Raw genomic sequence first — 121,896 nt, 5'->3', positions numbered from 1 at the left:
ATTAATTATAAAGAATGTATTATTAATTGTAAATAATAGATAAACTGATATTTAAATGTATTGTGTATTTTGTATGTGTAGTGTGTTGTGTGTTAAAGGGGGAATAGTGTGGGATGTAATTTAAAGTTATTTATATAAATATTTAATTTAAATAATTGGTATTTAATAATACATATTTTGTAAATTAATTATTAATATGCTATTTTTTTATAACTAATTATTTAATTGGTTATTATGTTTATAGAATCCCTATGCTATCCAGTGCTTTCCCAACTGTTTTACTATCTGGAGTTGGAATAGTAATTTTTAACCCTACGCTATCCAGCGCTTTCCCTACTGTTTCACTTACTGGAGTGGGAATAGTAATTTGTACCCCTAAGCTATCCAGCGTTTTCACTACTGTTGCACTCTCTGGAGTGGGAATAGTAATTTTTACCCCTACGCTATCCAACGCTTTCCCTTCTGTTGGACTCACTGGAGTGGGAATAGTAATTTTTACTCCTACGCTATCCAATGTTTTCCCTACTATTGCACTCTCTGGAGTTGGAATAGTAATTTTTTTCCCTACTCTATCCAACACTTTCCCTACTGTTGCACTCTCTGGAGTGGGAATAGTAATTTTTACCCTTACGCTATCCAACGCTTTCCCTACTATTGCCCTCTCTGGAGTTGGAATAGTAATTTTTACCCCTACGCTATCCAACGCTTTCCCTACTGTTGCACTCTTTGGAGTTGGAATAGTAATTTTTACCCCTACGCTATCCAGCGCTTTCCCTACTGTTTCACTTACTGGAGTGGGAATAGTAATTTGTACCCCTACGCTATCCAACGCTTTCCCTACTGTTGCACTCTCTGGAGTTGGAATAGTAATTTTTACCCCTACGCTATCCAGCGCTTTTCCTACTGTTGCACTCTCTGGAGTTGGAATAGTAATTTTTACCCCTACGCTATCCAGCGCTTTCCCTACTGTTTCACTTACTGGAGTGGGAATAGTAATTTTTACCCCTACGCTATCCAGCGCTTTCCCTACTGTTTCACTTACTGGAGTGGGAATAGTAATTTGTACCCCTACGCTATCCAGCGTTTTCACTACTGTTGCACTCTCTGGAGTGGGAATAGTAATTTTTACCCCTACGCTATCCAACGCTTTCCCTACTGTTGGACTCACTGGAGTGGGAATAGTAATTTTTACTCCTACGCTATCCAACGTTTTCCCTACTATTGCACTCTCTGGAGTTGGAATAGTAATTATTTTCCCTACGCTATCCAACACTTTCCCTACTGTTGCACTCTCTGGAGTGGGAATAGTAATTTTTACCCTTACGCTATCCAACGCTTTCCCTACTATTGCACTCTCTGGAGTTGGAATAGTAATTTTTACCCCTACGCTATCCAACGCTTTCCCTACTGTTGCACTCTTTGGAGTTGGAATAGTAATTTTTACCCCTACGCTATCCAGCGCTTTCCCTACTGTTTCACTTACTGGAGTGGGAATAGTAATTTGTACCCCTACGCTATCCAACGCTTTCCCTACTGTTGCACTCTCTGGAGTTGGAATAGTAATTTTACCCCTACGCTATCCAGCGCTTTTCCTACTGTTGCACTCTCTGGAGTTGGAATAGTAATTTTTACCCCTACACTATCCAGCGCTTTCCCTACTGTTTCACTTACTGGAGTGGGAATAGTAATTTGTACCCCTACGCTATCCAGCGTTTTCACTGCTGTTGCACTCTCTGGTGTGGGAATAGTAATTTTTACCCCTATGCTATGCAATGTTTTCACTACTGTTGCACTCTCTGGAGTGGGAATAGTAATTTTTACCCCTACGCTATCCAACGCTTTCCCTACTGTTGGACTCACTGGAGTGGGAATAGTAATTTTTACCACTATGCTATCCAGTGGTTTCCCTACTGTTGCATTCTCTGTAGTTGGAATAGTAATTTTTACCCCTACGCTATCCAACGTTTTCCCTACTGTTGCACTCTCTGGAGTGGAATAGTAATTTTTACCTTTACGCTATCCAACGCTTTCCCTACTATTGCACTCTCTGGAGTTGGAATAGTAATTTTAACCCTACGCTATCCAACGCTTTCCCTACTGTTGCACTCTTTGGAGTTGGAATAGTAATTTTTACCCCTACGGTATACAACATTTTCCTTACTGTTGTTTTTGTTGGAGTTGGACTAGTAGTTTTATTGTGTCTGATATTTCATATGTTTTGTATTATTTTTGCTATCATAATATATCATTAATAAAAATTATTCACATTAAAAATATTGATTATTATTTGCTATATGTAATTATTAAATATGTTATTATTTTATGTGTATAGATGTATTGGTAATTTTTAAAAACATTTAATAATTTATACGTTACAGAAATTATTATTAAAATTAATTATTAAGTAAGTATATATATTATATATTATATGTATATGTTTAATTAAAGTTTTATTAAATTATATATATTAATTATACATTTTAAATATTATACAATATATTTAATTATGTTTATTTAATTTCTAAGTATAATTTGGTTTATTTTACATATATTTTTAAAGTAAAAGAAAAACGATATTTTTAATAACGATATTTTTGACATCGATATTTAATTTTCGATATTTTTGTACTTACCATGTTGTAGATAGGATGTCGATATTCTTGACATCGATATTTTTGTTGCGATATATTTGTAGGCCGATTTTCTGTCTGTCGAAATTATGTCATACAACCGTCATGAACTAGCATGTGATATTGATCGTGGTCATGGCCACATGGGTGGATGAACTGACAATCTTCCTTTGTGCATCTCTGTACTGCAGGGCACCAGCTGTCCATCGGCCGTTCCCAGACCTTGCAACCATGCAGGAACGCGACTTCATCAGACGGTAACGCTTCACCAGGCCACTGATTGCGGAGTTGGCGGAGCAGTTGGCGCCACATCTGCTACCTGGCCGGACATACCCTACAGCACTGACCCCAGAGGTGAAGGTGATGGCAGCCCTGCACATCTTTGCTACTGGTACCTTCCAGTACACTGTGGCTACTGCTGGTGGGATGTCGCAAACGATGTTTAGTCGGGTGCTACGCGATGTCTTGGAGAGGATGTTGCAATTCCTCGACCTGTATATAAAGTTACCAAGCACAGCTGAACTTCCTGAAATAAAGGATGCCTTTTATACACTGGGGAGGATGCCGAACTTCATCAGATCTATTGATGGGACACATGTTGCCCTGATACCACCACAGGCACATAAGCAGGCATACCGGAACAGGAAGCACTACCATTCAATCAATGCTCTGGTGGTCTGTCTTGCTGACATGTCAATCACACATGTGTGTGCACGGTTCCCTGGTTCTGCGCACAATGCCTACATTATGAGGAGTAGTCGCATTGCAACGCTGATGTCACAGATTCTAGCTCAGCATGCCTGGCTTGTCGGTGTGTACTGACTGTTTCTCATTGTGTGTGTTTGTCAATGTTGTATTCCGCACTCCGACAAAACTCAGCTAATTGTTTATTTTTGTGTGTGTAGGTGACTCCGGATAACCCAACATGCCGTGGTTGCTGACACCCCTCAGGAACCCTGTGACACCAGCCGAGCTGCGCTACAATGAGGCACATGGTCGGAGCAGGAGGGTGATTGAGCGGACATTCAGCCTCCTGAAAAGCCGCTTACGCTGCCTGGACAAGACCGGAGGGGCCCTCCCATACGAGCCTGCAAAGGTGTGCAAAATAATCCTTGTCTGCTGCATGCTACACAACATGGCGGTGCGGAAGGAGGTGCCTCTCATCCAGGATGAGGATGACCAACGTCGGGCACCTGTAGAGGATCCCGGCCTGGGCCAAGATGCCAGTGATGATGAAGATGATGATGACGTCCACTCCCAGCTCATCAACAACTTCTTCACCTGAATGTGAGTTTCCAGGGTTGTTATGTGAATGTATGAAGGTAGCCTGGAATTTGTTGTGCCAGCTCTGTTGCTGTCTGAGTGTGTCTGTGTGCCACTTGACTGGATGCGTGCTGTGATGTGTCCATTCAGGTGGTGTGTACTCCACAATAGGGAAGTACTGCTAACTAGTGTTTGTGTAGGTGTCTTGCAATATGTTTTGTGCATGTGTATTGCATTTCTCTCCTGTTCTTCTGTGCTTTTGACTGTATTGTGTCTGTCCTTCCCACGGTACTTTGCCTGTTGTGTGGTCAACACTGACTCCCAACACCCAGAAGCCAACACCAGTGTGGAAGTTGACAATTCCCATCAACTGATGTACCACACATCCCTGGACTTCCATTCTCCAACACATTGGGAGTGTGTGTCCACTGTTACGTAGAAATTACCGTGCAACTAGTGTGGAATAAACGTGTTGCTGATGTGTAATGAACCTGTGCTACGCTTTGCTATGTGCGTTGTCTGTCTTCCCACATCTGAGTGACATCTGCTTACCTCACCTGTGGACTTATTACCACTGACTGGGCTTGGTGTTTTGTCTGTGCATGCCAATGTGTTTCAGGTCAACATCATTGTGTGTGATGAGTAACATGGCCATGGTGAGTATGTTTTGTGTTGCCATAGCGGCGTGTCTCCCTCACATGTGTCACATCCCCATGACTCACCTTACGTTGGTCACATTGTTGCAGTATTTGGCATGCAGTGTGTTGTGTAGCAGATCGACATCTCCCTGAACATGACAAGTTGGAATCACAACAGAGGCAAGTATGGTGCACTGGTGAGTTTATTTACAAACATGTGTGAGGGAAGTGCACAGGATGGTGGGTGCTGTACAGTGGTTTGGGAATCCAAAGTTCACATTGGAGTTGGAATTGCTGGTAGATGAAATGTCCAGAGTAAAGTCTACAGTCATCTGAAACATTGGCCCAACATGAACCCTCCATGTCATGTGGGCGAGTTGTGTGCGATTGGACAAGGTGAACGGGTTGCGCACAAAGAACACTGTCCAGAACAGGTTTAGAGGCCAGGGAGATGTGCTGGGACATCGGCCTCTCACATGTCCTTCTTCGGACGACCCCTCTTCTTCCGGGGGGGGATCCTCATGTGCAGGCCTCTGCGGTACAGGGGACTCTCCGCCAGAGTCCTCCTTCCTCCCTGGGGCTCTGGCAGATGGTGTTGCAACAGATGCTGTGGGCACACAGGGGGGTGTGGACAGGTTAGTGTTGATCTGGCAGAGGCATTGTAGTATGTCCCGATGCACCGCAGTGATGTCATCCCACTTGGCCTCCATGCAGGCATGGTGGGCGACCTGCGCGTGTTGCATGTCGTTGAGGATCCCCACTACCTGGCCAAATCCTCCGGTGCTATCCTGGTACGCAACTAAGATGTGTGCCAGGTGGGGGTCATCATGCAGTCCAGACCCCTCTGCAAGGCACGCCCTGTGCCTCCCACCCCTCCCAGCACCCCTCTCCACACAGGCAGGACCAGCGGCGGGACGCACAGGTGACACAGGGACCCCTTGGGTGGTGTTGCTGGTGGTGTTGGCTGTAGCTTCCAGGGGGTCCTGTGTCCTTGTGCTGTGGGTGTTGATTGTCCTTGGTCTGTCCGTGTTGGCGGGGGTGCCCTGTCGGTGTCCAGATGCTGGAGGTTTGGGTACAGGAGGCGCAGATGTTGATGCTGCTGGTGCTGCATGATGGCTCACACCGGAGGGGCCAGGTTGGTCGTCGTCATCCGAAGAGGACAGGGAGAGAGTCAGACCAGAGAGCTCAGTGTCCACCAGAGTCTGGGACTGGGTATCCTCATCATTTGGTGCTGGGTGCCCAGCACCACCTGTGTGGAAGAGACAAACAATGTGATTTATGTTTCTACATGCATCGCTGGTTCACAAACATGACATTTTCTACTTTTCAGATGCCTGCCTGTACACTGCTTTTTCCCAGCTTGTCACGGACAGAGTTTGATATTGTTGTTGTCCATTTTCCAGCATGGCCTTGTGCTCCTCACAACAGAGCCCAGTGTCAGACAACTTGTCAGTCCCCTCCCAATCCCTGTGAGGCCAGTATTGTTCAGTTTGATCTTGCTGGGCCATGTGGGTGGTTATAGGTTGTCTGTGAATGCGACTCCCATCATACTCTTGGCGACACCCCCCTTCCCAGCATGCCCATACTTCCTTCCTCTTGACTCTGCTTCCCTGTGAGGGGGTGTGACAGCAATGGCAAGATGGCTGACTGTGAAGTCCTGATGTTTGTTGTTGGCCATTTCCCAGCATGGCCTTGTGCTTCCCACAACAGAGCCCAGTGTCAGACATCTTTTCAGTCCCTTCCCAATCCCTGTGAGGCGAGTATGGTTCAGTTGGATCTTGCTGGGCCATGTGGGTGGGTGTAGGTTGTCTGTGACTGCGACTCCCATCATACTTTTGGCTACAACCCCCTTCCCAGCATGCCCATACTTCCTCCCTCTTGACTCGGCTTCCCTGTGAGGGTGTGTGACAGCAATGGCAAGATGGCTGACTGTGAAACCCTGGTGTTTGTTTGGCTACAAGTCCAAAGTGAGCCCCTGTGCTTCACACAGCAGCACCCAGTACGGGGTATCTTTAGCTGATATTTCAATGAGGTGTGTGTCAATGCATTGTACCCGGTGAGTTGTGTGGAGTTTGTGTTGAGGGGGGATGTCTCCCCATGCTGATAAGTATGGTCAGGGCTGTCAGTCCTCCTTCCCATCATGAAACGTGCTTCCGTTGTAGAGCGTGCAAGTTGTCTTTCAGGATGTCAGTCAGTGGTGTCCTGCTTCTGATTAGCACACAAGCCCTAGCAGGGCCTTGTGCTCCTCACAGCAGGACCCAGTGTCAGCCATCTTGTCAGTCAATTTCCACTCCCTGTGATGTGGACATGTTTCAGAGAGGTCTTGATGGGCCAATCAGGAGGGGGAGCATTATCTGTGACTACAGGCCCCATCATGCTTTTGGCTACACTCACTTCACCTGCATCCCCACAATTCCTTCCTGACAGTCAGCTGCACTGTGAGGTGGTGTGTTTGTGGTGGCACACTGTCTGGCAGGGTCTATTTGGCTTAGTGCCACTGGCTTGCTCTATTTGTTTGTAGGTTGGTGCATGTCATGACACAGTTCCCAGTCACTCTGAGATGGCAGGTATTGTGTTTGTCTGACTAGCATACACATCTTGGGCTGATTATCTATTGTTTAGTGTAGCTTTGCTTGCGGTGCATGGTTTCACTGTCCCCTTGCCACACAATCTTGGGTATGTTGTTTGTGTACTCACCAGGCTCTGGGATGTCTGTTAGGCCATGGACGCTCTCTGGTAGTAGGATGTCCCGCACCTTCTCCTCCCAGGTCCTGAAGTAGACTGGTTTGGCAGGAGGGCCACCGCCGGTGCACTGACTCAGGGCGTGATCTTTTTCGATGAGTTTCTTGACCCTCTTGCGCACGTCATACCACCTGTTCTGGACATCGTCCTTTGTGCGGCTTGCTGGTGCTTGGGTGTTCACCTTGTCCACAATCCTCGCCCACATCTTGGTTTTCTGTGAGATGGGGGTCCTTTGTACCAATGTACCAAACAAATGTGGCTCTACACTGATGATCTCGTCTACCAGCACTTCTAACTCACTATCTGTGAACTTTGGATTCTTCTTTGGGGGCATGGTGATGGGTGGTGGTGGTGAGGGATGTGCGTGTGAGGGTGCAAGTGATGATGGGTTGGTGTTGGTTTTGCTGGGTGTATGTGTGTGTGCTTTTGTATGAGGTGCTGATGGTGTGTGAGTTGTGTGATGGGTGAGTTGTGAGTGTGTCTGTGGTTGCTGTGTACTGGTGTTTGCTGCTGGCTGTGTCTCCTGTTTGCAAGGGATGATGGTAGTGATTGTAGTCCTTTATATAGTTGGAGTGGTGGGTGTGTCTTTGTCCCATGTTTTTTTTTTTGGTATTTATTGGCTTTGTTATTGCTAGTTTGGTCCTTTTTTTGTCTTTTTTCCTTTGTGTTTTGGAGGCATGAAGGAGACGTTCATGTGACGGAAACGGACGCTGCTGTTGTCTCGTGCGGGCTTCGCCGCCTCGTTCACGCTGTCTATCTTCTGTGTTTGGTACGCGTTGGTCACGGCGGTATCTATTGCTTGTGTGCCGGGTTGTCTGTGCGTGTCGGTCGTGCGGCTTGGTCTCTGTGCGAGGCGGTCTGGTTTTACACGCATTGCATCGTACTGCACAAATTGTACATCGTGGGTACGGGTCAGTCGGCTTCATTCCGGGTTCGTGTCGGTCGGTGATATTCGCATCGGTTTTCCGGCCGGATCACTATTTTCCCTACGGCTCGGTCATACGGCTTGTATTCCGTACGTGTCGATTGGACTTCACACGCGTTGCATCGTACTGCACAGGTCGTACGGCGCTGGTCCGTGTCGGTCGGTATTTGGTCCGGGTCCGTGATGGTCGGTTCGTTTTGCGGCCGGAATCGGAATCGGCCCCTTAGTAGTAATAAATGACTAGGGCCATGTGAATGGCGACCACCCTACCTACGCCTTAGAAAGGATGGAATTTCAAGTGCACCCATACCATCATTATCTCTATGGGGGAAAAGGAGTGAGAGGCCTATTACCAGCTACCCAAGTGACTCTTGAAGCATGGAGCAGGGCTAGCAACTTCCAGGGATGGAAACAAAGGATCACCTGGGAGACCCCAGTGTGGGTGGAGGATGCCTGAAAGAAATAGGAAAATTAAAAGGGTATGCAACCTGGGATTATATTGGCATCTCTAAAGTGGGTGACCTGATCGAAGGGGGTGCCTTGATGCCCTTCTCGTCACTCCAGAGGGAATTCCAAATTCACAACAGAAAGCACTATAAATACTACTGCTCGCCCATGCCTGGCAAGCAGAAGATATCCCCTCAGACTTCCCGGAACATGCTCCCCTAGAGGGTAGGCACTTAATAAGTGAATTACAGGAGAAAGCAGTCTCTTAATTTACAAAACCACTGACAAAAATGATCTGCACCATACTGAAACTAGGGTCTACAGGGAAAACTGATGTGGGCGAATTAGAGGACTTGGAGTCGGAGGCAGCATTCATGTTCCCACAAGAGGTTGTGATTAGATCCAGACTGCGACTCATTCAGTTCAAAATCGTGCATAGGACTTACTATGATAAGGTATACATATACATGGAATAGGTAGAGCAGTCTCTTCAGAATGCCTGTGCAGTGGGGGAGTCGATGGGAATTCCTTCACACATTATGGACATGCCCAGTCATGTATTCATTCTGGTGAAATGTGCTTTAGGAACTCAGCACATTACTAGGGACAAAACTTTCTGAGGACCCTAAATATGTGATTTTAGGCATACCCAAAGACATAGACCGCCCACGGATAAAACGAATATCGTTCAATTTAGGCTTGGTAGTAGCTAAATGAGATCTGGCCAGACGATGGGGAGCCCCTGATACACCTGTCATGGCTGGATAGAGAAAGGGAATGGACTTCTATATGGCAGCAGAAATAGTGACATATAAGAGTAGGTGGTGCCGGAATACGTTTTGTAAAGTATGGGGTAGTTGGATTACATACTATGGACTAGATGAAGGCGAGGAAGCTGCTGTTGTGCCTTACTTGCAAAATCATTGAGGAGAATACTCTGACATGTCACATCTGCCAATTTGCAAATGTATTGATGCTTTTTCTCCCATTGTCCACATTTACTATTGTGAAATATCTGATGTACTATTGTCCTTCCGCTATGCTTCTTTGTATGATTGGGGTACCCATATGTGCCCTTTTTTGTTCTGTCCTATAAAAAAAACAATAAAAATGTATTAGAACAACGTCCTACAAAATGCAGTTTGTGAATAGGTCTTTCTGTGTTTAATACCATTGCAAGACGGCCACCTGCTGCTGTGTAACGTTGTTACTGCCACCATATGCTCACCATGTTTAGGCGGCAGCATGTTTTCTTTTTCTACTTCAGTTCTATTCAATTATATTTAGTTGAGTTGGTGACTGTTTTATTGTGTTTGTGTAAGTGGGTGAATGCAAAAATGAGTTAGCAGGTGGCTGAATGGATGCATGAGTTCAAGGATGAGTGAGAATGCATACATAATGGCCTATTGAGTACTCAAATCCTTCAATGACTAAAGACACATTTTTATCTATAAGCCAGACCTTTCAACATTGCCCATGATTGCCGAACAAGTTACTTACTTTCTGTAATGCTTTTTCTGGTAAAGACTATCTAACTGCAGATGCTTAGAATATTTTTGCAGGTGACGGACCGGATCTGGGAGATTTAGGGCAGTACCACTGCGAGCCGTAGCTGACATTGATCGGCTCCGCATTGGCATCGTCCACGCCAGAAGTGATGTAGCAGTGCCCATATAAGTGTCACCCCAGCATGCTCACAGTTTCTTTTGTGACTATTACTGTGACAAAAACAAGGAGCCACAGAAAAACCACTGTTTGACCAGTGTGTAGTCTCTAATGGGATCTTAAGGGTGAAGAGCCCAGTTCGCAGAGCAGGAAGGATGGGAGGGTGGGTGAGGCATCTGCAGTTACATGGAGTCTCTACCATAAAAAGCATCGCAGAAGGTAAGTAACTTGATTTTCTGATAGAGACATCTCACCGCAGAGTCCTCACTTACCCAAGCAATACCTCCCCAGAGGTGGGTTTGCGAACTGGCTCAAACCAGAAAATCCTGGAGGACCGAACTGGCAATCTGCCTGTCATGACAGACCTCATTGTCCAAACAGTAATGCTTTGTGAACGTGTGGAGTGCTGCTCACGTATAGGCTTGGCATGGGACCAGGACTGGTGCCCCGTGTGCCAATGCAGTAATAGCGGCATTAGCCCTGATTGATTGGGCCCTAAATTCTCAGGGGGCTGCTTCTTAGCTAGGGCAAGGCAGATCTTAATACAGAGTACAATCCATTGAGAGATGGTCTGCTCAGACATTCCCTTTTTAAGTCCAGTCAACCCGATTATTGTCGTCCACCCAATGGTCTTTGGTGGGATCACTGTTGAAAGAGAGAACTCTATTCGGGGAATGGGGTGTCTCCTTCTTGGAAGGATGAGGTGTAGTGAAAAATGTAGACAGAGTGATACACTGACCACATGAAAAGGGGTGCCAACCTTGGCAAAATAGAGGCACACATCCAAAGAACCAGTTTGTCAGGGAAAATGCAGGTATATGGGGGGTCAGCCGACAGAGCTTGAAGCTCACCGACCCTCCTGGCCGATGTAATGACCACTAGAAAAGACTGTTTTGATAGTCAAGAACCACAGAAAAACGCTTTGTAGAGGCTGAAAAGCGGACCAGATTGAGGTCCCATTGGAGCATCATGAAAGGGGTAGGAGGGAACTAGTGTTGCAAACTTTTCAGAAAACGAGTGACAACAGGTGATTTGAACAGAGAGGTTGATCCGGCAATCGCAGGAAAACTGAAATGGCCAAAATGGCTAACAGGTAACCCATAACTGTGATCAGGGCAAGGCCTTGCTTTGCTAAACATAAAACAGCAACACCTCCGACAACAAAGCAGAAAGGAGGTCCACATGATGTGAGGAACACCAAGCCACAAACTTACCCCAAAGGCAGGCACACAGAGTCTAAATGGAGGGATGCCTGGCTGCCAAGATGGCACCACAGACCTTGGGGGGAGATCAAAAACGCTCAACTGTCACCACTCAATCTCGGTGCATGAAGGTGGAAAGTGTGCAGGTTCGGATGCAAGAGCCTGCCCTATCGTTGCAACAGGAGATCCTCCAGACTGGCCAGCCAGATTGGAGGACCGATGCTCATGCTCAGGAGTTTGGGATACCACACGCTCAATCTGGAGCCACTAGGATGGCTTGGGCCCAGTCTGTCCTGATCTTCTTAAGAACTCGAGACAGGAGTGGTATCAGCAGAAAGGCGTACAGGAGACCTGAGTTCCACTCTAAGCGCAATGCGTCTCTGAGCGAAAGCCACTTTGGAAACTCCAACATGCAGAAGGGCTGACTTTGCACTTTTTCGGCCATGGTTAACAGACTGTGCCTAGGTACTCCCTACTCATGGAATAGACCTTGTGCCACCTCCAGATGTAGTCTCCATTCATAAACCACAATGCTTCGACAGCTGAGTTCGTCCACCCTGGTGTTCAATGAGTCTGTCTGAAAGTGCACAACCAGGAAGATGACCTGGCGCTCCAGCCATGAGTAGAGGTGCACAGCCTTCTGGCACAGGGTCCACGTCCTCACCACACCCTGTTTGTTGCAATACCACATGGCGGAGGTGTTGGCCCTGAACACGTGAACCATCCTTTCTTTTATGGATGGGAGGAAGGTATTCAATGCCAATTGGATCACTCTCGGCTCTAGAAAGTGGATGTGGAGCTAAGATTCCGCCAGAGACCAGAATGCTCTGATCTCCACCACTCCCAGGTGGCTGCCCCAAACTAGAAGTGACACTTTGGTCACCACTGTCAGCTCTCGGTAGGGAGTAGAGAAGTGTCTGCCATGGACCCAGTCTGGGTTTGTTTGCCACCACAGCAGATCTTTTGCAGGCTCCTTCGAAATCTGGACCAGGAGAAAATAGATTTCTCTGGTGCTGCATCCACTGGGACTTCAGATCCTACTACAGAGCCCGCATATGTCATCTGGTGTGCTTCACCAGCAGGATGCACAAGGCCATCAGACCCAGGAATTCAGAGTGAGTCTCACGAAATCCAGGAGTGAGGCTGAAACATCAGGATCATAGTTCAGGTATCCTGCACTCTCCGTTTCGTAGGATAGCTGCAGAACTGCACTGTATCCAGGATGGCTCTGAAGGAAGGGAGCGTCTGAGAAAGAGTCAGGTGTGACTTTGGCATGTTGATAGTAAACTCAGTGAGTGTAAAAGGCTTGCAGTAGTGGAGGTGGATGACAACTGCCTGGGGCGAGCGTCTTCAGCAGCCAGTCAGCAGGCTAGGGGAAGGTTGCAACCCCTAACTTCCGAAGATGAGCTCCAACCACTGCCATCACTTTCGTGAACACCCAAGGGGCACTGGTGAGGCCGAAGGGGAACACAAAGACCTGGAAATGCTTGTTGCCCACTGCTAACTGCAGGTAATGACGCCTGTGGGCTTGCAGGATGGGGATGTAAAAACAAGCATCTGCAAGTCCAATACTACCATCCAGTCTCCAGGGTCCAGGTCAGGTAAGACTTGAGCCAAGGTGGTCATCTTGAATTTCTCTTTCAGGAGAAAGGCGTTAAGAGGGTGCATCTCTAGTATAGGACAAAGTCCTCTATCCTTTTTCGGCACCAGAAAGTAGTGGGACTAGCAACCACATCCTACATTTGGAGGAGGCACCCTCTAGATTACTCCTTTGGCCAGAGAGCCTGCACTTCCTCATGAAGCAAATCAAGATGGCCCGCCGTCAGCCATTATGGGTATAGTGGCAAAGATGAAGGAGTTTCAATTAATGGAATGGCGTAGCCACTTGCCGGCAGTAATTGCAGTCCATTGGGGAAGGTGGTGCCTAATCCTACCACCCACTGGATGGATGTGCTGGATGGATAGTGAAATAAAGAGGCTTAGATGCTGCGGCAGCCAGTGGGGTGGGTTACTGGACAGCACGCAGAGTCTGGTTCCAGCATCCTTTGTGGGATTTGCGACGTCATCCACGAAAGGACTGGCTAGGCTGTTGGACTGCCGGGTATGCTTGGTATTGTGGATGCCCATGGCTGGAGCACCAGGTCATCTTCCTGGTTGTGCACTTTCAGACAGACTCATTGAACACCAGGGTGGACGAACTCAGCTGTCGAAGCATTGTGGTTTGCGAATGGAGACTACATCTGGAGGTGGCACAAGGTCTATTCCATGAGTAGGGAGTACCTAGGCACAGTCTGTTAACCATGGCCGAAAAAAAAGTGCAAAGTCAGCCCTTCTGCATGTTGGAGTTTCCAAAGCGGCTTTCGCTCAGAGACGCATTGCGCTTAGACTGGAACTCAGTTCTCCTGTACGCCTTTCTGCTGATACCACTCCTGTCTCGAGTTCTTAAGAAGATCAGGACAGACTGGGCCCAAGCCATCCTAGTGGCTCCAGATTGAGCGTGTGGTATCCCAAACTCCTGAGCATGAGCATCGGTCCTCCAATCTGGCTGGCCAGTCTGGAGGATCTCCTGTTGCAACGATAGGGCAGGCTCTTGCATCCGAACCTGCACACTTTCCACCTTCATGCACCGAGATTGAGTGGTGACAGTTGAGCGTTTTTGATCTCCCCCCAAGGTCTGTGGTGCCATCTTGGCAGCCAGGCATACCTCCATTTAGACTCTGTGTGCCAGTAGGGGGACAAGACTGTTGCTGAGACCAGGCCATTAAATGCAGCCTGAGAGACCTAGCGGTGACGCAGGTCCAAGAAGCGCTCTCGTGCCATGTCAGCTTTGTCACCAAATAGCTGAGAGCCATCGAAGGGCTTGTCAATCAAAGACAATTTTACATCCCCTGAGAGCCCAGCGGAGTGCAACCAGGCATTGCAACGCAGTGCTACTGTAGGGCCTATGGCTGTACCCAGAGAGTCTGTGATATCCAGCCCACACCTGATGGCAAAATTTGCTGCATCTCGACTGTCCACTATGGCTTGGTTGAGAATGGCTCGGCTCTCCTCAGGAAACATGGGAAGTAGCTGCCCAACTAAATCCCATAATTCATGGGAGTATCAGCCCAAGACTGACATGTAGTGGTCACCAACCGCAAGGCTTAACTAGAAGAGAAAATGTTTTTCCCAAAGGTGTCCAGCTTCTTGGATTCCCTGTCTGGTGGTTTTCAGGGATGGGTGCCGGGAAAGGAAGGCTGGGTATCCTGTGGAGGAAAGTGGCGGTGGGCCATAATGCGGTGTACAGGAGACCCAGTGCAAGGTTAGGCCCAGGCCCCTAGGAGAACATCAGTGAAGGCTTCATTGAAGGGGCGCAATGGTTCAGCCAAGCCCGCTCCTGGGTGAAGCACCTCTGCCAAGACGCTGGCCTTGACCTCGACTAATGGCAGCTTTAGATTAAGGACCTCCACTGCCCTGTGTATAACAGTGGCGAAGGAAGCACCCTCCTCCAAAACAAGGGCCGGAGGGGAAAGGATGCCAGAGAATGGAGAAGTGTTCAATTCATTGCCATTACCCCATACCAGTTTTTTTCTGACTCAAAGTCCTTATATAGGGGACCAAATCCTCCTCCACCTTCATGAAAGAAGGGTCTATCTAGGGGCAGTAAGTCTGGGGTTTGGTAGGGACTGGATGGCGCCGGTATCGAAATTGAAAGGTGCTGGAGCAGCACTGACTCGAATGCCGGGATGATGTTGGGCTCATAATCAAGGATGGCGCTGAATGGGAAGGAGTCAGGGTGGAAGAAGGTGGATTTAGACGGCCTTGCTGGTGTCGGGCTGGATCTGCCAGCGGTAACCCAGTCGGGTACCTGTCGACTCAGTAGGGTCTGAAGGCATGCCAGAGACTGTGGGAAGCCTAGAGCGTACTGTATGCCAACTATGCAGGTAGAGTGCTGGAGTGGGGCTTCAAAGTATGAAGTCAGGATGGGGAGGCCAACAAACATGTTGGTTACTTCTTTTTGTGTTTCCTAAACTTACCTGACTTTGAAGAGGACATTTGGAGCAAGAGCACGTCTGTGGGAACAACTCCAGGAACTGACCTGAAGACTTCCTCAGGAATGGTGCCAGGATCAGCGCAGAGCTTTCTTCTGCCATGCCACCAGGAGTTTTATGAACGTCCCCGATCGAGGTCACCAGTCTCATGCAGATTGCTTCCATCTAGTATGGGAGCGCCGATTAATAATTGACAAGTGGAGGGCAATACTGAACGTGTATCCAGTGTTGTTGGGCGGTAGATTCCAAATACATTGGATTTTGTATTAGTGTTTGGAAATGTTGCCAAAATTCCTAAATTTGTACTCTGCATGGTGGGTCTGTGGATCTGTCCCCTACACAGGTAAACTAGTTCAGGAATGTTGCCTGTAATAGTAATGCTGACCTTTATGCAAATATTCACCTGGTTGCATCCAGGCCCAAGGATAAACGAGTGCCACTGAGAATGTATCTGACAATGGAAACATGAGTCATCGGATCATCAAGTGAAAATACAAGAGAGGAAATCTAGGTTCTGGACAGGACGTCAAGGGCAATCCTCAGGATTGTTTCTTGTTGCCCCTACACACCCCACTGTGAGCAGACAAAATATAGATTTTTTAATATCGACCTACACTAATATCGAGTTTTTAATATCGTAGGGACAGAATATCGATGTCAAGAATATCGTTGACCAGAATATCGACTTTAAGGTAAGTAATATCGTTTTGTTTTTTATATCGAAGTAATTAATATCAAAATTAGTAATATCGAAGTAAGTAATATCGTTAGCAAAAATATCTTTGTTAATAATATCGATATTTATATTAGTGTTATGTATTTTAGTATGTATTTTATATGGATGTTTAACATTTTTTGTAATGTATTTTTATTATATGTATAAAATGTTCAGAAATTAGTAATTTTTTCCAGTAAATTTTGCGTTGTAGTATCAGAGCGGGTTGTGGGTTTATAGGGGAATAGAGTGGGAAGTAATTTAATTATAAGTAAATCATTAATATCTTTTTGTTTGTTATTGAGTATTAATTTATTAATAATCAATTATTAAATGGGAATTAATCTGTATTAATTGATTAATGTATCATTATATTAATTATAATGAATTTATTAATTTATTAATTTATGGTTATTAATTGATTTATTGTTAATTATTAAATTGCTAATTAATTTTTTTACTTGATTAATTGATAATTAAATTATGTTCATTTGTATGTATAGTGGGTTGTGGGTTTATAGGGGAATAGGGTGGGAAGTATTTTAATTATAATTAATTAATTAATTAATTAATGTTTTTATTTATTGTTATTGATTATTAATGTATTAGTAATTAATGATTAATTGGTGATTACTTTGTATTAATTGATTAATTTATAATTGTATTAATTATAATTAATTTATTATTATTATTTAATTATTGTTATTGTTAATTAATTTATGGTTCATTTATTATTATTGGTAATTAATTTTTATTAATTCATTGACAATTAAATTATTTGCGTTTTTTTATGTGTAGCAGGTTGTCTGTTTATGTAGAATAGGGTGGGAAGTAATTTAATGTTATTTAAGTAAATATTAATTAGATTTTATTGGTATTTATTATAAAAATGTTAGTTAATTTTTAATATGTTACTTATTTTACAAAGATTATTTAATTAATAAGTATGTTAAATTAACCTCTACGCTATCCTACATTTTCCACACTGTTACATTCACTGGAGTTGGAATATTAATTTTAACCCCTATGCTATCCAACACTTTCCCTACTGTTGCGCACTCTGGAGTGGGAATAGTAATTTGAACCCCTACGCTATCCATCACTTTCCCTACTGTTGCACTCACTGGAGTGGTAATAGTAATTTTAACCCTGACGCTATCCAACACTTTCCCTACTGTTGCACTCACTAACGTGGGAATCGTAATTTTTACCCCTACGCTATCCAACACTTTCCCTACTGTTGCACTCCCTAGAGTGGAAACAGTCATTTTAACCCCTACGCTATCCAACACTTTCCCTGCTGTTGCACTCCTTGGAGTGGGAATAGTAATTTTAACCCCTACACTATCCAACATTTTCCCTACTCTAGCTCTGTTTCGAGTTGGAATAGTAATTTTATTACCTCCGCTTTCTAATATTTTTTGTATTATTTTAGTTAATGTAGTATATAATTAATATTAAAAAGACTAAAAATATTTTTTTTATGTGTTATATATATTTAATTTTTGTTTATATTATTGTTTTATGTGTATAGATGTATTTATAATTTATGATATTTAAAAAATATATGTTATTAAAATAATCATTAAAATTATTAGTAAGTATATATATTATATATGTATATGTTTAATTCATTTTTAAATTATTTCTATATTGCTTATAATTTTAAAACTTTTAAAAATATTTTTAGCTATGTTTATTTTAATTATATGTATTATTGACTTTATTTTACATTATTTTTTTAACTTAAATAAAAAACGATATTTTTAACAACGATATTTTTGACATCGATATTTTTGTTGTTGATATTTTTGTACTTACCATAATGTAGATAGGATGTCGATATTCTTGACTTCTATATTCTTGCTGTGATATTTTTGTAGGTCGATATTCTGACCTTCGATACTTTGTCAGTGATTCGACACCACCATTAGGGATGTTGTGCTTCATCAACGGGCAGGTGCTTCTCGTCGGGCCGGCACTGCAACACCCTACGTGTCCCCCGAAGGGATACTTTAGCAGACATCATTTAGTTTTCATTCCGTCTAATGAGTGCAAGGGTGTCCAGGTCGGGTGGATCTGATCAACGACCTATGTCTTCTCCAGATCTCACTGTTTAAATTAATATGCTCTCTTCATGATCATGTGCCTTTTGCAAAGTGTGGCCTTAGTTGATGGGCAATACCTATGTCTGGTCTTATTTATGTTTTGGGTTAGCCTGACTCTCTGCAACATGCTGTATTGATGTACTTAATGGACTGCCTGCCACTGTCAATTTGATTTGTCTTGGAGTGTATGCTCTGAGTTGTATGATGTTTATTACAACAAAAAAAATTGAAAAAAGACATGTGGAGAGAAAAAGGACATACATGTTTAACAAAGTGAACATAGCAGGAGAGATAGAGACACTCTGAAGACCGCTATTCCTTCCACGGGGTTCAATAACAGAGCTGAGAGATGCACAGAAATAAGGGTCGAACAGGACACAAGGGGAAATTTTGTTTACATGTTTAAACCACACCTTTAATTACACAGGCCACACCCCTGTTAGAGAGCACCCATTTTTTTGCATACCTTTTAGAATTAAATTAGTTTTTTATTGGCAGAGTACTTAATGAGGAGTGATACACAGCAAGCCGCCTAGAACCCAAATGGGCCGGCAGCGCAAGAGTAAGCAATAGAAACAAATACAGACAGTAATGTAGATGTAAAATACTAAAAGGGGAATACATAGCAAGCCGCCTACAACCCATTCAGGGCCAGCCGCGTCATAAGAAGAACCAGGGGAGATAAACCATAGCCTAAATGTATCAGAAAACAGGTAAGACCTTAAAAGCATATATCACGTCTCCACAGGGTACGCCCTTTGAAGATGAGCTGCTGAATTGTATAACTTGACACTGTTCAAAAATAGAAAACAACAAACATTGCCCCAAATAGGCAAACAAAAATCTTAAAAACCCACCCCTCCCCCATCCGAACGAGCCAAAACCCAGGGCTAATGTACATGGGGATAAGCACGGCTATGAGGAGCATGTTGTGTTGCTGCTGGCTTCCTCCAACTCCTGGGAGTCTGGGATCAATCTTAAAATGCGAAGATATTTGGGGCAAGTCAATTTCCGAAACTCGCAGGAAAGGATAGAGATAAAGGGGGCCCAAATTTTAGAGTACTCTGACTTATCTCCCAGTGGTGCCATTGATAATCTTTCCATGCCCAATAATGCCCATGGTTGATGGAGCCACTGCAGATGGTCGGGGAGTCTATCCAAGTTCCAACAAGATAATAGAACTCGGTGGGCAGCATTAAGAGCTAGGACCATCTGCCTTCCTTTGATTGTGCATAGAGGGAATGTTAGTGCGTTAGGGAGACCAAGCAATGTATATGCAGGGAACCTAGGGATAGTAGTGTCAAAGGCCCGATCAACCTCATCCAGAATCTGCTCCCAGTACCTGGTGAGTTTTGGGCAATGCCATAGCAGATGGAGTAAAGTGCCAGGGTGACCACAGCCATGCCAGCACAGGCCATCACATTGGTGGTTCCATTTCTGCATGCCGGAGGGCCTATAATACCAGTAGGAAATTATTTTATATGACGTCTCCGTATGTCCTGTGAAGTGTGCTGTATGGTGGGTTCTATGAAAAATATAATTCCATTCTTTGTCTGACAGTGTTCGACCCAACTCCTCCTCCTCCATTATCCTCTGGCCAGCAGACCTGCCCTTGGATGGGGCCATAGACAAAAAATAAGTAGATTTCAGAGATAAGCTTCCTATCATCTTTTTTGAGGAACAGCCATTTTTCTAACGGGAATATACGTCTGCCAACATGAGGGCAGATAGACGTGCCAGACAGCCAGCGCAACATTTGTGAGTTGAGGAAGCGATCTGGCTCAAGCAGGCCATAGTCTACCATGAGTTGATTGAATGGTATCAGACCATTGTGATCGAGAAGGCATCCCCCCGTTTACACCCCCCCCTGCCCATCGTTTATCTGCCCCTTTAGTCCTGCCAGGGGGAAAAGCCGGAATTGAGAACAAGGGGGTCATGGGCGAGGGGAATGTAGTTAGACCGGCGGAGGCAGCCACCTTATCCCAAACCTGGAATGTCAATCGTGTCACGGGGGAACAGTATAGCCTCCAAGCCCTGTGAGCTCTAGGTAACCACAATTCCCTCCAGATGTGTCGGCTCGCAACCGTCTGGTCCACGAAGACCCAGTGTTTCACAGTAAGAGGGCGATTCCATTCCACCGAGTAACGCAGCATCGTCACCTAATAGTAGCGCGTCATGTTGGGGATTGCGAGATCACCCTCCCGCTTCGGGCATTGCAAAAGTTGCTTTTGCAGCCTGGGTTTCGCAGACCCCCATATAAAGCGATCAACGTCCCGTTGCAGCCTAATCAGTAGACCTCAAGGTGGCTGTAGAGGGAGAGTCTGGAAGATGTATAAGGCTCTGGGAAGGATATTCATCTTTACCGCGGCCAGTCTGCCAAACCATGACAACGGGAGCCTCTGCCAATGTGTCAGGTCTTTGTGTATAAGTGCGAGAAGCTTGGTATAATTTAGCGGTCTTCACCAAACACCTAGTGAGCACTAAGCCAAGATAAGATAGTTCCTCTGAGACCCACTCAAAGTCATACAGGGCACGTAAGGAACTTTCTGTGCGTGAATTTGAGCGCAAATTCAATATTTGTGATTTTTGCATATTGACCCGGAATCCCGAGATCTGCCCAAATGTAGATAGATCAGACATAATAGCCGGTAGAGAGGACATAGGGTGAGTAATAGAGAAGATAACATCATCGGCATAAAGATTAATCAGATGCTGCTCTGCCCCAAAAGGGATGCCCCGGACGTTGGGATTGTCAAAGAGTCTTTGAGCAAAGGACTCCATATAAAGGGCAAAAAGAAGTGGAGAGAGAGGACAGCCCTGTCGAGTAACCTGTATGATGGGAAAACAACTAGATGTGACCCCGATCACCCTCACCGATGCGTTAGGAGAGCTGTAATTGCTTGCAACCCAGTTGCGATAGCGGGATCCCACTCCAAACCGTTGCAAGGTGTTAAACAGGCAAGGCCAGCCAGTGCACCCTGTCGAAGGCCTTCTCTGCGTCCACCACCAACAGCAAGGCCTCTTCACAGGAACGCTGTACTTTATCGATCAGATGGCAAAGGCATTTAGTATTATCTCCACACTGTCGGCCAGGTATAAAATATGCCTGGTCCGGGTCTACCAAACCGGGCATCAGGGTGTTAAGGTGTTGAGCTAATATGCTAGCAAACAGTTTTGCATCAAGATTCAGCAATTAAATCGTTCGGTATGAGCTGCAGAGTTTGGGGTCTTTGCCAGGTTTTGGAATCACTGTGATCGAGGCTTGGAGCATTGTGTCAGTAAAGGTGCCTGAATCGACAAAGGAATTAAATAAGCGTGTGAGTAAGGGAGCTAGATCTGGGCAGAAGGTCTTGTAGAAAGCAACGCTGAACCCGTCTGGGCCAGGTGACTTTAAAGGCTTCAGGCGAGCAATCGCCAAAATCACCTCCTTGGTGCGTATAGGTTCGTCAAGGTCAGCAGCTTCGGCTTCCAGTATGGCAGTGATCGCGGCGGCACTCAGATAGGTGGCTGGATCTGACGAGATCGAGGAGTCGGCAGTATAGAGCTCCGAATAAAAATCCTGGAAAGCGTCCGCATTACTGACGTCCTCCGAGACATCTACCCCATGGCCATCCCGGACCACCTTCACCGCTTGTTCATATTGCTTACTGCACAGGTAGTGCACAAGCATACGTCCCCCTTTATTCGTGCCTACAAAGTATTTGTATTTTAGGCGGACAACAGCATGTTCTGCCCTATTGAGGTCAAGGCGTTGAAGGTGACGTCGTTCCCATACGAGTTGTCTCCATATCCGAGGGGCACCAAACTGTTTATGGATAGCCTCCAATTCCCTCACCAGAAGTTTGAGTTCCTACCTCTTCTCCTTCCTTACTTTATTCTCATGGGCAGCCTTCGCGATAAGGGCACCCCGGACTACTAGTTTAAGAGCTTCCCAGACTGAGGACAGAGCAGTAGAGCCATTGTCATTAAGTGCTAAATAGTCCCGTATCGACTGCCGGAGCACAGTCACTGTTGCTGGGGACAACAGCATAGATTTGCTGAGACGCCAGAGGGGAGCTGCAGTACGAACGGGAGAAGTGTGTACAGTCAAAGTAATGTGTGCATGATTCGAGGGCGACCGGGCCTCGATAGTGGATGCTCGGACACGGCCCCAGGCGGCTGGGGAGACCAGAAAGTTTTCCAGTCTGGCAAGGTTTTATGGGCCGCACAATAGTAGGTAAAGTCCCGTTCCCCCTGGATGGAAGGCGCGCTATGCATTTCTCAACCCACACTCCTCCAACCATTCCCGGCCCTGCGCTGACAGAGATTCCGCTCCACCCACCCACAGACCCGAGCGATCCAGCTCCACATACATCACCACATTCAAATCTCCACCCACGACCAATGCCGCATCCGGGGAGTGGAGTACTTTAGCTAAGGCTTCCAGCAGGAAAGCCTCCTGCTGCTCATTGGGAGAGTAAATAGAGGCCAGTGTGAAATGGAGTGAGTGGATCAGTCCTCGAAGGGCCAACAAACGGCCCTTGATTTCAGCCACGGGGCCAGGACTGTGCCGGGAAAATGTTTGTAGAACAAGATGGCTACGCCTCCCCTCTTGCCCTTCCCTGCTGACCAGTATTGTTGTGGAAACCTCACAGTGTGCATTCTGTGTGTGTCTTTGGAGAGTAAGAGGCCCATTAGTAAGTCGGGCGGATCGCCACCGCCCGCATGGCGGTGGCGATCCGCCCGACATTTTCTCCCGCCCGCCTGCCAATTCCCCCCCGCCATATTACTATGGCGGGGGGACCCCGGCGGACAGAAAGACCGTCTGCCGGTTTTCCGCTGGTAGGCAATCCGCCCGATTGCCTACCGGGCGGAAAAGCTGTTGATATGGTGGCGGTGTCTGTTAGACACCGCCATCCATATCAGGATGCATGCGAGGATTTGCCTTTCCGTGGCGGTGTTTCCGCCACGGAAAGGCATGCGGTCTTTCACATTGGGGGCCTGTAGCGGGCCCCCAGGTAATTTTGGGGGGTGCACATGGGGGTACCTATGGTACCCCCCTGCATTTGCATATACAACGTGGCAGGCACCGCACAGTGCCTGTCACGTTGTTCATGCAAATGCACAACTTGCATTTTTGGTCTTGTGGCGGGCGGTGCTTTCTGCACCGCCAGCCGCAATGTTAAAAATGCGGGATGTGCCCGCCACTGTGGCGGGCGCATCCTAATTGTATCTGCGGGACCGCCGCATGCATTGCGGGCGGTCCCATTTCCTGGGGCTATTGAGGGCGGACAAAGTTCGCCCACCATGCTAATGGTGCCCTAAGTGTATCCTGGAGCAGACAAACGTCGCCCATAGATTGCTCTAACAGGGATAATACAGCTTTCCGCTTATTGGGGTTATTAGGGCATCCGACATTGAGGCTGACTATCTTGGTCTTCCTAGGCATAGTGATAATGGTAAAGCGAGCGAGGCGAGGTTTGTACATGGCAAATCATCATTACAATAAGGAAGGGGTATGAAATACACACTTGGCTACCATAGGGAAGCATGAGTGAACAATGTATCCAGATTGGCTTGTCGGAGGGGGACCCAAAACAACCCCAGAACACCCCCAACATTACATTAAAACAAATATCATAAGTGAAAAACAGGAAATAATCAAAGTCCAACCCCAATGGGGGGCAGGAATAGTTGGAGGATACCAAGAAGGCAAGAGACATTTACTAAGGACATAAGCAGCCGCCTCCATCCCCGCCAGTACCAGCTCCGCATCCCGTTCTAGGCAACCAAAATTACCTCAGCTGGAAGGCTCCGAGGCCTCTCCCTGGGAACCAGAAAGTGACCGGATCTCTGCAGCCCTCTCCTTATCGATTGTAGCCGGATCAGGGCGCAATCGTTTAAGTCTATCTCCGGCCCTCGAGCCTCAGCGGCGGCCCCGGAAGAACCCCGCTCCCCGCGGGTGTGCTTGGTGTGCCTGATCATCAAGGTCCAATTTAAGGAGTTTGCAAGACTCCTCCAAGGAGTGGAGCTGGTGGAGTCGGCCCTCATATCGAAATATTAAACAAAAGAGGTGACCGCTGGAGTAGGCTATTCTGGAGGAGCGTAGATGGTTAGTCACCAGACGGAAGTCCTTCCGTTTCTGCAAAGTGCTTGTTGCCAGGTCCCGGAAAAGCTTAGGAGAGTGATCCCTGAACTGTAGTGGTTAACTAGAGCAGGCTGCATTAAGAATAGCTTCTTTCACCCTGAAATCCTGCACACAAACCAGGATATCTACGAACGGTTGATTAACTTGCAGGGGGGGGGGGGGGCACACGATGGCAGCAGTTCACTTTGGTTATGTTCTCCGCTGTGGTACCAAAAACAGAGTTAAACAGGGCTGGTACGTAATCCTCTAAACTCGCTCCTTTAGCATCAGTAGGCACAGCCCGGATACGGATATTGTTCCGCCTCGACTTGTTCTCTAGGTCCTCTGTATGAGACTGGAGGTCAAGATGCTGGTCCTGCAATCGATAACCTCCTGCTAGAGCACAGCGATTTCCTCATCTCTAGTCATCGTACCCTCCTCCAGCACCACGAACCTCTCACCGGCAGCCTCAACATCCCAACGTACTTCTCTAAGATTGGACTGTAGGTCGGTCTTCACCGCCAGTAGGTCTTCTCGAAGCGAGGCGAATAGGGACTATAGGAAGTTGCGGGTCACTGTACTATCAGCACCATTTCCAGTATTGGTCTGCCCTGAGCTGAGCGAGTCTCTGCATTTTAAAGACGCATATTGCATACGGAGCGGTCCTTCTTTGTCTTGGCCGTTGCCATGATTCAAGCTGAGAGGCCCCCGCTGTGCCCACAGCATTTGAGACCAAGAGAAGGGATACAGCTATAACCGCAGATTAGTGGGGACAAGGTGCCAGTAAGGCGATGGAGAAGTGCTGAAGGCCCTCGTTGGGAGAAGTAAGTAGCAAAAATCTGTGGCTCTAGTTTGGCCCACTGCCACCAGGGTGCAAAGCCCCGAATCTCCCAGAGGACCGTCCTTAGGAGCACAGGCCACCACCCCGACCTGACGAAGTGCTGGAATGATGAATACTCCCAGGCAGAGATCAGCGGCCAGACCTGCAGAAGTCAGGAGGCCTCCATCACCGCTCCGGTGCAGTATAGGCCTCAGCATGAGAGGGCAGGCAGCCGCTGGGCAAGAAGGGCCTTAATCTGAGGACCAAGTGACCACAGGGCAGCGCAGTCGATCCAAGGGTTCCACAAGGTGCTCAACCAAAAGTTACCACCAGATATGACTCAGAGCGAGCTTCACTTCCAGCTTCTGTCTATACTTCCCCTGGGAAGGTGAAGTGCATCACTTAGAGGGTCACCAATGAGAGCAGGCAGGCGTGCCACTCCAGAGGGGGTGCTCAGAGGCAGTCCAGGTAGCAGATCGCAGATCCGTGAGGCCACTCGCCCCCCAGCAGGCGCAGGTCCAGAGAGGAGATGCGGCCAACCACCGAAGTCTGGGTCCTCCAAAGCCCACGGCCAGCAACAGAGCTCAAGTGGGGGCAGGGCAGGCCTCCAGGTAAGCGTTTGATCCTCACACACCAGGTCTCTCAAAGCCCACAGCACTCCCCGTGTCACCAGAACCGTACCACAAGGCAGCCCCACTCCCAGGGGTGGTCAGCCCTCGCTTCTTTCTGGGGAGAACCGTGGAGGTCTGGGGCACTGGAGATCAGATCCGGGTCTGGATTTCTGCAGGCGAGTGGGAAGGACAGGCCGCCCCCACGCCCAGGTCTACCACGCCGCCGGTGCCCCCGTGCTGGAGAGATCCTCCGATGTCAGCTGGGGGTAGGGTGACCAGGCGTCCCGGATTTGCCCAGACAGTCCCTGTTTTTCACCAGCTGTCCCGGCAGATTTCATGAAATTAAGCTCATGTCCCGGTTTTTAGAGAGGGTCAGGTGAAAATGGTGAGAGGTGTTTTTTTTATGTTTTGCAAAGCAGGGATAGTTAGCAACTGTTATAAAAAAGCACTTTGATTAACAGGCATGCTACTGGCTTTATAAATGGCATTTTATGTACGTTCTTACTGCCTGTTCAGTAAATCTCTGCTAAGGACCAGTGTCATTCTGTGCGCTGAGTTGAAGGAAAATTGTAGTCCTTCTATTTTTAGGAAATGTTCCGGTTTTTGGCTTTTAAATTCTGGTCACTCTAGCTGGGGGGATGCGGGGGCTATAATTGTGCGTTAGGCCTAGCTGGGACGGAGCTCGCGAAAGACGCGTCTGATCATTCCGCCATCTTGAACACGCCCCCTTGCATCCCTCTTAAAGCCCTGAGCATAGGTGAATCTAAAGTTGCTTGCTCACACATCATCTGACGTACATTGAGCCGATGTTAGTAATGGAAGCGTGGTTGAAAACAAATAAAACAAGCATTGGCATAGCCAAGAGGTCTCGCCTTTGGGGCCTTATAAGTATTTAGCTATGCAACAGTTGCATAACTAAATACTTATAAGGTCCCAAAAGCGAGACCTATTGGCTATGCAAAGCGGCCCTGCGGGCGCGAAAGTGAAAGTGATCGCGATCGCAATCACGATCAAACATCAAAGCGGCCCTGCGGCCGCAAAAGTGAAAGTAATTGCGGTAAAGCGCGACGCGCGCGCCCATGCACTGTAGCTCTAGGCTGGCCTGGTAGCACTTTTTGGAGCCCTCTCAATAAGTCTTGCCAGACCGGCGCATGCGCTGGGTCAGGCGAGACCTAAACAGAAGTATCACGTTATTGGGAAGTAGGCAGCAATGTATGTATGCCTGACTGGAGACAGGCAGTTACCAAGGAGAATTGTTTAGTACTATATGCAGGTAACAGTGGCCTAGCAAAGGTACCAGGGGCCCTAATGCAAGCAAGGAAAGTGGGTTGGCCTATCAATGGCTGTAGAGTGGTAGACAGCCATCAATGGGGTGCCCTGGACCTCTTTGACCTGCAACTGTTGCAATATTAATGTTTTAAGGAAAGTACACAGCGCCATCAGAAGCATCGCATTGTCTTCTTTCACGGAGGCTTCCAATTTGGGCTATTTTGCAGGGAAACACACTGACATGAGCAATACACGTGCTCTTGCAAGATGCCTAACAAATGGTGATGTTTTAAGTGGAACAGTGACCACCAAAATGCCCCTTCTTGCGGGCCCAGCAGCAACACCTGATTTACTGAGCTTGAAATTTTTTTGTATATTGAGGGGGCTCCAGTCTTATAAAATATGTATATTTATGTGTGACTTTGCCATAAATTAGTTTTACATGGCAAATACTCCAACATTCGTTTTGCTTATTACAGTTAAAACATTCTTATAACATTTTTGGCTACAACATAAAGCCTAATTTATTTTTGCATTTTTATTTATTTGTTTATGCATTTTTATATAGCGCAAACTTTACGCAGAGGTGTCAGTGCGCTTTACAATAGAGCAAAGTAAATTACATAAGGAATAAGAGTAGCATGGAAGTAGGTAAAACTACTTATGAGTAATCGTGGTGAGATTTACAGATTAGCAAATTACAGATTCATTCAAGATTAAATAATACGAAAAGGTGGAGCGATTAGGGTTATACAAGAACAGGATACATATTTACAAAATTGAGCAATCCTGAGTGACATGTGGCAATGAGGGACATGACCTGGGATTAGGCAAATTATTGATAGAAGTGTCTTTGGAAGAGAAGAGTTTTAAGATGTGTTTTGAAAATCCGGAAAGAGGCGGCGGAAGGTTTGAAGGTAGCAAGTTCCAAATTCTAGTCGCATTACCTGAGAAGTATTGTCCCATAAGTCTTTCCATTTTAAAATTGGAGGATCGAGCACAACATTTTCAGCTATGTGAAGGTCTGGAAGTGGCTGCAAATCCATTCCTCTCAATAGCGTATTTTTGATATACTAGTCTATATCATGGCGATTTTTATAGAGAAAAACATTAAAGAAGAGTTTCTTGTTAATAAATATAAAATAAACATAACTGATCGCTTACCATATAAGTAGCAATTCTTATGAGACGTTTTTCTAACTTTTGTGAATTTATGTTTTTTCACATTTTGAATAATTTAATATGTATTTTCTCGACGGCACAGGGAAATCTCATATTTATTATTTCAAACCACCTCTTCTCCAGATAAAGGATTCCCAAAGCAATACAGTAAATTGGGCAAGACAGCGTCAAGAACACGCTCCACACCAAATTAAGGGTAAAAGACCGCTTTAATAGAACAGGTCTGGCAACCGAAGCATATAACAAATCCCCTAGCCAAAAGCCTCACAAAACTAGTAAACCTCACTAATACATTGTAGAATTCCTGATCCTACCTACCCTTCTGAAATCTCATTACCCTTCCATCCAGTGGTTAATTTGTAAAAAAAAGATTTTAAAAAAGTGCCAGGGCTCTCGTCTGGAGGCAGCTTGCACCAGCCCATTTCTCCTGGTAGCACTGCCTAAAACAGAACCAACTACTTACCCTAAAATGGGAAGAGAATGTGGCATAATGGCTAGAGCTGCCGACCTTGGAGCTGAGGAACCGGGTTCTAGTCTCAGCATCGGCTCTACCTCCCTCAATCAATCAAATTCTCTTTATTTTGGTTGATAAAACCATAAAAGATGTAGCCACACAAGTCATGATTAAAACATTCTAAGCTAAAAAAAGAGCATTCAAAAGGCAAATGGGCAATTGAAAGATAAAAAATGGCTCTGGTTAACATAATAAGCCAACATGGAAAAAGGCACGGGTGTTACAATTCCCAAATAGTTAATAGTTGAGTTGTCTCTGGCAATACAAGGTGGGGCAATAGGGTCACAAGACAAAAGTGCTAGTGCATTAACAAATATTATATATAACGATTGCTAAATTTATAGCCCACACATAAAACAGCAAAACATAATTTCCCCTTATCCCTTGGTAGTGCCCTTACTCTAGATCAACAAATGACAAAATTAAAATACATGAAATATTGCCATAAAAACAGCTGTTTACAATATAAAAATAACAATATTGGGGATTAAACCTCACTTGTCTGGTCATTACAGTTTCCATTTTGTCAATCAAGACCAGACAACGGTGTTAGCAGCGCCCTCCTTCTAATCGCCCAAAAGTGGCCTAGGAATTTTGCAGTTGAGAAAGCAAAAAGGGGTCTAGCATCTGACTTTAATATGCGCAAGGCATCTTTAGAGCTTTGGGTCCTTAATTGTCTGCACACAGGAGCTAACCATTTAATCCTTGGTTTTGCATAGGCTGTGCAGGCAAAAAAAACATCACTCAACTCCTGTGCCTACTAAAATTGAGTGTATTCTTAACTGGTGCTGATGAAACTATAGCGCCGGTGTTGGCGATTAAGTGCTGCTGTTGAGCACTGGATATCACCTGCTCAAATTAAGCACTGGCTCCATCCAAACTCTTCCCTTCATACCTCAAACTTGTGACACAACTCATACCCCCCACTGCCATCACCAAAAACACTCCCCTGTTACCTTTGCCCAAACCATCCGTTTTCTCCTTGACCATATATGGAATCTCCCCGAGCTGTGTTCATCCCCCATTTGAGCTCCCCATAAAACAATTGTCCTGCTGCCCCGCCCCAGTCCAGACCTGTCCCCTAGCAGCAAAAAACAGAAACATCACTGGTCTTCCCTACAAAAAATGGAATGGGAAGAAATTATTTCTCCACCTCAATCTAAAGCCCAAAGGGTTCTACATTTGACACTGAGAGGTCAGATAGGAGACGCTACCTCAATAATATTTTTGTGCAGTGTTATATAGCGCGAACTTGACCAAAAGGTATCAGAGCGCTTTACGTGAGGGCCAGTTGTATTACAAACGGACACACTCATTTTTAGGCACAGGAGATTAAGTGATTTGCCCAGAAAAACAGGACATTTGACCCTCCCGCCAGACTCGAACCTGGTTACCCAGCTTCAAAGTCGGCCGCTTTAGCTGTTAAGCCACATTCTCAGGCCTATAGCCCTGCCCCTAGGTGTGACGACGGCCAAAGAGGTCGTCCAACACCCTAGACCCCACTAAAATGTCCTCGACTTCACCCACTCAGAGGACCCCCAATCACATTTTCGTGAATTCCTGGGACGCACCACCGGCCCGACACACCCAGGAGGACAACCAGGCAAGCCTAGCCTACCCCGCATCCCCACCAGCCTTCAATGAGCAATGTTTTTTAAATTAATCTATGGATTTCATTGTTAATGTACGACCTTTGCAGTGAAGTGCGTCTACTCCTCTCCAAAAACCTTTTTAGGTCTCGCCTAGCGAACGCAGCGCATGCGCTACTTCGCCTTGGAGAGACTATTGTTGTCGGTTTGGTGCGCGAAGGGAGACAAAACATGTGCGCGCCCGGACAGCCTATGTGCACGCTCACGGTGTCTGCATCAGCTTGGGCCCGGACAGCACATGGGCACGCGCACGGCGTGTCTTTCAGCTTGTTTCAGCTGATGGGGGATATTGTAGCTAATAAAAATATCAGTGTGAGACACAAGGTGGCAGCAACGGCATTATAATTTCTTTTATGCAGCTGCAGTTTTCTGGAGAGCCCTTCTTTCGAGGGCTGATGGAAGCGGTCTCGAGCAGTCATAAAAAGGCAATTGCTTGAGACCAATATGTGAAGGCATGTCTTCAAATTGTGGGCGTTTCCCACCGTTTTTCTTTATTTACGTTCGCAGCTATTAAGTTCGCTTGTTGTCATTTGGTTAATATTTTTTTTAGTTCTATTTTTTATTTTTGATCTGATTTCTTGTAGCTCTTTTCTTGAACCAACTCTGGCACCGTGGTGCCAGAGCCCTTCTTGTGCTCTGGGCCTGCAGTGTCACGAAACTCACCTCGTTTGGGTGCGGGTGCTGTCATATGCCATTACATTACCTTATCAAAAGACTGTGCTCGCCCCCGTGCCTCGTGTCACTGTGACAGCAGTGGGGAGTCTCACATACTGTCTCCTGCAAGGCCAGGGCCTTGATGTCAAACGGGAGAGATATTTACAACCATTTAGCTGAACTGCACAATCTGAAACCAGAAGATCTGGGAAAACATGTTCAAGAACCAACACTTCTAATAGATAACCCACATTTAATTTTATTTATTTAATTTTTGTAGTTTTATATAGTTCGAACTTGACCCAAAGGTATCAGAGGCTTTACATGAGCACCAGTTGCCTTACACAAGGACACATTAATTTTTGTTAGGAATGGGAGATTTAACGATTTGCCCAGAACCACAAGTTGTTGAGAGTAATTTCCGAGACTCGAACCCGGTCCCCCAGATTGGAAATCGACCGCCCTAGCCGTTAGGCTACATCCTCTCCCCAAGTTCTACAGCTAAACACTTACTCATGTTAAAGAGATATATATATATGTTTTAATTTTGAATAGAGTTTATCACATTTTACATAACATTTTTTTTTTTTGCACAATTTAATTGTCAAACACTTCCATGGCTTGGCTTGAGCATGGGCTCACTGAGTCATGTTTAACAATCCTCTTTCCTCTGTTGTATTGCCTAGGTTTTGGTCATCACATCCATTATCTTGCCTAAATAACCCACCAAGTCTATTGAAGTCTGTTTAAGAGGCTGTACCCCTTTTATAGTTCAAAGGTCAGTCGTATTTGCCACGTACCAGTTTCTTAAGCGCATAGAAGCAGCGGGCACACTGCCTTTAAGTGTTATAGCATTTCACTTTTCTCTTTAGTGGTTTGATTATCTTTCAAATCGTTCCAGCAAGGCGGGGCTAAAAGGGAGTGTTTATACTTTTGTATATGCATTGCTTTTTATTGTTCACTGCTTTTATGTTTCAATGCATTTGTTTTTTTATTTTTAACATTTTGTAATGTATTGTTGATATACCTTCCGTTTTCGTGTAACAGTATTTTTGTACTAGCGTATTTCAAATAACAACAATGCAATCCTCTGAGTGAAAGAATCCTCTATCCCAGGTGGAACAAAAGCACTGCTCCCCCTGCCTCGCGTCCACTTGACTAGTGATTTAGTTGTTTTGCCATGACATGACAACTACCGGACTTAGAAGCCTGACTATACCAACGACCCTTCCCCCTGCCTCGCGTCCACCTGACTTGTAAATTAGTTGGTTTGCCATTACATGACAACCACCGAGCTTAGCAGCCTTACTACACCATCTATCACACTTCACCACACGCTCGTGGTGCCACGTCTCCACCACACCCATAATGTGCACGATTGGCACCTTCTGCAACACACATCTTGCCTCTGTATACATGCACACGGGAGTTACGTCCTTAAGGAATCTCGAACTACCACCCATGAGTAACCCATACCTGGGGGGTTGGCACAACCCTTGCCTTCTTACCCCTGTTTAACCCCCTTTTTTGCATCCATACTACGCTCAAACACGAGATGAGGAAAGGTAGGGTACGAGATGCAAGCCCAGCGCGAACACGCTTTTTATTGTACCATAATGTGCCTGTCAAATATTTTACTGCATGGTGCTAGCACACGTAATGAGTTTGGGACCATTTTCTTTCTTTGGGTACTCTACGCCAACATGTTACACATCGGCAGGACTTTCATTTCACCCTCTCACTATGCTCTTCTACGCACATGGGCAGCTCCTAAGAGCTACCCGGCACGCATGCGCGTCACTGTGCCTTAGCGTCACTGTACACACGCAGGCGCATTCCACTAGAGCATGACAGGGCATACCGGAAGAGGGAACCTCCCGCGGTAGATTTATCGAGCACTTAAAATAGGCCTGAACACCTCAGTCCACTACCTACGAGCTGGCGTCTGGACGGGGCAGGTTTCTTGTACCGACACCCGAGTTAAACCGTGAATACTCGACGATCGTTTTGGGATACCCACATCCGAAGTAAGTCTTTGTAAATATGAATACCGCTTGTGCTACGATACTGACCGATTGTTGTGCACACGTTTTTTTTCTCTCTCTCCTCAGTACTCTGTCCCCGCAGCCCAAGAAGGTGCGGTCACCCTACGCCTCTAGCTCACGGAGCATTGTTAACTCCCCCTTTAGGTAAGCATGGAAAAAAGCCCCTAACACACGCACTGTGAGCTTTTACCTGTCTTGTCTAATGCAGCGTGGGCTTTGCATGGGTCGCGCTCACCGATTCTCCTACACCAGCCCACCAAGGGTACCTCGTCATTAAAACTCTTTTTTGGTAACCCTTAGGCAGTTTTAATACGCACTGCATGCACAATATCACCCTTCACAGAGGACTTTTACCCACACACCCACATGCACCCATCGGCACTTCTCTAAAACATCTCTGCCAAAGAGACCCTTCGGGGGACCCGTAGGGCATTGCACCGCCAGCCTGACGAGGAGCAACGGCCCGATGATGAAGCATGACATCCCTCAGGGTGTGTGAGGGCAACAAGAGACAATTTGTGTCTTTCCCCACCTCTCTCACAAAGTCCTTGACCTAGTACCCTTCTCTCCAATCTCCTTTCCATCTTCCTCTTCTCGTTCAGTGAGGGTTTGACTTTCTGCAACACTCACTCTGGAACAGTGCCCCCTATCTTGATTACTCTCTGCAGAGAGGCCATCAACCGAATGAGCATCATGGCCTCCCGACCTTCACGTTCGCGTGTCCAGCATGAGTTGCATTGGTGGACAGTGTGAGAAGCTTGATCTTTGTGGATGTTTTAAGAACTTCACACGTACACAGACTACAATTTCCCAAATGTCTGGAGGCAAATTCGCTCACTTTGTTACTGTAGAGCATTCTGCCTTACCTGTGTCGCGATTCACTAACTAAATTCAACTATAATAAAAACAAGCATTACAAATGCAATAGGTCTCGCCTTTCATTAAGTTAAAGCCATTTGCTTTGCTATACAATACTATTAGCAAAGCAAATGGCTTTAACTTAATCAAAGGCGAGACCTATTGCATTTTCAATGCTTGTTACTTCAGTCTTCACACATTATTTGTCATGTTATGCTACTACGGGTTGACATCGCTATTTAATCTCAAATGATTGTTATTTGAAAAAAATCAGTTAGAAATTCAAACTTTGAACCTCACCACAACATACCGTGTACACATTGGCTGGGACTCCCTTCCCCTGTTATAGTAATGTACAAAGCACAAGAGGAAAGCCAAAGTCGATGTAATGACCTTGTAGAGGTTATAACATTTTTATTTTTAAAGCTTTTCAAACCTGTGATAAAATAATTGTAAGAATTTGAATATTCATTTTAAAAAGAGCTGCGGGCTCTCTTTAAACAAATTAAAATGAAATAAGCATTTTTCTGAAACAAAAAATGCCTCTATGACATTTTCAAATTATTCGAAACCACATGTTTTTTCCGTCGAGGCAATGGAATGTCAAAATCAAGGTTGCAAACTAGAAAGAAGCTCGCATTCCGTGGAATCAGTAGATTCAAACCTTGGATCAGAATTGGGCAGAGGACAGTATTGCTATGATTACTTACCGGTAATCCCCATTACTCTTAGTCCTACTCGTCCTCGACCCAGTCATCACTAATGAGGTATTCCACAAGACAGGAAACAAAACAGGAAACGCTTTTGTAGGCTCCACCCCCCCTCCCGTCAGGGGCTATAAGAACCCAGCCAACCAAAAGCACATCCTGACATACCAAGCAACAAAGGCCTGGATAGGGAGGGCGGGCGGGAAGTATGACTGGGTCGAGGACGAGTAGGACTAAGAGTAATGGGGATTACCGGTAAGTAATCATAGCATTACCTCTACGTCCCTCGTCCTCGACCCAGTCATCACTAATGAGGCATACCAAAGCACCCCCAACAACAGGCCTTTGGCAAACCACACAGAAAACAGAGACCGAACACAAAGAGGCGTGCAGCAAAAATAGTTTAATGAAAAAACACAGAATCAGGGAGGCGGAACAACCTCCACAGCACGCAACACACCACTACCGAAATTGGGTCGGTCAGACAGAGCACAATTCAAGCGATAGTGCCTCACAAAAGTAGACTCAGAGGCCCACGTCCCAGCCCGACAGATTTCATCAAGGGAAACCCCATGAAAAGCAGCCCAGGAAGCAGAAACACCCCTAGTGGAACGGGCCTGAACACCAGAAGGGCAAGGCAAACCAGAACCCTGATAAGCCAAAGAAATAACAGACTTAATCCAGCGACCAAGAGTAAGCCGAGACGCAGCTTTACCCTGACCAGCCAAACCAAAAGTCACAAAAAGGGAGTCCGAGGAACGGAACCCCGCAGACCGTGCAACATAAAGGGACAAAGCACGCCGCACATCCAAAGAGTGAAGCAACAACTCAGCAGGGGAAGAAGGAGAAGGACAGAAAGAAGGAAGAATCAACTCCTGAGAGCAATGAAACTTAGAACGAATCTTGGGAACAAAACCAGGATCCAAAGAAAGGATCACCGCGTCATCCAAGAAACGCAAAAAGGGAGGAGAACAACGCAAAGCAGTGAGTTCACCCAACCGTCTGGCAGAAGTCACAGCAACCAAAAACGCCACTTTAAAAGAGAGAAACTTAAGGTCCACCGACTCCAACGGCTCAAAAGGAGCAGACTGCAGAGCACCCAAGACCAAAGAGAGATCCCAAGGAGGAACCGGAGAGCGTGAAGAAGGAGATGACAGAGAGAAACTCCGGAACAAACGGGAAACCAACAAACCATCCGCAAGAGGAAGAGAAGCCGGATCCCGGAAAGCCCGAAGAGCAGCCCACTGGCCCCTCAGAGTAGATAAGGCATATTTCTTCTGAAAACCATCCAAGAAAAACTGCAGAACGGAAGCGATAGGACAAGAGACAGGAGAGAGACCAAGCCCCGCACACCAAGAGGAGAAAGAAGCCCAATGTTTAGAGTAGGAGGACAAAGTGGAACCCCTACGAGACCCTTGCATCACAGTGATGAGGTGATCAGGCAAACCCCGGACTCCAAGCGACAGCCGTTCAACCTCCAAACCGCCAAGGTGAGAGGGACCAGGAGGGAAGGGGAGGGGGACCTCAGGGGAGACGGATAACGTGGCAGAATCCAAGGAGGGCCCACCGCCAGGATCAACAACAAAGGGAACCAGGACCTCCGCGGCCAGTGAGGCAAGACCGCCACCACCTGGGCACCCAACCGCTGGACCTTCAGCAAGAAGGCAGGAATCAGGGGGAAGGGGGGTAAGGCGTACAGCAACCAAGGGGGCCACTGAAGAGACAACGCCTCCAACCCCCAAGCACCCAACTCCGGGGCCCGAGAACAAAACAGGGGGAGTTGAGCATTCGCCCGGGAGGCAAACAAGTCCAGCAGGGGAGTCCCGAACCTCCGACAGATCAACCGGAACACCCTGGGGGAGAGACACAGGGAGAGGGAAGATGGAAACCTGCGACTCAAGGCGTCCGCCACCACATTGTCCACCCCCCGGATATGCTGAGCCGAGAGAGCCAGAAGATGACGCTCCGCCCAACCCGCAATCGCACAAGCCACCAAATTCAAGGAAGGGCTGCGAGTACTGCCCTGGTGGTTGATGTAAGCCACAGTCACGGTGTTGTCCGACCTCACCAGGACATTGCACCCCAGCAGACGGGAATGGAAGAAACGAAGAGCCCTGGCCACAGCAGACAGTTCCCTCCAATTGGACGAGCGACGGGACTCCATCCGGAGCCAGCGAGCCTGAACAGACCACTGTCCCAACGTGGCCCCCCAACCGGCCGCACTGGCATCCGTCGTCAACACCAAAGGGGGCGGCAGGTGAATCCACATCCCCTTCGAGAGATTCGCGGAATCCAGCCACCACTGGAGATCCGACACCACCCCCAAGGACACAGGCACAGACAGAGCATAGTCCCGAACTGGAAACGGCACCCAACGCTGAACATGCCACAGCAGAGGCCGCAGATGAACCCTGGCCCAGGGCACCGTGAAGACAGTAGCGGCCATATGACCCTGAACCTCGAGCCACTGAAGAAGGGGGGCCGCAGCCTGGGACAACAAGACCCGCAACAGGGACTGAAGACGCTGAATCCGAGAATCCGGCAGGAACACCTTGCCCAGGACGGAGTCGAAGATGGCCCCAATGAAAGTCCGTCGAGTGGCAGGAAGAAGCTGGCACTTTGGAAAGTTCACCAGAAAACCATGACTTTCTAGCGTAAGGATGGTCAATGAAAGGTGCTGAGACATGACCTCTGGGGAGGGAGCCTGGAGCAGCCAATCGTCCAGGTAGGGGAACACAGACACCCCCCGGCTGTGAAGAAGGGCCACCAAAGGAGCAACCACCTTGGTGAACACCCGGGGAGCGGACCGGAGACCAAACGGAAGGACACAGAACTGCCAATGATGACCCTCCAGGCAGAAACGCAGGAACATCTGATCCTCCCGGGCCACCGGCACATGAAGGTAGGCGTCCTGGAGATCCAGAGTAGTAAACACCCATCCGGCCTGAATCAGCGGGACCACTCGCTGCAAGGTCTCCATTTTGAACGGGATCTTCTTCACAAATAGGTTCAGACTCCGGAGATTGATGACAAGCCGGAACCCCCCCGTGACCTTCGGCACCAGGAAAACAATCGAATAGGTCCCCAGACCCCACTCCAACCTGGGAACGGGAACAATAGCGTTCTTGAAAAACAGGGCCTGAACACCGTCCCTCAAGGATTGGCGACGGGAGTGGCACAAGGGAGTCGGAGTCCGCACCACACCCGAGGGAGGCGGAGGGGACAGAAACTCGATCCGATACCCCCGGTCCAGGACATCCAGCACCCACTGATCCGAGGTCGACAGACGCCAGGCTGGAAGGAACAACCTCAATCTCCCACCAACCACGGGCGTCACTCCAGTGGGATCCACGAACGGAGGGGCATAGTCAGGAACGCTGCGGCCCAGGACCAGCATCTCGAGGAGGCTTCTTCTGGAACTTCCGAGGGAAACCACGACCGGCTCCACGAGAACCTTTAAAGGAGGATTGCTGAAACCGGGAAGGTTGACGAAAAGACTTGGCCTGCGAAGAGGAAAAATCTTTACGGGAAGGTTGCCTCCGGAAGGAAAAGGAATGTTTACGTTCTTTAAACACTTTATGCAGTTTGTCTTCCAAGGCATCCCCAAAGAGACGAGGGCCAGTAAAAGGTAAACGTAAGGCCATGGACCTCTGGGCGGCATCAGTATTCCAACCCTTCAACAGTAGATTCCTACGGGCAGCGATAGAGGAACCACAAGACAGAGCAGAAGCACGCACAGAATCAAAAGCAATATCCGAAAGGAATTCAGCCTGACGCTCCATAGATTCCAGCAAATCAGGACAGCAGCCACCCTCCTGCATAGTTGAAAACAAAGTCTTAAAGTCAGTCAGGAGTGATTGAGCCACATAAGCACCGTAGATACTGGAACATATGGCAAGGTGAGAACCAGCATAGGATTTACGCAAAGCAGAGTCAATCTTCTTATCCACCCCATCGCGAAGAATGTTATCATCAGCCATGGAAGGACGGCCAACCAAACTAGCGACAATGGAGTCCACCTGCACAGACTCAGGAAAAGAATCCTCCATGCCCTGCAACGGGTAAAGCTTTGACATGAAGCGCGGCAACATAATATGATCAGGGTCCTTCCACACATTCAAGAGCACATCCATCACAAACGGATGAATAGGAAGCGAAGTCGCAACAGGTTTCCGAAACTGCGGCAGAACAGCATCCGACGAAGTACTGGCCACAGCGTCCTCTGGAAACCCCATGTTCTCACGAACATGAGAAAGCAGGTCCGGCAACAACTCCCTGGAGACATACTTCCCCTTAAGATCCACCGCACTCAAAGAAGCATCATCAGAGGACCCAGAAGATGAAATGTCAGAATAAATGGCCACACCCCCACCAGAACGACCGGCAGCAGAGTGTTTGGAGGATTGGATGTCAGACAAAGTCTTCAGTATCAGAAGCTTCAACCGGTCCTCATCCAACCTGGGACGCTTCACCGCAGGCGCAGGATCCTCACTATCCGGAGGAGAAGAAGAAGAGGACATAGGAGACACATGCCTCCGCTTTCTATGATGTTTCCCCATTACAAACAGCAGCAAACCAGGAGCAGTAACCGAAGGTAAGACCAACACGCAGTATAGACATTGAGAAAGGACTCCTTTTGAAGAATCCAAGACAAACCCCGCCCCCCCCCAGCAGAACCGAAAGAGAGGCAAAAGGGGGCGTGGCTAGCACAGGAGAACAGAAAACAACGCTGAGTTCGGCCGCCGAAGGCAGAACAAGCCAGCAACTCAACCGGAGCCCACCCGTCGTCATCCAAGAAACGGGAACTCGGACCCAGGAAAAGCGAGCGCCCGGACCCCAACCGGGGCGCTCCAAAGAAAAACAAGCCCGGAAGAGCACCGAGCGCCCGGACCCCATCCCGGGCGCTCAACACGGAAAGGCGGGCCCAGAAAGCACGAGCGTCCGGACCCCAGCCCGGGCGCTCGCAACAGAAGCAGGCGCAAGAATAAACGAGCGCCCGGACCCCATCCCGGGCGCTCGCATCCAAAAGCAGGCATAGGAGAACACGAGCGCCCGGAGCCAACCCGGGCGCCCAACAGAAGCCGGTCCTGGACATACACGAGCGCCCGGATCCCAACCCGGGCGCCCGAGACTGGAAGCGGCCAGAGAGACACGAGCGCCCGGACACCAACCCGGGCGCCCAAAACAGAAGGCGGGCCCAAGGCAACAAAAGGACCCGCCCTGGACAACAAACCTGGCGGTGCAGCAGGAGCAGGAACCAAAGGAAGCCAACACAGCCCAGCAGGATCAGCAACCAGGAACCTGAAGAGTCCAGGAAGCCCAGCAGCCCGACTCAAGAAGTCCCACGGAGGTCCAGCAGCGCCCCCAAAGCCCAGCAGAGGAGGAGACCACAGGACAACAGCAACTTGTAGCAGGTAAGTGCCCGGCACCTACCCCAGCGTCCCCGTCAGGTCCACTGACAGGAAACAAAACAGGATGTGCTTTTGGTTGGCTGGGTTCTTATAGCCCCTGACGGGAGGGTGGGTGGAGCCTACAAAAGCGTTTCCTGTTTTGTTTCCTGTCTTGTGGAATACCTCATTAGTGATGACTGGGTCGAGGACGAGGGACGTAGAGGTAATTACAATATGCAAAGATCTCCCGCGTAGCCAGCGAACTATGGCCGACATTCCGGAGGAACCCCCTGTAACGAGAACCTTGCAAGTGATGCTATACATGACGCAAGGACGGCATATGATAACCCCTCTATACAAGGCAATATGCGAGGATCTACCACGGAAACCACTCCCCCTCCAGGCGAGGTGGGAAGAGGCGACAGGAGGTCACATGACAGAGAAGAGAAAGAGTGGAGCAGAATACAAGAAACGGTAAGACAGGGGTGCTCTAATGCCCGTTTTAAATTAATACAATATCATTTTATTCACCGAGCTTACCTTACTTTGAAAGTAGAGTAAAATATATCCAGATCGATCCAGTGAGTGCCCTAGATGCCAGCAGGTAGAGGCGGATTTCATGCATGTGGTGTAGTCATGTCCGATGGTGGTAACATTTGGGAAGAGGTATTGCAGCATCTACGTGAGGCCTCGGGATGGGAGGTCCCCAGGGAGGTAAGGATAGTCCTATTGGGACTCTCCCAACACCCACATACAGGAAGCTTATTAGAAAGTTTGTGCTTTTGGGTTTAATAATAGCAAAAAGACGTATCGCGATTGAGTGGCGAAAAGCAAAACTCCCCAAGTGTGAAAAATGGTTGAAGGACGTGTGAATGGGCAACAGCCGAGAGAGTAAGAATGAAACAAGTCCGGAGGGACGACAAACTAGAAGACGACCTCCAAGTGTGGTCGGTAATGATAGCTGACCTGCAGCCCCCATCAGAGGAGTAGAGAGAGAGTGGGTCAAAAAGCCCCTGGAACACACAAGGCACACGTAAAACGGTTGAACAGACCGCACACTACAGAGACCTACAAGGTAATATAGACGTCCGACAGGGGGGTGGGGTGAGCTAAGGGGAAATGTTGGCATCATACATAATTTGGATGCAAAGGTAATAATGATTCATAATAGGGAGGAGGGAACGAGGAATGGTCTACAGCTTGTTGTATCAGGAGAACATGTATTATTCCGCATGATGTATAAGAATGTATAAAGTCTAGTGGTGAACATACCCCTTGGGTACGATAATGTATGAACTATTCCTGACATTGTTTCCGTATGTACTATTGAAATGCCAATAAAGTTGTTTAAAAAACCTTGAATCAGGTCATGCATTCATGCACAATTCAAGGAGACGTTCGGAGCACCAGATTTAAGGTTTGAGTTTAAGCATGAGGGATCATGTTCGACCTATATCCAAATCACAGTTGGCTAACATCTGTTACTGATCTCCCCTTAAACTCATCCCAGACCCATACCTGCCCAGCGTAGCCGTAACCCTCTCTCCCTCTAGGCCTATCCCCCTCTAACTCTTCCATTTTCTCACTGTCTAGCCAGAGGACCAGGTTTGCCTTCACTCCATGCCTAAGAAATTCGTCGATTTTGGACTTGGTCTATCACTTGACGGATGTAACTACCACCTAATTCGCTGTAATAACACCAGTTAAACCCATAATGTAATCAGCAATGTATATTAAGTAGTTCAATGCATCTCCACTTAAGCCTCCAGGATGCCCAGAGTGTGTGGCTTATTTGTACTGTCACTGCAATCTTTATTTTTAATTTTGTTTGTTTCCTTGAAAATAAATAAAAACTGTCAGGGGGAAAAAAGACGGGCAAATTAATGAGTGGGCAGGGTTCGGACTCAGCACACGCCTACCATGATGATGGACGGCCGGGGGCCGTCCGAAGCACGCAAGGGGTTAAACTTGATTTGGAAGAAAAAAAATAGAGCATTCCGTTTGACCCCGGGGCTTCTATTTTATTCCCTTTGGCCAATTTTCTCCCATGGGAGTCCCATTATCTCAGAAGTGAGCACTCTGATTGGCTGCCTGCAAAATGAATACAAAAATTGCAGGCAGCCATTACAGGACTCTCAGGCTTAGTCCCCTGTCCTGAGTTTTATCTAAAAAATTATAAGGAGGCAGGGTAGGATACCCTGCCTCCTTTGCTTTATGGCGATGTCCCAGACAGTTCCCCCAGCGCAAAAAAAATATATATATATATTTTTTAAAAGCTGCGATCCATGCGGACCTCCCGCAGGATCAAGGCTTTTTAAAATAAAAAAACACATGGCGGTGTTTTAAATTGCAATAACTAGACCATTGGGGCGGGCCAGGATTTGGGGATCTTATTTTTAAATATTTACGAATGGAGCCATGAGTAGGCATCCCTCTCTGAGCCAGTCTTAGCCCTAGGGATAACATCCTCTGGCGCGTATTTAGAAATAAAGAGGGGGGGGGTCATGTGGCCCCCTCCTGAGCCTGTTGAGGGCCTCAGGAACCCTATCCCGGGAGGTTAACACCTACTGGGCTCCGACGATCTAGGTGACAGCTGTGTCCTAAAATTTCAGTAATGTATAATGATGTCGGGGATTCAATTGGCATTATGGAGAGAATGTCAGCGCACAGCCGCTCACGTTAATTGATAAAGCTGCCGTGAACCTCCTCCATGGGAAGCAATAAGGGAGACTTTTGAAGCTGGATATCCCCGACACCATTATACACTACCGACATTTTAGGACACCTGGGGGCATATTATCAAGGGGCGGCGATAATATTATCACCACTTCAGAGTCTGTTTTCGGGTGAAAAGCGGCGATAATATTATTGCATTATCAACAAGGACACACGAGCGCGTGTTTGCTTGACTTAGCGCTCGTTGTCAGCACGCATCGCATCGTTAATGAGCTGCAAAGGAGGCGTGTCTGACCAAACTCCATGGGAAAATATCACTAACCCAGCTTCGCGATATTATCAACGAGGGGTAGCGATATTTGAAATTAAATATTTATAATATTAATATTTGAATTTAACGTCTGTTAAATTCCTGACTAAGGCATACCTAACATGGAAGGTGGATTGTGGGGCTAAGACCACAGGCCCTATCACCAAGGATATCGCCCTTTTCCATGGGAAACCAGCGATGTTCCATGGAAAACCCTGCTATCACTGGAATATTTATCGCCATAGCGCTATGCGTTGATAATACAGCGCTAGCTTGGCGATATATTCCAGCGATAGCCGGCAATAATTTAAAGCGCGCTCAACGATAATTATCGCTGGGACTTGATAATATACCCCCTAGATCGTCGGAGCCCAGTAGGTGTTAAATAACTTCATCAGAAGGATATCCTGATCGCTTGATGTATAATTTTCAGGACAGGTAACCACAGGAGTGATTAATCAGTGCTGAGTGAATTATATTCATCCTGTTGTTTCATCCAGAAGGAGCCAGTGATTCTTCATCTCTGAATATAACACGTGAGAGTTGATCGCGTTGTGAAAATTCCATCTATCTGGTTACATTAATCTAAAGAAGCATAGGGGCCTGTTACTATACATCCTGCAACATTCAGACGTGAAAGAACGTGCGTCTCCCATCAATATTGAAAAGTCCTCTCGGTGATAATTTGACTTCATGCCCTCGTTGAATTATATAACCAGCATGTATTAACAGTGATTACTGGGACGGAGTCCCGACGAAGGCCTTGCCGAAACGCGTGTAGTTTGACAACATACCACCAGTCTCTGCACACCATTGTTATTTATTGTTGAACTATTTCATCTGATCATGGATTATGTGATCTCTTATGCAATGAATTAAGTCATGCAGATACGTTTGGTATTTACACCCTAATTGAAGTATGACTACACTGAATGACTGTAACAATGTTTTTATGTAAAACACATAAGGAAATATTCATATGTATGTATTCATTCTTTAAAAACATGAATTTTGTGATAAATTATGGCAAAAAATCATAAAATAAATATCCTTTTTGATATAAGTTGTGATATCTATTGTTATCATTAAGGTGTTACACTAGAATTGTCTTGCCTGCAACAACTGTTAATACACCTTGCCCAGGTGTGTCTTTTCATGTTATTCGCTGTAGAACTGGACAGTGACACCATCCAGTCTTGCGGCCTTATCACTGGGCATGCTCCTAATGAAACAGATAATGTTTGCACATCTAATAAGATGTCCAGATATTGTTGATGCACATCATCCAGCCATTCGCAACAAAGAATTTTGAAAGATTGAGATGCAGGTGCCCTCTGGGCCAGCGGGTGTTGCACCTGCCGTACATTGACCAGGTCATCACTGGAGATTATGGTGTGTAGCTGTGCAACCGCTCATAGATGAGGATGCTGTCCCACTCGGGACAGAGAATCACATTCAAATCCCCATCCCAGATTATCATCGAGCAGCCCAGTCCCATCACTCATTGCCGTAGAGACAGGAAGAAGTCTGGGCTGTCCATGTTCAGACATATACACATAATAGAGTGATCACCTTGTCCTCCACTATACCCTGTAAAATAAAGTAGCATCCTTCTACATCCGGTACTTCCATAAGTGTGCATCATCACAGCCCTGTCCTAAGTACTATTGCCACTCCCTATCACAGGACTGTTCAGTGAGTTGCGGCTCCTGCAGGTAAATAATATCCATTTTATGGAGCCGGAAGTCAGCAAATAACTGCCTGAAATTGCGCAGTTTTCTGACTTCCCGTGCATTCCACAATATCAAAGTGACGTTAGCTATAGGTGCTAAGCAAACACTCGGTGCCCGCGGGCTGGACAGGGGGGTCCTACTATGTTCACCAACTCACACTAAGTGACCGCCAGGGGCAGTAGCGACAATCAGGGGCGAAGAGCCTGAAATGAGAGTATGTAATAGTCAACGGGAACAATATCACAACAGCGTACCATCCCTCTCCCACTCACTTGATAAGCCCAACTTTGTTGAAGAAACACACCCTTTCCCCCCTCATACCCAACAAACAATACAAGCCCCAAGTGGGGTAACATATGTAACCAGTGGGAAACATCCCTGGGGATGTCTCAGGAGACAGGCGGGTCTCTGGCCAGGATGCTCAGAGGCAAAGTGTACTTGTCAAGCCTGCCAATGCGGCAATCATGCCAGATCACCAATATTCAAGGCACAAATTCTCCACTCCAAGGATTGTGTACAGTCACAGCAATCCAGAGATACAGCTAAAGCAGGTTTGCATAGGAAGCACGGGCCTGGTCAAGTGGTCCATGACATTCCCTGAAGGGGAACCGTAGGTAAAGGATGCAGGTACATAGATGGAAGGGTGTCCAGCAGACGTGTGTTGTGCATAAAGGGGATGGGCAGAGCATTGGAGGGTAGCACCGGTAGGTCAATTTATTGTCGCTGAGCCGACCTCTGGGGTCAACAGCGGCTGACTTGTCATTGTTGGTGGTTTTTTTTCTTTTTTCCTGCACGCAACTGAATTTCAGGACCATATTACGATCCCTGAAGTAGAAATTCACCCTCAACTTGGCAGGATACATAAGTGCATATGTCAGGCCTCAGCATTACAAGGTTAGGGAACCCAAAAGGGCCCTGGAAGGGTAGAGAGGTCCTCACAAAAGAGGTAAGAAGGGACACATCCTCCCTATTATGTATATCCAAAAGAAACTTAGTGTCCCTTCTAAGCCCAGAATGTTTTTTTCAAAAACAAAGGGAACAAGGGGGAGCGGGGTTTAGTGGTTCTCTTAGGTGGATACGACACCGAGAGTTCCTACGTCAGTCTGTAACCAACCCGCTATTGTGGGTGGAAAGGGAAATAAACCCTTTTCTTAATATAGCCCTCACTCACTCTAGTAGTGACATGCTTCATCATCGGGCTCACCCCAACTTCTAAAGGGCGGGATGGGCTCGAGCATGTTTCTAGGAGCACATGAGAAAAAAGTGTATGGGGTGTAACACTAAAGATACAATTCCTCACCCACTCCTAAAGTATCCTTTATTAGTGAAGTGGGAGGGAAGGTTAAAAACACTATGGTAGGGCTTAAGGATGTAATGGTCCTACGACCCTATGCTAGACACTAACATGTTTCAGGCCTCTCTAGTGGTCTAAAACCGGTCCTGGGCTTTCTTCAGGGTGGGATGTGATGGAGTCACTTCCCCCAAAGACTTGAGTGCACAATGGACATGCAATTTGCATGGGGCACATTAAATAATATTGTTAGAACAAGTCTAATACTAATACTTGCAGCTGTTTCTTAAGAGGAATTATCCCTCCTTAACAGGGCTTCAGATCCCAACGGGGGCATGAGGGGGAGACCTTGTAGTCACATATTTGTCAAAGGTCCGTCCCTGCTAAGACCTACTTTATGCTCAGGACAAGCAGGGGAGCAGAAAAAGCTGTGGAAGATCCGTCTGTCCTGAAAACCTGCCATCCCACTTATTTACTCTTAGTTAGCCAATATATAAGAGGCGCACATTGCCCAATATCTCTGCTCTTTTTTGGACGATTCTTCCTTTCTTGATTCCCATCAGGTGGGTTCCCGTCCCACCCACTCCTCGGAATCAGTTATACTCTCTGTAGTTGATCTGAGAAAAGCAGCTGTCAAAGGATTGGCCTAACCATTAGTCCTTTTGGACTTATCGGCGGCCTCGACACAGTGGATCATGACATCCAAATTGAGTGTGTTGAGGCCACAGGTCTGCAGGGATCAGCATTAGATTGGATGAAATCTTTTCTCCTAGACCGCTCTCAATCGGTCAATCTCACCTTTTACAGGCGGGGGGTGGAAATATTCAACTATGCCGACGACATGGAGTTGCTCTTTCATATTGCTGACACAATGGAACCCAAAGAACTTTTTTCAGAACACCATGTTATACATCTGTGATTGGATGAATTGTCATTGCTTGAAGTTGAATTCTGACAAACGGAAATTGTGATGATTAAAAACGTACTGCATAGCTGGAACCAGTCCTTCTTGTCATTGGAGATGGGCATTCTGCCGGTCCCCAAAAAAGTGGTCAAAAGTCTAGGGATCCTTGTTGACTAAGACCTTTCTATGAAGCCTCAGATTGGTGCAGTGACCTCATCCTGTTTCTTTCAGCCCCGGAAAATTAAAAAAATTAGGAAAAACTTGAACTGTGAAGCCATTATCCAGATCATAATTGCCCTAGTTATGCCCCGGATTTACTATGCTAAAGCTCTCTATTTGGGACTTCCAAAGAGAATGAGTCAAATGTTTCAGTTGGTTTAGAACCAGGCATCTAAGCTTGTCTGGCGACAGCCTAGACACTGCCACATCAAACCTTTGATAGTAAAATTACATTGGCTCCCAGTAGCTTAGAGGCCCCTCTTCAAAACTGAGCGCATCATTTCCAAAACTCGACACGGCAAAAGCCCAACTTTTGTGACTGCTAGAATCCCAATTACATTCCCAAATGTAATCTTAAAACAGCCCAACTTAATCTACTAGAGGCCCCCAAATTTAACAGGAAGAAAATGGGTGGAACTAGGTTTGCCATGATTGCTCCAAATAGAATTTCCTTTCCCTAAAACATGAAAGCTGCGACTTCCAATGCGAGCTTCAGGACTTTGTTAAACACCTGGCTTATGGTTAAGCTCTGGGTCTGTTCTGTCTTTGTGCTCTTAACGCCATGAAACCTTTTTGGTTTAAGTGCACTTTATGAATATGACGTAACACAACAGAGTGTACGCTGGTCTTTGGACCAGAGCCAGTCTGTGTTATGCAAGAGTAGCTGAAGGCAGCCGTAAAGGCAGGCAGAGTGAGCGACCCCAGCCTCTCAGTGTACCAGGGCCATCAGGCTGGAGGATGCTTGAACAAGGGGCATGTCTCCTCCATTACTCAAACCCCTCCACAGCATCCCCAGTGACATTTATTGTCCTTATGGGTCTGTACATGCAGGGAAGATTCTTCAGTAGTGCCACTACTTAATTGGCTAGTTGCCCGCATGTAAATAGCGCTCTTCACCCCTGGCTTCTTCCTCGCGGACCTGCCGCCCCCTCAACCCATGGCAGCAAGGCCTCAGTAGAGTGCCTGATCGCTAACTTCGGAGGAGGAGGTACAGCAGAGCCCCCACTCATAGTCACTTTGCAAGACCCTCCAATCCTCATCGGTCTCCGGCGGCACCCATTCAGTTAGCTGCACTGTTACTGCTACCTTAAGCCACACTCTGCAATAGGGTGACCAGAATGTTCAAGCAAAAAACCTGGACATTTCATAAAAATACAAGAAGGACTATAATTTTAGATCAAGCGAGCTTACAGAATGACAGCGCTCCTCAGCAAAGAATTACAAAACAGGCAGTAGGAACATACATAAGATGCAATTTTTAAACTCAGTAGCTTGCCTGTGAATTAAATTGCTTTCTTGGAACAACTTCTAACTAAAACTATCCCCACTTTGTAAAACATAAAAAAACACCTCCCCCTGTTTCTAGTCAACCCTCTTCCAAAACCGGGACATGAGCTACATTTCTCGAAATCTGCCCGGACAGCTGGTGAAAAACGGGGACCGTCCTGGCAAATCCAGTTCGCCTGGTCACCCTACTCTGCAGTCATCTCCTCATAGGCCGCAGGGCGGATTGAAATGGGTTTTGAATCCCAGGGGTAAACAACTTGTTTCCTCTGGTCGCCCCGCACCTCAGGGGACAGCCCAGCTCCCAGGCACCAGCGACCACAGCGGGATGGCAAGATTATTGCCGGATTCACATCCCACCCGGCAGAGACTACCTGTTAGGCAGCCATCTTGCAGCTTGGTTCTCAAGCGCTCCCCATCCAACAGATGCCTATCTTCAGGATTGGTCACTTATGCCTTTCTTCCTTTTGTTATGATTCCCAGTGTCGTGACTCATGTGACCCACCAGGCAGCAGAGATAGTCCTATCTGGAGAGCCCACCCTAATTCCAAGGGTTGCTCAGTATGCCATTTGATCTCATGCTCTTGTCTGTCCAGGATCTTCTAATGGATATGTGTGAGCAGCTACACCACCCAATTCTTTTGGGGCAATTGTAGCTCGTGGCATCAAAGGTTTCCAGAAACGTTGGAGTATGCCGGGCATTTTGCAGCAAACTAGCCAGTATATCTGATAGTCACAAGAGACATGCTTCGGTATAGAGGAGCATTTATTGGTGCAACAAACAGGGTGCTAATCCCATGGAAGCAGAGCTACACATGCTAATCAATTTCGTGTCACATATGGCAGAAATGGGACTCGCTTACCATTCGGTAAACAACTTTCATTCAGCCATCTCAGCAGGTCATTTCCCACTGGAAGGTAAATCTGTTGGGGAACATTTCCCTGTAACCTCATGAGAGGTATTAGACTTTGTATACCTCAGAGTACCTCAGAGTACCATGATTTGCAGCATTATGGAATGTCAATTTAGTGCTCAAATTCTTGGAGAGATGGCCAGATAATTATAAATTATGTGTGGGATGGTGTTTGACGCAGCTCTCTTGTACAAGTTTCATATTCCTTCAAATGCCAAATTGTCCTTTATTGATAGCATTACAGAAACAGTTTTGATCGGTTTCTCCTGCCACTTCAGCCAGGTAGTTTTTCTGGCTATTGTGTAGGGATTGACCTTACTGAATTTGGGGCCCATTCAGTGAGAGGACCAATGGCTTCAAAGGTGTATGCTTTGGGTTCTCAGTCAGAGGAGATCATGATAGCATCAGAGTTAACATGCAAAACATTTTAATCTTAAACCTATTGTTGCTGTGGCTTCTGTGGTTGTGGGACAGCTTTATGGTTTAATGCTTTTTAATAATGCAGGAAGCAAGCTTGCATTAAACGGACCACGCAGAGTCCCCCATGGATACTGATAAGTACATCGATATTACAAAAGTCAACAAATAACTAGAACAATCCTACCCTCCACCCTCCACCCCGAGAAAAGAGAGAAAAAGAAAGAGAAGAAAACACGGAGAAAGCCACCCCCCACCCTCTCCCAGTCCATTCTGTCTGTGCGGCGCCACACCAAGCAGTGTGTCGTTCATGAAGCTAGGCCAGCCTAAGTGGAGGAATCCGGAGAAGTCAGGCGCAAGAGGCATAAATATCTCGCGACTGTTGTCGGAATTCTTGTGATAGTAGAGTGAGGAACGGCTGCCAGAGATCGCTAAAGGAGGAGCCTTTCCCGGCTAAGGTAAGAGAGATTTTTTCCATGCCCAGTACGTGCCACAATCGCTGCTGCCACCCTGTATGTGCAGGGATGTGAGGTGTCCTCCAATGAGTCTGTATGTTCTGAATAGCTGTGCCCAGTGCTATGGCTATCTGCTTCCATCGCCTAGATTTCAAAGGGTAGGTAACAAATTTGGTACCTCCAATAGGACATATGCAGGGAATCTGGGGAGTTCAGTGTCAAGGTGTTTATCAACATCGTCAAGTATTTGTGTCCAGTAAGTGCGGAGGTGTTCGCATCCCATAGAAGGTGAACCAGTGTGCCCCTCTTTCCACACCCTCTCCAACATTCAGGGCTCTGCTTAGCGTCAGCTTGGCGAAGACTCTCTGGGGTGTAGTACCAGTAATAGGCAAGCTTGGTGAGTGTTTCAGTGAGTCCTACATGCATTGCCGTATGGCTTGCTCTGTAGCATGCACCCTCCCATTCCTCGGGACTAAGACTACGTTCAAAATCCCTCTCCCAGTGCGCACGACCCACATGATAAGTGTGGGTATACAGAGACGAGAATCTTATACATAACGGAGATCAGCTTCTTGTCCGAGGTCCGTGTGATGAGCCACCATTCATAGGGAGTGAGAAGCCTAGTCTCCTGTGTTCGATTGCCAGGATACATAGCCCAATGCCGCATCTGTAAGTAGTGCAGGCGTTCGGATTCTGGGAGGCCGTAATCGTCCCTGAGCTGCGAGAAGAGGATAATGTAACCCTTAGCAAATAAAAGGCCTAAGGCTTCCGCATCCGGCCTCTCTCCACAACAGAAAGGACTGCGGACCCATCCCGATGCTAAGATCAGGATTATCAAAAAGTGATGTAAGTGGAGAAGGGAACGTCGTCAGGTCATGGCGCGTGTTGGTCCGATCCCAGACTGTGAGGGTTGTGCGTGTCACCTGTGAAGCGTATAAGTTGGGGGGACGGTGGGACTTCGGAAGAAAGCGAATTTTCATAAGAGATCTACCCCCAACTACACAAAGAGCCAGTGTTTCTCGGATTCAGCCCGGCTCGATTCGACCAAGTGTCGAAGCTGTGCAGCGTTATAATAAAGCATGAGATCCGGAACCCCAAGGCCTCCTTCGTGAGGATGGAGAAAGCTGACTAACCTTTCATTTTCAGTTTGCGCCCTTGCCAAATAAAGTGAAAGAGTTCCGATTGCACCCTATGTAGCCAACCGGTTGGGGGCGGTAGGGGGAGCGTCTGAAAGGCGTACAGGATTTTGGGGAGATGTGAGAAGTTGGCCTGGTATATGCTGTCCACTTGTTAAAGTTGGCACCTTGTACCAGTCCAAACAACCTTTATTGATGATTAGGTTAAAGATAACCTTTATTGAAGCTATCCTAGTGGTAGGTATGGAGAGCAGCCTTCTGGCTAAGTCTCGAAGAAATGTAAAGCAGCTTGGTTTACCAGATTATAACCTCCTGAATGACCAAATGAAAGGAGAACCACACCAGGAATATATATAATATATGTATTTATTACTAAACACTCTCTACTAACCTCTTTATGAGATTAGAGAGCAAAGCACACAATATTAAATCACTAGAACGACAGTAAATAGCACAAAACACAGTGGGCTCCAGGGGAGACCGAACCATATACTAAGAAAGTGGTATAACAACCATGACTTGACTAGACACAGTGCCTAGAGCACGTAGAATCGCTGGGACCCCAAGGAACCACCCAAGGTAGTGACACAGAGAACCCACGGAGGACGGGTGCAGTGTGAGAACACAGACACAAGTTCCATACAACTCTATGGGAAAGTCGCGGTTGGAATTTTAAAGATTAAGGACACTTCGGAGAGGACTTCAAGCAAACCCTTTGGAACATAGAAGGTTCTAAGGCCAGCACCCTTGTGAGTACCGAGGCACCCGTGTTACCTATCCCAGGGAAGCCGGGTGCATAGGGGTCAAGTGGTGTCGGAAACACTTGTTGATTTCAATGGAGTGCTGTGAAGAAGTGTTGCTGCCGGTAAGATGGAAGATAAAAAGTGTCCAGTGTGATCCAAGCCTGGATCGGAGCTGAGAAGACAGAGTCTGGGTCACTTCACAGTGACCAGGGGCACGGTGTTTCAGGTGAGAAGAGATGAAGCTTGACTCTGCAGCCACGGGGACCAGGAGACGTCGACGACGACCAAAGTCCGCAGGTGAGCTCACCCACTAAGGATGTCGAGTGCTAGGGTCAGTGTCCGGATTGAACACCAACAAACCTTGGCAACTGCAACCCCTGCGGTCAGAGGAAACCAGCTTTGGTGAGGACCAGCAAGGTCCTGGGAACTCTCCAAGCTATGGAGAGTCAGGGCACGTCTGGAGCAACCAGGAAAGCCCACGGAAAGTCAAAGTTACCTTCACAGGGACCCACAGGTCGACGGACCAGGGATCGCAAAGGGACCTCGAGAGGATTCACAAAATACCATGCCACGGAACACTCGTGGAGTGTAGGCCGGAAATCTTCGGTGAAAACACTGCTCGGGGTCAGGACTACAAGTAGCCCAAACCACAGCCTCAGGGATCGCCAAAAAGCATATGCATCTGCAAATGTACACAGTGCACAGGGGTTCGGGTTGCACGGTCCCCACGAGGGATATGGGCCTCAGAATAACTGAGAGCGCAGATCAACCTCAGAGACCACGGGAACCCAACTTCTGTGTTGCAGAAATCTTCGGAGTCCTCAGGAGCTCGGGAGATGCAAACCGGTCAGATGCGTTTCAGGTGCCTGCCTTGCAGAGCAGTAACTCCTTTACTCCAAGGGAGATTCTTCAGTCATCCAGCGTTGTGCACATCGTCGAAGTACTTGGTTTCTGTAGCAGAGTTTAGTCCAGGTAAAATCTAAAGTCCTGTTCCTACTTTATACCCAAGGAAGGGGTGGGACAAACTCTGGAGACCCACCTGTAGGAGGGTCAGGACAGAGGGGTGGCTACACCCATGCCCTTTGTCCAGTTTCGCGCCAGAGCAGGAGCAAATGGCTCCTGCAACCGGGTTGAGCCGGACTATGCACAGGGACACCAAATGTGCCCCCAGTGCAGACATCAAAGCGCTCTCAGAGTGCACCCACCCAGCCCCAATACACTAAAGCCTGTCTGAGAGGTGGTCACACCTCCCTGTGACAGGAAACCTATTGTTAAGCCTTCCCCTGACGGAGTTTCGTCCAGCAGCAGGAGGGCTGACTCGTGTCTGTGGCTGTCCATCTTGTGACGCCAGGGTTGAGAAAACTGGTACCGGGTGTACCGGTGTTGTCATATTTCTCCCTCTAGGAGGGTGGAATCATACCTTCCCCGCCAGTTACTGACGGGGAGGTATGATTTCAAGGTGTTTGACACCAAACACAACATGTTTCCATGCAGCCGTTTTAAAGTTAACATTTACCACAAGGTTATAATGCACTTAAGAGTATATGGTTGGCTGCATCACAAACAACCCCGGAATAGAGGTTCCGAAGGCTGCAGAGGGGCTCTGCTCATGCAAGTGCACCCTCTCCTATAAAACCCAGCACCCTGCCTTCAGGATTGATAAGGCCTGCCATAGGGGTGACTGATAGGTTAATATGTGCAGTGATACAGAATAGATATAGTGAACCTATGTCTAAGTAAGGGGTTCATGCACCACCTTCACAGGCTGCTGTAGCAGAACTGTTGTGTCATTTTTAATGGTCTCCCTGGGGTGGCATAATACATGCTGCAGCACCTGAGAGGCCTCTGGGGTAGCTGTGCCCTGGGTACATAGTATACCATATACTAGGGACTGATAAGGGTACCCCAGAATCCAATCTGGAGTGTACCTAAAGTACATACAATCAATTTAGAGGAGAAAGCGGCTAGGCTGGGGTCCTGGATAGCAGGGTCCCAGCCAGACTAAGTTGAAAACAGTGTCACATCAGCAAAAAGCGGGGGTAACTATAAGAAGCAGATCCTACTCTCCTACAGGAGAATCGTCATTTTAATAGTTGCGACATGCCCCAGCCACGACATCTGGTAGTGTTTCCATCTCCGCAACTCGGTGCAGATGTGTGTGTGGAGGTGGAAGTAGTTAGCCATCCTCATGGCCTGTAAGGTCGGGGCCAATTGGATACCCAAATAAGGGTTGACGTCGTCTGACCACTGCAGGGGATGTCGGGCCTGATGGTCTGCTCGCTCCTGGGTTGACAGAGGGAGATTCAACGCGGTGGATTTCGTCAGGTTAACCTTAAACCCGGAAGAGTTCGCGAAGGTGTCCAGTTCCTCCAGAAAAGTCCCCAAGGCTATCCCAGGGTTCGTTAGGGTGACTTGCACGTCGTCCGCATATAAGTTTATAGTGTGGGTGTCCCCTCCGAAGCGAATGCCAGTGATCTGGGGGTGGTCCCTGACTCTCTGCGCCAAGGGTTCCATGTAGAGGGAAAAGAGTAAGGGTGACAGAGGGCACCCCTGCCTCGTGCCTCTACTGATAGGGATTGGGGTGGATGTATGCCCGTTGATCCGTACGTTGGCTGTGGGAGACCGGTAGCAGTTAAAAATGTTCGTCCGCATCTTTTCCCCGAGGCCAATGCGGACCATTGCCTGTTCGAGATAGGGCCAGTGGACCCGATCAAAGGCCTTCTCTACATCTTCTCTACAGTCCTCAGGGATGCAGGAGGCCTTCTCTATGAGGTGTGTGACACGTTTAGTGTTATCATTCGTTTGCCTCTGCAGAATGAATCCAGCTTGGTCGGGGTCCACAAGACCCGGCATATAGGGGGCAAGTCGCCGGCCAAAATTCCAGTGTAGAGCTTCAGATCAATGTTCAAAAGCGAGATGGTCGGAATGACCCACAATCTGTCTTGTCCTTCCCTAGCTTAGGGATGACGGCTATCGCTGCCTCTAACATGGAGGAGGGGATTGCCCCGGGAGCAGCAAAGGAATTGAAGAGCCGGGTGAGCAGGGGAGTGAGCATTGAGCAAAACTGCTTATAAAAAGCCGCAGTGTAGCCATCGGGGCCAGGTGATTTCCCCAGCTTCAAACGAGCAATCGCTGCTATGACTTCCTCCGGTCTGATCTCTCTCTCTATATGAACTGCCTGATCTGGCGTCAGGGTGGGGAGACTATCCTGGGCTAGGTACGCATCTATATCCGCCCTTTCCAAAGGCTGTTCGTCATAAAGTTGGGCATAGAAGTTGCGAAAGACCTCGGCAATAGTCGCGACGTCCGAGTATGATAATCCTGCGCGGTCCCTAATCTCCTGCACCCCCTCGCGTTGTCAAACATCTCGGAGCCAATGCATGAGCAGTCGCCCACATTTATCCCCACTAGTATAGAAGGAGTGCCGCAGACGCATCGCAGTGTATTCCGCCTTGTCACGGTCAATGGCAGCCAACTGTGCCCGAGCCACTGTCAACTGTCTCCATATGCGGGGAGCCCCGGTGCGCTGGTGCATCTGCTCCAGTTCTCGTACTTTTTGTGTCAGTTCCTCCCACTTCACTGTGCGGTCCGCGTTATCTGCAGAAGAGATGGCGATGACTTCTCCCCTAATGACTGCCTTAAGGGCCTTCCACCAGGTAGGAAGAGCTGTGTCGGGGCTATCATTGTGTAATAAATAGTCCTCTGTATCTGGGCAACTGTGTACGGTCGGTGCAATAGGGTGTCGCGGAAGCGCCAATGTCTGGTCGGATGCCGAATCTGTGGAAGAGCCAATGTGACACCCACTGGGGCGTGATCGGACAGAGCCGCTGCCAATATGTCGGCTGAGAGCATGACATCACGGAGAGCCTTTGAACCCAAAAAGTAGTCTAATCTGTGGCATATGTTTTGTGTGCGTTAGAGTAATATGAGAATTCTCGTGATCGTGGGTGGTGCTGTCTCCACAAGTCTGTAATTCCTAAGTCATGTAGTCTGGTGAGCCCCGAAGGCGAAAGGGTATCAACCTGGCTTGTGCGCTGTGCCGATCTATCTAAATCATTGTCGAACACCAAGTTGAGATCCCCCCTATCAGTATGTGATGCTCCTGAGATGCCGTAGCTTCAGTGACGGCTTCGTGCAAGAATCGCTCCTGACCCTCGTTAGGGGCGTAAATAGACCCCACAGCCAGAAAGTGGCCTCCAATGGTAAATTGGTAGGTGAGAAGTCTGCCCTTTATCTCAACCCTATTCTGCAGCCTTCCCCTGAAAGGCCCTCGAGACCAAGATAGCCACCCCTGCGGTCTTCGAAGGTTTGAAGGAAAAGAATTGTGTCGGGAAGGCATGGGACCTAAGTCGGTGACAGTCCTTGGGGAGCAGGTGTGTCTCTTGAAGGAGGCAAATGTCTGCCCCTGTACTCTCTAGGTACAAAAGGAGTGCCCTGCGTTTGATGAGGTTATTGAGCCCTCTCACATTGAGAGTGAGAATCTTAACTGAAGATGGTGGCATCTAGTACCTTGAAAGGGGGGTAGCACCACTCATGAGCATCAGGATGCAAGAACCCAGGAGAAGCCTATAAGGGCCGACCCTCAACGCCAGCGCAAGAACATGGAAGTGATAGCACCCCATGGACCGGGGACCCCCAAGGGGAAAGGAACAGAAGAAGAGAGTAAGAAAAGAGAAGAATGGAACAAAGACCCGCAAGATATGGAACAGAAAAAACAAGGCACTGTAAGTGCCAAAAAAGGTCTTGAGTTCAATCATTAGTCCGTCATCCAAGGATGAACTGAGAAGGAGTCTATGGGTTGTCGTGTGACCGATGGTAGTCCCAACCCCCTTCACCCAACCCTCTGAGCATCAATAGAAGGATACACCATGGTAGCCAGGCTCAGTCATGTAGTTGATGTCTTGGCCAGGGCTTCTGGCAAAGTCTCAAGAGCAGCCTGTTGCTCTTTCTTGACCACCAGTGGATCTGGTCGCTGGATACGACGTCGCCATCGCTGCTGACTCCATTTCAGTCAACCATCGTTGGACCCATGGTCGAATGCTCCCCTTTGTATGCGTCCTCCGGAATGGTGATTCCCAGCAACTTGCTTGCTTCAGACAGGGATCGAAGCTGGTACAGCTTGCCGTCATGCCGGAATACGAGGCGGAACGGATGCCCCCAGGAATAGGAGATATTGCGTTGGCCCAGAACCTCTGTGATGGGCCGGAAGGTTTTGCGATTCTGGAGTGTAATGGCAGCAAGATCTTGGTAAAGGACGGGCGATTGGTTGCGGAAGGTGATCGGTTGAAGCGATCTAGCTCTGCGTAAAATTTCTTCCTTGGTGTGGAAGTCCTGAACGCAGACTAAGATGTCTGCCGGAGGCGCCGTTGCCGCCCTAGGGGGGCCCACCCTGTGCGCCCGGTCCAGCTTAAGATCAGAGTCCAGTGGGTTGCCCAGGATATGGTTAAACGCACATATTTAAAGATGTCACCGGCTTCTTCATTTGTGCTCACCCCATGGATTCTAATGTTGTGGCGGGGGAGCGGTTTTCAATGTCCTCCAAGTGGGATTGGACATCCACCTGCTGCTCGTGTATTCGGAGTACCTCCTGTTGCATGACGGCCAGTTCGGTGTCCCGAGCATCGCCTCGGTCCTCCAGGGATGCCACTCTCTCCCCTATGTCATCCACATCCTTGCGGATGTCCTTGATCTCTGCTGTGAGATCGCGTTTCACGGTCTGGAGGTCGTCCCGTAGGGCAGCGAACAGGGACTCCAAAAAAGCCAGCGTCACTGGCGCTTCTGTAGAGAGGGCCATCTGTGTTGCTGGGTCCGGCCGGCCGGAGTCTGCGGCCCCCCTGCCTTGTGCCCAGGCAAAGAGATCTTTTAGAGATTGATCTTCAGGCAGGTTCGCCGCGAGGCCCAGTGCTGCCAAGGCGCTCCCGGGGAGGCTCCGGGGAGTCAGAGCTGCAGCAAGGAGAGGGAGCTGAAAGTGACTCACCGCGGCAGCCCCTGGGTTCGCTCCACCAAGCCGAGGGCCGAGATGCCCTCTGATAGCACGCTCCACACTCTGCTAACTCCCAGGCACGCTTGGGGAAACGCTGTGCGCTCTGGCTCCACTCAGGAGCGCCGCCGCTCTGTACAAAATGGCGCCCACTGCTCCGTCGCCGATCACCGCCGTCGTTGCCCGCCGGTCCATAGTGGCAAGTGGGACCCCCCGGATCCAGCTGGTGACCCCGCCAAGGCAACGGCACTTCGTGATGCGGGCCTAAGACTTCAGCCCCCAAGGCCGCGGCACCACCGCCGTCCGCTGCACGCTACCACCTCGCCGCCCGGCCCCGACACAGAACGGGAGGCATGAAGCACAGCCACGGGAGCTGCACCCGGTGAGTTGCCAAGTGTGCCGGAGTGCTAGGATCTTCAGATCAGCCCCCTTTTGTGCAGTTCGGAGCCAGGGCTAGTGCTATAAATCGGCGGGCGGAGGAGTGAGGGCAAAGCACGTCTTAGCTCTCCACCATCTTGACCATGCCCCCCACCATCTTGGCCACGCCCCCCACCATCTTGGCCACGCCCCCGCCATCTTGGGCACATTCCTGGACAGCTTTAAACAAGTATAATCTGAGCCTCCGGTCCGGACATGGAATAAAACATTTCCTAGCAGATGTGTCAAGAATGTTTTCAATTCTTTTAAGGACACTGCACTGAGAATCATCCCACCCATGATACAATTTTATATTGTTGCTTCTTCTAATGTCATGCATTACATGTATAGTTGTTCAGATATGTCGATTTAGACTGAATTATGAGCTGTTTTCCCCCTTTGTAAGCTATTGAGACAAGAAACGTATTGGTTATGGTATTACGGCACGGTCTTTCTTCCTCTGCTTAGTCGCTGACAACAAGCAGTCTTCAGTGTTCTGCCAGATGTACAGAGGACTGTGACAATCTTTAAGTGATGTTATCCATTTAAATAGTGTTGGACTTGGCCCTTCTGGCAGGTTCACCCCTGAACTTTTTTTGCTTTTTATTGGTGACTTGGTGTGGTAATTGTTTGGTCTCTGCGCACTTTCCCTGTGTCCCAGGGTAAAGTGCGTGCGTGCTCTGAGTGCATGTGGTGAGATAGGCCTGCCCTCCCATAGGAATGCATGGGGAATGTATGTGTCCCTAGTAGTTCCTGATGCGTGGGGTGTGCAGGCCCGAGTTTGGTATGTGCGGACTCGTGGGAGTGAATGCTGCGCGATGATGTGTGCGGCGTGCATGTACCTAGTGTGGAAGTGCCACTTCTAGAAGTGGGCACTTCTGTGTGCAGTGTGTCTGTCGCGTGATTGGCTGGTCGTGTCATGTGACGGGCTAGGGATTCCCCAGAGTCAGGATGAGTCACCCAGTGGTGAATGGGGAGATCAGCAGCTAGATGGGTGGGAGGAGTACACCTGGGTCCTGAATAGGACAGGGTTTTCCACACACAATGCTGGCCCCGCCCCCTGCGGTGCGACTGACGACCCTAGCCCTGCCAATGAATAGAGTGAGGGGCTGAGCACATCAAGGGTGCTCCCCAACCAGCTGCGACTGGTTTTCCCCCTCACCCTGAACCCAGAACAAAGGGGTTTGCTGTATAAAAATGGGGCTGTGTCCCCACAGAAACTGTTCTGTTTTTGGATCCTAACAGGAGGGGGGGCTGCTGCTGCTGCTGCTGGAGGCCAGGAGGAACCGCCACGTGGGATTGCCTCCCTGCCCTGGAGGACCCAGTGAGCTGGCCCCTGGCCCAGCCTTGCCCCCTGCCTACCTTCCTAAGGACTTTGGTTCTGGAACTTGTGGGAATCCCTAAGCGCTGGGAGCGCTTTATGTGTATCCTCCTTAAGGCGCCTGGGAGCTTGTTGTTGGCCTTTAGCGCTGAGAGCGCTTTCACGTTTTCTCCCTAGCGCTAGGAGCGCTGTATTTCTGGAAGCCGGTGCCCACCCGGCATTGTTACCTCCATAGCGGGTGCCCACCCCGCTTCATTGCGTGCCTTTGGCCTTGACAACGAACGCGGGTGCCACCCCGTATTGCCAGCCTTCGCGGGTGCCCACCCCGCATCACCGCAATCCAGAAATCACCGCCGCAGCCGGGCTTCAGCCGGAAGTCAGGCGGGCTGAGGGCGGGCCTCCGGGACAACCGGAACTTAAGAAGGAGGGCGGGAGCCTACCCCGCCTCCTACCGAGCGTCGCGGCTGATCAGAGCCCCGGAGCAGGCAGGAGCCTACCCTGCGCCCCGAGGCACTCTGCCCAAGAAAGAAGCGGCAGACAAGAAAGGAGAGCCCCGCAGCCACCGAGGAGGTAGGAGCGCTGCGAGATCCTGGCAGCTGTCCCCATCGCCAGACCGGAGCAGCCGGGGAAGCCCGGGTGAGTGGGGGCTGAGGGGGGAACCGGGTTCGCCCTCTCCCATTTGCTGCACGAGCCTGCGAGGCTCACAAGTCCCCCGAGCGGGACTCCAACGGCAGGCCTCAGAGATTCTGTAGAGTCCAGAGGGACTCCGACCCTGGGGCATTATTTCTTGAGAGCATTGCATGCTCCAACGACGGGGCACGTTGTTCTCGAGCCTAGAAGGCTCCCACGTACTCGGGGGCATCCTGTGGATAATCAGAGCGGCCCCGGAAGGCAGTGGGCCGCTCCAACGTTGGGCTCATTGGTTGCTTTGAGCCCACGAGGCTCACGAGTACCATTGTTTGTTAGGAGCCTGTGAGGCTCACGAGTACCCCGAGAGGACTCCATCGTGGGGGCATTATTACTTTAGAGCCCAGAGGGGCTCCAACGTTACAGGGCATTGGTTGTTTAGAGCCACAAAGGCTCTAGGGGGCATTTCATTCGTTTCAGAGCCCTGGGAGGCTCCAACGTTGGCCCCAGCATTTCCCCAGTTGCCCAGCACTTAGTCGGCAACTGCAACGTTTAGGTTGTGGCCTCGGTGTTCTGGCTTGCGCAGCCTGCGCCGGCGCGCCCTGACTTTTCTGGACGCAGGGCGTCCTTGCCCCGACAAGGCCAGTTGGCCTAGGGACTGCCACAGATAGTGGCTAATGTGAGTTTTTGCGCCATTGTTCCTTTCCTGCACCTCTGAATGTGTTTATGCGTCATGTGCTTTGCTTTACACCTCTGAATGTTATGCATCATGTGTTTATGTGCTTAGACCCCTACAGGTATTGTGATACTTAGGTGGTTGTTTTCTCCCTAACACAGGTGGTGCTAGTGAGGTCCTGATTCCCTGCGCAATATTTTTCTAAAGGTGGTTAGGGTTGCGTAGGTGGTACTTACCTGATGCTAGTGTGATGACGCTGAGGTCATTATTGCGCCAGTAGGTACTGGTTGTGTGCTATATGTTCTATTTTTAGTGCTACAGTGATTGTATGTGCTATGTTCTAAAAATATTATTCCTATGCTCTAAGAGTGCTAATTCCGGACAGCGGTCCAGGTGGCCCTGTCCCCTGTATATATAATCCCTTGTAAATTCTGCCCGTGCCTGTTGGCACATTGTAGAGTGTGTGTTTTTATCTAATGTGTTGTGTATAATACAAAGGCTATTTTTATAGAATACCTTGTGTGGAGTTTCCTTTGTGGTGGGCCTTGGGTGTTGTTGCTGGGTGCGCGCGCAAACGCTTTACACATCGCCTCAGAGATAAGCCTGACTGCTCGTGCCAAGCTACCAAGGGGGTGAGCAGGGGTTATCTTTGGCGTGTAACTTCCTTGCCCTGACTAGAGTGGTGGTTTCTGCCTGACTTTGACGCAAGCCTTAGCCAACCAGAAATCCCATTTCTAACATTGGTGATCAGCGGTGGGATTTGGACTTGCGTTTGCGCTGTACCGCAGCGGCAACTGGCCGCACTACAAAACTCTGCATTTAGATAAATCACATGGTATAGGGATTATTGTTCTAAGTTTGTTTTTAATTGTCATTTCTTTGGAAATGTGGTTTTGTGCACTGTGAGTTAGGTGTCCCTAGCTCGGGAGGGTAGATCATCCCCCTTAGTGCATTGTGTTTCTGGATTCACCAGAGGGTGGGATCCAGTGGTGGCAGCGTAATAGTGTCCAGTACATTTGTCCCCCGCCCTGCGCCCAGAGTTGGTACCTGTGTCACGTGGTGGTCAGGTTGAGGAATCAGGGGTGGTAGAAACTGCCTTACCAGTCCGAGGGGAGGGTTGGGTGTGGATGAGTGGTGTGTGGCACTAGGCAAGTGAGTGTGAGTTCTCTGGGATAGAGAGCTTGCTGAATCTTTTTGTGAATTGTGTGCTCCTGTTAAACGCAGACCCCTAGGTTCCCTGTGTGATCTTTTCTCAAGAACGTCCGCCAAAATGGAGCCAGCTTTTGATTTCTGTGATCTTTTTGGGTACAGTATGTTGGAGTTGGTAAGGTTCTGTGAAGAGAGAGACATAGGGGTAGATGAGTCAGACTCTCAGTCCGAACTTAGAAGCAGCCTGATCCTATGGCAAAAGGGTCAATGGGGTCTTGAGCGCAGTAGGATAAGGGCCCGGGCCTCACACCAGGAGGGTGGTGGGTCTGTAGGGAGCCCTGAAGATTTAGAAGAGGAGGAAGAAAGTAACCTGACAGGGACGCCAGTAGATAGTGGAGGCCCCACAGATAGGGAGTCCCTTGCTGGGTCCAGTGTCAGGAGCAGCACCCCATCCCTTTCCCTGTCCCCAGAGGAGTGGGTAGATAGGAGGGAAGAAAGGGAGCATCAGCTGGCCATGGAGAAGCTCAGGATAGAGCATGCCAAGCTGGAGACCGAGAGGGTCTTAGCTCAGAAACAGATGGCGGAGGCTGAGCGGGCCTTTGCCACAGAGAAATTAGCTCTGGAGGGTAAGTTGTCCCCTGAGCGCAGTTGTAGTTGTCTGGGCTCCCCAGGGAGGGTTGAGTCCAGTGGTGACAGCGAGATAAAGTCCAGTGCAGGAAGTCCCATTCCCAGTTTACCCAGTCTGGTACTTGTTTCCCAAGAAGAGGAGTATAGGTTGAAATTCAGGGGCAGTAGGAAGCTGTCTCACCAGTCTTGGGACACGTTTGTGGGTGAATGCGAGGATGCACTGGATGATTGGGTAAGAGTAAACACGAAACGGGATTTTGAAGGACTGTATGCTCTGGTTAGCAAAGAGCAGCTACTCAGTAGTTTTTACCCCGGGTTGCGCCAACACCTGTTGGGATATTACGATTTGGATGCTTGGGACCTTGCAAAAAGAGCAGACCGATGGGAAGGGGTCCCAAGTTCTGATGAGGAATGGGAGAGTGATTCCAACAGTAGTGGTTCAGAGATCCTCCAGCCCAGCGTGGTGGAGGAGGCTCAGTGTAGCCCAGCTAAGTCCACGGATAGCGAGGAGGGTGTAGGGGCTTACGGCCTGGCTCAGTGGAGCGGGAGTAAGTGGGTGACCGAGGGTCCCCAGACGCACGAAACCCTGCCTCATGACTTGGATGGTTTCATGAGGGAACACCAAGTCTGGGACCTAGGCTGTCCTGTTAGTCCATTTGAGGAGGATCACCTAGTGTATGGAGGACCTGGAGCGTCTGTAAATAAAGCTCCAGTGGTTCTGATGTCTGGCAGTACCGCTCCAGTAGGGAGGGTACAGAAGTCCAGCGAGAGGAGTGGCATGGGGCGGTGTTCCCCGGTGGAGGAGCCAGTGGGTCAGGGACCAGCCGGGAGGGCTGAGTCTCCTCGAGGTGACCATGGTGACCACACGTCTGTCCTGGGGGATCTTCGCGCACTGTCAGGTGGACAGGGGACGGGAGATCTGCGCCAGGCAGACTGTCATGCAACATATGAGGCATATGTTCCTCTTGGGGGGATGGTGTGTAAGTCCCCCGAAGTCCTGGAGGGCCAGGCAAGTATTCCACCAAAGGTTCTAGACCCGAGGTTGGGAGGCCAGGTGCAGGATCAGCCTGACCTGAAGGGTAGGACGACTGTAACCAGTGTCCTAACCGGTTCTTCTTCCAGAGGTACCGCCCCAGTTGGTAGGGAGCAGGACTCTGGAAGGGGGTGCAGAGGGTGGGAGAGCCCACCTCTGACCCCAGTGCAACCTGAGGGGTTAAACCCTAGGTTGGGAGACCAGTTCTCAGGGAGGGGTCCTGAGCTGGTAGGTGAATTGCGTTACGGGGTCGCCTCTCAGAGGAAGAGAGGGCGGAACCCCAGAAGAAGAGGTAGGGGGAGGAGAGCCTCACCCGTGACTTTTGGTCAGCTTGAGGGTACAGACCCTAGGTTGGAGGATCAGTGGCAGTTTAGAACTGCCCTGATGAGGGGTAGAGTGGAGAATGGCCGCTATGTGCCAGGGGTTACTACCCCCCACTATATGGTTAGGCAAAGACCGGTGGCACCTGGGTGGCCTAGGGCCTGGTCTTGGCCGCGGACAGCTTGGGAGTACCAGTGGGGTAGCCCAGTTGGTCCAGACAGTGGTGTTAGAAAGAATTCCATGGGTTCACCGTGGCGTAGAACCGGAGGGTGTCCCTGCAGTTGCGGGCCCGCGTCCGTGTTCTATCGCCCCAAGCAGGGAAGTCCATCACGGTGGTGATTGGTCTGCCCTGCGTTTTGGCTGGAAGGGGGTTGTGTTGGACTTGGCCCTTCTGGCAGGTTCACCCCTGAACTTTTTTTGCTTTTTATTGGTGACTTGGTGTGGTAATTGTTTGGTCTCTGCGCACTTTCCCTGTGTCCCAGGGTAAAGTGCGTGCGTGCTCTGAGTGCATGTGGTGAGATAGGCCTGCCCTCCCATAGGAATGCATGGGGAATGTATGTGTCCCTAGTAGTTCCTGATGCGTGGGGTGTGCAGGCCCGAGTTTGGTATGTGCGGACTCGTGAGAGTGAATGCTGCGCGATGATGTGTGCAGCGTGCTTGTACCTAGTGTGGAAGTGCCACTTCTAGAAGTGGGCACTTCTGTGTGCAGTGTGTCTGTCGCGTGATTGGCTGGTCGTGTCATGTGACGGGCTAGGGATTCCCCAGAGTCAGGATGAGTCACCCAGTGGTGAATGGGGAGATCAGCAGCTAGATGGGTGGGAGGAGTACACCTGGGTCCTGAATAGGACAGGGTTTTCCACACACAATGCTGGCCCCGCCCCCTGCGGTGCGACTGACGACCCTAGCCCTGCCAATGAATAGAGTGAGGGGCTGAGCACATCAAGGGTGCTCCCCAACCAGCTGCGACTGGTTTTCCCCCTCACCCTGAACCCAGAACAAAGAGGTTTGCTGTATAAAAATGGGGCTGTGTCCCCACAGAAACTGTTCTGTTTTTGGATCCTAACAGGAGGGGGGCTGCTGCTGCTGCTGCTGGAGGCCAGGAGGAACCGCCACGTGGGATTGCCTCCCTGCCCTGGAGGACCCAGTGAGCTGGCCCCTGGCCCAGCCTTGCCCCCTGCCTACCTTCCTAAGGACTTTGGTTCTGGAACTTGTGGGAATCCCTAAGCGCTGGGAGCGCTTTATGTGTATCCTCCTTAAGGCGCCTGGGAGCTTGTTGTTGGCCTTTAGCGCTGAGAGCGCTTTCACGTTTTCTCCCTAGCGCTAGGAGCGCTGTATTTCTGGAAGCCGGTGCCCACCCGGCATTGTTACCTCCATAGCGGGTGCCCACCCCGCTTCATTGCGTGCCTTTGGCCTTGACAACGAACGCGGGTGCCACCCCGTATTGCCAGCCTTCGCGGGTGCCCACCCCGCATCACCGCAATCCAGAAATCACCGCCGCAGCCGGGCTTCAGCCGGAAGTCAGGCGGGCCGAGGGCGGGCCTCCGGGACAACCGGAACTTAAGAAGGAGGGCGGGAGCCTACCCCGCCTCCTACCGAGCGTCGCGGCTGATCAGAGCCCCGGAGCAGGCAGGAGCCTACCCTGCGCCCCGAGGCACTCTGCCCAAGAAAGAAGCGGCAGACAAGAAAGGAGAGCCCCGCAGCCACCGAGGAGGTAGGAGCGCTGCGAGATCCTGGCAGCTGTCCCCATCGCCAGACCGGAGCAGTCCGGGGAAGCCCGGGTGAGTGGGGGCTGAGGGGGGAACCGGGTTCGCCCTCTCCCATTTGCTGCACGAGCCTGCGAGGCTCACAAGTCCCCCGAGCGGGACTCCAACGGCAGGCCTCAGAGATTCTGTAGAGTCCAGAGGGACTCCGACCCTGGGGCATTATTTCTTGAGAGCATTGCATGCTCCAACGACGGGGCACGTTGTTCTCGAGCCTAGAAGGCTCCCACGTACTCGGGGGCATCCTGTGGATAATCAGAGCGGCCCCGGAAGGCAGTGGGCCGCTCCAACGTTGGGCTCATTGGTTGCTTTGAGCCCACGAGGCTCACGAGTACCATTGTTTGTTAGGAGCCTGTGAGGCTCACGAGTACCCCGAGAGGACTCCATCGTGGGGGCATTATTACTTTAGAGCCCAGAGGGGCTCCAACGTTACAGGGCATTGGTTGTTTAGAGCCACAAAGGCTCTAGGGGGCATTTCATTCGTTTCAGAGCCCTGGGAGGCTCCAACGTTGGCCCCAGCATTTCCCCAGTTGCCCAGCACTTAGTGGGCAACTGCAACGTTTAGGTTGTGGCCTCGGTGTTCTGGCTTGCGCAGCCTGCGCCGGCGCGCCCTGACTTTTCTGGACGCAGGGCGTCCTTGCCCCGACAAGGCCAGTTGGCCTAGGGACTGCCACAGATAGTGGCTAATGTGAGTTTTTGCGCCATTGTTCCTTTCCTGCACCTCTGAATGTGTTTATGCGTCATGTGCTTTGCTTTACACCTCTGAATGTTATGCATCATGTGTTTATGTGCTTAGACCCCTACAGGTATTGTGATACTTAGGTGGTTGTTTTCTCCCTAACACAGGTGGTGCTAGTGAGGTCCTGATTCCCTGCGCAATATTTTTCTAAAGGTGGTTAGGGTTGCGTAGGTGGTACTTACCTGATGCTAGTGTGATGACGCTGAGGTCATTATTGCGCCAGTAGGTACTGGTTGTGTGCTATATGTTCTATTTTTAGTGCTACAGTGATTGTATGTGCTATGTTCTAAAAATATTATTCCTATGTTCTAAGAGTGCTAATTCCGGACAGCGGTCCAGGTGGCCCTGTCCCCTGTATATATAATCCCTTGTAAATTCTGCCCGTGCCTGTTGGCACATTGTAGAGTGTGTGTTTTTATCTAATGTGTTGTGTATAATACAAAGGCTATTTTTATAGAATACCTTGTGTGGAGTTTCCTTTGTGGTGGGCCTTGGGTGTTGTTGCTGGGTGCGCGCGCAAACGCTTTACACATCGCCTCAGAGATAAGCCTGACTGCTCATGCCAAGCTACCAAGGGGGTGAGCAGGGGTTATCTTTGGCGTGTAACTTCCTTGCCCTGACTAGAGTGGTGGTTTCTGCCTGACTTTGGCGCAAGCCTTAGCCAACCAGAAATCCCATTTCTAACAAATAGCCTTTCTGCTGTCACAAGATGGAGGTTTCAAGGTAACTGACTGTGGACATGGAGATCTGTTTTTTTTTTACCATGAATGAATGAATGAATGAATGAAAGTAAATTTATAACAGCGCGAATTGCTGCCCTGAGGCGTCCAAGCGCTAAAGGAACCAGATGGTAGGGTAAGTGAGGTTGAGGACCGGTAAGGAAGGAGAACTGGGTTTATTGAGAAGAATTGAACAGGTGCGTTTTTAGTTGTTTGCGGAAAGAGACGAGGTCAGGGTTGGATCTCAAATGAGAGGGGAGGGAGTTCCAGATCTTGGTGGCGTTGAAGGCAAACGTCCTTCCACCCGACCTTGTCCTTTTAATTCTAGGGACTGTTGCCATAAAAGCCTGGCTAGATCGTAGATCTCTTCCTGGACGATACTGGTTTACTAGACTACGAGTGATTAGGGGTCCCGAGTCCCAGAAGGCCTGGTGAGCAATACACATTGCCTTAAAGGTGACTCTCTTACGCACTGGGAGCCAATGCAGGCTAGTCAGTGCCGCTCTAACTGGCAGTCTGCGTGAGATCTGTAGCAGGGTACGAGCAGCACAGTTTTGTACCAGCTGTAGCCTCTTTAGGGTGTACTCAGGAGCACCTAAGTAGAGGGCGTTATTAGAGTCTATACGTGACTGTATTAGGCCCTGCACAGCCGTTTGCCTTGCCTCCATTGGGAGCAAAGGAAGGACTTTCTTCAGTGTCCTAAGCAATCCAAAACAGGTGGCTGAGAGCTTTGTGGCCTGGATGTTGAATGACAACCTTTTGTCCAGCCATACCCCTAGGCTTTTGATGTTATCCTTCGGGGCCGGGGGGGGGCCTAGACAGGTGGGCCATAGTGAGTTAAAAAAGGTGGGATCAGCCGGGCCCAGGAGCATAAGCTCCGTTTTGTCACCATTAAGCTTTAATGATGACAGAGTCATCCAGGCCTTTACCTCCTCCAAGCATTTTATTAGTCCGCCTAGAAGTGGTTGCTGAGCCTCCTGCGCTAATGAGACCACCAACTGGGTGTCGTCCGCATAGGATATGATCTTGACTCCATACGGACGAACTACCTCAGCCAGTGGCCTCATATAGATATTAAAAAGCGCGGGGCTTAGAGAGGAGCCCTGGGGGACTCCACACTTCAGGGGCATGCTGGAAGACACTGTCTGTCCATCAAACACTCGGAATGACCTGTTACTCAGAAAAGATTTTAACCAGAGCCAGGCCTTATCCACAATGCCGACATTCGAAAGACGGTTCAGTAGGGTGTTATGACTGACCGTGTCGAACGCTGCGCTGAGATCAAGGAGGATCACTGCCACTGATCCTCCCTGGTCAAGAATTTTCCTGGACTCCTCGATGACCATGAGGAGAGCGGACTCTGTTCCGTGCTTAGGTCTAAAACCTGTCTGAGTGGTGTCTAGCAGCTGGTTATCTTCAAGAAAGCTAACCAACTGGAGATTGACATACTTCTCCACGATTTTACTCACCCAGGGTAGCAGGGAGATAGGACGATAATTGCCAAAGTCCAGTGGGTCCAGGTTTGGCTTCTTTATCAGTGCTCGGACCATCGCCCGTTTCCAGGCAGGAGGGACGGTGCCAGAAGTGATGGAAGCATTCAGGAGATTTTTGATGATAGGTAAAACAACCTGAGACGCTAACAACATTGCTTCTGGGGGTGCCGGGTCAGTTGGCGAGCCAGATTTTACTTTCCGAGCCATGGACTCTACAACCTCGAGATCCATGCAAGGAAAGTGATCAAGCGTAGGTGAAGAGCTTAGAACATCGGCTGTCCTCCTGGTTTTATCCTGAACTATCAGAGGAGTGGTAGTGCAGGGAAAAGAGGCGTATATTTTATTAACTTTGGCTGAAAAGAATTCCGCCAGGTCATTGCATTGGGAGGCAGATTTTTCCTCATATCTGCTAAGAGGGGGAGGCTTTGTAAGTTTTTGCAGAATTTGGAAAATTTCCCTGGGTTTAGATTTTGCAGCTCGGATCTTGTCAGCAAAATAGACCGCTTGAGCAGCTTTTACTTCCTTTTTGTAGGCTTTTATTTCTTCTCGATATAAAGTTTTTTCCTCCATGGAATAGTCTAGGCGCCATTTCCTTTCAATTTTTCGGCATTGTCGCTTTTTTTCCCTGAGGGCCTCCGAGTACCAAGGTGCTGTTTTATGGGGGCGTTTTACCGTTAAGTTCTTAAGGGGAAGGATGGTATCGAGAGAATGCCGGATCCAGTTCTCATAAGCCTGGTTAGCCAGACATGGATCCTCATTATTAGAGGGAAGTACTTTCATAGAACAATATCTATGGGCTGTTTGATGGTGAAATTCTTATAGATGGTTACAGTTATAGTGGAGTAAAGAAAGGAAACAATATGGTGGCTTGGCACATGTTATCTATGACAAGGAGTGTTCATGGTAAATTTTGTTTTGCATCAAATCTCTTTTCACTGGCTGCTGTTAAAATATGCAGTAAAGATTGAGAAGCATAATCCTCAACTCCCTGTCCTTAATAGAATTGAAAATTCTTGACGCATCTGCATAAATAAAAATGCACCAACAGGCTGTTACTGCTGCTGAAAGTTTATGTGTTACTCAGTATGTCAGACCTGATATTCACACTATCTTCCTCATCCATGTGGGATTGCAGATAATGCATTCTCATTTAGATGTTGTAGTACCTTCCATAACCTCTATGAGACAATTATGCGAGAAAACAGTTTTTTATCAAACAAGGTTCATTAAATAACAGTAGAGGATCAGCATTTTACACTGTAAAATTACCTTAGAATACACCACAATTCCTAATATTTGTATGGTAGCACCAAAAAATGATTTATAATGTGATTATAATCTGTTATCACACCTTACATGTGCTCCTGTTTTTGACCCTCAAAATCTGCAGATCCCTACAATGAATTTCAATGGGGACCATACATCTGAGTCCTGTAATGGCTGCCACAAAATGTTGCCAATATTGTGGCCAGTCAAACAAGGTGGGGGTGGGGGGGTCACCCAGCCACCAAGCACATGCCCCTTGTGGTTAGGGTGTGTTCACCTTGCATTCTTACTTTTTTTTAAATTCATGTTCAGGACATACGTATCATGTTCCCAAGTACCGTAATGGCTGCCACAACATATTTTTCAGGTTGTGACCAACTTATCTGGATTGACTATTTCCCCATAAAATGGCCAATCTTATCAACAATCTTAATATCTATACATTTTTAACCTTCATTTCTCAGAAGCTACTGAACAGAGTTACACCAAATTTAGGGAAAAGTTAGAACCTTACAGAGGAAGCATGCTGATTTGGTGTAATTCCATTCAGCCATTTTGTCTGTAGAGCCGTTCAAAACTCCTTATGGAAATTGCATGTGAAAATTGTGTTTTGGGACACCACCCCTCCTCCTTTTTGCAACCTCACTTGATGGATCACCCAAAACTTTCTATGAAAAAGCTGAGGTGGGGGCGTGGCCAGGGAGCCGAAAATGTCAGACGTGTGTGCTCGGAGCTCCACGCCGGCCCGCTATAAATCGGCTCGAATCACTGGAGACCGAGACCTGGGGGCATTTCAAAATGGGACCGGAGGTGCCAGGAAGATGGGGGGGCTGGTCTTGGCGGTCCCGCCATCTCCCGGGCAGCAGTGGCAAGACTGGGTTCTGGGCGGCTGCTGAGGCCGGGAACCCACAAGATGGCAGCTTAGGGGCGAGTGGCAACCAAAGTGAGAAGCAGGACACAGAGACTGCCGAGGCCCGACTCTCGATCGAGGGCTCATCAGTGGACGAGCTGGTCGGACAGCTGCGGTGAACCGAGGGGCCTGACTGAACACAGCTATGCCAACGGTGCTACTGTGAGGGAGGCGTGCACACTGCAGCAATACCCACGGCAGTAAGGAGCAGGGAGGGGTGCGCGATCGGGGCCCAGGTCGGGGCTTGGAGGACAGAGTGCCGGCCTTGCTGTCAGCCCGTGCAACGTAGGCGACCCATAAAGTCCCTGTTGCCCATAAGAGAGAGCAGTCAGTGACAAGACTAGAGGAGGGGTACGGGGACCCTGCCTGAGTCTACTGGAGGCCGAGGGAGAGCCGCTGAGGGAGTCGTGGCCTTGCACTGTGAGTCTGGTGCCAGGGGTGGCCGCTGATTGGCGAATTTGCCAGGTGCGAGTGCTACCCGGTGGTCCCCCCGGGGCCTATGGTGAACAGTTGGCAGGGGCCTAGATTTGGCACGTGGAAGAGCAACGGAGGCCAGGTTGTGTGACACCCTACGCTCTGGGGAGTGAGAGAGACTGAGACCGACACATCTGCTCTTTTGGGGCGCATCGGATGAGGCCCGGATCTGGACTGGACCTAGGCAGTGAAACGGTGGGAACCGCAACTGTCCTGCAGAACCGCAGATAGGGCAGTAGGCCCGGGTACCTGAGCTTGGAGCGGCGACTCTGGGCCTGACACATGGGCCGCCCGTCTGTACCCAGGAGACCATGCATTGAGTTGGATGCCGTCTGACCGAGTCTGGAACCTGTGACGACATGCGGCACCGAGGAGTGGCAACATAAAGTGAGTCTTCCCCCTGCATGTTTCACCAGCTTCGCGATTCCCTTGACATAATGGGCAAACCCAGAGGGTGGCGGATGGGGGCCGCCCATAATCAAGATGATAGCACACAGGAACAGTCGCAGACAACCCCCGATGACCCGGTGCAGCAGCAGTTGAGCAAGATACTGGAGGCCATTGCAGACACAAAAGCTACCCTTCATCAGGATATAAGCACTGTAGCGGTGGGATTGGTTCTGTTACGGGAGGAGCACAAGAAATTGTCGGAGAGGGTGAAGGAGATGGAGTCTTATGTTGCAGTCCTGGTACCAGCACAAAAGTCCTTGGAGGTGCAGATGGGGGCCCTTGCGGACAGAGTGAGCGTACTAGAGCAGAGAGCTGAGGACGCAGAAGGACGCAACAGGAGGAACAACATTAGAGTCCTGGGCCTACCGGAAGGGGCAGGGGGCAACAACATGGTGTCCTTCTTAGAACAATGACTTAGAACTGTAGTGCAGCCGGAGGGCCTATCAACTTTCTACACGTTTGAGAGAGCTCACCGGGGGCCGGCCAGACCGCTAGCCCCAGGTAGACTGCCGCAGCCAGTGGTGGCCTGACTCCTTCACTTTCAGGATAGAGACCTTCTCTTGCAAAAGGCACGTGCTGATGGCCCATATACTATGGACAATAGCAAAATATCAATTTTTCCCGACTATATATGTTGGAGGTACAGAGAAAGCGGGCCTCGTTTCTGGAGCTTAAGAGGGCACTGAGAGAAGAGGGCCTACAGTACTCTCTGATGTTCCCTGCCCGGTTGCGTATTATACAGGATGGGAACACACACTACTGCGACAATCCGAAGGAGGCTTGGGAGTGGATTGAAACCTATAAAGTGGGAGCTCCGCAACCAAGATGCTCTAAGTCAGAAACAAAGAAAAAGCTGGACCTTGGGAAACACTCCAAAAGGTGATCCCGGAGGGGACTCGCAATGAAGTGACTTCGTCGCAAACAGAGAGGGAGAGATTGGAGGCACTACAGGCCGTGGTGGCACTTATGTCAGACTGGAGACCTTCCCTGGAGGCGGAGGTTCGTTAATCTAAGAAAAATTAGGAGCACAATTCAGGCTCTTCCCATAGTTACAGTATTAAATTGACGGTGGTAACCCCGCAAACAGCTGACGAGCTCATCTGAAACAGAGGGAGTTTGGAAGCGATTATGGAACCCAGAAGTGCTGAGGAACTGCTACCAGTTGACTCAGGTCTTGGGCTGGCCTACATAACATAGGGCCGGCGCGCTCTAGATGGTTTATCAGCTGAACTGTGTCTTTACCTTGCCACACCCTGCTCGGTTGGAGCCCCAATTAAGTGCATAATGTTACACATATTTGGGCGGCTGACCGTTGTTGGACTGCCCTGGGGATGGGGAGTTGACCAATATGGGGGTCTGTTTATTAAATTAGTACGTTTTATAGTTTGCAGAAGGGAGTGGTGGTGCAGGAATGTGAGAGCGAGGGCGCCCTTACGAGGCCACTTGGGGTCGTTTCACCACGATGGCATACACACACTAAACAATACGGTTCCTAACATGGAACATTCAAGGAATGGGGTTCATCACTAAGCGCTACAACATTTACTCGTACCTGAGGCATAGGGACGTACATATAACCTATCTCCAGGAAACTCACTTGAACAAGGAGGGGGCAGGGAAGCTGAAGACGGTGGAGGAGGCAAGTATTTGAAACCACCTCCTCGGCCTTTGCTAGGGGGGTGCTGATTTGGATTAAACCTGGGGTCTCCTTCGCTCCTGAACATGTGTCCCTTGACGCAGAGGGAAGGTATGCAATGATCACGGGGAGGTTGGCTGGACCGGAAGTGACCTTGGGTAATATTTATGCATCTAACCAGGATCAGGTTAGTTTTCTTGAGTCCTTCTCTGCTAAAATGGCTAGTCACTTAAATGATTATAAAATCCTGGGGGGAGACTATAACTGTGTCGCAGATACCGTGAACAACCGCTCACATCCCCGCTGCCGGAAACGCAACCGCATCGCATGGAAGCAGGATTTCGTAGCTGGGTATCTCATTGGGGCCTAGAGGACACCTGGCAAGCGCAACATGCCAGGAGCAGGGAATATTCCTTTTTTTCACCGGTCCACCAGGTACATACCAGACTTGACACATTCCTCTGCACTAAGGCCTTTAATAGTACAGTTCTGCACACTGAATACTTGGGTAGTACATTGTCCGACCATAGTGTGGAGACTTGTTTATGATGGAATGTAGGCTTGTTGCTAGGATGGAATGTTATGCTTTGAAGTAGAGGAGTTCAAGCTGTGGAGCTGGGAGCTGGGAGAGGAAGCTGGAGGTACTTATACCTATGTACTACAAATAAAGACTATCAACATCACTTCTGCGTTTGGAGAGATCTTTACATTGGCGACGAGGGAACCAGTCTGCGCAGGGGGCGGACATCAAGTACCTCCACCCCTGGAAGAATTTTAACATACCTAGTTTCTGGTATGTACTTTAAAATTTACATGAACCCAGCGTTTCAATGGATGAATCAAGATACTTAGTAGCTGGTATGTACTTTATGTCTCATGAGAATCCAAGATTTCTACGTTACTAGCGCTTCTATGACCCCCCAGGATATTGCGGCATAGATTTGCAAATTTAGCGGCACAAAAATGGAAATTTAGCGGCACAAAAATGGAAATTTAGCGGCATTATTGCGGCACTTTATTTTACTCAGAATCATTCCTTTTCAGCCATAAATCAATGTAAACTGATTTAGCGGAGCATTCCACTGTGAAATAGGCATGTTTAAAGTGTCCAATCTGCACCTCATGAGAGGGGGCCCTTTTTCTATGTATGCACCTCTGCCGGGGCACCGCTGCCTCCTAAACCCGTCCAGAAATTCCACCTTCTTCCAGGAGTGAGTGGGGGGGGCGTTTGATGTGGTATGTTGCATCCTGGTGCGCAGCAGAAAGAAAAAGAGGCCAATCGCGGGTCTCATGATTCATGATACCTTATATGCTACCATTCTGGGCGCTACCTGATGACATCACGCGCGAACGAGGGACTCCTCCACCTTGGCGCTTGCACAGGAAGCAACTGACGTTTCACTGCTATTGCAGTGGGCACCTGACCAGAAGGAAGCTAGGTAGTACTAAAATACCATTTGTTCATAGCTCTCAAATGACCACCGTTTAATGTGTAACCTCCTTTTGCCTATGAATTCTAAGTGAGCACTTGCTTTCTATTTGTTCACCCAGGCAACTGCTAACCTATTTGCACCTCGCTTAGGAATGACTTGTGGCTGACAACTTTAGCATGATATTAAAATTCTTTACTTCAGTCTTGTACCACATATTTACCTGACATTCTTAACTTGTACTTGCAGGAAAAAAAACATATTTAAAACACCGTGTTATTTTTCTTTGAATTTTTTAGGAGTTAACGTTCACACTTTGGGGATTGCTACAACATTTTAGCAGTCCTTTTGGGTTTCACATTGAATATCACTAAAGTGTGATCTTAATTTTCACTTCCATCCTCAATTCAAGAAATAATATATTTTAGTCCTTTTCGTGTTTTTTCTTTAATTTTTACGCCATTTGCTCACATAGGTGGGATTAGTTACCCTATATCTTAACAGCTTTGACATATTGACATTATGGAAACAGTTACTCTTGGAGTTAGACTCCAACATATGTCTACATGGACTGTGTTGATACGTAATTGGTATAATTTATGCTATCATGTGTATAATTTTCAACAAACGGACTTTACTCATAATGTCATCATTTGTTGGTCTCTCTGTACTAATTTTAAAGCATCCCCTTGGCCCCCTGAAGTCACGTTTGTCTTTCTTGAATTGGCAAGAGTTGCTTTCTATCAGGGTGAAGCAAATATTTTTACATTAATCTGCAGCAGTTTTATTGAGTTATGTTTGTGTTCTTTACCAGCTTGGAGAAGTTGCTGGGTTATATATCCAAAAGAAGAAACGTTTTGGCTTCAAGGGTTTTTAATTTTTATGAAGATGATAAAAGTTTGACAAACAGCAGAATCTATTTTGTGTGTGGAATCAACATTGAAGTACATTTATTCCCTACACAAACCTCCATGTAAAACAAAGTCGAAACGATGGACCTTGCCAGCCCTACAGAATTGTTTACACCCTCCATTCCTCTATCCCCTCCCCTCACCCCTCCTGCCACGGGCAAATAGGAACTGGAAAGGAGGGGGCTAGAGCGAAGGGAAAGCAAGAGAAGTGGGAAGGCGCCTAATAAAGGGGGGGGGGGGGTTAAAAGAGAGAGTCATGCGCAGATGAGAATGCAGCCTCTTAAGGTGTACAATTTTGTCAATGGGCAGGGCCCACTGACAAGACTGTACTTTTCATTTCTGTAATCCCTAATTCCGGCCCGAGTAAAATGCAGGCAGGTATTTACTGCTGTACGGCGTCACGTAGTGACGTGTGCGCGTACAGCCAATAAGATGCAATCATTTTTTTTTATGCCTGCCGGAGACCGTTTTCGCGGCCAAAAAGGTCAAAATCGTGGTAATTGCGCTCCTCTGCCGATTTCGCGATTATTTTGCGAATCGCGAAAAGCTGAAGGGTCTGTCTATGATTTCCTTCCCACTGATCTGGCGCTATACTACTAGTGCATTCTCTCTATATTGCCTGCAATTTCCATGTTAGATGCTTAGCGTGCTACTTTTGTTCTGCTGCGTGAACTACATATTCATATTGCTAAGCACAACATTGTCAACATTGCGCTACTATTTGCAGCTAAATGACTGTTGTAATTTCGGCGATAAAGTTGTGGATTTCGAAAAGTGCCGAAAAGAAGTTTAATTACCGTTGGTAGGGCAACACGAGAGGCAGTCCTCACACGCTAAGTACTGCATTCTTCAAACGACTGATGTCTCCCAAGCACGCCCTTATTCCAATTAGCACGCTCACACACGCATCCTGGAAACGTGGCGGCCATTTTGGGAAGTTGGGATGGATTTCTGATGATTGTACCCAACTTCCTCTAGAAACATACAAAAAGCACGCACGGCGGCCATTTTAGAAAATTGGGAAAGTTTTGTTCTAGAGACCCGGTTGTCTTTTGACATTTCTTCACATCGCAAATTCGTAATTTCATGGAATAAAGCTATTTTCAAGCGCTGGAATATCGTTTCATCGTTTTCAACGGTAAGATCAACTGACTTTCAGAAATTTGACAGTAATTTATTAATTTAGTTTGTTATTTTCATTAACATGATTTATTTTACAGGTGAACTTTAATTTAAACTGTTAAACATTGTCTTAGTACACGAATTGTTAGCTCCTCATATCACTTTCTGATATGGCTGATCAAGGTCTAGCGGCTCGTCCCGCTTTTCTCCCTACCCCAGGTGAGCCTTCTATTCCTTGGAAAGAATGGAAGAAGTTAGTTCTAAACCTACATTCTAGCAACTGGGGCAGATAAATATGGTCCTGTACGTAAACAAGCTATTCTACTCCACCATTTAGGTGTTGAGGGACGTCGTTTATATGAAAATCTTCCAGAAATTTCACTGGGGATGGGTGATGACCAGCCAAGTAATGTATATGATATGAGTATGCAAATGTTGGAAAAGAGGTTTGTTACCAAGATTAATACTGTACTAGAAAGACATACATTTTTTTGTCACACTTAAAAAGTAGATGAAGATGGTGGAGCAGGTAAAACAAAATTTTGTATACCTTCTCTATTTTGCATGAAAAATTAATTACGTAATCAGTCTAAATACTAACCTGTATTAATTGTTTGGAGTGATGGTACTAATCAACTTTACATCTTAATAAACATGAATTACACGTGGGACTAAGTTGCAAATTGCATGGCTAATAATTCCAATTAATCACTGTGGTACGCAAATTAACTGTAGAATGTGTTAAAATAGAGAGCTGCATGATTTATGTTGCTTTTGGGATGGTTTGTGCTCTTGGTATGGCGGAAAGGTGAGTATTATTGCTTTAAATGTTGCTATGAGCTACGAAAATACTAATATATATTGGGATTAGTGTGGGTTTAAACATTAGAATCTTCATTTCCATATATTAATTGTTTTTATGTTTATCTTTGCTTAAGTTGGCTTTCGGAAGTGGCCACCGTCATTTGAGCGCGATGTCTACTGTGCAGACTTGGATGGCTCGGAAGATCTCCAGGCGGCCTCCAAGCTGACACTGCGTGTTCCCTGTCAAGGATAGGAACGTGGAGGATTGCCAGAACTCAGCTAGTGTGGATGACAGAAAAGATAATGGTGAACCTGTATGCAGAAGTCTACATGTTGTTACTTCGGACCTGTTCGCATGAGAACTGTACAAACTAAAAGATGATATGTTCGATTCCCTGAGAACCAAGAAAACCTGGGAACAGAGTTCCCTATTTCAAATTTTAGGAGCTTAGCCAATCAGGACCCTTCTAATCCTAGAAAATGTTGCACATTATCCTAGAATTTACTATAAAAAGAGGAGGGTCGATTTGATAAGCGCGATTTCCTGGTCCCTGGACTACCTTTCGGGACTGAGTCGTGCTGAGCGAAAGAACTTTCCCAGACTTACTTGGGTCTTAGCCTGCATTTGATTGGACGATTTCACCAGAAGGGATTTGATTTATGCAGGGCTGACAGGTTTTCGGGAAATGGTCACCGATATCAAAGTTTAGGTAAATATAATTGTATGTAAATTTGTACCAAAGATATTCATTGAAAATTCTAATTTGATTAAAATTTTGACTATGCCAATAAGAGTGAATTAATTAGATAAATAAGCCTTGATTAATAAAATGAGTCTGTGATTCCTTTGATAAAGTATTGATTAATTGAAAAGTTCCAAAACTTTGAATGTGTTTTAGCTGGTTCTAAATCACCATCAACCAGTCCAACTAATTGGTCCATCGACCAAGTGGTGGAGTGCCTTGATGTTAAAGTTAGGATTCTATAGGTACTAATGTATGTAATGTAAAATAATTTTCCTCCTATAGGTAATAAGGTACCCCCACATGTCCAGCGCTTCTTCCCTCCTGTATGCAGACTCGTAGTGAGACGTATGAGTGTTGGTGTTATGGGCCCCACCCATGAATGCGTGTGTGAATGCGTCAGTGTGATGACGAGTCTGTGACGCAGGGAGGATATGTAAATTTGCCCTTTTCCGCTGGAGCAAAGACATCACAACTTATGTAGCTGCATTAAGGGGACTCTCTTTAACTTGTCACTTTGAAGGATTGGGAGACTCACTTATACGTGATCAGATAGTTAGATGTACCAACAACAAAAGAGTGCATGAAAAATTACTTATTAAGGAATCCATGTTGGAAGAAGCGATACAAATAGCTAAGGGTCTTGAACATACTGACTTATGGATAAAGGAGATGGATAAATGTACTAATTCAATTGTACAAAAGAATGCGGGGTCAAAAGAATTAGATTCTAAAGGGTCAGAAATCCATGCATGTGTCGATGAAACCAAAGTTATAAAACCTATAGGGAGTCTGAAACCTAAGTCTTTCAATAAGTCAAGTGAAATTCCCCGTTCTGGCAATATAACTTCATGGACCACTACACGCGTTTTCAAGTGTCAGCGATGTGGTGATCTTGGACATATTGCCTCTAGCACTGGGTGTATCGCTAGAAATGCAATTTGTAGAGCATGTGGAAAGAAGGGGCATCTTGCTTAAGTTTGCAAATTCAAAACTCAATATGTACATGAGATTGACGATACTTGCGAAAACATTCAAGAACTCATGTTGTGTGTTGAAGGTTCTTCTATTTCTGGTGAAGCGTGTTCTAGAACTGTTTGTGATGTTGATATCACTACCGAAAGCACAGATAAGCTAGAAAAGCCACACTGTGTCATACGTTTTGATACAATGTTAGGATGCTAGTTGATTCAGGAAGTCTATATACACTGCTGTCTGAAGATATGTATCTTAAGGTTTGGGGTGGTATGTGCGATATGGAATCGTGGGACATGCCTGACATTAAAGCTGTAGGTTATGGTGGGAAAACTATTGACATTTTAGGACTAAAGTGGATGGTAATAAGTTTTGCAGGAAATAAAGTCTATGGGCGAGTGTATCTTACAAAACAAGGTTCCAACCTATTAGGCTGGCGCCATCAGAAAGATTTAGGAATAATGTTGAATCCCAATGCCACTGAACCTGTTAATCTTTAGCTGTTCATAATGTTGATAATTTTGAAACAAGCGTGATGGAAACATTTTCTAATGTTTTCTCGGATAAGTTGGGAAAACTTGTGAATTTTTCTCATCAGATTATTCTTTAAAAAATGCCGTGCCAGTTGTCCATAAGGTAAGGAATGTCCCTTATTTGATGAGAGGTCCTCTTCAAGAAGAGCTCAACAAATTATTACAGCAAGGCATCATTGAACCAATTGAGGCCTCAGAATGCTGGCGTCCATCGTAGTCGCACCCAAGGATGGTGGAGCCAAGATTCGTTTGTGTGTCAACTTGCGCGATCTAAACATAAATATTTGGGTCGACAGGCTACCTCTGCCTAATATTTCAGATTTGCTAACTGCTATGGGTGGAGGAGTGGTTTTCAGTGTGATCGATATGTCTGCGGCTTATCATCAAATTGATCTTAACGAAGAATCAAGACATCTTACTTCATTTGTAACACCGCTGGGTGCATTTCGCTATCGCAGAATGCCATTTGGTGTGGCGTCTGCCTCAGCGGTGTTTCAGAGAGTTATGAAGCAGATTTTTGTCAACATTAAATTTTTTTTATTTTTTCAGGATGATGTGTTAGTAGTGGGAAAAGATAGTGAACACCATGACGAAGTATTGAATGAAGTCTTAAAATGTATGGAAAGTCATGGATTGACTATAAAGCGTGAAAAATGTCAACTAAAGAAAAATTGCGTGACCTATTTTGGCCACGAGATATCCGAAGAGGGTATAAGACCGTTGAAAAGTATTGTTTCAGCCATTAGTGATGCTCCTACTCCTCTCAATAAGGATCATCTGAAATCTTTCTTAGGGTTAGCAGAATACTGTTCTAAATTCATAAGTGGATTTACTGAAATAGTGGAGCCGTTAAGATTACTAATGAAGAATGGCATTGTATTTGAGTGGAGTGACAGCTGTGATAAAGCATTTAAATGTGTAAAAAGTTGTATCATTCATGCACCCACTCTTGGACATTTTAATGTTAGTGCCAAGACTTTTATCACTACTGATGCTAGTGCTGTAGGTATTGGAGTGGTTTTATCTCAAGTGTATGAGGGGATCGAAAGAATTATTGGATTTGCATCCAGAAGACTTCAGGGGGCGGAAGCATCATATTCTGTACTTGAAAAAAAAGCTCTAGCATGCTGTTGGGGGATTAAGCATTTTCAATATTTTGTTTGGGGTTTGCCTTTTAAAGTCCGTACTGACCATAAGCCTTTCGTGCATTTGTTTAGAGGGGGTAGAGGTCTGGAAGGCAATGTAACCCCAAGAATTTCTAGATGGATATTATCTGTGCTTGAGTACAACTTAGGACACTTAGGCAGAAACATGACTAAGAGGCGTGTCCGGCAGTCCTTCTGGTGGCCAGGGATGGACAACGACAGAGAAAAAATTGTGAAAGAGTGCTATGCATGTGCAAGGAGCGATAAAACAAAAGTTGTAGGACAACCTCCACTTCCTAAGCGTCCATGGGAAAGGGTAGCGATTGACTTCCTTGGTCCTATTTCTAAGCTTGGTTCACGTAGAAGGTTTTTAATGGTTCTTGTGGATTACCATTCTAAATGGTTTGTTGTGGAATCTACTGACTGCATTGAAACTGAAAAAGTAATCGGATTCATGGAAAGAGCATTCTTTTTTTTTTTTTTTTTTGAAAATTTTATTGAACAATAAATCAATTACAAGCATGGGCCTACAACCACCAGGGCCGGCCGCTAGATTCAGAAAGGATCATACAGTACTTAAGGCAGTAGTCGACTCCCGGGGCCCGGTCCCGTACACGGCTCCGGATAGTACTAGGGAAGCAGGATACATAGGTTTAACATAAATAACAAATAAAAACAAAAGGCGAGGCATAAGGACAAAAAGTGTGGGTCAGGCTACCTCCGGGGGACTCTACTTCAGACCTTCAAATAGCTATCAAGAGGAAGGAGTACTGATAGGTCGGGGGGGGGGGGGGTCACGGGAGAGGAACGTCTATATTCGGTTATTCCAAAAGTCGCAAGGAACCATCAAGGGTCAGGGGGACAAAGCAATATCGGTGTCCACTAGGGGGGGAGTACAGATACCCCCACGATACGCGTTCCATTGCCCCCAGATTCTACCCCATGCCCCCGGTTTACCACGAGCCACATACACAGTCTTCTCCCTGAACATGCACCAGTCCATGTTCTCCTTCCATACGGACACGGTGGGAGGCCGCTGGGAACCCCATAGCTGCGCTATATCTCTCTTGGCAATCATGTTCCCCAGGGCCGCCCACCGAGTCTGAGCCGCGTTATAATCATTGGGCTCCCACACATTCAGGACACAGCGACGCACCTCTGGCAACAGCGCAACCCCGGTGACTTGTCCCATGACCACATGAACCCGGCGCCAGTATTCAGCCACCTCACGGCACTACCAAAGGATATGGAGAAAGGTGGCACTGAGCCCACATCCCCGCTTACAGAGCCCGTCTTCAGAAAATCCCATCGAGACCAAACGGGGACCCGTCACATACACCCGGTGGAGAATCTTAAGCTGGACCAGGCGGAGACGGGCTGGAATGGCCACTTCCTTGGGGGACGACAGTGCGGACTGCCAGTCCTCGTCGTCCAGTTCCACGCCATCCCCCGTCCACGCCTCCCGGAGGCGCACCAAGAGGTCAGCCCGATTATTGATAAGTTTTTTATAAATTAAAGAGATAGTACTGTCGGGGACATGACCATCGAGTATGCGGTCCTCGAGGGGCGAAGAAGCCGGGATCTTGGTCCCCTCCCCAAAAACAGAGAGCAGGGCATGCCGAACCTGGGCGTAGCGAAAGAACTCCCTTTCCGTAAGTTCGTATTCGCTCTGGAGCGCCGCGAATGTTTTAACCGCACCCTTAATCCATAAGTCTCCCACTCTACTAATACCAATCGTGTCCCAACGTTCAAACCCCTTCGTTGTCCAGAGGCTTCCCAGTCGGTCGGAGGCAAACAGGGGAGTAGCACATGTTAATCGCTCACTCCAGCCCATGGCTACATTGGCCGCCCTCCAGATCCGTACCGCAATCTTAGTAGGGCCCGTAAGGGTCCGTCCAGCCGAGCTGGAGTAAAGTGCCCTGTTATAATTTCCGCCGGGAAGCAGGAATTTATCCATCTCATACGCCGGATTCAAGCCAGGCGCATACGTGGCATGGTTAATGGCCGATAGCTGTGAGGCCCAATAATACCTGCGAATGTCGGGAAGCGCGATGCCCCCGTCATACCAGGGGAGAGTAAGCTTTGCCAGAGCGATACGAGCCCGTCCGTCCCACACCAGTCTCCTCTGCAGGCTCTCCACCTCCCGAAAGTAGGACACAGGAATGACATCGAAGGAGTTCTGAAGTGCATAGAGGAATCTGGGAAGGGACATCATTTTAAACAGCGCTGCCCGACCCAGCGGGGACAAGGGCAGCTTACACCACCGAGCCGTGTCCTCCCTCAAACGCCGAAGTGGAAGCAGGAGATTCTGCTCATAGCGAGCCACCGGGTCCATCGAGACGTATATTCCCAGGTATTTAAAGCCGGACAGAGACAATTGGATCGGAAGCCGAGGCGGCAAGAGAGGAGGGTCGCCGGAGATAGGATAGACACAGGATTTAGACCAGTTGATCGTTAGACCCGAATTTCTCCCAAAGGAAGTCAGAACATCAAAGAGAACATTAAGCGACTGCCGCGGCGAGGTGAGATACAGGAGAATATCATCTGCATACAATGAGACCCGATCCTCGAAGCCCGGGGCCCACCGGATCCCTCTGAGCGAGGGCTCCCAGCGGAGCCAAGCAGCGAGCGGCTCCAGGGCAAGAGCAAAGAGCAGAGGGGACAACGGGCACCCCTGCCTCGTACCCCTACCGAGAGCGAAGGGCCGAGAGACCCGACCATTAACCACCACCTGAGCCATGGGTCCCGTGTAAAGAAGCTTCACCCAGCCAAGAAATCCTTCCCCAAAGCCGAATTTGGTCAAGACAGCCCAGAGGAATGGCCACTCGATGGTGTCAAAGGCCATCGTGGCGTCTAAAGAAACCAGCACGGCCGGTTCGGAGAGGTACGCCGCCCTGGCGAGGGCGCCGTGAAGACGCCGCAAGTTAAGAGCGGTGTTACGGTGAGGGATGAAGCCGCATTGATCAGGATGAATCAGATCGCAGATGACGCTCAACAAAAGATTGGCAAGGACTTTGGCCAGGATTTTAGGCTCTGCGTTTAGCAGTGAAATAGGCCTATAGGAGGCACAGCGGTCTCGTGGCTTACCGTCCTTGGGGATCACGACTATCGTAGCCAGACGCTGGTCGTCAGGCAGGGAGCCTGCCTCAAGGGACTCCTGAAACATACGACGGAGGAAGGGCGCGAGTTTATCCGGGCGCAACTTATATAATTCAATAGGCAGACCGTTGGGACCCATCGCCTTGCCCGAACGAAGGGACCGAATCGCAGATGCAATTTCATCTACAGACAAGGGGGCGTCCAGCTGCTCACGGTCTTCGACGGACAGGCAGGGCAAAGCAATATCCCTCAGCAGAAGGCAAGAGTCTTCCTCGTCCCTATCAGTCACCGGGGAGTACACGGCCCGGAGGTGGTCAGCAAAACATTCCACAATCTCGCCAGGCTCAGTCAGACACACTCCATCCGAGACACGCAGCTCCGGGACCACCCGATTCACTCTCTCCTTCTTATCCAGCCACGCAATCAACTTTCCCGCCTTGTCCCCGGCATCATACAATCGACCCTGCTGCTCCCTATACATCGTTTTGGCAGCGTCAGTGACAAGAGACCTGTATTCAAACTGTTTCAGGCTGAGGGCATGGAGCCCGTCCGGAGTGACACCCGTCTCCAAGGCCGACTCCAGCCCCGAGATGTCAGTCTCCAGCTTCACCACTGCCTCACTCTTATGCTTCTTAGCCACCACTATCTGGGAGAGGGCGTGTCCGCGGATTACGGTTTTAAAGGCTTCCCACAGGGACCTTGCGGACGACACCGACCCCTCGTTTTCAAGGAAGTATTGGTCCATAGCCTTAACCAGACTGTCGCGAGTCGTAGGGTCTCGCAGGTACCACGGGTTGATGGGAGCGATCCGCCCTGCAGACCGCGACTCGGCGTCAAAGAGCAACCACAGCGGGGAATGATCGGAGATACCCCGCGCCAGGTGCCTAATCTCTCGTATCCGACCAGTCTGTGCCGCGGGCATAAGGAAATAGTCTAACCTAGAAAGACTCCCAAGCGCCCCAGAGTGAAAGGTGTACTGACATTGGGTCGGATGCATTAATCTCCAACTATCTACCAGACCGAAGGTCTCCAGCAGTCCACCAAGCCATGCCTGGGCAGCGGGGAGGGCCCTGGGTGGGTGACGATCCAGGTCACCCGAAACCACCGAATTAAAGTCCCCGCCCATGAGCAAAAGACTATCCGGAAGTTCAAGCAGCATTCGACCCAAGTCCGCAAAGGTGGAGTTCTGGAGGCCCGGGGGGACGTAAACTGAGACCAAGGAAAGGGGCTGCCCCTCCCACCTTCCAGTCAGACACACATAGCGCCCTCTGTCGTCCGAGATTACCCCAGTGATATCCAACGGAAGTGAGGATCGCAGGAGAATGCCCACCCCCCTGGAACCAGTCGTGAAACCAGAATGGGCCACGAGGCGGTATCCCCCCCTGTTCATTGCATGACAAACATTACCAACCAGATGCGTCTCCTGGATAAACACCACATCAGGAGTCAGACGGCGCAAATACTGCAGTACTACACCCCGTTTGATACGGTCCCCCAACCCATTGACGTTCCATGACATCAGCCTCAACCCGTCCCCCCCCATCCCCTCCAGCAGAGCAAAGGCCCCCCATTCAGTAGCACAGTTCCCGAATCTGGACAAAAATCAGTACCTCGCCCTGCAAACGAAAAACACACAGCAAAACAACCCCCCCCCTCCCCCCAACCCCCCCCCCCAAAAACAACTCCCCCCACCCTGCACCCCTGCGGGCCAGAAAACCCCCCCAACTTGCAGTGTGCCTGTCGCCCTCCTAACCCCATTCTACGAAAAGACCCCGGAGGAGGAAAGGGACCCGTCCCCGCCCGCCCCCCACACAGGTCCTAGCGAGACAAAATGAACAAAAGAAGTAAAACCCATCTGAACAATGCAAAATGGCAGAATCAAGGACCAAAAGTCACTCCAAAGGGGACCCGTCACCTTCGGCGCCCGCAGAGGGCCCAGGACGGCCACCTCTGTCCGGCAGCGAGTCCAGCCAGTCACTCACGGCCACAGGAGAGTCAAAAAAGGCAGTCCGATCCTCATGTTCCACTCGGAGTTTTGCAGGGTAGAGCATAGAGTACTTTAGGCCCAGTTCACGGAGACGACGCTTCACCCCCTGGAATCCCATCCGCTGTTTCTGGACAAGTTGGGTAAAGTCCGGATAAAAGTTAATGGATGAGTTCTCATGACGAACCGGGCCGTGGACCCGTGAGGCCTGCAGAATCGCATCTCGGTCTCTATAGTGGAACAGTTTGGCCACGATAGGCCTCGGGGGGGCCCCCGGCCGCGGCCGACCGCCCGGAACTCGATGTGCCCGCTCCACGGCAAAGAACTTGCTTAGGCCGGCAGGGGCCAACTGTTGGAGGATGAGTTCCTCGACCAGGAGGTCAACCGGGCGGTTGTCAGAGGACTCCGGTACGCCTATGACACGGATGTTGTTGCGTCGGGCCCGTCCCTCGAAGTCCTCCAGCCGCCGAGCCATCTGATCGTTGACCGCCTTAATGTCACCCAGCGCGGCCTGCAGGTCCGACACATCCGCACCAAGGGTGGAGGTCCGCGCATCGAGAGCCTGAACCCTCTCGTTAGTTTTGGAGAGGTCTGCCCGAATTAAGGTGACATCGATTGCCACCGTGTCGATTTTACGGGCCAGGGCCTCGTATTGCGTGGCAATGGTTTCCCTGATGCCATCAATGGCGCCCATGATGTCCTGCAGGGAAAGCTCCGGAGAAACGGTCGTGCCACCGCCGGCGGCATCCGGGGGGGGGGGCCGGTCGCTCCAGGAGACCCTCTGCCCTGAGTGTAGCGGTCCATGTTGTTGGCCTGGACCGGTCCCCCGCGGAGGGAGGCCTTAGTCTTACGCCCCTCGGGGCCCCCCCTGCCCCCCATGTGGTCACGGATAACGAAGGGGACCGCCGATCAAGAGTCGTAGGGGCACCGGCACCGCAGACCAGCGCCTCACCAAGGACCACAAGATAGCGGTGCGGGGGGACCCAAGGCGATGGGCACACTAGTGGCAGGTGGAGACAAGGCCTCGTGCGGAGGCCAAGGAAACACCTCGCCACATCAAGTGCGTTCGCAGGCCAGCCCCCTGAAGTCCAAAGTGAAACCGAAAGTGGTAGAGCGGCCACTGGCACCGCACTGCAGCCGCTGTTGTTCAATTACGACACGGCTCCACGGTTCACCCTCGCCCCGGGCACCTCCGTCGGGTGGGTCCCAAAAGTTCGAACAACGACAAATCAGGATTCCCAGGTCCGATTCGAGTTCTGAAAAGAGATACGTGCTCAGCCGGTCTTCATCTGCCAGATTCCATAAACCACATCAGGATATTCTCAGGATAAATTCCGAGGAGCAGCAAGGGTCCGGGGAGCCCTGCGCTCACGCGACCATCTTGGATGCGCGCTAGGCTCCTCCTCGGAAAGAGCATTCTTAAATGAAGGAATACCTAAAACTCTTGTGTCATACAATAGAGTCCAGCTGGTCTCCAAGAGAATGAGAGACTTTCTCAGTAAATTGGGAGTTGTTCATGAGAGGGTTGCTATGTTCAGGCCTCAGGCTAATGGTTTAGTCGAAAGAATTAACCGCCTGCTAATGGAATATATTCAGCTTTCATTAAGTAATGGTTTGTCATGGTCTGAGGAGCTAAAGAAGTTGGTGTGGTCGTATAGAGTAACGCCACATTCAATAACTGGAGTTTCTACGTTTGTTTCTCTTAAGGGACGTGAGCCTGGAGTGAAAGAGGTTCCTGGATGGCTTAAAAACAAGGAATGTGTGTGGGTTAATCGTGCTGCAGTGGAGGATAGTGTGGTGAAACAGCAAAGGGTTGCTACGAATTATTATAACCAAAAAAAAGGAGTCAAAGATTCCGACATAAAAGAAGGAGATTGGGTTGCTGTGAGAAGAGGAGGGATTGTAATCAAAGGAGAGAGTAAATTCAAGCAACCTATACAAGTGAAAGCAGTTAAGAAAAATGTCCTTATCTTGGCAGATGTGTCTGCTTGGAGTACTGGAAATGTTTCTAAATGCCAAGCTCCTTAGCTGCTTTACATGATTTATGTTCTTCTGCACACTCAATTTTGGGGGAATGTATTATATTATATTATGTTTTAATTTTATTGTTATTCCATGTAAGGGGGAAGATGTGTGGAGACTTGTTTATGATGGAATGTAGGCTTGTTGCTAGGATGGAATGTTATGCTTTGAAGTAGAGGAGTTGAAGTTGTGGAGCTGGGAGAGGAAGCTGGAGGTACTTATACCTATATACTACAAATAAAGACTACCAACATCACTTCTGTGTTAGGAGAGATCTTTACACATAGTCTGCTGATAATAACACATCAAATGTCGGGGAGGTGACCCCGATTCCAACATGGAAACTTAACCCATCGGCATTGGAGGATGTTCCCTTTCGTGCCTCGCTGCAAGCGCTTATCGAATCATATTTTCCCATCAAGGCTCACACAGCATCCTCCATCCAAGTGGAGTGGGTGGCATTCAAGGTGGTTGTGAGAGGCCAGTGCATGGGGCAAACGATTGGGGCGCATAGGGAACTCCGTCTGGAAATTTTAGACCTAAAGGAGAAAATACATAGGTTGGACAACGCTAAGGGAACTGAGGATGCTGCCCGATAATCCCTGCTGGAAATGCGCAGAGATACGACAAAGCGCTCAGCCGCCTAAGGTGCTGTAATCACAAGGAATACTTGGATAGGGTGCAGAGGGAGGAAGGGAAAGCTGGCCGACTGTTAGCAAGATTAATCAAACCAGAGCTGGTAGGGGGGGCACCAATTACGCAGCTTAGGGCAAATACAGGAGATATCATACACGATCCGGCCGTAATTAACAACTCTTTCTGCACATATTACGAACACCTATCCTCTGCTCCGACAGAGGCGCATTTGCCTGACATCAGGGGCTTCCTGGGCCCTTTGCTGCTCCGCACCGTGGAAGAATTGGCAAGGGAAGAGCTGGGGGATCCAATAAATCCGCAGGAAATCAAGGCGGCCATATCGGCGCTGGCACCAGGCAGAATTCTGACGGCTTACCTGCAGAATTCTACCAAAGATTTGCCGACACACTTGTGCCACACCTTGTCAAGCTGTATACGGAGGCGTATGAACGTTGGGAACTACCCAGTTCCACTCAAACCGCATTAGTGATCCCGCTCCCAAAGACCAAGACACCAATTGCTGGAATGGCGAACTACAGACCTCTCTCCATGCTTAACTTGGATTTTAAGATCTTAAGCGAGGTACTGGCGGGAAGGCTTCTCCCGCACATGCAATCCCTAGTCCATCCTGACCAAAATGGATTCATTCCATCCCACAGTACTTCCTATAATCTCCGCAGACTTTACTCTATCCTCTACCATACAGAAGCTTCTACCAAACAACAGTCAGAGGTCTTGTCAATCAACCTGGAAAAAGCTTTTGACACAGTTAGCTGGGAGTATTTGTTTGAGGTAATGCTACGTATGGGACTGGGGGAGGATCGGGTACGATGGGTGCGGCTTCTTTATGCTTCGCCCACTGCTAGAGTCAAAACAGGCAGAACAATCTCTAGGCAATATCGGATCTCGCGAGGGACCAGACAGGGGTGTCCTCTCTCTCCAATTTGTTTGCCCTGGCTATAGAACTATTCGCAGAGAAGATCGAACAGGGTGGCGAGGGGATAGGACTAATAATTGGGGGGCAACAGCATAACATCTCTTTGTATGCAGATGACTTGTTGATCTATTCGGAGGAGGCTGTCATAGGCACCCCTATGGCTCTGCAGATTTTGGATGGCTTAGCGCTGCACTCTGGACTTCAGGTCAATAAAGCCAAGACATATCTATTCCCTGTGGCGGGCCCATCACACAGACCTGAGGCATTGACTACCGATATAATCTGGGCTCAGGATACATTCAAGTATCTGGGCATACACGTTTTCCACTCCTTAGAGGACTTGAAGGAAGGGAACCTGAACAGGGCACTGCGCTCACTTCGCTCATGTGTGCATTTCTGGCGCACTCTTCAATTGCCCATCATGGCCAGGATTTCTTTGTCCAAAATGGTCATTTGGTCCTAACTATTACTACCCACTGGTGAACCTCCCATGCCCCTTTTCTTCTTTTTTGGAGGTAACCCTTCAAACTCCTTTTTAACTTGGACCCCCTGTACCTCCCTTTACTTCTACCCACCCCTAAACCCTAAAATCACTCTTACCTTCCTTTGCATCTACCCACCCCTAAACCCTAAAATCACCCTTACCTCTACCCAACCCATAACCCTTAAATTACCCCCAACATCCCATTACCTCTACTTGCACCATTAATTTTTTTTAAAATTAAATAACACTAAAAAAGTTATTTTAAAAAATGCATATACTTACCTGCGGAGGAAATACAGAGTGGTACAGATAAAACCCACTAAATATACTTACGTGCCTGATACTTACCTGCAAGGTAAAGGTCTTGCGGAGTAACGGCTGCAGAGTAAAGGCTACATACCGTAATTATCATTTGTGGAATCAGTAGACACCCCATGAGGCAGCTCCCACACCACCCTGTGAGGCATAGTCCTGTGTAGACTTTCTTGATGCATATTTTTACAAGGTCGGTAGTTCAGTGAAATAATGCATCCACTCCAGGGACCTGTGTTTGACTTCATTGGCTTAGGTTAGAATCCCGGCAGGTCCACTAAGCCTTTCATCCTTCTGAGGTCGATAAAAGGAGTACCACTGGGTTGGGTAACAATGAACCTCTGTTATTTCAGTGCCAAGACACCTAAGAAGACTTAGGTGAATGTGCACTTTACAAACACGTTGTGTTGTGCTATTTATTACTGCAGGTTTCACACAGCCCAGTCGAGTGATCTCAGTCTTCTGGCGTTCTGTGCCTTTTTAGGTCTTACCTACAAGACAGCACATGCATTGTCTGTTGCAAGACGTACTGTTAGCTTACAGTGGGCTTAGAGCCCGTCAATTGTTTACCATTGATTGGCTTCATTATTAATCTAATGTGCTTGCTTCTTATTCATTAGCATGTGTGGACTTCCTTACTCTTCTTGTGCTAGTCCCTCCTCCGCAGCAAGGTCCATTACAATGCTTGCTTTTTAGGCACACCCAAGCCCACTCCATGATGTTCTTGCCCTTGGGTCCTCTCCTTGCTGTGTTGCTTTTTGTCTGTGTGCTTCTACCCTCTCCTAACTCCAAATGCTCTCTCTCACCTGTTTGCTTTTCTCCCCCGCCCTCCAAGTTGCTCTCCTTTTTGCAAATTTGCCCCACTATCCCCATTGAATTACTTTCCTACTTGTGCTGCTTCAGCACTCCCAGCACCCATGTTGCTCCCATGCCCCCGGCACGTGTTGTTTCTCCCCCACCTGCTTTGGCCTTGTTTCTTCCGTGCCCATGCTGCTTCATACCTGCTCTCCCCAAAAACAAACAAATGAAGGGAAAAAAAACACTTGTGCATTTCTTTCTTAGTATTTGCTGATCCGAGATGGATCTGCAAATAAAAAGTGGCTGCATCATTTTGGAAGTGCATGCCTACAAAATGACACAATAAGCTTCTCTTTTTATTTAGGATTGCTGCTCAGTATCGGCCGTGCTGTAAAGCATAACTAGAAACACTGACAAAGCTAATAGGTCCATAATCTAGGACCTCTTGACTTTGCCGATGCTTTGTTAACAGAGAAGGGGCATGGTTTCCTTAGGAAATACAAGCAAGAGAAGAAATGAAATGCAACTGTGTTAACAAAACCATTGGTTTGTCATAATTCAAAGGCAGGGGTATGCCTTACAAGGGCTAAGATTACAATGGTAACCCTTGTTTGATTTCATTCCCATGCATATTAGTAATATGGAGAAAACATACAAAAGCAGAATTCAAGCATCTTTATTCTACCAAATCATCATGCTCCATGTAGTGCTTTCTACAGTGACCCATATTTATATTTCTTTACACGTAAAGCATATTTCGAAAATGAGGGTTTTTGGCTTGACGATCGTCCGTTTGGCTGTAAAGTGGTGTATTGTTATGCTTCATCGGTAGATGGATTTGGCCAGTATTGGGGATATCTGGTGCAATCCACTGCTCTTGTGGGAAAAGTGGAACTCTCTGTGGACAGCTTGATCCCTCATGTCCTGGTAGCATCAACTTACTATACCCAACTTTTAGGCAAAAAGAAGGAGGCAACTTGGATGAAGGAAGAGTTGAAAGAGATTAAAAGAACACATTTTGACTGATCAGTGGGCATGGTTCAAGTCCAAGAGCCCTCAAAATAAAATGCATCTAAACAGAAACAGACATTTCTAATCACAGATAAAAAAGGCCAAAAAACAAGATGTAAAATCTCAATACCCCCTTCACAGGACTTCTGCATCAATCTAGCAGCGCATTATTTAACCAAAGGATATTCGCTGGAATCTTATCTTACAATCCTAAGGAACAACTGATTCACTAATATACAACCAAAAATAATCACAGCAGATAAACAATCTCCTTTTATATCATCCTTTCAAGAAGTTAGAGCCTCAGAATTTAAAGCCCAGGTAAAAACTGGCTGCTCATCAAAACCCTGCCATATACACATTTTCAAATGGATTCTTTTGTCAACATCTATACCAATCAGAAACATTACTAATAACTCCTTTAACACATTAATTTTACCCGAGGTAATGAAGAAACCATACATATGCCTGTTACATGAACAGCAACTTGGGCCCGATAGACTGTAACAGTAACAGACCAAACTCCAATGGACCTTTCCACAGCAGACTTACAGAGAATGAATGAAATCATATTTGTAAAGCGCACTTATACCCAAATGCGCCTTGGCTCTATCCATCTTTAGAACCCAGAGGAGAAGACACAGAGACCTGAGAGAATAGGACATTTTGTCAGCTCTCAAAATTCAAGAAAACCAACTACTCCCAGACTGGAGACTGGCAAACAGGACTCCGGCTAGGAAGAGGGTCCAAATCAGCCATAATCACAATTTGGGATGACATAAAAAAACACAGTAAAAAAAAAATGTCATAGCTGCATTACTACTACTATATTTCTACAGCTTTGACCCAGTACACCATGACACCTTAACGTTTGGACTGAAAGAATTTCAGAATACTCACACAGAGATTCTCTACTACTTAAACAGGCCAAAACTGATTCATATACAACCCTTTTTCCACAAATCCGTATTTCATTTTAAAAAAAAGGAGTTCAACAAGGATTTTTTATTATACCTCTATTTTTCAATATACACATGAAAGCCCGAATGGACCCTTTCAGCAGTTTTGAACTAATCTGCTACAACTACTTGGATGACCCACAGCTAATTCTCAAATTGGAAAACCCTTAAGGACATAGGAAAATGTAGATTTTCATCAGCCGTGATGGACAGAAAATCTGGACTTTATTAAAGATACGGAGGCTAATATTATTCAATCCTCTTTATTGCGCCACCCCACAGCAGCATCATCAAAGAACATAAAACAACAAAGATCTTAGAACACTAACAAACAGCCGGAACCTCCATGACTCTTCCTTCTTTGCGCTGCATAAAAATAAACTCCAAACTTAATAAACTCCATACAGCATATAATCTCAATTCGGATGAAATCCTTCTTCCTGAATTATTGCTGTCCACGACCTGAAATATAACAAATAAACATTACCAACAAGGGTAGGGAGAGGAGGGATAATATTAGCTTCCGTGTCTTTAATAAAATCCAGATTTTCTGTCCATCAAGGCTGATGAAAATCTACCTTTTATGGCAAGACCGGAGACTGATATTATGCAAGTTCAAAGCCTCTCTAACAACAATGAACTTGCATTCAAAACCGGTTTAAAATAGAATTTCCTGAAAACAGAGTCATTTGACCAATCTGCACATCTCAGAATATCATTTAACGCACCCCCAAGCATAAATGCTTTAGATGCAGAAGCACCCCTCACAGAATGTGCACCAAATCTACTCACATCCATCCACACCAGCATTCCTCATCACTTCTTTCACCCACCTTGCTAAAGTGGGGTTTGAAACTGCTTTGTGAGGTTTCCTATATGAAATCAACAACTGTCTCTCATTTGCATGAAGAACACCTGAAGTTCTCATTTCATACTCCTTTAAACATCGAACAACACACAAACGTTCATGATTATCAAAATAAGGATAAAAAATGCTATCCGAATTTGTCTTAGTTCTTCTGCACAAATAAAAATAAACACCCTCTGATTAAAAATCCTTGCTCCTACATCCAACGCTTTAACATCTGAAACTCTCCTGTATGACAGTAAACATAAAAGCATAGTCAACTTACCACTTAAAACTCTTAAATCTAGCCCACTGTTACTCCCTAAACTTTCTAAATACTCAAGAACTTTAGAAACATCCCACACAGATGAATATCTCTCCACAGGGGGTTTTGCAACCCTCACACTCCTCATCAATCTTTTAACCAAAACACTTTGTCCAATTGAAACTCCATTAACCATATTATGCCCAGCAGCAATAGCTGATCTATGTAAATTGATTGTCCTATACGCTAAACCTGAGGCAAATAAAGATGCCAAGTAATTCACCACCAAAACTAAATCCACTGAAACTGGATCGTAATCCCTCTCCAAACACCAGCGAACCAATTTCTGCCATGCCAGTCTATACATCTTCCGTGTTCCCGGAGCCCATGATTCTCTAATAAGTTTTGAAGCCTCATCCGAAAGTCCAGGCACTTCCCAGACTCTCCTGAAATTCTCCATGCCATCAGTCTCAGCTGACCCGACATTACCAACTCGTGAAACTCCCCGGACGCATCTCTCAAAATCTCCGGAAAAATTGGAAGTAAGATTGGACAATCCACCGACATTTCCAGAAGGATGGGATACCAAACTTGTGACTTCCAAAATGGAGTTATCAAAACTACCGTCTCCTTCCACCTGCGAACCATCAGTCACCCTGGTTATCATCACAAATGGTGGGAAAGCATAACCTCGAAGATCCCTCCAATCCTGTCTGAAAGCATCTATCTCAGCTGATTCCGGATCCGGCCGCCAACTGAAAAACTTCTCCAACTGAGTGTTCCACCTAGTGTTCCACCTGTTTGCAAACAGATCCACATAACATGGGCCCCACAACTCCATTATTCTTCAAAATACAGACCTGTTGAGCATCCAATCGCTCGAATCTGTCTGATTCCTCGAATACCAATCCGCTTGAACGTTCTTCTGACCAGGAATATACTCCGCCTGAACTAAAATATTCTGCTTCAAACAATAATCCCAAAAAACTCTCGCCAAATCCACTAGATCCCTTGATCTCGGTCCCCCTAGTTTGTTCACATATCTCACCGCTGAGACATTGTCCATCCTCAACAAGACTGAGCATTTGGCTTTGTCCTTCGTAAAACTCTTTATAGCAAAGGAACCTGCCAGCAGTTCCAGACAATTTATATGCATTTGACTCTCCTCTACAGTCCACAAACCTCCTGTCGAAACTGCACCACAACGTGCTCAACCAACCAATTAAACTCGCATCTGACTCTACTGTCAATTCCGGATTCACTCCGAAGATTGCTTTCCCATTCCATGCCTCCATATTCTTTAGCCACCAAAAGAGTTCTGACCTTGCCTCTCCAGAAAGAGTAATCTCATGAAAATACTTCATACCACGCCTTAAGTGACTTCCCTTCATTCTCTGAAGAGCACGATAATTCAAGGGTCCTGGAAAAATAGCCTGAATTGTTGAAGACAACAGACCAATAATCCTTGCCAACATTCTTAAAGATATTACATCCAAAGACAAAACCCTTCGGATCTCTTTCCTTATCTTCTTTATCTTGTCCAAAGGTAATCTCAAATGTCCCTGAATAGTGTTTATCACAAAACCTAAAAACTGTATTTCTTGACTTGGTAACAAACAAGACTTCTCCTTGTTGACGACAAAACCTACACTCTCCAATAGTCCCACTGCTAGTTTTGTGTGATCCTCCACCCTGCCCTTCTCCTGATCCATGATCAAAATGTCGTCCAGATATATAATAACACGAATTCCCCTTTCTCTCAAAAATGCAACAACCGGACAAAGCATTTTCGTGAAGCACCACGGGCCGAGGATAGCCCGAAGGGGAGTCAAACAAACTTCCACATTTTTCCATTCCATCTGAACCTGAGATATCTCTGGTGTTCCACCCATATTGGTATTGTCAGGTATGCATCATTCAGATCCAGACGAGACATCCAATCCCCTAACTGTAGAACATCCCTCAACATATGCGTTCCTTCCATTTTGAAATGATGGTACACTACCCAATCGTTCAAACCTTTCAGGTTTATCACCGGTCTCATTCCTTTCCCTTTCTTTTCTACTAAGAAAATATTGCTTACAAAACCTGCACACGTATCCAATTCTTCCACAATCGCTCCTTTCATAACCAACTCTCTTACTTCTTTTCCGACCATCTCCGACAGTTCTGCACTGAATTTTATTATTTGTGGGCACCGAACCTTAATTGGATCTTCCTTGAAATCTATACGATAACCCAAAACTGCCTGCAGAACCCATGGATCCCTCGTTAACATACACCAATTCTCGTAAAACTGGGCAAGTCTGCCGCCCAACTTTACATGGGTAACAAAACGGCCTTCTCTCACCTGACCTTCTTGTACGTCTACTTCCTCTCGAATTTCCTCTTTCCTTCTGGGGGTAGAAATTCCCTGGTTGATATCCGTACTGCTGTTGGTAATTGTAATTATAGGGTCTAAACCCTCTAGCGAATGAGGTGCTTGAGATACCCTGACCTCGGCAGGGAAATCGACCTCTACTTCTCCCGGCACCTCCAAAAACACGACGGTCAAACACTTTCTTAATTTCCCTCTGAGATTTTTGTAAGGAACTAAATGCACCCACATATTTGCTCATTTTCTTTATGAATGCTTCCCCAAAAAGCATACCATTTGCCTCTATACCTTCTTCATTATTTGCGAGTTCCGGCAGTTTTGGATCTATTTTTAGCAGGATACTCTTCCTCCTTTCCACAGAAATTGCTGTGTTAGCATTGCACAACAAGCATACTGCTCTTTGAACCCATTCTCTGAGTTCTTCTACATCCAAATTTTTCTTTTCAAGATAAGCTTCTTCAGCCCTATCGAACATTTTAGTTAGAGGCCCAGTCAAATCCAACAGTCTGTCCTGACACATTCTCGACCCTTTATCCAACCCTTTTTTTGGGTCTCTTCCCCCTTTTCCAATAAACGCAATAATTTTTGCGTCCAATTCGGGAGTCAAAGCAATCTTATTTGATAAACTAGGTCTTGGACACTCAAAACGGAGCCTCAACCTCACGTCCTTCGGTATCTGCTTTCTTAGCCACATCTGTACATACTCAGCAACATGAGCGGGCTCCATTTGGGGATAACGGTGCTTTAGTAACATAGGGTCAAACATTGTTTCCCCTAATGGGTCTTTGACTCCTCCATTTTCCTCAGATCTTTCTTTACTCTTTTCATCATTGTTCAACCCTTTAACCACCACTTCATCTTCTGAGTCAAATTCCGAAGAACAACTCAATTCTATTTCTGCACTACCCGAAGACTCGTCACATAAAACGGTAGTATGTCTTATACTACCCTGACCTCTTTCTAGGTCCCCTTGTGTGTCCTCGACACTCACCTACTTCGCACAATCGCGAAGTAAACCAGAGCTTGGGTAGGCAGTCTTAGCTTTTTTGCACCTCAATCCTTCATTGTCAACATTCTTCCTCTTCCTGCTCACCTTTCCTCCCTTCTTTTCCAACATCGGTCCAACACCTGCGGACCAAAAATGCTCCTCCTGACAAACATGTGCACTTGTTTTTTTAAACTCTCCTAATTTTCTATCCATCTTTTTATCTAGATCATTTGCGAACTTATTTAGCATGAGAGTTAACCTCTCTTCCATACTTAAGTTTCCCTGTGTGATCGTATTTTCTTCAGACATTTTTTTTTAAACCTCTAATTTAATACACTTCTTATTATCTTTTCTTTCCAAGCTAAATTCCTCTCAAAATATATTAAATCCTAACCCAAATTATATCCTCCTTATTCCTTAAAACCAACAAGCCAAAATTCTTTCTTCCAAAAACTTATTTCCTCTTTAAAATTTCCCTCAAATATTCTACAATCTCTCCAAATAAAAGTGAGTTTGTCTTCTGCTCTTAACTTCCCTAAATACTTCAAACACGATCGTCTTCTATTTTTCACACGATCGCCTGTCAGTTTCTCTCCGTTGAAGGCTCGCGACCCCGCGCATGCGTCTATTATGACGTCTGCGCGTGCGCGAACCAACACTTCCTGCCTGACTATGTCCCTTCTTCATGCCTGGATGTAAATGGCCGCCCGGAGCTCACGCGCAACGGTAAGCTTCCTTCAAACGACTAACGATTTCTTTAATCTTCTAAACTAATCGCTTATTTTAATAATCTTTCCCTTTCATTATCCACCATACTATGTAAATCTAACTCCTCGTTCCCAAACGTACCATAGCAAATCCATTTTCTCTCAACAGCATTTATTTGCCGATTTCGTCAGACCCACACATACCCCATATAAATATTCCAAATCCTTCCTTTTAAATTTAATTAAATGCAATTCTTTCTATTGATTTATCAAACATTCCTTACAAAAGATTTTTCTAAAAGATATTCTAGATCTTCCTCAATAAATATTCATAAACACCTCTCACCTCAGTCTCCAATTCACTCACCACATTCATAAAACGCTATATAGACATAAATTATCTCACAATAATCACATTCATTCAACCTTTCACATTTACTTAAATATTATTGAAGAGCCAAAAGCGTTCATGACTTATCTGAAGGGCAGCAGCAAAAAAGAAGGAAGAGTCAAGGAGGTTCCGTCTGTTTGTTAGTGTTCTAAGATCTTTGTTGTTCTATGTTCTTTGATGATGCTGCTGTGGGGTGGCGCAATAAAGAGGATTGCATAATATTAGCCTCCGGTCTTACCATAAAATCAAAACTCCACAACTACTCAATAGCCGTAAACCAATGGATGACATGGACTCATTGAAATGCTTCAAAAACTGTAATACTGACCTGTGCTGAATGTAAAAGTTATGATCTTTTATCTTTCTGGCCAGATGAACTGGGACCAACACCAAAATAAAGTCTGAAATCTTGGAATTATCTTCTTTGCTATACTTTCCATGAATTCTCAAGTGGATAAAATGCCTCATTTAACTTTCTGCACAATGAAAACACTTACTCTGTAATATATTTCTGCAAACTGACCATAACTTTCTTCATAAATCACAAACTTTCTCATGAAACTATTCCTTGCAGTCTAATAACATAAAACCTCCTCTAGCTTATCTACTCATCGCGCATTTCATTTCCATGAATTCTCACTGATGATCACACCTAAATACCATTAACTCAATCTTCCACAAAGAAACTGGCGGAAATGCATGGAAAAGTTTCCTGAGAGCACAAAACTAATCCTGGACTCAATATAGAGGACTTATGAGTCATCGATTAAGAACAAGGGTAGAGGAACAAAGGGGAAAAATATATACTGTTTCGAATTGCAATGTTCTCAAGACTGGACATAATGAAATGATTTGTACGATATACAACAAGATATATAGATGTAAAGAAAATCACAATGCAAATGTATGGTAAATGTTAGTTGATTGCAGCACTGCCAGGTCCTGATTATTTATTCAATAAAAAAAAAACGAATCCCAAAAATCAAGAATAACCAATAGCCACTGGAATAACCACTAACCTTGGATTAGAGATATCGCAGATGTCTCTTTGGCATTTATTTTGGAGGTATTCTAAGCCAACTGCCTCAATAGAATAGGGACAAAATAAATATTTCATGTAGACCCCCATACCTCCCACCCGGTGCCCTTTTATTGGGATGGGGTGCATCGATGGAAAAGTTATCTTGCAGTTTGATATCGCAGACAATCATATTTGTTTCTCTAAATCTTCTCCAGTTTCATCTTCTCTCTCTCATCTGTACTTGAGCAAACTATTCATGAACACTTTATAAGTAGTGACATTGGACGCTTGTTTATTAAGTAAAGTTCATGTTACAAAACTCAACCACATTATATATAGGCAAAGGGCACTTAACACTAGACATACATGTGGGGTAGTTGTTAAACAGTCCCAAGAGACACTTTAACGCATCAAGACGTAGGCTGTTCGCAAGCCGGGCTGTGCACCCCAATTGCCTTCAAATAATTTAGTTTTTTGAGTTACTAGGTCACCCTTTTCCTGCAAAATAATGAATAAAAAGCATCTTCTAAGGGGGTATGTAGCACTGTGAAAATCAACATTCACAGGCAGGAGTGGTGACACAGTTTCCTGACTGGAAGTGATGGGCAGGTATATCAGCTCACTGAAATTTTAGGGGGTTCTAAAAAAAAATCTGGTGTTACTCTAAGGAGCGATGCAGCAAATGATTCAAATACTTGAAGTGGGGAGTGAGTGTTTGTGGGAGGGAAGGAGGTGGAGGAGATTGCAGACATTTTTTGTGAAATTGTGGTTCAAGAATGCATAGTGATGCAATATTCTTTAAAAAAAAGTAATACGTGTCAATTTGTACTCAAAAGTGAGATATTTAAAATAGACTAATTAATACGTAAGAGTGGTTTTAGCTACGGGTGCATGCAAATGTTTTAATACATGGTTATCGGTTTGTTTTCTCACCATACTACGACACTTGCCTGCCACCATATTCCACGATTGAAAGGTTCAAATAGGTCCTTTTTAATATTTTAAATATAGGGATCTATTTTTACACTGGTGTTCTTAATGTGCCTCATTCTTTCATCTCACATAGGATTCAATCATAAGAATAACAAAAGTTTGTTAGCAAATGCCATTGCTTCGAAGCCATATAAAGTAAACTAAAACATACAGAACGAGCGAATGTGCAGTGGTTTGTTAAAAGTTGCTCCATGGACTGTTCTCAATTGCCATTGACCTTGCACTGAGGATGAATAAAAAGCTAATGCTGTGTGAAAAGAAAACTGATTCTAAGGCCTTGTGGTTTTCCATTACTTTCTGATCTGCCTCCATGCCTAGGGCTGCTGCAGTACCCCTGTTCACGGGTTCAAAGGGCCTAAAAGAGCATCCTGCTCTCGATCACCAAGCTCCAGTATCTCCAACCTGTGCTTGCAGACTTCTGCAGATGGAGATCCAATACCAGCACCACATTAATCTTGCTGAGGATAGCTCTAGGACCCACAAAAAGGAGAAGTGGAGCAGGCTGGCTGGGCCATGTTCAGTGACATAGGGTCTTGGGCAATTGGCTCTTCTGAAGTTGATCAACAATGAGGACATTGTGAGCCACTAAAGCATTGACTATTGAAGAGGCTCCACACATTCCCGGCAACCATTTTCCATCTGAACACAGGATATCTGTTCCTTTGCATCAGTGTGATCCATTGAGGGGCCCCAGATACAAACTAAGCAGAAGTCATCTCTGTCATCTTGCCGGGTTGTTTTTGCGTTGCAGAGAGGAGATGTTACCTTGCAGGTCCCTTCATCCTATACAGGCACTCCATGGGGCATCACGTGGGAGCAGTGTGTCTGCGATTCTTCCCACGCACGTCATGGCGGTTCACTGCAGTTGTGCTTTATCCCACAGAAACTAGACATAAGAAAGAGATGATAAGATGTGGCGCGACCTGGGAGCATATTTCAAATTAGCAAGAGGAACACAGACCATGTATATGATCAACGTAATCCTCTATTACAACACGCTATGTGACATTCAGCTTCTAATACTGATGGACACTAGGAGACTTTCAAATATAAGTATCTTCTTTCTGACGATTGAGATATAATGAAAAGGAGCATATAATCAAATATAGTACATTTATCACCTTTTCATAATTTCTTTATTCTAAGAGAAGTTTTCTTCTTGTATAGTGTGACATCTATGCAGTGAAGTTACGAAAAGTGGAGCATTACAATTTAAACACTCATGCAAACTAATATACCGGTGCAGCCATTTAAGCCCACACTGCGGTTTCTCTAAACAATAGTCTCTGACAATTGACCTGATGGGCCAGAGATGCATTGGGGACATTTTTCTTACTGAAACCATCATGTAAAAACAGTCTAAGGACATGGATGAGTTGTTCAAATATTTTATATTATGGAAACGTTATGCTTTTTTGAGGATTCTAAGGCCCTGATTATGATGTCGGTCGAAGCTGCCTCAACCGACACCGTTTCAGTGAAGGAACCACCTGACCATGGGTCGGCGGTTGCAAACACCCGATTACGATGTGACAGCACATGGTGCGGTCACAAACTCCCATTTCTCTACAGAAACTGCCCGCAGCACAAGCTCCCATTGAGAAATGGGAGTTTGTGAAAATCCCTGCACCATGTGCAACACGGTGCAGGGTTTTTTAGTGGGGGGCATCATGGGTGCCCCCAAGGCCTAGATGCAGAGGGCCAGGGGTGGGAAGGGGGCCCTGCTATGTGCCCCCAATGTAAATTTCCAACAGCCTTTCCATGTTGGAAAGGTCAACATGGAACGGCTGTCTGAAACCGACATCATAATCTCGACATCAGAAACGCCGTCCTTAAGGGATTACGAGGAGCTTTCGACTGACCGAAGGCCCCAGGGGCCCGTCGGAAGGCATCCGTCGGTCCCTCCGGCTGCTGCCTCTGACCGCACGCATCCTAATGCGTCGGTCAGACTGCAGCAGTAGATGCGGTTCAGACTCAATGGACAACCTGTTGGTTGCGGTCCGAACCGCATCATAATGAGGACCTAAATGTCTTGTGATCAATTAAAAATCTTCAAGAGTAACCTCACCCTGCCTTGGTAAGTAGATACTGCCAGAAGAGACTAGACCTCCAAGAGAAGGGAGTTCTTAATAACTGGTTACTTGATAGGTTCAGGGATCCAGAATAATACGTTGCCTCAGGGGTAAACTCAGAATATATTTACTAAACAGGTACTCTAGATTCAAAATAAAAAGTGGAATGATAATGAGTGCTATTCCTCATACATCCTCATCTTACATCCTCATGATTCAATCATTTATAATACCCGTATCGTATGGGTCAAAGCCCTTCTTGAAAGCAGTGATTGATAAGTAAATAGATAGCACATATAATTCAGGCATACGGGGGCCTAAAGGGGGGTAGCATTCATTGGTCGGTTGGTTGAAAGAACATAAATCACGTAATCCTATAAAAGGCCACAATGTCATGGTCACTAAGAGGAAGGCATCTGTAATCACACATTCATCGAGAGATAGTGCCTGCTGTTTATCCTACTTCTGCCCCTTCGTTGTAACCATGAAGACATTACACAAGATATTTTTTTTATTCTGGATCACCGATGCTATCCAGTAATCATATATTGAGAACTACCTCTCCTGGAGGTTGAGTCGCCCTGGCAGCATCTTCTTAAAAGGCTGGTGTAAGGTTATCCATGATGAAGCATGCCACAAAAGATGGGGTGAGTTTTACTTGTCCAGAAATTGTGGTTCCTGCGGACTCAAATGAGTCTGATATACATATTAAAATTAAGTTGTCACATTATGAGTGATCTACTTCCTGCCACTAACCCAATCATCCTCGGAGAGCTGGCGGCACGCTGATAGCAGCTCAGTCAGTGCTACATATTTTACCTGTTAGCGCAGGACCATGCAATGTGGTGATTGGTGCAGACAGCACACCACCTGTGTTCTGCACCCTCCCTTGAGTCTGTGCAATTCCGCCACAACACTTGGGTCTCCAAAGACCCAGGGATGGGGGAGGCACACAGAGGATACAAGCACTTCCTGTAGTGGTGACGCCATAAGACTTAGAAACATCTTGTTTCCCAGTGTTACATCATAATACTATATACCCAGATTTTGATGCAGGAATTGCAAAAGACCTACATAACAGCATGCCTGGCTAGAGTGAGTTTCAGAGTTGTATTCACAGCAGAAGCATCAGTCACCACAAATGTATCCCAGGAGTACTTACCACAGGGGGCGTAGCAGTCACATTTGCAGACCTTGCACTGCACAAACCATCTTGTCCAGTCTGACTCAGCAGTCACACATCTGTCAATCCTCAGACATCCCTCACCAAGGGGATCCCCAACATAGGACTTGTTGGTGCAGTTAGAGGTGCAGCCCACTCCAAAATCACGCTCATTCATTTCCAGCCGCCCATTTAGACAGATTCCTGCGGTGGACAAAACAGGTAGAGACTCTTCATTAACAGGGTTTACGAGACATTGTATTACGGAATATCCTAATAAGAATCCTGCGCACCCTTCCGAGAAATACACAGACCAAAGGTACCTGTCTGAATATCTTAAAATGAAACCCTGTGGCTCTGTCAAATCTAGGAGGCTTGGAGTGGGCTACAGGCAAGGCAATAATGAACCATATTCAAGTCTTGCTCTTTTATTTGCTGTCTTTGCACTCTATGAAACTACAAAGTAAGTATACTATAAAGCTGGACGTTTTAGACAACAGAACACTTACACTGCCACTTTACACAGCGCCATTACACACAGAAAGCTACTTTTCCCCTCACCAGCCCAGTTTACATAACCGTGTTGCTGTAATGCACTTAGGCAGGTCCCAGCTAGGATGGGGCTGTAACGCATTATGATGTACATATGTTCTATGATGATGTAATAGAGTTCTATGTGCGGATCTGGCAGTTGAGAGTCCAGCTGTGCCTGGCAGGACTGCGGTGGGGTTGGACCTCAGCTTCAATAAATCCTCATACCTAGTAAAGTTGTATCCGTGTATGGCATACACTACAACACTTATGTGTCAGGACAGCAGGGTAGGCGACTTGAGAAACCAACACTACCTGTTCTCTTATGGCGGGCTCTTGGAGAAATAGCTCAACCTTTCCCCACCTCTAAACATCAGCCAGGAGAATGTTTTTTTCTCATCAGCCAATTCATTCTCCATGGGCAAGGTGAAGGGGTGATAGCATGGCCTACCAATCTTGACCTGGAACTCCGGTACAGATCGCCTTCTTGAATTTTTCTAAAAGTTCTAAGGTTTGAACAAAAACTTGCATGCACACCACAGAAGACAGCAGAGTTGATGTTACTCCACCCCTTTAAATACCACTCCAACTAAGACTAGAAAACTGACAGCAGATTGAAGGAGATGCACGAATGATATAGATGTCAAACCACAGAAATGAAGGATCCAGAAGGTGCTGGATCTGGGAAACGTCCATTAGAACGAAGCCGGAATCCCGCTGTGCCTTCACAGCGCCGGCAATAGAACAAACGCATATTTAGTACGCAAGTCGTTATAACGACTTGCTTTAGGGGGGCGCATTGGTGGAATGGTGTTGGATTTAAAGTCCAACGCCTTCCCTACTGTTGCGCAGACCAGAGTTAGAATAGTAAATTACCCTATTCCAAAATCTAAGGCACGTCATTATAACGACTTGCGTGCTTAACGAATGCATACTGAAGACGTGTTCATTCTAAGGATGGCGCTATGAAGGCACAGTGCGATTCCAGCTTGCGGAATACCGTCATATATTTGTAGGAGCTTGCGTAATGTTATGTTGGCAGTTCATGAAGTGCTTAACCTCATTTGGGAATTGTCTAGTTTTAAGGAGAGGTGGTCAATGAATACACTAACAGCTAAACACAATGCGCAAAAGTGAGTGGGGCCAATACTCACTCAGACAGGAGGGTTTGGGAGACCAGTTTCCATCAGCCAGACAGGTACTGACAGCATCCCCCTGCAACAGGAAGCCTGGTCGGCACTCATACCTCACCACAGAGCCAACCCACCAGTCACTGCCATGTACAACTGAGTTAAAGTCAGACTCCGGCTCGCCACAATTCACTGTGGATTACAAAAAGAAAACAGAAGCATAAACATCCCAGCCTAGTTACACAATTCCTAGTTTTCCTCACTTTTGGTGGTCTATAGGACATCTCTACAAAGTGGGATACAGCCTTCATGCATGGGGAGCAGGATTGAGGGCAACAAGTAACTAGAAGGCTTATATGGGCCAGTTCTTCCTGCCTCAGGGAACAAGCAAGGAAACAGCCAGCAGGCCACAGAAGACGGGTTTTCCATAGCGGACCCATTAAAGGTGATCACAAGAAGAGTATGGCACTCTCCCGGCAAAGGGCGAGCAGCATTGCTAAACCAGCACTGGCAAAACCAAAAGGTTTCACCTACACAAGAGCAATTGGCTTTTCCAAGGTATTTTAGCCATGTTGTATAGCAGGGTGGAGTAGAGTGGAGTGGCATGACATAGAGTGGTGTGGAGTGCCGTAGAGTGGAGTGGCACTGTGTGGAGCAGAGTGGCGTTCAGTAGAGTTGAATGCCATAGAGTGGAGCGCCATGGAATGGCATGGAGTGGTGAGAAATGGCATAGAGCGGAGTGTATATACTAGGAGGGTAGCTGCTCCTCAGAGAATAGAGAGTGTACCAAAAAGATGGTGTGTGGGCTTATCGCGCGGTTGGGTCAAAGTGAGTGTGGGGGAATTCCTCCTTCAGAATATAGTGCCCTCACACACCCTTTCGAGTGTCATGCTTCATCATCGGGCATTGCTCCTCTTGGGGGTGGCACTGCAGTCCCTCACGGGCCCCCCAAGAGGGTTCTTTTTCGGAGTTCTTTTATGGAGACGCCGCAGTTGTGCATGGGGGTGTGTGGGCCTATAAAAAGGGAAGGTGAATTGGTGGGTTAAAATTGCTATATGGAACCCAGAACCATAGTTTTTATTCAATGCCGGAAACAATCGGGCGACCCGGTGGGGGATTGATCCCTTTATGAATTTTGGGTAGTGTGTTGAAATAAGGTGTCCGTGGGTCTTCATTGGTAAGGAAGTTTGCTTCTTGGTGTGAGATCCAACCTTCTGCAGATGCTTCGCTGATCATACTCTTTATACGAGTGATCAGGCGTTTGGTAGGATCCTCTGAAATAGGTTTGTAGTATGCAGTGTTTGCCAATTGGAGGGTGCATTCTGTGTCATAGGTATCCAGATTCTGAAAGACAATGGCACCGCCTTTGTCTGCTGGTTTAATTATGATGTCAGTGTCTTCCGTAATGGTATGAAGGATAGTTCTTTCTTCTTTGGAAAAATTATTGAATGGTCGCTTCTGGTTCATGGCTCCCACGTCTTTGAGGACGGCTTGTTCGTATGTGAGGATCTCATGTGGTGACATGGCCGCTGTGGGGGTGAACTTGGATTGGTTTTTTAGACCAGTCTCTGTCGGTGGAGTGTCAGGTTTGCCTTGAAAAAAGGCTTTAAGTCTGACTTTCCGAAAAAATTGATGTAGTTCTTGATGTAACCTGAAAGGATCTTCCTTCAGTGTTGGGACAAATCAAAACCTTTCTCCAAAAGTTTTTTCTCTCCATTTGTAAGTTGTCTTGATGATAGATTGACCACTAGGGTCTCTGACCCCTCGTCTGGCTCCGTAGTGTCATTGGTTCTTGGTCTTGCCATTGCACCGTCTTGTAACCTCCTCTTCTTCTGCCTCTTCCTTTGCCCCTCCCTCTGTTGTGAAAAGGGGGGTTCGGGAATTGGTGGAAATGTGTCGGTTGAAGATGATGAGTCGGGGGTATGTGCCACATCGGTGGAGGTCCCATCCATTGCCCTGGGTAGACTGGTGGTTGAAAGGATTGATGAGAAAAGGCTTGAGGTGGAAGGTTCTGAAATAATGGAGGACGTGTTTGTTGTTGCGTCCCTCTTGCGTGTGGTGTGTACTGTTGCCCTTCATGGCTCGAGTCGCTGCCAAAGGATCCTGTTCTACTCGATCGATTGCTGCTCCCTTCATCAGAGGAGGTGTCATAGTTCTGGAATACATAATCTTCTTTGGTGTAGGGGTACACCTTTTCTTTGTTGAAATGTTTCATGTCCTTCTGTAATTTTGTGATCTTCTGTTTAGTAAGAAAATCTTTATGCTCGTTCATTTCATCGTTAAATTCTGCTAGCCTGGACTTGAAAGAGGTGATAGAGATCCCTGGTTTTAGACCGTTCTCAGCTATCGTGATCTGTATGGGAAGTTCGTCTGAGAGACGTTTGGCCGTGTTAATGATTAACACGAGCCACTCTCGTGTGGATTTCCATGCAATTTGTGACCATTCTGTGCGAAAGGTCAGGTCTTCTAAGAAGATTCTAGGAGGGAGGGTAACTAGAAGGCCATTTGGTGCTATATTGGCCATGAGGTACTCCGTCATTATTAAGCCATGTAGGGCTGTCTTAATCTGTAGTTTTCTTAGTGATTGTAAAGTTTTCCAGTCGTCTGCTCTACTACCTCTTGCTGTACTGCCATCATCTGCCAGGAGTGATGGTGCACGGAGAATCTCTGCTACTGTCATCATCGAAACTTAGACCCGCGGTGTCCATTCTAGATAGTGGTGACAGGTATTACTAATGACTCTCAAAGTACTGTAGAATTGGAGAGTGCTGCTGTGTATAACAAAGTTAAGAGAGGGGAAGATACAGAAAGAATTGTCCTACGGCTAACTGCCGTCCTATTAATAGTAATACAAAGAGAGTGGGGGACCGGGAGCGTAGTTTGGAAAAGAAGAGGAGGTCCAGTACCCATGCTCCCTCAGAATACAGTGAAAGAGTTGCGATTTAAAGGCAAAGAAATTATCTTTAAGTGAATTTTATTATGTGTTTTGTTTTGTCTCTTTTCTCTCCATAGTTGTTTTTTATTTCACCAGGTTGGGCATAGGTTCCTAAAGAAAGAGTTCCTATCAGTGCTTGGGCGCTTAACCCCCTTAATATTAAGGTACCACAGGTTCACAGTTCTTTGCTTCCCTGGAACCTGTTTCAATTTTTTTCCCACCTTATTACCGGTCCTGACGAAGCGCTAATGGATCCCCTATGGACCAACAGCAAAGCGCGAAACATGTTGACCCTATTTCTGTAGGACTTTCACTCACCACTACACTCATCCTGAGAGCAGCGGTAAGTCATACATCTGCCCTCTACCTTTTTTCCAAAGAAGAGCTCCAGGATTAATTTTAATTTTTGCAATACGGGACCCGTGAATAAAAACTATGGTTCTGGGTTCCATATAGCAATTTTAACCCACCAATTCACCTTCCCTTTTTATAGGCCCACACACCCCCATGCACAACTGCGGTGTCTCCATAAAAGATCTTCGATAAAGAGCCCTCTTGCGGGGCCCGTGCGGGACTGCAGCGCCACCCCCACGAGGAGCAACGCCCAATGATGAAGCATGACACTCGAAAGGGTGTGTGAGGGCACTATATTCTGAAGGAGGAATACCCCACACTCACTTTGACCCAACCGCCCGATAAGCCCACACACCAACTTTTTGGTACACTCTCTATTCTCTGAGGAACAGCTACCCTCCTAGTATATACACTGTATTCTGAGGGAGCACGGGTACTGGACCTCCTCTTCTTTTCCAAACTACGCTCCCGGTCCCCCACTCTCTTTGTATTACGATTAATAGAGCGGAGTGTCACAGAGTGGAGAAAGGGGGATTGACCTTGAGTGCAGTGGCATAGGATACAGGGTGCAGAATAGAGTAGTGTAGAGTACAAAGGGGTAGAGTGGAGTGGAATGACATAGAATTGGTGTGGAGTGCCATAGAGGGGAGTGGCATAGAGTGGCACTGTGTGGAGCCGAGTGGCGTACAGTAAAGCGGAATGCCATAGAGTGGAGGGGCATGGAACAGCATGCAGTGGCGTGGAATGGCATACAGCAGAGTGGCACAGAGTGGAGAAAAGGGGATTGACATTGAGTGCAGTGGCATAGAGTACAGTGGGGCAGAATAGAGTAGTGTAGAGTACAAAGGGGTAGAGGGCAGTGACAAAGTGTGTTGCAGAGTACAGTGGCATAGAGTGCAGTGGTGTATAAAGGTGCAGAGGGGAGTATAGTGCAGTGGCATAGACTAGAGTGGTGCAAAGTAGAATGCAGTGGTGTAGAGTACAGTGGCATAGAGTAGATGGCAATGGCATAGAGTACAGGGTAGGGGTGGGAGGGCAAAGAAGCAACATGGAAGGGGGCAGTGGGAGGGGAAAAAAGCAATATGGAAGGGGCGGGGGGAAAGAAGCAACATGGATGAGGATATGAGAGACAGACTGAAAATGCAAGCACTCATGTCGAGTGCTTAACACAAATAAAAAAAAGTAGCTCCAAAAACAGGAGCAGTGGAAGGACACAAGTACTTGGTCCATGCTCCAGGAAAGAGCCAAACACAAGAGGAGGACATGACGCTCGCATGCTGAGAGAAACACGAGCGAAGCAAATGAGAACGGCACTGAAGCTAACAAATGGTAAGCTATGGGTGGACTATAGGCCCACTGTATGTAAACAAAAGTCTTGAAGAGTCACTGCATGTGCTATCTAGATGAAACCTAACAAGACAAGCTATTGAGCAGTGACAAGAGAAAATGGCAGCGTGGTACAAAACATTCTTGGGATTAAAAAAAGAGGAAAAAACCAAAACAGCTGTTGAAGGATGGACAAAGTTGCACAAGGACGAGGTTTCAGAGAAAAATGAGACTGAAGGAAAGAAGTGCATGAGGGAGACGCAGGGGAGACAACATATTAACTAAGCACTCCAAAGCATTAGTAGTGGGATATCTTAAGTATCCAACAGGCCCAGATTGTTAGGTGTTTATGAATGTGCTAATGCCTATTATGGGGGTATGTCTGACTGTGGCAAGGACCATACTGTACCTCTGCAAAAAACCTTATGCCCAAATAGGCAGCAGCTTCCGTCCCCACACCGGTCCCTCTGCAGCTCACGATCACGTCCTCTGCACTGGCCCAAACAGATGGGGGTTGTCCCAGCCCAGTAGGTGTCAGAGAATCCTGGAGCCCATCAGGTAAGGAAAATAAGGATGATCTATAGACACTTCTTCATTATTTTGTATATGTTACATTACTAGATGTAGACAGTCTATATTCTGTTGATCACCAATTTCCTTCAACACCAATCAATGGAACTATTCTGCCACATCTGAACTAATATAGCACTTTGAAACCACACACAGTGTGAAAAGCAAATACCCACATGAGAACGATGTTAATATATTCCCCAATCCTAAAAAAACATATGTTGGGGGAATGGGGAGGGGGAAATCAATTGCACTTTTTTATCTTTAAAGACAAGCGTCTATTTGTCAAAGAAGATCGCGATCCAAAGAAAGATGCATATACGCTGTCCTATCGAAAAGCAAACACCCACAGGAGTAAAAAAACAAATACACACGTCCAACCTAAGACTATCATCCGCAGGGAAAGAACCAGATGAACAAGTACTTACTTTCGGTATTGCCTTATCTGGTAGAGCCCCTATCTAGCCGCAGATTCCTTACCTTTGAATATCCTCATGTGTCAAACTGGAATCAGAAGATTTTCATGCACAACCCCTGTGTGCCGGTAGGTGGCGTCGTTCAGCTCAATATCATTGCCAGTGCCGGAAGTGACGTGCGCAGGACCTATACAGGCGACACCTCAGCGAGCTGACGTCAGTTACTTTTGTGACTTTGCACGCCAATAGTGTGGCGCCATGATAAGAACTGGCCACTGGTGTGGAAAAAGATTAAGGCCATGAAAAGGGTTTCCCTTAAACCTGAACCTGTTCAGAGTGAGGAGGATGGGATGGTCAATAAGAAATCTGCGGCTAGATAGAGTCACTTCCAGGTAAGCAATCACCAAAGGTTACCAAAGTTAGGTAACTTGCTGATCTGATAGAGGCTTCTAGCCGCAGATTCCTTACCTCGAAATAGATACCCAAGCAATACTTCCCCGGAGGTGGGTCTGCGAACCAGACTAAACTCAAAAATCCAGCACGACCAAACAGGCGAAGTGCCCGTCCCGAAGGACCTGACTATCCAGACAGTAATGTTTTGTGAACGTGTGCAGTGATGCCCACGTAGCTGCATGACAGATGTCCAGGAGAGGGATGCCACACGCTAATTCAGTGGTCGCAGGTTTTGCTCTGGTAGAGTGAGTCCGCAACCCCTCAGGGGGCTTTTTCTTAGCCAATGTGTAGCGGATATTAATGCACAGGAGAACCCATTGGGAGACAGTTCTCTTTTGTACAGCTTTCCCGTTTATTGCTCACACATAAACTCTGAAGAGTTGAACACTCACCTGGAACTCTCTTATGCAATCAAGGTAGTACAAAAACGCTTTTTTGGGGGTCCAGGCAGTGGAGTCTCTCCTCTTCTTTGAAGGGATGAAGTGGAGCAATGAAAAAAGGCACAGTGATGTTCTGGCCTACATGGAATGGAGTCAGGACTGTTGGAAGGAAAGAGGCATGCGTCCAGAGATCCAGATTGTCTACGTAAAGGTGGATAAAGATTTTGGGCAGAGAGCGCTTACAGCTCGCTGGCCTTCCTGGCCGACATTTAAGGCCACTAAAAAGACAGTTTTGATGGTCAATAGCCTAAGACAGCAATTGTGCAGAGGCTCGAATAGTGCACACATGAGAAAGGTGAGGACCAGGTTGAGGTCCCACTTAGGCATGATGAAGGGTGTAGGGGGAAACATATGTTGGAGGCCTTAAAGGAGCCTAGCCACAACAGGTGACTTAAGAAGAGAAGGCTGGTCCAGTAACCGCAAGAATGCCGAGATGACAGAAGGGTAACCCTTAACTGTGCCAAAAGCAGAGCCCTGCTGTGCTAAAGACAATGTAAACAGGAGAAATTTTGATGAAGGGGCAGAGAGGGGGCCACAAGAATGGACTTGGAACCGGTCGTTCCTAGTCTTCTTGAGATCTCTGGCAGGAGTGGTATTGGCGGAAAGGTGCACTGGAGGCCAGAGCTCCACTCGAGACGAAAAGCATCTCCAAGCGAGAGTCGCCTTGGAAACTCCAGCGAGAAGAACTGCTTTCATTGCACGTCCTCTGCAGTAGAAAGGAGATCTAACCAAGGATCTCTCCAGTGCTGAAAGAGACCTTGCCCCACCTCCGGGATCTGCTAGACTTCTTCGGGTGAGTTTGTCTGCTCTGGCGTTCATAGAGTCTGCCAGATGCTGCACCACCAGGCAAATGCCCTGACGTTCCAGCAATGTTCGGAGGCACAGAGCCTCTTGACAAAGCGTCCACAACCCCACCCCGCCCTGTTTGTTGCAGTACCACATAGAGAGGAGGTGTTGTCCGTAAATCACTGCACCAGCTTTCCCTTCAAAGGAAGAAAGTCCTTTAATGCCAAGCTAATCGCCCGAAGATTCAACAGGTATATGTGAAGCTCGGACTTCACCAAAGACCAGAGTCCGCTGATCTCTATCTCTCCCAGATGGCCAACCCAGTCCATAAATGATGCATTGGTCACAACAGTCAACTCTTTTTTCTGAAGGGAGAGAGGTCTGCCACAGATCCTATTGTGGTTCGTTAACCACCACTGCATGTCTTTTGCAGTTCCCTACAAGATCTGGACCATGTCGGAGAGATTTCTCTGATGCTGTGCCCACTAGGCTTTCAGGTACCACTGCAGAGCCCGCATATGCCATTGGGATGTGTCACCAGCAGGATGCAGGAGGCCATGAGGCCCAACAGCCTCAGAGTCAGTCTCAAAAAATGTAGGCCAGAGGCTGAAACATTGGAATCATAGCCTAAATATCCTGTACTTGCTGCTTGGGAGAATAAGTCGCTTCTTGAAAGAGCAGTGAGAGGTGGTCCTCCGTCAACCAATCGCAAGTGGTTGGATGGGTATCAAAGGAGAGAGAATAGCTAATTTGGACTATATGTAGGATCTAATAGTCTGACGATATGGACCACCAGTGGGGGAAAATGATGGCATATCCTGCCTCCCACTGGGTGCCCACGATGGTCAGGGGCAGACTAAAGAGGCTTGGAGGCAGCAGCTGGCGGGGAGTTAGTGGACTGACCTGACCCCTGGCCACATGTCCCATGTGATCTCTGGGACCAACGCCCTCGGCCACGAAAAGGCCGGGAAGCCTGCTCGTCATGGTGGCTGGGAGGATATGGGAGTGGTTGGAGACCCCTTCCGAAGCAACGAATGGGGCAAAAGGCAGGTTGGGGTTGGGGTTGACAAGGGGTCATTGACAAGCCCAAGGATCTAGCAGTAGCCTTGCTGTCCTTTAAGCGCTGAATCCGACTTGTCTCCAAAGAGGCGAGAACCATAAAAGGGCATGTCCATGAGGGAAAACCTGGATATCCCCCAAACAACCAGATTTTCTCAGCCAGGCGTGGTGCCGTAAGGCCACGGATGATGAAATCGCTCTACCTAGTGAGCCAGTCATGCCAAGTCCAGATCTGATGGAGAACTTTGCTGTATCTTTCTTGCCTGCACCAGCCTGAGAGAGTTTGGCCTGGGCCGCCTTCGGGACCATAGGCAGCACTTGCACAACAGAATACCATAGTGTATGGGAATAACAGCCCAATAGGGAAGCAGTGTTTACTGACCGCAGTGTCAGGCTAGTGGAAGAGAAACATTCTCTCACAGAAGGTGTCCAGCCTCTTGGATTCCTTATCCTTTTGGGTGGTTGAGAACACGCCATGGTGAAAGCGGGATGAGAAGGCTTGGACCACCATGCTCTCTGGGGTGGGGTGCTGAGTAAGAAAACTGGGATCCATAGGAGCGAGGCGATGGTGGGCAATCATCCTATTCACAGGAGCCCTATGCAGTGCTTGGACGCGGCCCCAAGTAGGACATCCGTAAGGGCTTCAATGAATGGGAGTAGGGGTTCTCATGCAGTAACTCCCGGCTGAAGCACCTCTTTCAAGATGTTAGTTTTTACTGACACTGAAGGGAGGTTAAGTTCCGGACCTCAGCTGCCCTAAGCACCACCATAGCAAAAGAGACTCCCTCCTCCGTAGCCACAGTAGGAAGGGAAACCAGACCAGTGTCAGGTGAGGCGTCTAACCCACTAGCCTTAACCAGTTGCTCATACCAGTTGTCCTACTCAACTGGATCTTCTCCATAAGAGTCCTTAAACATCTCAAATGTCTCCTTCACCAGGCATATTCATTAAATAAGGGACTGGCTCTACTCTGAGAAGGATGTCCTTGGTCGATGCTAGACAATGCCCATCCGGGTCCATGTTGGGAATGATGTTGGGGATGGCGTTGCCTAGGGGAGTCAGTGGCGCAGGGGGCGTCGGCACTAGAGCAGGCGCCGAAGGTGTCAAGCGGCTCCGCTCTGGATATAGCGAAGGATCTTTGGGGTCTGAATGGTGAAGACAGCAAACCCCCAGTGTGGTCCCAGTAGGGGCCCCTTACATGCCCAAGGGGCCTAAAGGTGCTCCATAAGTTCTGGGCAACCTAATAAATAAGATGCACAGCCTCATAAAATTCCTACAGCCTTGTGGAGGTTGCTCTGGGAAAACCTGGCTAGTGGGGAGCAGACCCAGATTCAGGCCCCGGAGTACCGATGCTCCCTCGTCTCGTCGGATGACTTCAACGTATGCTTGGAGGTCAAAGAGTGTTTGGATTTCTTGTGCTTGTGGAACTTCCCCAATGACTTAAGAGTGTGACAAGGAATGTCTGAAGGAGCTCTGTGAATGGTCCCGGGACCTCCCATGTGAACAGGATCTCAAGCATTGTGGAGTGGAACCACGTCAGGCTGCAAGGAGCTTGAAAGATAACTCCCTCTGTGCCTTCGGGTGCATGGAGCGGCAGTCCTCACATGCCAAGGAGACGTGTTCCGGCTCCAGGCACCACAAACACACCAAGTGGGGGTCTGTCACTAACATTTGCCTGTGACGAGCCCCACATCATTTGAAACCAGCCGGTTTCTTGGGTGACATCCTCACCCAGCAGATGAAATCTCAGAAAAAGAGCAAACCAAAAGTCGAAAAAGGCAAGTCAAAAAGGGACCGAGGGGTAGCTTAAGCCAGATCAGCGCTGGATGGCGCAGAAAGGAATGAACTGATGTCAGCACACAAAAGTGGCCCCTATATAGGTACCGCACACATATCTTCTCGTGCTGATGACACCGACATGGTGCGCAGGGATGCTGCTCGAAAATCTTCCGGGTCCAGTCTGATGCCTGGAGATATTCAAAAGTAAGAAATCTGCAGCCAGAAGTCTCTATCAGAAATACTTGCTCATTAAGAGAAATGATTCACAGGAGAAAAACTCAAATGTGTCCCTCCAAACAAACCTCATTATTACCCTCAGTATACTGTGGTCCAGAGAGTCGACTCCGAATCTTACATATGTATTTCGGATCCGAGGGGCAAGATGAACACCTGAAGAAGAACTCAAACTGGGAGGACAAAATGATGATTTTGGTGCAGTGCCGCTGGTCTGCTCAACACAACCAAGATTGAGAACAAGGCTCTCGCTAGATGGAACCTGGGAGTCTATGAAGGAGGACGACAGATGAGAGAGCGCTCCATCCCAGGTTTTCCCTGAATGCTAAAGCTCCCGGAGCTCTTGGCAGAAATGAGGAGAAGACCAACCGCAGCAAGGAGTTTGTCCATTTCCCTGTACTCAAACCTATGGGTCACTATGGTTACAGGAGTGCAGTACTGGTCAGATCAGGGAGCGGGAAAATCTAAAGTACAAGTAAGAAACCTCGAGATTCCAGAAAGATTTCCTGGCAGAAAAGAGTCATACTAGTGAACTGTATATACCAACTCTCCCCTTCTGCAACACTTTGTCCTGTAATAGACTCACCTGGAAAGAGACAACTAACTTGCTTTCATGTTATTGCAGCGCTTTCATTTTTTTTACTGTTCAAGTATTTTGTATGCTGGGTGATGTAAAACAAAAATTCATATATCAAGTGTTGCTTAAAAGAAGGTGGGTCCTGTATTATTAAATGTTATTACTCGGGAGAACCAAATGGCATGTGTACACAGAATGGCCTCCTCGCCGTGCAAGCCTACGCTTTTGGTGCCAGTACTCTGAAAAGAAATTAACAGAGGGTTTATCTTGGCCTGTGGTCTGTTAGGAGCAAAAAAAACAGCCCTATGCTCCAGATACCCGCCAAAATATTGTTCTATGTGCAGTTCCGGATTACCAAATAAGCACCAGCCTATGGGCCCCACTCCTTTCAGGGGCCCCGCGACAAAGGAACAAAATACAACTTAAAGTACATAAACTGGAGACATCAGATTCACATAACAGTTTGTCTCTTGAAAGCTCATCTTCTGGCAGATGGCAGTTTGTAAAAAGAATCTGGTGCATTGGGTATTAGGTAATAATTTGCAATTTTCATTTCATTTCAGTTGTAGGAATAAGAAGTTATGGGCAAGTGTGCTTGGCACCAGACAGAACAAGCATTTACAATGCAATAGGTCTTGCAATTGGGAGATATTGAGCTATTGGCATTGTACATGGCAATGCCTTTGTGTCATTTAAAATATCAATAGGTCAAACTTTTGCAAAAGCGAGACCTATTGAATTGAAGTGTGCGGTGTCCATGAAGCAGGCGCAGGGCTCATCAATAAAGTTTAAAAAAAAAGAAAGTTCACTATTAAAGTTCTTTTTTTGAAAATGAAACAGAGCGCATTGTCCCTGAAGCGGGCGCCACGCTTAACATTATAGTTACAAAAATAATAATTTAACTGAGCATGGTGTCCCCAAAGAGGGCGACCCGCTCAGCAAGAAATGTTATTTTAAAAAAAAAAAAAAAAGGTGAGAAAAAGAGCGGTGTTCCTGAAACGGACGCCGCGTTCATCTCGAAAGTAATAAAATACAAAAAGAGTGTTGCCATTGTTTAACTTTTAAAGTGAGAGAGGCATGGTGCTCGATGTGAAAAGCGGCTGCCATTGTCCTGTGTGGACGCGCTGCAAATGCAAGAAAAAGCAGCCGCCATTGTCCCCATTAATTAGTTAATAGACAAAATAGTGCTCACCAACTTAAAATGGAGACCATGTAACAAGCCAAGTAAAAGGGCCAGTCGCCACGGGAGGGTACAAATGAAGACAAGGAGGTACTATGGAGGGACTAAGAAGCCTATTTACGAATCAGAAGCCAGCCCTTACAAAGGACAATGACACAAGCCAATGACAAATATGGGTGGAGAGTGGGCGGGGCTTCCAGTGCATACTCCATTACAGCCTGTCTCGCAGAGCGAGTAGTGCATGCGTGCTGCCGCTAGGCTCGACCTAAAAATATGCCCTCCAAAGACACCTTCTATCTATGAATGGGCTTTACAGATGTTTTAAGGCATGGACAAAGTGGGCTCTGGCTCAGGGCCCCACCCTTTCAGGGGGCCACTGATAGAGCCAGTTCTGTTCTCAGAGGGCCTTGCCCTGATGCCCTTGAAGAATTCTGAAACAGATCGTTTTAAATACTGTTTTCCTTTTATTTATTTTTAAAGTGGGAGATGTGAGAGAGTCTATTACAGAAATGTTGTGTTTATATTTCATGCAACATCCATCAAAAAGTTTCTTTTAGATCAAAACAGGAGCTCACATATGAGATATGGGAGAGGGTCACGGATTATTTGCAGGAATATTTGTGAGCTGCTGCTGTGCTACAGTATTGAAAACACACATCACTCCCCTTGAATATTAGATGAAAACACATTTGGAAACTGGAGAGTGTGTCTGTGCACTATCAGTGACCCGGCCTAAGAGGGCGTGAAAGAGCTGAAATTGAATCATACATTCAAAGCTGTTCCCAACAGGGGTCCCCAAAATATGTTTGTCCCAGAGACCCCCGAAATCCTTAAAATGTCCCTGATGGGCTATACACTTAACATCTACGAGTAAAAAGTAGGAGTTAAGGGCATTACACTGGACACCTATGGGTACCAAGGGTAAGGGAGCAGCACCTGCCAAAACGCAGTCGCAGGGAACATTAAACTGAATACCTACTGAGATGAAGAGGCATTGGCCATTTGACTGAAAGCCTGGGGTTCTTATAGTGACTGCTTACAACGCGATAAACAGAATCGTAACCTTACTGAGCATACTCTCCTTTTCTCACTGGAACTGTGGCAGACCCTTTTGTAGGCGATAAACCGCACCCAAGCTCAGTCATTTTGTGCACAGGTTTGCGTCAGTTTACAATATATTTACAATCCCTATCCCCTCTCTCCAGTGAGTGTTGTCCTCCTACTTCGGGTGCTTAATCCCCATCCTCAGATTTTATCCAATTACCTTTGCTCCAACCCCCACGGCCTCCCTATAGCTTGTGGAAGACAAGTGGCTTGTGGATGAGGTGTGGCGCATCGGCCAGTGTGGCTGACTAGAACTCGAGGCTCATGGTTCGATCGCACGGCAGGTTAACCCAGCACCATGTGACCCTGGGCAATAGCTCGCTTAATCTTCCCGACGCCCCCCCCCCCCCCTACCCCAGCGTCTTGACACCCATTGGGGTAATTGTTCGCGCTATACAAATATCAGTATTTTAATTTTTTCTACTCACCCGTGTATTCCTCATCAGCCAGGACTGCGGCCAGGAAGAGCACCGTGAGAAGGGCCCCCTGCATAGCAAGGCCTGCCTAGTACGTCCTCTCCTGGGATGCCGGCGGGCGCTGGCACCCTCGGTGCACAAGGCGTCCCACGACGGCCCCTTCCTTTCCAGTCAGAATCTTCGGAGGTCACCAGGGGTGATATTCAGCCCATAAAGATGCGGATAAGTTTATGCGAGCCCGTTCCGCTTTCCGAAGCGCCGTCTCTAGGCCTTTACCACCACCACGAAGGCGTCTCTGAACAGGCCCGGGGACCGACGCACAGCGCAATCCCTTTGAAACAAGTGATCCCAGGCGCTCCTTTTAATCCTCCTTGCCATTAATCCTGCACACAGATTACCCCCGACGTTCAGCAGCAAAGATAACCTCCATTTAAGGGGATACAAACCGTTAAAGGCCAGCTTCCATGGAATGTCTTCCCATAGTCACTAACTTTGCATCAGGCCCGAAATCCCATTTATAGCCCTGAGAAAAAATACAGCTTGACAAACGTCACTGAGAATGAGTACACCTTACTCAGTGCACTGAGAACGGTCAGTTCGCCCTATAACAAGTGGAGTGAGCACCGCCGCACCAGGGCTCCAGCACTGCCGCAACACCGCTCGCGCCGCACGGCTCACTTACGTCACAATTACACGTCACACTCGTACAAGGAGACACGACGAGGGCTGAAGGGGGTCGCTTTCAGGGAGTAGGGCTGACGGCTGAAGAACAGAATAGCAGCGAGTGAAGAGGATTTACTCCACCGTCCCGAGCCTACCTTGCCTTTGCGCGTGGATCCATTAGGAGCCTCAACATTGGGTGACCAACTGGCATGGGTGCAAATTCAGGACAGCGAGTTTAAAAATTCAGGCCAGAGGGTCAAAATTCAGGACAGAAAGACAAAATTCAGGACAAAAGGTAGTAAGTTTTCCAGACACATCAGAGGAACTTGCGCGATAGTATAAAAGTAAGTAAATAGACAACCACTAAAGTATAAGTAAAAATACGTTTTTATATTAGGTTGAGACAATCGTGCACTTCACGTTTTTTTGGTATGCGCACAGCTTTGAGTAACTGTGCAGGTCTTTTTGTGGTATTTCATATGATAATAATCTACTTATATGGTTACTGCACTGGGTTGTCCAGTCTGATATTTTGTTTACAATTTATGGTCCTGAGCAGGCATGTTTGGTGAGAGAAGTGGTCAGGAAGATCTGCTTGGTTTCATGCAACTCATATCTGAGGGTCATTGTGAGATGTAGAGCGGCACCCATAGGTGAACTACAGGGGGGATTGCTGTGATGAACCCACTACAGGAAACGTATTGGGTGTTTCGGCAAGTGGAACTTAAAATATGGAATCTGACTTTGCTTATGGGGGCTTCGCAGAGAGTTGCACAAGCTGACTGATGTCACTAAGGAGCTTTTCCTTGCAGCTTTCTTAAACAATGCACCGTTGATACACTAGTACATAGTTTATTTTTGACGCCTTGCCTATTGCTACAAACACAATATACATCTCAGGCACAGCTCATGGCACTATGAGGCTCTCCCTAAAACCTTACACCTAAAACAAAGCATGCAAACAATTACTAATGTAACATTCAAGTAGCAGTTGGGTGTCACTCAAAATGTCATATGCATGATGTATGGATCCCACACATGAGCACACAGCAAATACAGAATAGTTACACTGTATTTCCTAAAGCAAGGGGTGGGGTGGGGGAAGGTTCACTATGCCCCTGCACATAGGCAATCTGAAAACTTGGCAGTCAAGAGTCATGCATGATGCACAGTGCCAGGGCGTGAGGTGACTGTGACATGGTGTTGTTTCGTGGGCTTCAAGTGGGATGAAAAAACTGGGGGTCTCTCCAAGGGGCATGTCTGATGTATTTAAGGGTGTGGCTTAAAACACCTAAGCAAAAATATGTGCTTAGCATAATGTGCCACCGACTGCTATTTTGCCGCTTCTATCATTGCATCCAGTA

At 47.5% G+C, this 121,896-nt stretch overlaps 2 protein-coding genes across 2 annotated transcripts; both read right to left on the bottom strand.

Moving 5' to 3' along the window:
• Positions 1-4,734: 4,734 nt before the first annotated feature.
• On the bottom strand, positions 4,735-77,328 carry LOC146861539 (uncharacterized). Its single transcript, XM_085646249.1, has 3 exons — positions 76,990-77,328; positions 7,229-9,735; positions 4,735-5,780 (listed from the first exon to the last, which is right to left on the bottom strand). Exons 2-3 carry the CDS (start codon positions 7,605-7,607, stop codon positions 4,735-4,737), a joined length of 1,425 nt encoding a protein of 474 aa, XP_085502375.1. The 5' UTR covers positions 7,608-9,735; positions 76,990-77,328.
• Positions 77,329-100,527: 23,199 nt separating this feature from the next.
• LOC146861538 (seizure 6-like protein 2) lies at positions 100,528-120,190 on the bottom strand. The gene is made up of 5 exons (XM_085646451.1): positions 119,882-120,190; positions 111,265-111,399; positions 106,265-106,432; positions 104,580-104,783; positions 100,528-102,231 (listed from the first exon to the last, which is right to left on the bottom strand). The coding sequence occupies exons 1-5, from the start codon at positions 119,943-119,945 to the stop codon at positions 102,218-102,220; spliced, it is 585 nt and encodes a 194-aa protein (XP_085502577.1). The 5' UTR covers positions 119,946-120,190; the 3' UTR covers positions 100,528-102,217.
• Between the last annotated feature and the right edge of the window lie 1,706 nt (positions 120,191-121,896).

The sequence above is a fragment of the Triturus cristatus genome, chromosome 3_1, assembly GCF_964204655.1.
Source record: "Triturus cristatus chromosome 3_1, aTriCri1.1, whole genome shotgun sequence".
Taxonomy (NCBI): Eukaryota; Metazoa; Chordata; class Amphibia; order Caudata; family Salamandridae; genus Triturus; species Triturus cristatus.
This window is presented reverse-complemented; position numbering and strand designations above follow the sequence as displayed.

Coding starts and splice junctions, on each gene's coding strand:
- LOC146861539 (XM_085646249.1), bottom strand. CDS start 7,607: ATGCCCCCAAAGAAGAATCCAAAGTTCACAGATAGTGAGTTAGAAGTG. Junction 5,781..7,228: donor AACAGACATCCCAGAGCCTG/GTGAGTACACAA, acceptor TCTTCCACACAG/GTGGTGCTGGGCACCCAGCA.
- LOC146861538 (XM_085646451.1), bottom strand. CDS start 119,945: ATGCAGGGGGCCCTTCTCACGGTGCTCTTCCTGGCCGCAGTCCTGGCT. Junction 106,433..111,264: donor GCATAAGGTTTTTTGCAGAG/GTACAGTATGGT, acceptor TGTAATCCACAG/TGAATTGTGGCGAGCCGGAG. Junction 104,784..106,264: donor TCCCAAACCCTCCTGTCTGA/GTGAGTATTGGC, acceptor TGTCCACCGCAG/GAATCTGTCTAAATGGGCGG.